The sequence below is a fragment of the Amblyomma maculatum genome, chromosome 6 (genome assembly GCF_055883805.1).
Source record: "Amblyomma maculatum isolate TAMU_Amacu chromosome 6, ASM5588380v1, whole genome shotgun sequence".
Lineage (NCBI taxonomy): Eukaryota > Metazoa > Arthropoda > Arachnida > Ixodida > Ixodidae > Amblyomma > Amblyomma maculatum.
Window position 1 is genome coordinate 100,302,410 of NC_139349.1, and position 144,179 is coordinate 100,446,588.

Sequence of the window (144,179 nt, forward strand, 5' to 3'; positions counted from 1 at the left end):
TAACAAACAGACGCGGCGCGCCCTATTTAAAGAGACCGCGCCGCTTAGTCAGGCAGTCAGTCAGTCAGTCAGTCAGTCAGTGTTTTGCGACGTATTCGCCTGTGCTTCGGCTGGACTCCCGGGGATCACCCGCTGCTGGCAAGCCCACGGACTTTCAAGGGAGCGGCGCTCGTCTCGTATGGCGGCCACATCGTGACTCTTGAGGCGTCGGACTGCAACAGTGCCCGGTGAACAATTTGGTGTTTGTTTATGTACTCTCTCGTGTTTCATCTGTTGTAAAGCCTCTACGTTATTGGATACCTGTGTAATTGCATGCTTAGCGTTTGTATTCTGTGAACCTCTCGTCTATGTATTTCAAGTGATCTTGTGTATTCCTGTGTATCGTCTCTTGCTGTGCATAAATTGTGTTTTGTTTGTTACTTCTGACTCCGATCCTTTCTCTGGTTTGAACCGGCGACCGCTGGGCACCAAACGACCACCCCCTTCTGTCACCACAAGGTAGTTGAATTCCGGCTGAGCTTGCCACGCAGGTCGAGGGCATCTCCTTGGCGACCGGAACAGCTACCCCCACTCACTCAAAGTGTGTCTGGGAGTGTGCGCCCCGTTAAGGGCGCATCGTTAATAATATCCCCCTAATTATTAACGGGTGACAGAAGGTGGCGACGCGCGTGTCGCGCGGCTCAGCACTGAGGCGGAGCGGCCGCACAGCTGCAGCTGAAGTCTCTCTTTCCGTGAATTGAAGAGGATGAAGGGAAAGTGGCGACGCCCTCATCATGCGACTTAACACTGAGGGGCCGGAGCAGCCGCATAGATGAACCCAGTGAGAGAGGGGAGTGCTGTTTCGGGCGTGGCGGCCGTCACTGGACAGCGTTGCACAAGATCGAGTGTGTCACTCGTGAGTCGTGAGCAGTCGTGTCTCTCTCGCGCGTCCTCAGCTTCGGAATCTCTCCCATCGCATCAGTCACTACTCAGCTTTCACGGACAGCAGATGTTCACGCGCGGCACTGCCTGGATCTCGGCTCCGAGCTGGTCGCCGCGTCGTGAAGCAGCTTGTGCTCACCTCCGCGCCTTAACTGGCTCTCGCCTTCAAGCGCGTTTTTCTTTCTCTTTCTCTCCCCTTATGATCCCTCCCCAGACCCTTCGGCCGCAAGGCAGTACATTGTAAAGGGGTACATTGTGCCTGCTATGGGAGAGGAGCTGGTCTTGGCCCTTATGGGGCTGGGATAGGTAAGTCACCGCCGCTTACGGCGGGGGCTAGCCTGCCACTGAATTTTTATCCGTTGTAGGCCGTCATTGGACCCGCCACCGCTTCGGTGGTGGTGGACGACGGCTGTTGTTGCGGCGCGCGTCTTTCTTGTCTATTTTCTCTTCTGTCCGCACGAGGCAGCGGAGGTGGCTCAGCTACAGAGCCAGTTGCAGGCCCGTGCATTTTCTTTTCTTTCTTCCTACAGCCACAACAACTTTCGCCCTAATAACAAAATAACGGCTTACAACAGATACAACCACCGGTGGCAAGCTAGCCACCGCCGCAAACGGCGGGGACCTACCAGTCCCAGCCCCGTAGGGCCAGGAGCAGCCACCCTCCCTTCCCCTGCATAACTAATGGGCTTCATGCATGCCTATTGTGCACGGCGTGCAGCAAGCATACACTGTGGGGGCAAACAAAAAAAAAAAGGTGCAGTAAGGCTTGATGGGAAGGCCCAAACCCCTTCTTTCTTGTGACTCGCTGCTCTACGTGCTCAAATCGCATATTCTTTGTAATGTTCCAAATACAATGCCGAGAGCGGGACTGTACGTCAGGTTGGCTTTCCAGCGCACTTTTCACCTACCTACTTCTTTGCCCTCTTCACTCCCTTTTCTCGTTCCCCTTAATGTCCCTTCTCTCCCAGTGCAGGGCAGCAAACCGGTATTTGCCGGTTCACCAGCCCGTCTTTCTTTTTCTGCTCTTTGTGACCAAACTTGCCGCTACGGCAGACGACGGCTACCTGTAACGACGCGCGTCTCCCCTTAGATCTTTTCAACTCTTCTCGGTCCACACGGGGCAGCGGTGGTTTCTTGGCCAGAGTCAGTTGGCAGGCCCGTGCATTTTATTTTCCTTGGGTATTTCTTTAGTCGCAAGCAATCTCCGCTGCAGCCGACCAATGTCCCCAATTTCTCAACTTGCAGAGCCCTCCCTCCCCTTCCACCCTGCCCTTCTTTTAGCTGCGGTAACCGTTTGTACGATGGTCCTGTGACGTGCCCATTCTTTCACTATTCCACGGCCTTTTACGGCAAGAGCCATTATATGTGCTGCACCCTCAACCGCCATGTGACTGAAGGTCGTCCAAGCTCACCGATAGGCTACGAGAGAGAAAATAAGCGCATATACTTTGAATTACGGCGGATTAAGGGTGTATTCCAGTTCAGTGCGGTGGATTAAGAAGTACATTGCTGGATCACGTGCGGTGGATTGCGGTGAATTGTAAGGGGGGTTTCTGGTGGATCACATTGGATTAAGTTACAGTAAGGTAAATCACGGTGGGCTGAGTTGAATCAGGATGGATCAGTTGGATTAAAAAGTAGACACTACTTTCGCCCTCACAGCCACAGCTGGTCTAGAAAGGAGCGCGCGCTCTCTCGAGACCGGCCATGTCCTAGCACGTTAGTCTTACGTACGTGCCCACTCTTTAACTTCAGGCCTTACTATCCCATTCCAGGCTCAGCCTATTCATCGCATAGGTTATCTGATGTAGATTCGAAGCTGAAGTGGCCTGGGGATGAAGGTCAATCATAATTCCAGCGTGAGCGACCGGGGAAACAAGACAAATCGAAAAACCAGTGCACGTGCACGGCCCAGCAGCTGTTGTACTGCAGCACTAATGGGTGACATACAGGACTCCCGTGGTGCTCCGGAAGCTCGACGTCAGATTGGACAAGACCAAGTTGCTTTTGTCGCTGAGCGAGAAGCCAATCGGTGGGTGACGAAGGTGTCGCAGCTGCATGAATAGTGCCAGTGACAGCATATAGAGGGCAGACCAATTTTCGAAACTGGAACGAGAGTGCAGGAATGCAGGAGCTGTCACTCACCTGCTGCCTCACACCTACTGCTTAACTACAGCCGTTGCCTAGTTTAGCTATTTTAATACTCTATTCTGCACGCGAGAGCGGCAGTGGCCCAGTTATAATGGTCATTTTCTCCTGGCGTGGACAAACAGTGACGTGCCCAAAAATGGTGCTTTGTGCCTGTAAGCACTGAAAAATGTCCCGGTGCTTGGCTTCAACATGCATGCACACTGATATTTGTGTGCAGCTCTTGAAACAAATGTGTTACACATTCATTCACCCTTCTCTCAGCTCGGCAATACTTTACTCTGTTTAGACTAAAATTGACACCGCGTACAGTAGTGACACGTACTGCTGTTGCATGCATTATTGGCGTTTATGGCTAGAAAAAGTGGGTGGAGCACTGCGCAGCCAATAAGAAGCATGCAGTGTACAAAATGCACAGTAAAAATGCTGGATTTGACCTAAACGAGTCTCAAAGGAGAGGTGAAAATCATTACTGGTCTGACTGGTTCAGTTCCAACCAACTGGAACTCAGTGGGAACCAAGCTGCAGTCTAGTGCATACGGCACGAAGTTGATTAAAGCAAAACCGAAACTAAGCATTCGGTCTACTATCGTAGATGGGGCTGTCTGTTTCATCATGTTTGCTGTTGTCTGCATGTCAAAGGTGCGAGGTCAACTCAGCAACATGCAGCTCAGGCACTTTGAGGAGTGCTACATTGACTATCATTTGCATGCGCTGTCAATCTGGATGCTGCCTAACCGGTGTGAGGTTAGTAGCGCCCGTTAGCCTTGCAAGGGCGTTGGCTGGGACTGCGCTGACAGTAAGGCTTGTCCATATTTCCTAATTAATGGAGCCTATTTCAAGCATTTGCTGCAAGTCTTAGAGGTCACACAGAACACAGGGCGGGTAATTCTTGTGAAAAGGACTTAGGAAGAGAGCTTTCAGTCCTTACTTTTATATTATGCATTTCTTGAAATCATTTTGTCTGGTGCAGTTACTTATAAGCACAAGTGCTGCTATCGATATAACAGCTAAGGAAGTGTATCAGGTTTTTTTTATGCAAAAAATTTCCAACACAGCAGGGATGGTGAATTTTTCAAGCTATGCATTCCTTTAGCAGAGGAGAAGAATGTAAGAAGAAAGAAGGCTTGGTTTAGGTTTGGATTATAGATTTTAATGTCCCAATGCGACTCAGCCATTGAGGGACGAACTAGTGGGGGGCTATAGTAATCTCGACCACCTAGGGTAATTTAACGTGCGCAGACATCACACAGTAGATGGGAACCTTGCTTTTTGCCTTCAAAAAGCCGCACTGTCTAGGATCAACCTGCATCCCCGTGATCAGTAGCCCAATGCCATAACCACTGAGCCACTGTGACAGATCAATAGAATAACATGAACTGCTCATTCTGAAACAGACTGAAAAGCATCTAATGTTTGCTAAAAAAGAAAAGAAAAAGTCTCGTGTCAGAGGTTTTATTAGCTTTGCACGCGTAGTCTTTTACTGCACTTGGCTCTAACCCTGGTCTCCAAGAGATCTTGTTTTGTAAGGGGGGACGCGGGTGTTAAACTGGTCAAAAATGGGCGAAAAATTGATTTTGAGAAAAACGCATTTTCGGAATGTTTGTACTTTTGAGCACTAGCCTTCAAAATATCAACACTGAATTCGGTCGGGAAATACGGTAAAATCGACTTTTAAAACGCCACAGGAGCCTCGAAATGGCCAAAAAGGGGTGAAAATTGTTCGAACTTCCCGCGCGCGCCGCGGGTGAAGCAGTTGGCTGGCCGCCGCCATCTTGGACTTGTTTTGAAGCTTGTTTCTTTGTTGCTCATTTTGCGGCATCTCCAAATGACGTCGCTCAAACAGAACGACCACCGTCGCAGGTTTTCCGAAAGCCGTTTCCGGTACGCTGATTGGCTGGAGCGCGCCCCTCGTCTCACGCTTCCCATTGGTCAGCGCGACTGACTTGCCATTTTTTTTTTTTTAACGTTCTTCGTCGCGGCTGCTGCTTCGCTCCATTATGATACGCTTTCGCGATCGTTATCAGTCGTTCCCGCAGCCGGTGCTGGTCTTTAGAAGTAGCTCGGTAGACGTAGATATCAGGAGTGTATTTCAAACGGAAGCGCCTAGTGAGTGCGCATCGAAGAACGAGTGCGGCGGCGCGCTGCCAGGGTCGCGCGACGTGTTCTCGACCTAGCTGCAGCACGTCCGGCGGCATATAATCGTTTGCGAGCGGTTCAGAGGCATCAAAGATAGCATCGATAGATTTAACTGTTCAGCAGATACGTATAGTCCCCACCGACGCTACAACTTCGTTGCTTTTTTATTGCGTTGCTTCAGGCGACAGGCAAGCCTGACATGGCGCCGTTGCCCGCGTTCCTCATCCGCGGACGGTTTCTTCCCCCCCCCCCCCCCCCCCCTTCCCCTGCAGATTGTCTAAGTAATCGCGTCGCTGCGCTCAAGGGGTGTGAAAGTTCGAGCTTTAGCTCCAGCAAGGGACCCCGCGTGCGGCCCTGCATGAGCTTTACAGCAAAGTAGCAAAGTTTTATTCTGGAACATTAGCCAATTTATTAGGTCATTCCAGTATGCCGCTGTGCTTTAGCCTTAAACTTTGTGCTGGTTTATTAATATTGCAAGACCGTTTTATCGTATTTTTGAGTATTTGTTTGCCTTGAAGAGCACTGCCACAGGCATATGAAGTGGTAAATGAAGCTTCTCACGCTGGTTCTAGTGGTGGTATATTTAGACTTTGTGGCAAGCTTTTACCAGTATTTGGGGAGGGTACTGTTATATGTTCAGTACATAGCCTTTCTCATAAAGAACAAAGCCTCACAACGATTCCATTTATATTACCATAGCTGCAGTGTAGCAAAAGTTAAAGGTCTCAAAATGCAAATACGTTTTTCTCAGTGCTGTTTCTGGACACTGCACTCAGCCTTACTGTGCTTTTTCTCTACATTGTCGCCGAGTGACGATGACAAATTTAGCGTCAGTGCAGTCATATTGAAAAGATCAGGGGGTGATCCAACACTTACATCACTCTATCGAGATTTTTTCTAAATTGCCACTAAAATAATATTGCATGTCAAAAAATTTTCCTGATTTCCTAATGGCATACACTACCTTGGCCATGGGTAATGGTGATAGCTTCAGTTTTAGTTGACATATTCAAAATCCAAAGACAGTTTTGGAAATGGGAAGAGCATGACATTTTTGGTGAGAAATACCACAGTGAGGCTACTGATTGTTCAAGTTATGATATGTGGTCAAACTTCAAATGCCGTTTTCTCATTTTCATATTTTTGGTTGATCTCTACAGTCTTACGCAGGGTTTTGATAACTTCTTTTTAGTTCACACAAATAACTTTGGTACCATTTTCTTCAGAGAGAAATGAAGTACCCGATGACATTCTTAATATTTTAGTTGAGGCAATGGATAAATGTCAATTTGAGATTAGCTTAATGAGTTCGTGTCAAATAATGCAGCCTTTTACTCTCACCATAATATGTGAGGATGACGTGCCTTTTTGAGAAAAACGAAGGATGTCATCAGGTATGGGAAGACTTTGGCTATCAATCTATGTAATTAAAAGCAACGAAATGCAATGAGAAAGTTCATTAAAGCTGCGTAAGAAATTCACTAATTATGCTCTGGACTTTGTTAGATAACTTTTGATCTAAGACCACCAGCTGAATTATAATTACATTTTTGAAACCAGGAGAGAAAACCCCATCTGTGCGCAAAGTTTCGTGAGATTCTAGCCATAACTAAAAAAGTTAGTTTTAAGACCCTCGTCCCCCCTTAAGACATGCACATGATGCTTTTTTTTAATTTTTTATTTATAGCAATGCTTTGTGCACAGGCGTACAGCAACATCAACATAGTTTCCTAGGCAACAAGATGCTGAAGCAAACATTGACGCGCTGAAAGTCACAGGCATTGTATCTTAAGAAGCTCTGTCTGGTTGTAAGTGCACTCGTGAGAATACAGACCCCTTGGCGCTGTTATGTGAGAGTGCAGGGATCAATAGGTGTGAGACCAAGAGTGGAGAGCGAATAAAGAGCATGGCATATGTGATCTGTCAAGCTTGGCTTGTTTCAAACCCCACTCCCCGTCATATACCCAGTCCTAAGTAGTCTACCGCTTCTCCGTGGCGGCCTTGAAGCCATGCAATGCACTTTCAGTTTGCACTTTGAACATTCCTCTCGTTCACCTCGCGTCACGTTTGGCTCCTTACCACAACTCTTCGTTCATCGCGCTCCTGTAGTGGGGAGCAACAGCTTTTTTCAGTGCATTTGAATAACATACCGTATTTACTCGCATAATGAACCCACCCCCACTTTTGCCACTGAGAATTTAAAAAAAAAAAAAGCGTAAGCCATTAGTGCATCCCTCCATTACAGCGCTGTCACAGTTCATAGTGCAGTTCTTGACAGCACACCAAGATGCTATGCAGCAATAACATCACAGTGTGGTTACCTTCAACCTTGGCTTTAGTGACAGAAGAAGGGGGGGTGGGGGCCAACACTTGACAGGAATGCCGGCGGTGGCTTACTCAGCTTGGACCGGTTGGGCAAGCCTAGTTTTCAGTATGTTCATTTTATAATGCCACAATCGGAGTGGGCGCCATCACTACCACAAAATCATTGGAACGCGTGATACTAATAGCAAACTAAATGCTAAAAAGATGCTAAATACTAAAAGCTGGCGTCATGATAGCGACTAACTGTGTGCTTCATTGGTAGTGGGTGAATGAAAGGATGCACGACTGTTGGAAAAAAAAATAATCTGCAGTAATGTCTTTCCTGTGTAATAAACCCTCCCCCAAAGCTGATGTCAGTTTAAAAAAAAGTGGGTTCATTATGCGGGTAAATAGCTATACTAAGTGGTCATTAATTAGCTGTGTTTTTGAATCTGCCTTATCATGTGATGGCAAATAACTAAGGAAAGGTACTAAGCTATATGTTGTCAAGAAAAGACACTGAACCGTGCACATATGCCCTTAGTACTAAAGCTCACTGAGCACTTTCACGAAGTCTTCAAATGTTAAGCAAAACTTAGCTGATGCTTACTTCCCTTGCTGTTTTCTTTTCCCTGCTATAAGCAACTACACACAGCAGACCTGTTTTATGGTCCCTTTCTTCAGCCATCTGAGAACGCTTACCTGCCTAGTGTAACAAGTGTTGACTTTGGGTTGCGGCTAATAAACTTTGTCAGCTTCTATACAATAACAATTTAAATAAATTTGTTCATTTAACTATCAATGCATGAAGCAATGTAGTATACTGGTGGGAAACTTCATCCTGAGCTCTACGAGGACACCGGCTTCTATCCCATCCCAAGTTTTGAGAGATGAACAAGGCAGCATGGCTACACACACTGTTCCATCTTCGAAAGAATCGTGACAAGACCAAAACAAAGCAGCATGGCTACACACACTGTTCCATCTTCAAAAGAATCGTGACAAGACCAAAGCAAGGCAGAAAGAGCGTCTAAGCAGCTACGACAAAGTCTGGGTAAGTGCCGCATTCGCTGGTGCAGTAGATACCAGAGCTTTCCCGGACAATGACTGATCCATGACCACTGCAAGGTCACTAGTCTGAAAATAAAAGAGACGTGAAAAAAAAAAAGAGAGGAAAGAAACTGAATGCATTTTCGTTATTTATTTTGTAATATGACAACAGTCTGGTGCACAGTGCTATACAGCAAACTCACCTTAAGACACACTCCAAGGGACAATGACAATTGTTGGTCTTATCAGAAGCGGTTCTAAAAATTATCTGCGAGCAGGCAGAGTGTGTCCGAATACCTCTTATATGAGAACAAATGAACGAAAAGACCTTGCAGAAAAAAAAAACTGCAATTCAAATATTTATTGCACTGTTGACGGCTTACTACCCTTTGCGCCAGCAAGGCATCATGCACTCTCGACTGCCACCAAGACTGCTATATTTACTTTTGTGTTGTGAAAATTGGGTGGCTGCCTCAAGAGGAGGCATCAAGCTCAACTTTTCGAGAAATCTTTCAGTGGCCTCACACTGCTAAAAAACTGCGCTAAAGTAGGGCAGGCGAGCAGGCAAGATTCGGGGATAACTTGTACATCCTCTTTAACTTTGGCGAAAACTTGTTATCTTCCAATACGCCAGCAACCTGCACTTCATCTTTCAAATAGTAACTGTCACAGCACATTTCGAGATGTTAAACTTGCAAGCTGTTTCTGTCTTCCAAAGCCAGCCGTCGTGACCTTTAGTCGATGTGTCAACCTTTTCACAAAGCTTGACCCACTTTTTAGGTATGGCACGGTCAGCCATGCAAGTACATCTTAACCAATTACCACGTGGGAAGTGCTCACCTTATGCGCACTTTTTTTTCCACCTGACACTATGGAAAGCTAAACAAACATCCTCACACAGTTTATCTTATGCTAACCTTAACCAAATCCATCTTAATGGGAGCCTACCGCACATAACCTTTTTGCACCCAAAAGCTCATAGCAGTAGTGTAAAGTTTACAACACCTGCAGCTGCGTGTCCTTACGCAGCTTTGCAAGTACAGTGAAATGCTGACTTTCCCTTCACACTCAGTCAGGCTAATAACGGAGGAAATAACCGTTACACACTGGCATCATCTTTCTATGCTTTTTCAAATTGAGCCACCTGTTTAGCGTAAAGAAAAATGAAAGGCACGATAGCACATTAAGGAATGATATGATCGATGATGTGAAAAACTCCTTGCTTACCATGTTGTGGCGTTACTCCACCTTCGCCCGGGCCCTTTGTCTTCCTGGGATTACGGGCTGCAGGATGGTCACCAAAAAAGAAAGTTCCGTCCTGCCAGAAAATAAAAAAAGTGGGTTCACGTGAGGTGTTGCTGTTTCAATTTCAATCTGGAAGCAATTGATGTAACAAATCACATTTTGTTTCTGCCATTATGAACATTTAATAATTTAACCCTAGGATAAGTGCTGCACATGCTCAAGTTAAATTGCTAATGAGTCCGCATATGTGATGCAAGTGGTGAAGCAGTAACACTGGCTATGCTGCTGGAAAACACCGGCAGAATTTTTCCCCTCTATGTACGCAGATATACGGAGCGGAGAAACAAATACACAAATATGTATGGAATTTGCGGACATTCTGTCACTTTTTCAACCACACATACTGATGTCTGATGTGACACATAAATTTGCACTTTATAGGCAAATGCTGCTTCAAGTCAAAATAAAAATAAAAGTAAAAGAAATTAATACAACAAAGAAGCTGTCAATTAGGAGGTGCAACGTATGGCTGATTAGCTCATGCAAAAAAGAAGACCTCTTTTCACCCCGTGAGCTATGGCCTGCAAATAAACACATGCACAGAATCAGCATTACCATGAAAGCTGGAATATATGTAAAAAAAAAAAAAAAAGGGGGGGGGGGGGGTTTAAAAATGGGGAGAGAACTCGAGCTCCACCTTTAAGAGGATGGGGCCTTAAACACTATTGCATAAAATAAAATAATTGAATGGCAGAAGAACCGAAAGACACCCTCGCTTCAAAGCAAACGCGACTGAGCCAGCTGCACAACAACAATAGTAATTTATTTTAATTTGCATCTAACTGCTGCCTGTATGTACAGTACAGTAAAGTCACATTAATTCGGCCTTCAAAGTATTAGAAAAAATGTCTGAGTTAAACAAAAGTCTGAATGATCAAATGAGCCTGAAGAAATTGCCGAAAACCGTTTGCATCGCAGTAATTTCATCTGATCGGCACCCGCATGCTGGCTGTCCGCATCTGAGAAGAAACCCAAGAAGGGACGACGATTTTTCCCTGCTTCATCAAGTTCTTTGCTTTGAGCACACTGTCAGGAACGCATAAGCAATGCTCCGAAACCATAAGTTCTTCGCTAACCTTTTCGCAGTGCGACGCAGTTACAGTGGTGCCCGTTAACAAAACGACCCCGTCGCGTTTTCAGGATATTTCACCACACAGTCCTCAACATTGTGCTGAAGTGCGCAACGCCATGACCAGAGCGCACATTGACCGTACTAGAAGTAGCATGTCAGGGGTATATGCATATGCGTTAGAACAGCGTGACTGACGGCATAAAAAAAAAAAAAAAATATGACGACGTGCCAAGCAGCACCTGTAACAGTGCGCCTGGCCGAGCACGCGCCTGATAGCAGCCATGGGATGGCGTGAAGTTAAGGAAAGTGAAACTACATGACTCAGTATTTGGAATTGAATAAATTCCAATCGTTGTGTCTGCCATAGCGCGCACAAAGTGCACGGTAAACACTGTTTCGTACAAATCCCGTTCTGGGAGGTCTGTTTCAGTGTTTGTTGGTTCCGTGGTGGACAATGTGAATTTGTTAGCACAAGAACGCAACGATCAAAAGAAAAAAAGTGGAAGCAAATAACTAAATCAGTTGTCTTGCTTCTCGGTGGACTGATACAGTACCCCATATAAGACCAATGGACACTGTACAGCTCTTGTGTTAGACACAAGTTACCTGCGATGGCCAAGATTTTAAGGAAAATAGTTCCGATCTTGGCATGTATGTCTGCCAATTCTCAAGGTGCACATCAGCCAGGAACATTAGCCCACTTTTTGAAGTCAAAGCTTCATTACACTATCTCCTGCAGCTGTCATGGACTTTATGACCTTGACAGATGCTGCGCCTTTCCTTTTTTATAAACCAATTTAGTGTGCTTCACTACTCTAGATATAGCAGGTATTTGTGTGATATTAAATTTGCCCCTCAAGTGACCTTGACCTATTTAAGTGTGGGTGTCCACGATTTTCTGTTCACCCAAATGTATACTGCATCTACCTTTCTTCAGAACCTAACCTTAAGGGCACCCCTGGGTTGTGCGATGTCACCTTGATCAACCTTGAAGGTCAAAGACAGATACTGCGCCTTTCCTTTCTTATAAACCAATGAGCAATACACAAGAAAAAAAATATGAAAACATGACCTTGACCTGGTTAGGCATAGGTGTCCACAATTCCATGGCATCCACTCAAAAGTATAAAGCTCCCTCCTTTCCCCAAAACCTATTTTAAATAAAAATTATGAAAAAAAAAAAAAACACTGATTGAAAAGCAAGCGGTGCTAAAAAGGCTATTGCTGCAACACACACAGCTTTCACTCTATCACTAGGTTCAAGCCATGCTTAAACCCCCCCAAGTTTTCTATATTAGGGGTGAAGAATTCCAAGAAAGGTTTCCTTTCTTGTTGCGACAGGTACAAAGGTTGAAGTAAAGGGAGGTTCCCATTATCGGAACAGGAAAGAAATGGGGTGCATTGTGTATACAGTGCAGTCCACTTACAATGATATTGACAAAACCTGAAAATCCGATCGTTACAACCGATTATCGTTATATCTTAACTGGTGAAAAAAAAAAATAAGAAAAAAAAAAAAAAACGTATTTTTTCATGCATGTAGGCTTGCCTACTACTAGCGATGAGTAAATCGGGTTGAACAACGCTAATCATCGTACAGAGCACTGAACACTTTATTACAGTATACATCAATAGCCATAAAATAACTTAAGCATACTTAAAGAAGTCGCAAATTCGCGTTCGCTTGAGCAGCAGCTGAAGCTTGACAATCGTTGTGAGCATCGCTTCCAGTAGCGTGTACGCTGGCGGCAGTCCTTTTTGCGTGCATGAAACCGCTTAGCGGCTGGATGAACAGAAGGACATCCCCAGCCTTGATGATCGTTAAAATCGTAGAGAGCAAATGTCCGTATTTTTTCACGAGGCTTCCAATCTCGAAATCCTGCCAAAAATCTCGATGAATCTGCCGTTTCATTTCGTGAGCTATCGTGCCGTCCGCCAATGTGGTCGCCTCCATGTTCTACGGATGCAGAATCGGTGATGGCGATGACGATACGGCCACAGCAGCACCCTTTGCGCGGCTGCAATAGCGATGATGATAGTGCTCATTTTCTTCCGTTTCCGCCGCATATGTTGAGTTATAGTGCCTAGAATATACTGGCTAGTGTGACGAGCGCCCGCGCTTCCCTATGGGCGAGGATGGCGCTATTTGCAATGAAAGCCAATCGTTAGCGGCAGAGGGCGCTGCTTGTCAAGAGGGTGCCACCTGAGCAGACGACGCAGTTTTCTCTCTTCAGAATACGGCAATCTGTTGGTGTTGTGCGTGCGTGTTAAACTGCTTCTGCGCCTCTTTTGCTTTCACGAAGGTGCAGTAGTTTATTTACGGAGTAGGTGTTTGCTCATGCGAGTCGTTCCGCACTTCTACCTGCTCGGCGACGATTGCATCGGTTTTTTTTTTCCTCGTTTTGTGCGCGCGTTCTGTGCTCGCCTGTATCCCTTCTTTTTTTACTGTGTCGCCAGTGGTGAAGCGCGGTTCCCGATTGTTGTTTCCCCAGTGCCTCTAACTAAACTGCAGAGAAAAATGCCAAAGAGAAAGCGGTGGTGCACAGAGAAGACTTTCTTTTTTGGCAAACGGGGCTACCGCTAGAACAAGGAGCGTACGTATTACTGCGCTATCTGATGCTACGTAAGTACGCATTCTGTACAATGGGAACGAAGCATCGATAGAAATGACTGAAGGTAAACGGCAACTGCTTTTGTTGGCGAGAAACATTTTTAGAGCATGCACTTATATTCACAAGGATGCAAACCTGGGCGAGTCGGTACCGGTGCTCCATGGCAGTGTGTAGCGCAAAGAGTGTACACAGGCGCTACAGACAGCACCTGTGTTGTGTACCTTTTCTGTGTCCCTCGATTGTCATTTTGCGCTACACATATGCAATATGGATGCAGTTATATATTAGGCGCATGTTTCACCGTAAGCGCGGCATTACCAACGAGCTTCATCGCGATTAACCGGCCGCGTCTCGTGCATATTGCGTATCTGAGAAAAAAAAAAAAAACTTCGTCAGCTTCTTCATTCAAAAGATGGTGACTTCGGCAAAACCTTGTGCAATCGCAGGCCGCGATGTACCTTAATTAGCCGCTGTAAGTAAAGGTTCCTCGTTTGTGTTCTGCTGTTTTTTTTTCTTTTTATTCAAATACCTCACGGGCTCCGATTGGAGTAATATGTGAGGGAGGTTACATAACTGGGGTGCGAAACAGAAGCATGTAGATGATGGTTATTTTAACATCGTTATTTTCAAACCGTTAACATTATACCCTCCACACCTGTGCCCAAGACGGCACCAAAAAGGAAGGAAAGAAACATATGTGAGCAGCAACCACCTCGTAAACGCCATAAGCGGGACGCAGGGACTGGACCCGGCGATTCGGGCTCGGAAATCAACGAGGGCTCCTGTTTTCTCGAAGCTGGCTTTCAAGACTGCAACGACTCCTCCGGCTCCAGTGAAGCGGGCATTGTGGGTGAACAGAGTGGCAGCCAGGCTACACTGCAGACACCTAACCACCACGGAGGCCGTCATTCGTTTGAGGACATTCTCATTCCGGTTACATGGATGCGGATACCTTCCGTGGATAACAGCCTAGCTTATGCTTAAGACCCAATAACTTTGAAAAGATGAAGGTTGACCTTGCATTCCAACTTTTTGGAGATGAGGTTATTAAAGGACTTTTTTTGCAATGGCGGCATGTGGAGACTATATACACTCGGGTGCAACCAACAGAAGACTTCGTCACGCTAATCAATCGCCTGATACGAGTAATGACCAGGATAACCAAGCGTGCACTTAAGCCGGGTAGCCCAGACATGCGTTTCTTGGAAGACTTTTTAGGATATCTGGACAAGTGGGAAGAACATGCCAGCATTGCCTTCCACTCGCATTGTCACCTTTGATTAAACATGCTGCCTTCGTTCTATTAAACCGAATCTGTGTTTCGTGACTTGTATTCTTTGAGTTTGAATTCCTCCAAACGCGAAAGCTCTCATCTGCGTTTACCGGGTTAGCGTGTGGCTCACGTATCGATTGAGCTTTCAAGTTCGAGCAATCTGCACAAAGCAATTCGATATTAACATTAGCATGTTAAAACGTTATATCAATCCTAAGCTCCTGAAAGAGCTCTAAAACAAAGTATTAAACGTGAGCCAAAGCAACGCGCAGCTCCCTTTCCAACTCTCAGCAGCGCGGCGCAATGTGCGCGAGAAACCGGCTCGCACCCTCTCGCACCACAGCGCCGCTATGCGGCCGCCGGTGGCTTTCATTGCTCTCCGAGCCATCCCAGCCGGCGCGCTCGACACACTAGCCAGTATATTCTAGGCACTATAGTCGAGTTTCCACGTCATTGTATTCTTAATATTTTATCTTTTATTGAATATTCAGTCAAATTTTCGTGGTAAACACCTATCGGGTGGCGATAAAGCTATCGTTGTATCCGATGTACCGCCGATAATTGATTGTTATATCTGGTTTATTTTAACATGGGGGCAATGGGAAAAATGATAAATCTCGAGAATTTGATCGTTATAAGCGATATATCATGATCGGTATAAGCGATCTGGTATCATTATAAGTGGACTGCACTGTAATGCGTACCATTGACTCAGGGTCCTCAACAATGGTTCGCTGGTGTGCGCCTCGCCTGAAGTCATGGTCGGGTGAAGGATTGCCTGTTCCTTTTCCCCAGGGGTCGTAGGGCTGCAAGCGCAGAGAGGGGCATCAGTGTTTAAAGTAAAACAGCACCGTAAAGATAACATGTTTTGTTCCTAGCATTATGAACATTTAATAATTTAAACATCCATCTTACAGGTGCTGCACACCTCGAGTAAAATCGCTAACGAGTCAGTACATTTGGTTCAAGCAGTGAAGCTAATTTGGTGCAGCAGTGAAGCTTATTTGGTGCAGCAGTGACATCGGCTATGTAGCGGGAGAACACTGGTAGAAGTCTTTCTTCTGCATACGCAGATATACGGGCTGGACAAACACGGAAATTTGTGCGGAACGCGTGTACATTTGGTCACTTTTTTTTACCACACATGCCAGCGTGTGGCATGCAACATTATCATTTTACCCATGCAGGAATATATGCTTCAAGTCAAAACAAGAAAGCAAAGTTCATTGATTAGGGCGGTGTAATGTACGGTTGATAAGCTGAGGCAAGGAAGCGGAAGTGTTTCTACCTTTCGCTACAATCTCCACAAATATGAGGGGGGATCTAAAACTAACTGAATTTTTCTGATAAGAAGCATGGTCTTTATTTTTTTTATTGAATACAACTTTAAGCACCCTCAAAGACCTCTTTCAGCAGTGCCGCATTGTTCACACAGCTACCTCGGCTTATAACCCCAAAACAAATGGCATGACTGAACGTTTTAACCGAACCTTGAGTGATATGTTGACCATGTATGCCGTGTCCGATCACTCAAACTGGGACCGACTTCTCCCGTTCGTGACGTGCGCTGACAATACTGCCACACAAAGTACCGTATTTACTCAATTCCAACGTGCACCTTTTTTCCGGGAAAATAAGTCTTAAAATCGGATGTGCGTTAGATTCGTGTACAAACCGAAACTGCCCCATAGCCGCCCATCGTCATCGCCATTATACGATGTGGGAGCTCACGTATTGCTGGCAACCACGGGAGAATGTTTGCTGGTCGTTTTCTGCGTCGCAAGAGCCATTTGCAACCGGTGTGGTGCCTCTCACTTGTCATTCCTCTCAGCGAGCGTGGCACAAAAGAAATTACGGTACGAACCACCTCGCCTCGCTTTTGCTACGTTTACGGCGCGAGTTTGGAAACGCTGACCAAACTCCTGTCTATTTTAATATGCCCGCCAATACCACAGTGGAGCCGACTTGGGCGAAACAAGTTCGAGTGCTTACGTCCGGCAACGAGAAGACCCGGGTAACCGCAATGGTGGCCTGCGCTGCAGATTGTAGAAAGTTGGCTCTTTTTATTTCCAAGCGCAAGACACTCCCCAAGTCTGCGAACTTTCCACGAGGCATTATAGTGCGTGCCAACGATAAAGGTTAGATGTACACAGATCTCGTCATCAACTGGATTGACCGTGTGTGGCGCATGAGGCCAGGTGCTAGCTTGGGGCTCCGCTACATGCTTGTTTTGGACACCTTCAAGTGCCACTTAGACCAGCGTGTCAAAGGCAAGCTTGCAGCTTGCCAGACGGACCTTGTGGTGATACAGGATGGGATGACTTCCCAGAGGCAGCCACTAGATGTATGCATCAACAAGCCCGTGAAAGACTGCATTCGGGCACTGTACAGTCATTGACTAACGAATGGCTGCCACACTTTCCCAGCCAGCAATAGGCTGAAGCGTGCCTCAATCGAGGAAATGGTAGGAGGGATTTCATCAGTTATAGTTGTGAAAGCATTCAAGAAATGCGGAATTTTTAATGCCATGAACGGCACTGAAGACGAGATGTTGTGGTCGGAGAGTGAGAAGGAGATGTCCGAGAGTGAGAGTGAATAAGTTTGGGTGAATGAATTGCCAGTTCCCACCTGAAAATATAGAAATGATTACATAATTTTTTTTAGTTCACGGAAATGATATTCACGTTAGAAGCGGGGCTTGCAGTTCGGTCCCCGAAGTTGGGCACGCGTTAGAATCGGAGTTCGCAATTTGTTAATTTTTTTTTTTTTTGCCGTAAATCGGGTGCGCGTTGGAATTGGGTAAATACCGTATGACCGGCTTCTCCTCCTTTTTCTTTCTCTACGGCCGTGAGCCCACCTCTACTATGGACATAATCCTCCCTTATTGCCCCAATACCTCCGAATCGACCACACTAGCCCAAGCAGCCGCATATGCAGAAGAATGTCGCCAGCTTGCCCGGTTATTCACAACTCGAAACTAAAGTCACCACAAGTCCCTTCGCACATTGGCATGTCCAGCTGCATCCTATAGCATAGACTCCCTCGTGTGGCTTTGGGTTCCTAGTATCGCCTCTGACCTCTCTCCCAAACTCGCTTCCAGATACCATGGTCCGTATCGTGTTTATTTGCCAGACCTCTCCAGTGAACTACATTATCGAACCGCTTGCGCCTGCACAAGATATGCACCACCACGGGCATAAAACAGTGCACGCTGACCACTTCAAGCCGTGTTACGACCCGCCTGTTGTGTCACGCCGTGAGTCGGCAGGATGCCTTCTTTTAATCCCAGGTGTAATTGTAGTGTAGCGCCAACGCATGGTGACTTTGTATAAGTTGTAGAAAAAGAAGAACTTAGGTAAAAAAGTGTGTGGTGTGACAAAAACGACATACAAAAGAAAAGGATGCAAGAGACTGGCTTGCTAACTGAGGGCTTGTCCTGAACGCCGACCTGGAATAGAACTTAGTCTTACAGTACTATTATTGCTTCTACACAATTCACTGTCCTCGAGAGTAAGCACTAGTTTGTGACAGGAATTTACATCCATAGCAGCGATCTGTGGTCTAGATCTGAGACTGGAATACAGTTACTAAAAAAAAAACAAAAAAGTAATAACGTTTTGCTTCTGAAGTACTCCCAAGATCTGAAATCACCGCAACGTGCACTGTACAGCTTTCATGTTAAGCACACGGTTATCTGCAACAACTATAAAAAAAGAACGTTTTAATGTTGCTGCATGTGTCCACTGTGAAAGCGAATGCCAACCTAATATGTTATCCTGCTTTTCTACATTTTGTGGTAAGGAATCTCAGGTAAGAATTATTCTATTTACAGTAGCATTGCAAAGCTTCAAGAGAAGACAGTATCTTATTATCAGCACAGCAGGGGTGGAGATGGGGAGTGTCGGCTATACCATTGATTCGGGGTCGTCCACGGTGGTATGCTGGTGTGAGCCCCTTCTGAAGTCCTCGTCTGGCAAATGGTTGCCCGTTCCTTTTCCCCAGGGGCTGTAGGGCTGTGAGAGCAGAAAGTCATATCAGTCTCTTGAGGTGAACAGCAGCTTAGAAATCACCAGACCAGTTTATGCATGAAAGCGATTGTATGCAAGGCGTCCGAAGCCAACAGCCATTATAAACTCGTTTTTGAAGTGGATGATTACAGGGGACGGTTTAGTATGTGAAGCGAATATACAGTTCGTTTGGTCGGAAAGCCATTGCCATACTCCAGTTTTGGTTAGGGTGTTAGAAGTGTTCAGAACGTGGCATGAAAAATGAGCGCCTGTAGTTCGCAGAGCTAGCAGAGGGGCTAGGTGATGGATAGGAAATGTGATCAGTGATTGGCGGTTATTGCTAAAACCACAACTGATTGATTATCGATAATTAAAAATAATAAATAATTAGAAAAGAACAAAAAAAATTAAAACACTTATAGCAAAACTAAAAGGTTTTGTCATTGTGCCGTAGTCTATCATAGCTAAAAAATTGAAAGCGGCAAGTGGTTTTCACATTGTAGTCTCTCATAACCAAGCAATTAAAAGTGATTAGTCATTTTGCATTAGTCTGCCGAACTGTAAGTTCCGAGTCTTGCATCGTTTGTTGTAGCTAAAAAGTAAACAAAGCAAACAAAAACATGCTATTTTAAGGTGAAGCTGGACAGTCCTCCAAATTTTTTTTCACATAAAGGCGGAATATAAAGTGAATGAAAGAAGAATTAGGATCCCTTTGCAAAACGCTTTACCACTAAGGATACGTGAAAACCTTGAGACAAAATGTTGCTGAACACGGCATATAAACAGAATGAAAAATTTCCTAGCAGAAAGTTTTCTTAATCAAGCCGCAAAGCCCAGTCTCATACAACCACCGAGCCAGATAAATTCACCCCAGGGTCATTTCTCGCATTCTTTGGAGCGCCATATCAGGCATTCCTATGATGATCCCCTTCTGGCAGGCTGAAGTGCAGTGTTGTCCAGCATGCAGTTCTCAATATTTGCTGCCCCTCAGGAAACTTCATGACTCGTCACTCTGACATCTTAAATTACAGTAACACTTGCATATAAAGCAAACTTCCAAATAGAGAATTTCTCGATATTAGCGAGTTTCTCGATTTCCCAACACACCTTCCATCAAAGCTTGTGTATCTGCGAACTCCATGTACCTAATAGCCAACCTTGATAATACAGAAATCACCAATTCGCCATGCCAACTGTACATTAAGTAGAGCTGTGCTACTTAAAATTTGGCTGACTCATATGAGAGTTGCATGGTGATGAAACACCACTGCCATGTGAAAAAAATTGACACAATGCCTGATGCTTGAGTGTGACCAGCGCTTTCCATGGGAAACCTAGCTATTCAGCAACGCATCCATTTGTAATGCCACTTGGCGCGACGCCATACAACAGTTCACATTCTAATCTCACTTAGCAGCAACAAAAAAACTGGGGGCTGCAAAGAAGGCAACGGACAAGGAGCCCATCACCGCAGCAGAGGTAAGGACAGAAAGAGTGGTGAATACAGGCAATATGAGAAGACAGTTTGCAAGGACTGCAGCTAGATCTAAGCAGACCAAGATACCTTTTTTAACCAGATTTGCACCTCTGCCAGTGCTGTCCACACTCACCTCGGTTTGGTTTGTTTTACGGGGTTTAACGTCCCAAAGCAACTCAGCCTATGAGAGACACCGTAGTGGAGGACTGCAGAAATTTCGACCACTTTGGGTTCTTTAACGGGCACCGACATCGCACAGCACATGGGCGCCTTGCTTTTCGCCTGCATCGAAAAGTGGCTGCCGCGGCCGGAATTCGAGCCCGCATCCTTGGGCACAGTTGTCGAGCGCCCTAACGGCTGCACGACCATGGCACGGCACAGCTACCTTGGAAAAGGAGCAAACATTGTTGCGCCAGTACAGGAGCGGAGTGTCTGCTTTGACCAGTTTAGTTGCGGCTGCAATGAGTCGCACGGCTAACTTGGCAGCACCTGAAGATACGTCAAGGAGCTACAATGGTTCGCTTGGCAAACTTGACAATGGGCCAGGCCAGTAGCGGAGTATGATGCGTTTCGGAAAAATTCCTCGCTTTCACACGCCAGCTAAAGCTCAAGCATTCATATTACTCAGTTGCTCACTTATAACCACACTGCGTTTATGAGCTTCTCTTTCTTTTTTACTGTCAAACATGTGGAAACCAAGACCGACTGAAATACAGACCTGCACAGAAAACAGGGTCCCATGGGACTGCGTGCGCCAACTTTCGTTACCTTTCTTGTCGTTGAGGACGCCCGGTTGACCTGTTCCCCTGCCATTATATTATCATCATCATTAAATCACAAAATTTTTTAATCAAACTGTAAATACATTCTAAGAAACAATGATCTTTGTCCGAGTTATACTTTAAAAAATTTTGCCTTTTTGTATTTTAACGGAAAGTTTGTTTATTGCGAGAATGCTTTTCTCTCGCCAGAGGACATACCGCGATTCTGTTTTGTGCGACGGCACTGCAGTTACCCGCTGCGCATGTACAGAAGAGGTGCTTGTGCATTACAGCGTGGACAGATAATTATACTATAACGATGAAGAAAAATGACAGAACTAATAGGCCCTTCTTATCAACAGGTTTACAGTAGCGCCAAGCTGCCGGTAGTGCTCTTTCCCTAGCGGCAAAGGCTATGACGCTGGAGGAGTGCTATCTGTGCAGGTCTTTATTTCAGTCGGTCTTGGTGGAAACAAGCAGGTCCTTCTGACTCCTCCCCTCCACTTTCTCCCCATCCCACACATAGGGGGCATTGTGATTTCGTCGTGATGGTATAGAATGTGATAGTATCCGTCCGGAAGTCAATGCAGGTGCAGTCACTCTTCCTGAGGCCCTGGAGTTTAGAGATACCAGTGGCCAGGTGAATGAACCTGTGGTGGAAGCTAGCACAAAACGATTGGAAGATTGGTGGCTTAAAAGCAGAAAAGTAACATAATGTCAGTAATGTAGAAACAAAAATTCAATAAATAAAATGATGGTATAGTTGACTGATCTAAAACAATAATTAAGGTATAGGGGAAAAAAAAAACGAGCATGATAGCATCTGCTACCACCCCGTTTCTAAGGGGACGCTTCTAGATTCCATCCATTCCATCTATCCATCCAGCAATCCGCGGTGGAGGTTGAGGCGGCTGCTTCCGCACTTGCATTATCAATGCAATCGTGGATTCATGTAATGGGGATTTACTGTGCACGCTTGCCTGGCTATTTCAACACTCATTTTTCATTTTGTCTTCTGCTCTACTAAGCCCTTTTGAGTTTTCACGCAAAACCGCAACGCTATATCCAGGTTTAAGTCTGAGTGAATAACTAAACTATCCTCTTGGCACTGAAGAAAACATCGTTTTTTGCAGGTGCACAAAAGCAACGTACACAGGGCATCTTCGCTGCCACTAAGCGTGTGCTTTCGATGAAGCATAAGATCTTGCATCAATTATAAGCTTCATAAAGAGAAAGGTTGACACCCCATTTATTGAAGCCCGGCCTACGTAAAGGTGCCCAATGTCAAATTGGACATGCATTGTGCCCCACTCGCATTGCAAAAAATGCTATAATTGCTCCAAACATTACCCCACAACGTGTTGTTTATGTTCTTGCATACCTTGCAAAGAATGATTGCCCTTATATGTAAGGTACTGCAATACAGAAAAATAAATTAGGAGTACTGAAAGAGGACTTCATTCACTTGAGAGACAGTTATAATCCCAATGGCCGATGGTACGCAAGTGCAGACCAGAATCAATCCTGCAAAGTTTTAACAACCGAGACAACCTGCGCGATTAAACACTGCGCATACTTTAAATTCAAAATAAAAGCCACAGCGTGCGAAGCCTTCCAGAAGAAGACTTCCACGGACCATTGATAGCAAGCACTGCCAACAGTTTTCTCGAGGAACTTTTGCGACATTTAGGTGCTTTTACTTTATTAATACAGTTATCGCAGGATACTACCATTGCATTCAATAGGGTGTATTCTTTGGAAACAAGTGATATTCTAGTGCCATTGTCTCAAGATGAGAGTCACAAGCTCGCAAAAGCACTGGAGTGTAAAAAGAGAATATGCCAAACCTCAAATTCTACATTGGCAGCAGGTGGAGGGTCCTGCTGACTGCCAGGCGCAGTAGCCATCGTAGAGTCTGCGTAAAAACAGTAACCAGTGAGCACCAAAAGCATAAAGAAAATTTCCTCATGCTATGCTTTATATTTTTGGTCATTAATACTGCTATTAGATATACTGTCACACCAATAAAATTGATAATAATAATTGGTTCATAGCAAGGGAAAGGCGCAGTATCTGTCACACTTGCTCTGTGGACACCTGAGCCGCGCCGTAAGGGAATGGAAGAATGTGGGAGAGAAGAGAGAAAAGGGAGCCGTAGTGGAGGGCTACGGAGTAATATCGACCACACGGGGATCTTTAACTGCGCTGACATCGCACAGCACACGGACTTTCGCAAATATCAGATTTTGATGTTATTTGCCACAAAACGCAAATCCGACATAAACTCCCTTCGTGCAAAGTTTGTAACTGTAAACACGTTCTACATCCTTATATACTAGTTTGTAAAGCAATCAGGACGGCGATGGTGCCGTTTCACTATCACAGTACGAAGGAAAGTGTGAATATCCCGTGTGTGAAACAAGATTTTATTAACAGACTTGTCAGTGCAGGCCAGCGTAAAAGGTTAGGTGTGTAGCTGAGTAACTAAAGATTAGCCTTCTCGCAATCCTGGTACTACAAGCATGAAGTCAAACAATGAATAAAATGATAAGCAATTTAGCAAACTTAAGAAAAATCAAATTACAGCCTGTGTTCCGGGTTTGCATCATTTTCAAAATGCCATGTTTTCCCCTCGTATGGTTGGTGGAAACACTGGAATGAGATGTGGCAGCTTGGATGCAGCGAAAAGTGCTGAAGAAACCAGACGGTGACGCCATTCACATGGCATAACAGTGCAAGCTTTCATCACAGATGTTCAAAGACCTCAATGATGGAAAATAGCCAACCTGGCAACAAGCTCTTAAGCGGAGACTTTCACTCCAAAGTGATCTCGTTGGCGTTGCTACATTTTTTAGCTATATATTGGGCAAAGGCTATCGCTTTTCCTTATCTTTATTATAACCAACTTGATAATGACAATTTTGTACTGTTTTACTGCGAAAGCAATACTACTCTAGGTTTCCAGCCTTCAGCGTAGTGTGGCTGGTCGCCACGTCTTACCTACGAGACAGTGTGATGTCACACCCCACGTGACACTAGGGCAAAAGCTGAGCTACCAACTCAAGCGGTCGGCAGGAGCTGCCAACTTGGGTCTCGTTTCACATGGGACGGTTATGTCAGAATCAGCCTTCTAGGATCCTGGCATTCACGTTACCCCTATAGGTCACTATGGCACGTTCATACGGCTTGGTTAAAGCGGGGCTTTATATGTGGGCTGAGGAAGAATAAAGAAGAATGCTCGGTCACCCGCATGCAGCTAATGCTTTCGCTCAATATTTGGTTCAGCAGCGTCGAACGCTGGTAATTTTTTTTTTTTACTTCGTTGAATGATTCCATGACTGCTAAGCCTAATAAGAACCACTTGTTTGTAGCAAAAAATAGCCCCTATACCGAAAACCAGACGACGTCACTATGAACGAAGAATCATTGTTTCTGTGGTGGAGAATGTTGAATTATGCAACATACAGCTTAATGTCCTGCAACACGTTGGCGTTTCCTCTATGCAAGCTTGCATTCCCTACTCTAGAACACACTAACAATTAGCTGTCAAAGCATCCCACAACATGATCACGTGCTGTGTCTGGCAGCATGACGTGCTTGCTCATCATGTGGATGGCCAGTCACCAGCGAAGCATCATCAAAGATTATACTGGGCATGTCAGAGGTAATTTTTTGGCCTCACTTAAGGTCCTTGATAGCCATGGTGTTAGTTTTCAAGTGAACGTGTGCATGAGTTGCGCTTCATGCCAGGCAAAGCACTGAAACTTTAGTCAGTCAAATCTTGCAGCGCATGAATAAAGAAAAATACAGCTCAAGCCTTTATTTCTTTATTGCCGGTAAAATAAACGCATCAACAGCAGTAACTCTCGCTTCTTGCAGCGCCTGCATAAACAGAATGCAGAACGTAAATTAACGTCTGCACCAGCAGCAGCTTAGGCTTAACGGCGTTGTAGGTAGCAAGTCGTCATGCCGACTTGCTGGTTCAGCAAAGCAGCAATTGTTCTCAGCGTAGCAGTGTTGAGCGAATAAGCTAGCTTTTTGTTGTTTAACATTGGTGGCCGTAGCGGTCACCTTCTATCACTGCACAGCCATGTGTTATCAGCAAAGAACAGTAGGAGTAAGAGTGCACCGTGGTGCTGCTGGGCATTTCGTTGCTGGAAATCAAATGTAGTCACAACCTGCCCATACTCATAGCCACAACCAAACTGACATCTGCTTGCAGCATTTGCGTCAACCATGTGAGTGTGAAAACATTTCTCAAAGCTACGCAAACTCGGATCGGAATACGGGCCTAAGAGGACTAGCATATTAAGCCACAGTTTTGCTTGGTTTAGCAATTATTCAGCTTGTTTTCCTGGTTAAGACAAGGGTTTGCACAGACTCTGCTTAACTCTTCATTTCCTCATTCTGAATGTCTCTGCAGTTAGTTCATCCTTTTCCAGAGCCTCCTTTTTTTAGCCACATATTCAAGGTCACTTGTCTCATGGTGCAGTTTGCCTTTCTCACTGATGATATTCATTTTGTCCAGCCAAGCGTTCTGCCCTCGACAACCGTGGCGCCGCAACGTCGATAGCTACACGTCACGATGAGCAAGACAACACCTTGGCTAGCTTCCCTTAGTTTGGCAGAAGAATGCCAACATCATTCAGAAATGGCCAAGGCGGAACCTATGCTTCTTCAACACAGACGCAAGTGGTTTGTGTAAGAATATCTGCTTCTTCAACAAAGACATGAGTGTAAAAGCTGCGGACAAGAATTGGCGAAATCAATCAGTGTGACCCTTACATGCAATAATGTGAAAATTTTATCCGCTGTTGGCATGGGGCTTTGCTTTCAGATGCTTTGCCAGTGCTCCTGCGATCAATACAAAGAATAAACCACTATCGCATGCCCTCGCAAGCCCGAGCGGTATTGCCAGCTATGAAGCTTGTGACAGGAACCGATTCCCAGATTGAGGAGACTTATTTTCTGTGCTCGGTGCTAGTACCGCCCAGAGCAGGCTGCAAGAAATGGTGAACTGGAGTGCAATGGGAAAGGCCTTTGTGTTGCAGAAGCTGTAGTTATTAGGCTGGTAATAATGATGACAATAGGCGATATCCAAAGTACAAGGCTGAATGACAAAAGTGTAAAAGCTTTCTGAGCACAATCAGCTTGCACTTCTTTTGTCATATACAGGGAATGGGCAGTGATGCCGAAAATATTGCACTAATTGCACTAGCAGGGCTCGAAAGAGCAGCTCTCTGTGATCGACATGAGATAAGCGTAAAGATTTTGCACATTAGATCTGCTGCTCTGAAAGGTTTAACGCACTCTGCAGTAAGTTACCAACTGCTTTAGAATTAATTCAATATGGACGAGCCTTCCGTCTCGAGCATCTCAGTTCATGGGTAGAGGACGTAATTTTGTACAAAATATGCAAAAGTATAAAGTTTGTAACATATATTGTTTTCTTCTCGCAACAACACTGATGGCTCGAGCAGCAAAATGACTGGAACCCACTAATCTGCAGAATAGCCTTTCCTGGCGTCCAACAGAGGCAGCTACAATGCATAAATTAATGTGGGGAATTAGGAAACAAACAAAAATATTATTGGCCAGCCTGCATCGCCTAAGGCACAATAGATTTCCAGCTCCGGCACAGCAGAAACGCATGCATATATTGAGAAAAAAACCCATACACTATGCACCCAAGAGCCAGGAGAGGCTGCGTAAAGTTTGTGCATCCTGTAACCACATATGCTCACGCAGCTTTGTCTATGCACTGTGATAGAGACTTTCCCTTCACACTGTGTCAGGCAACTAACAAAGGAAATACATGCTGCACACTGCTTCCTAAACATGCGAGGTTGTTTAGCACAAAAAAAAAAAAAAAAAGGCACGATAGCACATTAATGAATGACATGATCGACGCAGTAAAAAATTTGCTTCTTACCCATTTGTGGCATCCCTTCACCTTGGTCCTTCCTCTTACTGGAATCTTGTGCTGGTGAATGATTCTGCCAGAAAACCAAAACAGAGCGGGTGAGGGGTGTTGCTGTTGGAATTTGAATCTGAAAACGACTAACATAACAAACTGCACGTGCTTTTTTCTAATATATTTAATATTTTAAAACATCTATCATACAGTCATGCATCTATCTATCATATTAGTATCATACATCTATATCATACATATCATATAAATATACATATATATCATATCAGTATCATACATCTATACCAGGGGTTCTCAAAATTTTTTGCTTGGAGGAACCCCAAAATCCTTCAATAAGTTCTAGGGAACCCCCGCCTCCCCCTCCCCACTTTCATTTACCAGCATTGCAAAGGTTAAATGTTTATTGCACAGATTAATACAAATACTAATGTGATGGGTGGTACTGCTTCCCTTTTAAAAGCAAGTCATAGCGTGGCTCAGTAGCACTCAGAGCCAGTCTCATATCAGCTGCCGGGTCAAGACGGCTTCTGTGCTTGTTCTTCAGATAGGCGAGGGCTGAAAATGCCTGTTCACATGCATATGTAGTTGCAAAGGGAAGCAAAATGTCCACTACCCTTCCAAAGAGGCATGGAAACAGTGGAGCGGTCCCCATCCAAAATGTCACCAAGCTTTCACCATTAAATTTCTTTTTGAGAGCAGTGCTTGCCCTGAGCTCTGAGGATTCTCGCGGAACACAAGAAGACAGCCCGCGGAACCCAGTTTGAGAACCCCTGATCTATACTATATCATACAGTCAGAGTAAAATTGCTTACTAGTCGGTGCATGTGGCTCAAGCAGTGAAGCTTATTTGGTGCAGCAGTGACACCGGATAAGTTGTGGGGAAAACATTGGCGGCATTTTTTTTCTCCTACATACATGCATATGTCGGCTGGACAAACATGCAAATATGCATGAAACATGCGTATGCTTAGTCACATTTAAGCTGCACATGCTAGTGTGTAGTACGTGACATAAATCTGCATTTCATTCATGCAGAAGCATCCTACTTCAAGTTAAAATAAAAGGCGAGGGGCTATTCGTTCAGGCGGTGTAACATTTCGCTAATAAGCCAACGCAACAAAGTAGAAGTATTTCCACCACAAGTTACCGTCCAGAAATATACACGTGCACATAATCGGCATTAAATTTTTCACATCCTAATGAAATGTTTTTCTTGCAATACACGTAATGAGTCTTGACATAAAATTATAGGCGCACACCGCACGGTTGATTGAAGGAGATGGAAACAGGGATCACAAACGATGCGTAAAGATTCGCTGCGCATAATTACCAAGTAACGTTACTGCTTCACTGCCACCATCCACAGCCTAACGCAGATTTGAGAGCCTACAAAGAAATGCCTCACGAGTCAGAATTGAAAGACAGAAAACATTTTGATTACAGATAGTAAATACACGTGGAGGCTGTGTAGAAGTGTGTTGCTCAAGAAAGAAAAGCAAAAACTTTTGCAGACATTTAGGACCTCCTACGTGTATGAAGGAGAAAGCGGGACTGTGTAATGCACCCGCGATGGCCGCTCCCCACGCTTCCTCCTGTGGCGCCCACCACCATGTGACTGGTAGTGCTATGCCCTCTATACCTTCCTGTTTCTCTGATGGCCCCTCTACACTTCTGGTGATGGTGCCCATTGCAGTAAGTGGTGTGGTGAGGTGATTAAGGCACACAATGTTAAGTACAGGGGTGTCCACTTCTAACTATAACACGGTCACTGCTTTCAAAGTGCCACCTCCGGGTCCCTCGGTGGTTGTATCGCTTTGCTTCGATATAAACCTGCGTTGAATGAAATGCTGCTTTGAAAGCAGTGACCGTGTTATAGCTAGAAGTGGATGACCCTGTACAATGAAATCTTGTTACTATGGACATCATATTAACAAAATTTTCAAATTAACGAATTTTTTAACAATCCCCAGCAGATTTCCTATGTTTTCAATGTAAAATTATTTCAGAATTACAAATTTCAATAAAGCGTATATTTCAGAATAACGTACATATTTTATTTTTAATGCGAAACCATTGAAAGCATTACTTCGCTATGTTCACAGATTTCTGTCCGCGGAACATGTCTGCAGCAGTTGTGAGTAATTGAGAAGTGGTAGAGGTTAATGAGTGGTGTCAATCCATAGAGGGTGAAGTAATGTTCTGTCTGAAAAAGTAATTGGGCAATAAGTTAATTAGGTAATTAATTAGAATAACTAGTTCACAGGAAAGGAAAGGCGCATTATCTGCCACACTTGTTCTGTGGACACCTGAACCCCACGGTAAGGGAAGGGAAGAATGTGGGAGTGAAAGCGGAAGGAGAGAAAGCGGTGCCCTAGTGGATATGATGTCAAGGATGTGATGTCACGCAACCGAAAGTAAAGACGAAAAAGGGCATAGTAAGGAATTGGCCTGCAATTTGAAAGTACCAAAGACTAAAATGGGCAAATAAGAAGTGAATTAAGCAACTAGAAGCAACCAGAAGCAACCAACAGCAGCATCCGTGCTTTCACATTACTCCAATGCAGATTCTGCAGTGATCTTTAATTCTTTTTCTTCTATAATCTAGGAACATCAGTAACAGCGCTGCAGCCCTCAACTCTCGCATAAAACAGAAACCGCTGTTTCTGTGTGTATGGTCTGTGGGCTGTAGCTATCATCATCAGCATATCTAATGCCAGCTCCTAGCGCCACCACACAGCTGTGGTTTAATATGCAGTAGCCAGAAGGCCTAGCCACATAGCTTTTTTTTTTCATCCTGTGTTTTGCGTTGTTTGCTGGTCGATCGTTCGTGCCATTCGCACACCCGGACAGTATTTTTGTTTTGTTTTGTTGCCATGAAGTTTGAGTGATATCTGATGATGATTGTAGGCAGCGAAGTGCCAAGGAGGTAGGAACGCAACTTTGACTACAAGCAATCGATGCAGGAAAAAAGCGAATTGGCCTCTGCAGACAGACAGCTAGCACTGCTCCATCGACTGCCACAATTATATTGAAAGACCAAGGAAAGACTTTCAAACTTCAGGGAGCTGTGAAGATGAGGTCAATATTGAACAATGCACATGGACAAAGTCCGTACTTAGATCGCTCAGTGTAATCATGCACCCGAAGAGGCGTTGCACAAAGTGGAAGTGTATGTGCTGTAGCGATGTAATGTAGTGCAGTGCGGGAGAAGAAACTAATTGATTTCTTCAAATAAATCAGGTTTGAAGTTAGTGCAACATATTTGTTTGAGGTTTTGCCTGTCTACACACGTGTCTATTGCCATGGTACGTCTTTTTCATACCTAGGTTTGACCACAGGCTTATAATCACAGATTTTTTGCTGCAACGATATTTCAATATAACGAACAATTTTTTACAGTCTCGCGGGATTTGTTATATCGAGATTTGACTGTACACATGTCCTCGGTTTGTATCCCCATTACGAACTAGTCCCCAGCTTGACTAGCAGACGCATGCTAAATGAAAAACAAATTGGTACGACACCAGGTGGAATACTGCATGAAGAATGCTTGCATCATATTTTTTGTTAATAGGTAAAACCTGGCACCACATAAAAGCCCGTTAGTGATGCTGTACGCCAATGGCATCTTTTCGGATTCCTTCATTTGTGAACAACAATACAGTTGAATCCCGCTATAACGAAATTCACGGTGCACGAAAAAAAATTCGTTCTCGCGGAACTTCGTTATCGCAAAAATTTGACGTGAAACGCAGAAAGAATTGCCCAAGCAGCAGCAAAGGCGTTTAATGCCAAAAATCTGTAAGCTTGGTTTGCTTACGCTTCACGGCGAGCAACGCCGTCACGCGATTTTCGCACTCGGTCAGCAAACCCATTGCAACATCGTCGTCTCGGACAGCAACGAAATTCCTGATGACATCAAAAGCGTCCATCACCTGTACGGCGGTTGCCGCAGCCGGCGCTTCCTGTACGTCGTCGTCTTCTTCATCGGAAGAGTCCTTATCATTCCGGGCAGCTTTTATGATCTACTCATCACTCACATCTTCGTGAACAACAACACAAGCGTCAGCGCCGATGTATTTATTCGTCGAGCTCGAGATTAGGCGGCACGGTTCCTATTTCTTCCAGCGTTTTCCAGGCGGCCGCGATCCCCGGAGCCGGTGACGCCTCTTCGTCGTCGTCTGTAACGCCTGGTGTTAGGCCAGCAGAGTGTACGGGTCGACCTTCGGCAAATCCGGCGTGCCTGAAACAGTTCACAATTACTGAGCGCCCCAGTGTGCTCCAGGCAGCAGACATAATCTGCAGTGCCACGTACAAGTCCACCTTCGTGTCTCGGCCGGTTTCAGTGTTAAAAAGCAGCCGCTGAATTAACCTCCCGCGGTAAGCGCGCTTCAGGCTAAGAATCACGCCCTGATCGAGAGGCTGTAAGACAGACGTGCAATTGGGAGGGAAAAACCTCAGCTTCGTGTTAGTGAGCTTGACTTCGTCGGAGTGATGCGCTGAACAATTGTCCAAAAGCAAGCAAACTTTACGGCCCTGCCGCTTCATGTCGCGGTCGAATGCCATCATCCACTCGGTGAAAATAGCGCGGGTCATCCATGACTTGTTGTTCGCCTTGTACTGCACAGGTAGGCTACGAGTTCCCTTAAAACAGCGCGGCTTGGCACTTTTGCCTATGACTAACGGCGGACGCTTGTCCGAGCCATCCATGTTTGTGCAAAGCAGCACTGTGATGCGTTTTTTGCTGTGTTTGCCGCCGTGACAGCGCTGCCCCTTGAAGTCAAGCGTCCTAGCCGGCAACATCTCGTAGAATAGCCCGGTCTCGTCGGCGTTGTAAATGTCTGCAGGCGCGAAGTTGCTTAAAATTCCGGCCATGTTACTCGCCTTCCAAGCAGCTGCTCCGTCCACGTCTGCTGACATTGACTCGCCGCACAACACTTTTCCAACGATGTTATGGCGGGCCTTGAAACGGTTTAGCCAGCCAATGCTGGCTTTAAAATCATCAATGCCAAGTAGGCATGCATAGTTCAAGGCTTTCTGCTGGACGATGCTTCCGGACAGGGGGACGTTGCTGGCTCGTGCTTCCACAAACCACGCATGCACTGCTTTGTCCAACTCTTCACGGAGGGGCCGCGTCACCTTTTTGTGCTTCGAGGATGTGCCTGAAGCAAGTGCCATTCTCACGCTGTCCTTATTGCCTAGAATCGTTGACAGCGAACTTGCAGGAATTCCGAAGTCTTCAGCAATTGCCGCTTTCTTCCTTCCGCTTTCTGCTTGGGCGATTATTTGAGCTTTTTGCTCAAGGGAAAGAGTTTTGCGTTTTTTCACTTGCGTTGCCATCGTGTCCTGCGGATGAAAACTCGTCGTTGTCGAAGAGAAAGGCAGCGAGTGAACAATGCGACCACGACACAAAGCCAAAATGGCGGAACTGCAATCACGTGATTTCATGCTTAATGTGGCTTTGGATTTGACTTGGACTTCTCGCCAATAAAACTAGTTTCGGTTTCGATTTTGAACGCGAAAATTTCGTTGAAGCGGAAACGCTCTGCAAAAATGGTTCGTTGTGCAGAGAAATTTAGGCCATTAATTCTTATAGGATACTCGCGGGGAATAAAAAATTATTCGTTGTCGCGGAAATTTCGTTGTGGCGGTATTCGTTGTGGCGGGATTCAACTGTAACAACAAAAGACAGATTTTCGTGTAATAAGGACATTCACCCTAAAAAGTGAATTTAAGCGAATGAACTGGGACCTTATTTTTTTTGTTTGTAAGTGTGAACAATGGGGCAAGCTAAAAAAAAATAGTTGTTACTGTGTCAATTTATTTATTTATTTATTTTATTCAGATACCCTAAAGGCCCGCTGGGGGCATTACACAGGGGGGGGACATAAGCCAGTATACAATTCATTGTTAAAGAAACAATCAATAAAACAGATAAACAACAAAAAAGAACAAACAGAGCAATGGAGATGGTGAAATAGCACTCATAAACAACACACCCAGAGATAACATAGCATTATATCCTAGAAACTGAGTTTAATGCAATCGCGGGGAAAATTCATGCAAAAGAAAGAAGACAGCGGTAGGAAAACAGACGGCAGAGTGGTCCAAAACATTTACCGTGAGTGTAATGATTCAAGGTAGGTTTTCAATGCTGACTGATATAAAGATGATTCTGTTATCGTGGCGATTCTGGGTGGCAGTTCATTCCATTCTTTAATTGATAAGATTAATGGTGAATGTTTGTACTTTTTCGTCCGGGCAAAAATGGTTTTAACTTTATGGGCATGATCAACGCGATGTGACGTATGAGGGGCTGGAGAAATATGAGACCGGGTGAACGGAGTGCTATTATGATAAAGTGTATGAAAATACAATAAACGGGTGATTTTTCTGCGCACTGATAGGGATGGCATGTTGAGTGTTTCCTTCAGAGATGAAACGCTTTGATATCGTGAATAGGATGACAAGATGAATCGAGCAACTTTATTCTGGACGGATTCAAGAATGTTAGTTAGGGTGATTTGATAAGGGTGCCAAATTATTGATGCATATTTCAGAGAAGGACGTACAAGGAAATTATAAGCTTCAAGTCTGGTGTCCTTGTCGGCGAGATATAAGCGACGCTTGAGATAGCCAAGTTTCTTTTGTGCTTTAGACGTAATTTGCTCTATGTGGTCAGTCCATGTTAATGTAGAATTTAGGTAGACGCCAAGGTATTTAATCGAGGAGACCGAGTCTATTAAACCATTATTTATAGTGTAGATATTGGGAGAAGACTTTGAACCTATGGAAAACTTTATATGTTTAGTCTTTTCTGCATTAACTTGCATCTGCCAGTTGCAGCACCATGCCGTTAGCTTGTCTAAGTCAGATTGCAAAGTAGTTGTGTCGTTAGGGCTGCTTATATCTCTGTAGATTATACAATCATCAGCAAAAAGCCGAACTGTAGAAGTAATATTATCAGTTATATCATAAATGTATATTAAGAATAACAGCGGGCCTATTACCGAACCTTGAGGGACATCAGACCTGACTGGTGCTGGACTGGAAATAGTACTGTTCAGTTTAACCGCCTGAAGACGATTGGTGAGGAATGCTTCAAGCCATCTTATTGTCTTATTATCTAACTCCAGATTGCGTATTTTCATTAGTAATCGTTTATGAGGTACACGGTCAATTAGTCTCGGTTATACAAAAAAGGGAAAGGGGGGTTCTTAAATGAGGAATTGGACCATTTTCAGAAGAGAAAAATATGCAGGGTGATCAGTTTGATTGATGCAAAGGAAATGCGAAAGCATACGCCTTTCCGATTTTCAGCAAGAATTATCCTTTTTACACTGAGGCAGTTGTGTCCCTGCAAAGCTTCAAAAGAAGAGGAAGAGAGTGTCTCATTATCTGCACAGCAGGAGTGGAGATAGGGAGTGTCAGGTATACCACTGATTCTGGGTCACCCGTGACGGTTCGCTGCTGCGAGCCCCTCCTGAAGTCCTGGTCAGGAAAATGGTTGCCAGTTCCTTTCCCCCAGGGGCTATAGGGCTGTAAGAGCAGAAAGTCACATCAGTCTTCAGAGCTAAACAGCGGCCAAGAGATCACCAGAACCAATTATGCATGAAAGCGACCATATACGAAGTGTCCTGCTAAACCAGAGTAAGAATATTAAAAAAAAAATGGTGCCTTTTACACATCATTGCTCGTTACGTACAGCCAACAGCCATTATACAACTCGGTTAAGAAGTGGGTGAAGGAGAGAAGGGTTTAGGTTTAGAGAAAGGTAGAGTATAAAGTGAATGTAAAAAGAATTGCCGTTCCTTCACAAAATACTTAACCGCCAAGGTTATGTGAAAACCTTGGGATAAAATGAGAAATTTCCCAGTAAAAAGGTTTCTTTTTAATCAACAAATGACAAGCACATACAATCATTGTGCCATACAAATTCCACCTATAGCCATCTCTCGCATTTTCTAGAGAACACTCTACGATGCTTCCATACTGACAGGCGCTGTGTTGGCCAGCATGCAGTTCTCATATATGCTTAGTATATACATGACTCCTCAGGAAATATCAGGCCTCGTCAATCAGTTGTCATAAGTTGCATGGATAATGAGATGTTCCTCCCAGCATTGAAGAACTATCCCATAAGAATAAATGTAAAAAAGAAAAAAAAAATCAAATCGTATATTCTTTGAACAGCAAACCCTAATTAATTTGAAGTCAATAGAAAAATTTCTTTACCTGAGTTCTCAAATTAACTGAATGCAGCTAAAGAAATTGGGCCCGCGCAAAAAAAGAATGTCACAGTAGCAACGTGCTGTGCATACACCTGCTTCATAGTACTGTTTTACTTTGTTTTGCAGTTTTCTGCAGGATGGCAGTATGTACGCAATTTAAAGCAATTAATTATCAGTATGTTACGATTCTGGCGGAGATCAAAAGCAAAACAGTGCTCTATGTTACTTTCCACACTCAAGTGCGGAGAGAATGGCTTGCAGCAAATCTGCAAGGCTGTGTAGTTTTGGAATCCACAGCCAGAATCAGAACACACAAAACATTTTGATTACAGATAATAAATATGCACAGAGGCTGGTCGCAGAGAAGCGTTGCCCCAGAACGAAAAAGTAAAGCATAACAAACGAACAGAGACCATTTTCTTCCTTTTTTTGTTACGGTGAACAGGAGGGTGCACCCTACATGGAATCATTTATGGAATCAGTTGGTGGTTCTACAATAAAAGGGAGACTTAGAATCAAATCACATTTTCTGAAGAAAATAATAAGAAGAGCAATCAATTTGACTGATGCAAAGAAAATGTGAAAGCATATGCCTTTTCGGCTCTGCTTATGATGTAATGAGCCGCATTTTAGGAGTTTCATTATATCCAAATGTTTCGTTATATTAGTCTTTCATGTCTACCCTAAGACAGAAAAGGCAGTATTTCCCTCTCCATCATGCCACCTATTAACTGTGGCAGGCTGTTGCGGTAGTCTTCAAACACACTGCACGCAGTTTTTGCCTTCATGCCACTCCGAACACTTTCGCAATAAAATGTTCAAAAAATACAAAAATACCCCCCCCCCCCCCTCCCCATAAAAGCAATCCATAAATGTGCGACTAGTATCGGTGCCCCGACTACGACTTTCATTCAATGACAATTTGCTACTTCGCTTCTTGCACGTGTTAACAAATGCTTCAGAGCGAGTGTAAAGTTTTCCTTGTTCTTTTGGGGACCCTTCAGCATTCTTAGAATTGAAGTTAAGCAATTTCCCTGATGGTGCCTCATCACTGTTGCTTACGCACGTGCAAAGGAATCATGCGGCCACTTGAGGAACAGGTGCGAGTTTGTTAGTGGAAGAATGCAATAATGAAACGGAAAAAAAAAAAAGGAATAAATAAATAAGAGTATTCTTCCTGGCTTCTCAGAGTGCCGATACAGCACCCGAGATAAAGCTAATAGTGAATTCCAATTGCGGCGCTGGAGCAGTGGGTCGCGACAGAGCGCGAATCGGCATAGATCCCACGTCCTGACACCATTTGGAGCACTCTTGCTCTGGTCGGAGCAAGCAGATGACACCGCGAACTGATGGAGGAAGTACCCATCATTCCTCGTGTTTGCCAGCGTTTGTGCTCATGTCATCTGTTTTCAAACCTTAAAGGAGTAAAGAGAACGCATTTTTAAATTCGTGTTTTATCTTCTGTAATGATGCTTAAGACATTACTGTACATGAATCGCCTTATAATATTCGTCTATAGCCGTTGAATAATTTATAATCAAATTTCTTTTCTCTCCAGTTTCGGTTTTGGTTTCAGCAGTCGAGCGATGGCTTTGATGACGAAGTCAAGTCTAGGTGGACAGATAATTAAACTATAACGATGAAGAAAAATGACAGAACTAATAGACCCTTCTTATCAACAGGTTAACAGTAGCGCCAAGCTGCCGGTAGTGTTCTTTCCCTGGCGGCGAAGGCTATGAACTAGAAGATGCGCGCTGAAGGAGTGCTATCTCTGCAGGTCTTTATTTCAGTCGGTCTTGGTGGAAACAAGCGGGTCCTTCTGACTCCTCCCCTCCACTTTCTCCCCATCCCACACATAGGGGGCATCGTGATTTCGTCGTGATGGTATCGAATGTGATAGTATCCATCCGGAAGTCGATGCAGGTGCAGCTCCTCTTCCCGCGGCCCTGGGGTTTAGAGATACCAGTGGCCAGGCGAATGAACGTGTGGTGGAAGCTAGCACAAAACGATTGGAAGATTGGTGGCTTAAAAGCAGAAAAGTAACATAATGTCAGTAATGTAGAAACAAAAATTCAATAAATAAAATGATGGTATAGTTGACTGATCTAAAACAATAATTAAGGTATAGGGAAAAAAAAACGAGCATGATAGCATCTGCTACCACCCCGTTTCTAAGGGGACGCTTCTAGATTCAATCCAATCCATCTATCCATCCAGCAATCCGCGGTGGAGGTTGAGGCGGCTGCTTCCGCACTTGCATTATCAATGCAATTGTGGATTCATGTAATGGGGATTTACTGCGCACGCTTGCCGGGCTATTTCAACACTCATTTTTCATTTTGTCTTCTGCTCTACTAAGCCCTTTTGAGTTTTCACGCAAAACCGCAACGTTATATCCAGGTTCAAGTGTGAGTGAATAACTAAACTGTCCTCTTGGCACTGAAGAACCATCAAGTTTTTTGCAGGTGCACAAAAGCAACGTACACAGGGCATCTCCGCTGCCACTAAGCGTGTGCTTTTGATGAAGCATAAGATCTTGCATCAATTATAAGCTTCATAAAGAGAACAGTTGGCGCCCCATTTATTGAAGCCCAGCTTACGTAAAGGTGCCCGATGTCAAATTTGACATGCATTGTGCCACACTCGCATTGCAAAAATGCTATAATTGCTCCAAACATTACCCCACAACGTGTTGTTTATGTTTTTGCATACCTTGGAAAGAGTGATTGCCCTTATATGTAAGGCACTGCAATACAGAAAAATAAATTAGGAGCACTGGAAGAGGACTTCATTTACTTGAGAGACAGTTATAATCACAATGACCGATAGTACGCAAGTGCAGACCGGAATCAATCCTGCAAAGTTTTACCAACCGAGCCAACCTGCGCGATTAAACAGTGCACATACGTTAAATTCAAAATAAAAAGCCACAGCGTGCGAAGTTGGACTTCCCCGGACCATTGATAGCAAGCACTGCCAACTGTTTTCTCGAGAAACTTTTGCGACTTTTATGTGCTTTTACCTTATTAATACAGTTATCGCAGGATACTACTATTGCATTCAATGGGGTGCATCCTTTGGAAACAAGTGATATTCTGGTGCCATCGTCTCAAGATGAGAGTCACAAGCTCGAAAAAGCACTGGAGTGTAAAAAAAGAATATGTCAAACCTCAAATTCTACATTGGCAGCAGGTGGAGGGTCCTGCTGACTGTCAGGCGCAGTAGCCATCGTAGAGTCTGCGTAAAAACAATAACCAGTGAGCACCGAAAGCATAAAAAAAATTTCCCCATGCTATGCTTAATATTTTTGGTCATTAATACTGCTATTAGATATACTGTCACACCAATAAAATTGATAATAATAATTGGTTCATAGGAAGGGAAAGGTGCAGTATCTGTCACACTTGCTCTGTGGACACCTGAGCCGTGCCGTAAGGGAATGGAAGAAGGTGGGAGTGAAGAGAGAAAAAGGCGCAGTAGTGGAGGGCTATGGAGTAATTTCGACCACCCAGGGATCTTTAACTGCGCTGACATCGCACAGTACACGGACTTTTGCAAATATCAGATTTTGATGTTATTTGCCACAAAACGTAAATCCGACATAAACTCCCTTCGTGCAAAGTTTCGAACTGCGAACACGTTCTGCATCCTTATATATTAGTTTGTAAAGCAATCAGGACGGCGATGGTGCCGTTTCACTATCACAGTACAAAGGAAAATGTGAATATCCTGTGTGAAACAAGATTTTATTAACAGACTTGTCAGTGCAGGCCAGCGTAAAAGGTTAGGTGTGTAGCTGAGTAACTAAAGATTAGCCTTCTGGCAATCCTGGTACTACAAGCATGAAGTCAAACAATGAATAAAATGATGAGCAATTTAGCAAAATTAAGAAAAATCAAATTACAGCCTGTGTTCCGGGTTTGCATCATTTTCAAAATGCCATGTTTTCCCCTCGTATGGTTGGTGGAAACACTGGAATGAGATGTGGCAGCTCTGATGCAGCGAAAAGTGCTGAAGAAACCAGACGGTGACGCCATTCACATGGAATAACAGTGCAAGCTTTCATCACAGATGCTCAAAGACCCCAATGATGCAAAATAGCCAACCTGGCAGCAAGCTCTTAAGCGGAGACTTTCACTCCAAAGTGATCTCATTGGCGTTGCTACGTTTTTTAGGTTTATATTGGGCAAAGGCTATCGCTTTTCCTTATCTTTATTATAACCAACTTGATAATGACAATTTTGTACTGTTTTACTGCGAAAGCAATACTACTCTAGGTTTCCAGCCTTCAGCGTAGTGTGGCCGGTAGCCTCGTCTTACCTACGAGACACTGTGATGTCACACCCCACGTGACACTAGGGCGAGAGCTGGGCTACCAACTCAAGCGGTCGGCAGGAGCTGCCAACTTGGGTCTCGTTTCACATGGAACGGTTATGCCAGAATCAGCCTGCTAGGATTCTGGCATTCACGTTACCCCTATAGGCCACTAAGGCACGTTCATACGGCTTGGTTAAAGTGGGGCTTTATATGTGGGCTGAGGAAGAATAAAGAAGAACGCTCGGTCACCCGCATGCAGCTAATGCTTTCGCTCAATATTTGGTTCAGCAGCGTCGAACACTTGTAATTTTTTTTTTTTTTACTTCGTTGAATGATTCCATGACTGCTAAGCCTACTAAGAACCACTTGTTTGTCGCAAAAAATAGCCTCTTTACCGAAGACCAGACGACGTCACTATGAATGAAACAACACTGTTTCTGTGGTTGAGAATGTTGAATTATGAAACATACAGCTTAATGTCCTGCAACACGTTTGCGTTTCCTCTATGCAAGCTTGCATTCCCTACTCTAGAACACACTAACAATTAGCTGTCAAAGAATCCCACAACATGATCACGTGCTGTGTCTAGAAGTACAAGGTGCTTGCTCATCATGTAGATGGCCAGTCACCAGCGAGGCATCATCAAAGATTATACTGGGCATGTCAAAGGTAATTTTTTGGCCTCACTTAAGGTCCTTGATAGCTATGGTGTTAGTTTTCAAGTGAACGTGTGCATGAGTTGCGCTTCATGCCAGGCAAAGCTCTGAAACTTTAGTCAGTCAAATCTTGCAGCTCATGAATAAAGAAAAATACAGCTCAAGCCTTTATTTCTTTATTGCCGGTAAAATAAACGCATCAACAGCAGTAACTCTCGCTTCTTGCAGCGCCTGCATAAACAGAATGCAGAACGTAAATTAACGTCTGCACCAGCAGCCGCTTAGGCTTAACGGCGTTGTAGGCAGCAAGTCGTCATGCCGACTTGCTGGTTCAGCAAAGCAGCAATTGTTTTCAGCGTAGCAGTGTTGAGCGAATAAGCTAGCTTTTTGTTGTTTAACATTGGTGGCCGTAGCGGTCACCTTCTATCACTGCACAGCCATGTGTTATCAGCAAAGAACAGTAGGAGCAACAGTGCACCGTGGTGCTGCTGTGCATTTCGTTGCTGGAAATCAAATGTAGTCACAACCTGCCCATACTCATAGCCACAACCAAACTGACATCTGCTTGCAGCATTTGCACCAACCACGTAAGTGTGAAAACATTTCTCAAAGCTACGCAAACTCGGATCGGAATACAGGCCTAAGAGGACTAGCATATTAAGCCACAGTTTTGCTCGGTTTAGCAATTATTCAGCTTGTTTTCCTGGTTAAGACAAGGGTTTGCACAGACTCTGCTTAACTCTTCCTTTCCTCATTCGGAATGTCTCTGCGGTTAGTTCATCTTTTTCCAGAGCCTCCTTTTTTTAGCCACATATTCAAGGTCACTTGTCTCATGGTGCAGTTTGTTTTTCTCACTGATGATGTTCATTTTGTCGAGCCAAGCGTTCTGCCCCCGACAACCATGGTGCCGCAACGTCGATAGCTACACGTCACGATGAGCAAGACAACACCTTGGCTAGCTTCCCTTAGTTTTGCAGAAGAATGCCAACATCATCCAGAAATGGGCAAGGCTGAACCTATGCTTCTTCAACACAGACACAAGTGGTTTGTGCGAGAATATCTGCTTCTTCAACAAAGACATGAGCGTAAAAGCTTTGGACAAGAATTGGCGAAATCACTCAGTGTGACCCTTACATGCAATAATGTGAAAATTTTGTCCGCTGTTGGCATGGGGCTTTCCTTTCAGATGCTTTGCCAGTGCTCCTGCGATCACTACAAAGGATAATCCAATATCGCATGCCCCCGCAAGCCCTAGCGGTGTAGCCAGCTATGAAGCTTGTGACAGGAACCGATTCCCAGACTGAGGAGACTGATTTGCTGTGCTCGGAGCTAGTACCGCCCAGAGCAGGCTGCAAGAAATGGTGAACTGGAGTGCAATGGGAAAGGCCTTTGTGTTGCAGAAGCTGTAGTTATTAGGCTGGTAATAATGATGACCATGGGCGATATCCAAAGTACAAGGCTGACTGACAAAAGTGTAAAAGCTTTCTGAGCACAATCAGCTTGCACTTCTTTCGTCATATACAGGGAATGGGCAGTGATGCCGAAAAAATTGCACGAATTGCACTAGCAGGGCTCGAAAGAGCAGCTCTCTGTGATCGACATGAGATCAGCGTGAAGATTTTGCACATTAGATCTGCTGCTCTGAAAGGTTTAACGCACTCTGCAGTAAGTTACCAACTGCTTTAGAATTAATTCAATACGGACGAGCCTTCCGTCTCGAGCATCTCAGTTCATGGGTAGAGGACGTAATTTTGTATAAGATGTGCAAAAGTATAAAGTTTGTAAAATATACAGTCGAACCAGGTTATATTGAACCCGGATATATCGAATTTTGGTTATATTGAACTGACGGAATATCCCCTTGAAAATCCCATGTAAAAGTATAGGAAAGCCGCGTCATATATCGAACTCAATTTCACTGGTCGTTCGATATATTGAACTCCGCACCACGCACTGGAAAGTGTGCCTTCCCACAAAGACGATCGCATCACCCTTGGCCGTTTGCCGCGTGACGTTTTCAAGCCACACGCAGAAGGAATGAGAGGGGACAGTTCTGGACAGCGCCGTGCCCATTCCCCGAAGGCGCGCGCATCTGCAGTTATCGTTTCCCGCGCGCCAACACATGACGTTTGCAAGCCAAGTGCGTGGGTGTGCCCATTCTTTTGCCGACCTATCTCTCTTTTTCAGCAAGTGCTAGGCATGCGCCAAGCCAGCTCAGCCCGTTTTAAGACAAACGTCGGACGCTTTCTTTCTCCAGCGTGTGTTGCGAACCCTCTGCGCGCGGCGGCTGACGCGACTATGGCGCCTGCGGACGTTAAGAAGCGGCAGCTCTGTTTTTTTTTTTTTTTTTTTTTTTTTTCGAGAGTCATTCTTTCTTACCGTTGTGCTGTACGCGCGACATAGCGTAAGATATGGCGGCTGCGGACGTTAGGAAGCGGCAGGCTTTTTTTTTTTTTTTGCGGGAGCCGTTTATCTTTGCATGTATAAATCAACGGAAGCACGCAGTCTGCTGCTGCGATCATGACGCCCGCCCCCAGCGCGGCGTGATAAATTGAACCAGGCTTGTGCAATCAAGCCATCACGGGCACTCTGCCAAGTTCGCTCCCCGCCACCGGAGGAGCTATAAAAAGATAAACTGCGCAGCATCTTGGCACGCTGCCAAGAAATGAGCTGTGGATGCGACGACCGAAACGGAGTGACGCACGCCATCGACATGCAAGCGAAAACGCTCGCGATTTCTGCCGCAGCGACACAGAAACCTTGTATTGAGCTGTCGCGGTGGTTCGAGCGGCAAGAGGGACACAGTTCCAACAAGTTTGAAATTTTTCGCTCTGTCGCTCCCGCTCGTCGGTGAGATCGCTCAATCGCTTACATGTGAGCGAGCTGGTCTTAACCCATTTTTTATTTTTTAAATTCTTGGGTGCAAAAGTGGAGGGTGGGTTCATTATGCGAGTGGGTTGATTAGGCGACAAATACGGTATCGTTTTTTCGCATCGTAAGTGCCGTTACAAGCCGATTTTTGTATATCGAATTATCGATATATCGAACTATTTCGCGATCCCCTTCGAGTTCGATATATCCGGGTTCGACTGTATTCTTTTCTTTTCGCAACAACACTGATGGCTCGAGCAGCGAAATGACTGGAACCCACTAATCTGCAGAATAGCCATTCCCTGGCTTCCAACACAGCCAGCTACAATGCATAAATTAATGTGGGCAATTAGGAAACAAACAAAAATAATATTGGCCAGCCTGCATCGCCTAAGGCACAATAGACTTCCAGCTCCGGCACAGCAGAAATGCATGCATACATTGAGAAAAAACTCATACACTATGCACCCAAGGGCCAGGAGAAGCTGCGTAAAGTTTGTGCCACCTGTAACCACATATGCTCACGCAGCTTTGTCTATGCACCGTGATAGCGACTTTCCCTTCACACTGTGTCAGGCAACTAACAAAGGAAATACCTGCTGTACACTGCTTCCTAAACATGCGAGGTTGTTTAGCACAAAAAAAAAAAAAAAAAAAAAGAGAGGCACGATAGCACATTAATAAATGACATGATCGACGCAGTAAAAAATTTGCTTCTTACCCATTTGTGGCATCCCTTCACCTTGGTCCTTCCTCTTACTGGAATCTTGTGCTGGTGAATGATTCTGCCAGAAAACCAAAACAGAGCGGGTGAGGGGTGTTGCTGTTGGAATTTGAATCTGAAAACGACAAACATAACAAATTGCACGTGCTTTTTTCTAATATACAGTAACAGCTCGTTAATTCAAACTCGAAGGGGCCGAAAAAATTGTTCGAATTAAGCGGAGTTCGAATTAACAGTCGGGCACTGGAATGAGCGCCATCATGGCCCACCGTGCTGGCCGAGCCCACATGTCGACTCATTACCATGAGTAAAGAGGGCTAGGCGCTACTGCACGTTTACGGAGGGCGATTCCGATAATTTTTGCATTCGAGCCGCAACGGCGAATGAACGGGACTACAGTGAAAGCTCATTAATTCGAAATAGTCATCGTGGTCCGGTCCGCAGTGCATAGAAGTCTATGCGCGTAACAGCTCGTTAATTCACTCAAAAATTGGCGCCGCCACCCATAATTCGAACTGTTAAAAACCATCGTTGGAAGCTTTCACGGCAGAACGATAGATGGCACAACCATCGGGGCGCCGCTAGGGTGCTGGAACAAGTACTAAACAGTCTTTCCTGCCGCGACTCCTTCGAGGAACGACGTTTTAGTGTTATCGACCACGGTTTCGTGTTGCATTTCGTGAGCCCTCGTTTTGCACGCCGCTTGTTGTGAGCTTGTGTCCGCGAGATGTATTTGCGTGGGAAATACTGTGCCAAGACGGTGAAGGAGAAAGTGGCTATTTTACGCGAGGTGGATGAACGGAAGGCCAGCAAAGTGGAAATCGCGAAAAAGCACGGGATTCCACCAAGCACGTTGTCGACGTACGTCCGAAATAGGAAGGCCATCGAGGATGCCTATGAAGCCGAAGATTTCGCCAGCAACAGAAAAAGGCTTCGGTTAGCCAAGTATCCGGAAATTGAGACCGCTGTGATCATGTGGGTGAAAGAAATGAGAAGCGCTGACATTCCACTGAGCGGCCCAATTATCATGGCGAAGGCGGCCGATTTCGCCCTGCGCTTGAATGTGGAAGATTTTGTCGCCTCCGAAGAATGGTTTCACCGCTTTAGAGACAGACATAATCTTGTCTTCCGGGTGTTGTCTGGAGAAGCCAAAGAAGTGGATGCAGAAACTTGTGCCACGTGGCGAAGCGGTGCTCTGCAGCAGTACTTAGAAAGCTACTCGGCACATGATATATTCAATGCTGATGAGACGGCTTTGTTTTATAAGCTCCAGCCCGACAGAACAGTAACATTTAAAGGGGACAGCTGCGCTGGCGGCAAGCGAAGCAAAGAGCGGATTACTGTTCTGGTCGCCGCTAATATGACCGGGACGGAGAAGGTCCCTCTTTTTGTTGTCGGCAAGGCACATAAGTCTAGATGTTTCAAGAACATTAGGACGCTGCCGACGGAATACTCCGCCAACAGCAAGGCGTGGATGACGGGTGAATTGTTTAAAAAATGGCTCTTGAAATTCGATCGGAGGATGGAGCTAGGGAAGCGTCAAGTTCTCCTCATTGTGGATAACTGCTCGGCACACAAAGTCGACGCCGAGCTGAAAGCCACAAGGCTCGTCTTTTTGCCCGCCAACACGACTGCGGCCTTGCAGCCGATGGATCAGGGGGTGATCAGAAACATCAAATGTTTCTATAGGCGCCACATGATCGAGCGCATGACTTTGTGCACTGGAAACCAGAAGACCAGCACTATCACATTGCTCACAGCAATGCACATGTTGGTGCGTGCATGGGAGCAGGTCACGCCGTCCACAATTGCAAACTGCTTCCACCACTGTGGCTTTGCTGCCGGAAGTATGAAAGAAAGTGGCGACGATGGGAGTCCGGAGCCTCTGCCTGCGGCTGTGCATGCTGTGCTGCAGGACGTCAGTTTTGATGATTACGTTGGAGTAGACAGCGATGCAGCAGTGTGCGGTGCCCTAAGTGATGAGGACATTGTCGCTGAAATTGTTGGGGAGCAGTCTGTCCCAGAAGAGGCAGAAGACGAGGAGCAAGAGCCCGTGCGTCCATCCGCGGCAGAAGTTATGGGAGCGCTGAATGTCGCGCGCCTTTTCTTCAGCTTTGAAGAGGGGGAAGAAGACTCCCTGCGTCGCATTCGCATGCTAGAAGACCGAGTGAGTACGGTAGCCCTCAGAGAGAAGAAGCAGAAGATGATAACAGACTTTTTTGCTAAATAAATGTTTTTCGTGCCCCCCCGGGCATCAAACGCCTTCATTTTTGCTCACTTTCATTAGTTCGAATTTTGGTTAATTCGAACTGGCCTGGCGGCCCCGTGGAATTTGAATTAACGAGCTTTCACTGTAATTGGTCAGTCATGCACCGCAAACAAGAACCGGAATGCATTCGTGTGAGGAGCGAGCTTCAAAACATGTTTATTTACACGGAAAAATAATCGGTAATGTGCGTTTGCTTGCGTTTCTTGTGCCGCGACTCCACAAGCATCGACTGCAGCTTGCCCAAGAGTTCCAGCGCAGGATCCGAATTCTCATCGGCGGAGAAGTATCATGCAGCGAGATCGAGCGCCGACGCTACTTCACATGCACTAGGGGGTGGCACCGGATCGTCGCCTTCGTCGGACTCTTCATCGCTTTCAGCCGTGTTCGCCACCCGTGAGCCCTGTGGAGCACATGCAGCCGCGGTTATATCCTCATCACTCAAGGGCCCAGACGTCTCTACACCGTTGTCAACGTCAACGTAGACTTCAAAGGCGACACCCTCCGACAAAGCCACGTAGCCACGGTAGAGCACGACGGAGTCACCATCAGACGAAGCCTCCGCTACCTCCGCGCTGCATGCTTCTGGGGCGTCACCGAAGCCATATTTGCGGAAATAATTTTTGATAGTTTCTGGCTTGACGGTATTCCACGATGATGCCAGCATGTGGACAGCTCCAAGGAAATCTATGTCGTACGACTTGCCACTGTTCAAACAAAGAAGAAGTCTCTCTAGGAGGTGGCGCCTGTATAGCGTTTTTAAGTTCTGAATAACTCCAAGATCCATAGGCTGAAGCACAGAAGTCGTGTTTTTAGGCAAAAATGCCAAGCGGATTACTGTCAGTCCACTCGCGTCACAATGAGCTGTACAGTTGTCCACGAACATGAGAACATTCCTGTCCTGTGCAGCGAATTTCCTGTCTAGCTTGCGCAGCTAGTCGGTGAAAATTTCCCGTGTCATCCACGACTTTTTGTTTGCGATGTAATCAACAGGAAGCGTCTTGATGCCTTTAATACAGCGAGGCTTCTCTGCCTTGCCGATCACCAGTAAGCGGCACCAGTCCGTGCCCATCGCATTTGCGCACATCACGACGGTGATTCTTTCTTTGCTTCTCTTTCCGCCAGCACAAGTGTCGCCTTTGTAAGTGACGGTCTTGTTGGGGAGCAATTTGAAATACAGCGCCGTCTCGTCAGCATTAAATACATCGCTGAGCGCATAATCAGCGAGGAGTTCCTTCAGTTCACTGGAGACCCACTGTTCCCACATTTCCTTGTCGACTTCAGCTGACTCCCCACAAACGTTTCTAAATGACAGCCCGTGACGCGCTTTGAAACGCGACAGCCAGCCTTCCGACGCGCCGAACTCGCTGATGCCCATTTGGCTGGCAAAGACTGCAGCCTTTGCAGCAATTATGGGCCCGCTTAACGGAATGTTCGGGCTGCGAACTTCTTTTATCCATGCCATTACGGCACTCTCCATTTCGGGATGGGCAGACGTCCGTAGCCTGTTGCGAGAGGGCTCCATAACGTCTTTACGAAAGGCAGCACTGATCGATTCCTTGTTCCTGAGATACGTTGACAGCGTGCTCTTCTTGATGTCATACTTTTTGGCTATATCCGTCTTGGATAGGACACCACCTTCCACCTCACTCAAAATCTCCATTTTCGTCTTGAGGTCCTTTGCCGTGTATTTACCGCGGTTTGCCATGGCTGTCACAATCGATGAGTCGTTGCTGGCAAAGCGGTGAGGCAATGAAAACGGTAAAACTTGATGGACCACTGCGGCACGAACAAATGCACGACACCGACAACTGCGTTGTGCACACACCGTGACCGAAGGAAAAAGAAAAGGCTTGTCAAAGGCGCACCCAGCAACCGCGGTGCAGCCAAAACCTGCAACGGCTTGCGCCGGACCGTTGGTGTGATGGAGCCTGGCGGCACCCGGCAGCGAAAACCTGCTACGGCATGCACCGGAATGCTCACTGTGCCTGTCGAGTGCGCACCTCGTCTCGCGCGTGCGGGCAGATTTGAAAGATTTTGTTTGTTGTGCCTTAGTAATCTTTCTGCGCATTGTACACGGTATGGGCAGACTTCTGTCTGCGAGGAGCTGTGTGAGCCACAGGCTCCTAGTTCGAATTAACCGTTGTGGATACTGGCATGTTCGAATTATCGGGCATTTTCTCCTATTGAAATACACAGGGCCATGCCAGGACCCGAGCGTCAGTTCGAATTAACCGTAAGTTCGAATTACCCGAGTTCGAATTAACGAGGTTTTACTGTAATATTTTAAAACATCTATCATACAGTCATGCATCTATTAATCATATTAGTATCATACATCTATATCATACATATGATATAAATATACATATACAGTCATACCTTGTTATAACGAAGTCTCATTCTGAGCGGAAATTCGTTCGTTATATCCGATATTCGTTGTAAAAGTACACACAAATTCCTACAAAAAAAATTCTGTTCATAAACCCAAGTAAAGGGTACCCTAAAATGGAAAGCACAGAGCTGAAAAAAAAAAAAAGCATTTTTTTTCTTTAAAGCGTGGTATAAGCACGCGAATCCTTACCTTTCATTTTGCACTGCCAAGAGAAAATGAGCACACAAATCGGGATTTAGGCCATGCAGAACTGATTTATTTAAAAAATGACATAATCTTCATTTGGCGGCACTTCACACTATTCGATAGAATAAATTTCTCAACGACATCGACACTGTGCAGCGCTTTCCCAATGTCAGCTGATTTGGCCACAGGTAGGTTCTCAAAGTACCTCCTCAATTTCCTCGCCATATCGGCGGCCTCGGTGCTGCTGAGAGCTCGCTCTTCACCTTCTTCTTCACTCTCATCGCTGCTCGTAGCATCATCTGTAGAAAGCAGCTGATCGACAATTTCTTGGTCGGTCAATTTGGGCGCCACAGCCAAGTTGTCATCGGCAGCAATAAAGTCCTCGAACGTAACATTCGGAACCGCCAGTTGACGCCATGTCGTCTCGTCGAAATTGTCCACTTCACCTTCAGAATCGTGGGCGTCGTTGGACTCAGTCTCGCTGGTGGATGGGGCTAGGCCAGCATCAACAAATCAATTTCTTATTGTCGACTGTGCCACTTCGTTCCATGCACCGTACAGCATGTCCAGCGTAGTTTTGAAATTTATGGCCGTTGATATGCCCCTGTCTATGTCAAATACGAGCTGCGTAACCAATCGCTTTCGGTAGCAGCATTTTAGTGAGCGAATGATGCCCCTGTCTAATAGCTGCAGCACTGAGGTCGAGTTTGGCGGCAAAAAAAATAGGCGGACTGCTTCAAGTGGTACAGACACTTTATGGGCAGAGCAGCTGTCCAATATAAGGAGCACTTTCCTGCGCTGCTCTGCCATGTCTTTGTAGAAGGCCTTCAGCCATGCTTCAAAGAGTGACGACGTCATCCACGCCTTTTTGTTCGAGCGATAGTCCGCTTGGACATTCCGGGCGTTGCGCAGGGACCTGGGCCGAGCAGATTTACCAATAACAGTTAGCCGCCTTTTATCTGACCCATCCATGTTGACACAAACAACAACGGTGATGCGGTCTTTGCTTTTCTTGCCTCCTCGGCACAGTTCATTCTTCGCAACGAGTGACCTTTCCGGGAGCAGTTTAAAAAAAAGTGCAGTCTCGTCTACGTTGTAGACATCGCGCATCTCGTAGCCATCCAGCAGTTGCATGCAGAAGCTTTCTGCTCACTTCTCGCAGTTCTCTACATCGACGGCTGCTTCTTCGCCCGACAAGGTGGGGCAAACAATCTGGTGGCGGTCTTTAAATCGCTGCAGCCAGCCACTGCTTGCATAGAAGTCATCGTGGCCTAAGACGCAAGCGAGACTTCTTGCTTTCATTTGAAGCACGGCACCAGACACAGGCAGGTTGCGCGCTCTAACGTCCTTGAACCATGCGAACAAGGCACCTTCAACATCCTGGTGGTGACAATACCTGACGCGCTTCCTGTCGTTCTTCACAGCGCCTGCAGAGTGCACGTGTTTTATCTTCTTCCTTGCACTCAGTGTGGTTGACAGAGTGCTAGGCACAACGCCGAAGTCTGCGGCAATCTCTTTCTTCTTGCGCCCGCTGTCGACCGCCCTGAATATTTTTATCTTTGTTTCAAGAGAAACTGCTTTGCGTTTAGGCGCCGCCATGCTGCAAGGCGACGGCACGACCTTGAGGAAAGTGAGCACACGCGCGGGTCGGCAAAAAGTAGGGGCAGGGGCACGCGGGCGGTGGTTCGATCACGTGCAGGTCACATGCCAGGCAGCCGTTGATGCTATATTCACTCGCGATCCCTAGATGGCGTGGCGTGCGAAAGCGCGGGTGATTCAAACACATTTTAGGTGAAGGCGATTGATAAAACCAAAATTTAGCGTTTAAAAAATTTTTTTTTTTTGCTTCTTTGCAGATTTTGAGTCGTGTAAATACGAAATATGCTTCGTTATAACTGATTTAGTGTCAAATTTTCAGTTTTTCATTTCGTTATAAAGATAGAACTCCCATAGTAATAAAGCACAGCCAACCAAACTTTGCTTTTACTTCGTTATATCCGATAATTCGCTGTATCCGTGTTCGTTATAACGAGGTTCGACTGTATATCATATCAGTATCATACATCTATACTATATCATACAGTCAGAGTAAAATTACTAACTAGTCGGAGCATGTGGTTCAAGCAGTGAAGCTTATTTGGTGCAGCAGTGACACCGGCTAAGTTGCGGGAAAACATTGGCGGCATTTTTTTTTCTCCTACATACATGCATATGTCGGCTGGACAAACATGCAAATATGCATGAAACATGTGTATGCTTAGTCACATTTAAGCTGCACATGCTAGTGTGTGGTACGTGACATAAATCTGCATTTCATTCATGCAGAAGCATGCTACTTCAAGTTAAAATAAAAGGCGAGGGGCTATTCGTTCAGGCGGTGTAACATTTCGCTAATAAGCCAACGCAACAAAGTAGAAGTATTTCCACCACAAGTTACCGTCCAGAAATATACACGTGCACATAATCGGCATTAAATTTTTCACATCCTAATGAAATGTTTTTCTTGCAATACACGTAATGAGTCTTGACATAAAATTATAGGCGCACACCGCACGGTTGATTGAAGGAGATGGAAACAGGGATCACAAACGATGCGTAAAGATTCGCTGCGCATAATTACCAAGTAACGTTACTGCTTCACTGCCACCATCCACAGCCTAACGCAGATTTGAGAGCCTACAAAGAAATGCCTCACGAGTCAGAATTGAAAGACAGAAAACATTTTGATTACAGATAGTAAATACACGTGGAGGCTGTGTAGAAGTGTGTTGCTCAAGAAAGAAAAGCAAAAACTTTTGCAGACATTTAGGATTTCCTACGTGTATGAAGGAGAAAGCGGGACTGTGTAATGCACCCGCGATGGCCGCTCCCCACGCTTCCTCCTGTGGCGCCCACCACCACGTGACTGGTAGTGCTATGCCCTCTATACCTTCCTGTTTCTCTGATGGCCCCTCTACACTTCTGGTGATGATGCCCATTGCAGTAAGTGGTGTGGTGAGGTGATTAAGGCACACAATGTTAAGTACAGGGGTGTCCACTTCTAACTATAACACGGTCACTGCTTTCAAAGTGCCACCTCCGGGTCCCTCGGTGGTTGTATCGCTTTGCTTCGATATAAACCTGCGTTGAATGAAATGCTGCTTTGAAAGCAGTGACCGTGTTATAGCTAGAAGTGGATGACCCTGTACAATGACATCTTGTTACTATGGACATCATATTAACAAAATTTTCAAATTAACGAATTTTTTAACAATCCCCAGCAGATTTCCTATGTTTTCAATGTAAAATTATTTCAGAATTACAAATTTCAATAAAGCGTATATTTCAGAATAACGTACATATTTTATTTTTAATGCTTTTACAAATTTCTGTCCGCAGAACGTGTCCGCAGCAGTTGTGAGTAATTGAGAAGTGGTAGAGGTTAATGAGCGGTGTCAATCCATAGAGGGTGAAGTAATGCTCTGTCTGAAAAAGTAATTAGGCAATAAGTTAATTAGGTAAGTAATTAGAATAACTAGTTCACAGGAAAGGAAAGGCGAAGTATTTGCCACACTTGTTCTGTGGACACCTGAACCCCACGGTAAGGGAAGGGAAGAACGTGGGAGTGAAAGCGGAAGGAGAGAAAGCGGTGCCCTACTGGATATGATGTCAAGGATGTGATGTCACGCAACCGAAAGTAAAGCCGAAAAAGGGCATAGTAAGGGATTGGCGCACAATTTGAATGTACCAAAGACTAAAATGGGCAAATAAGAAGCGAATTAAGCAACTAGAAGCGACCAGAAGCAACCAACAGCAGCATCCGTGCTTTCACATTACTCCAATGCAGATTCTGCAGTGCTCTTTAATTTTTTTTCTTTTATAATCTAGGATCATCAGTATTACGAATTCGGCTAAAATTAACAGCGCCGCAGCTAGCAACTCTCGAATAAAACAGAAACCGCCGTTTCTATGTGTACGGTCTGTCGGCTGTAGCTATCATCATCAGCATATCTATTGCCAGCTCTTAGCGCCACCACACCGCTGTGGTTTAATATGCAGTAGCCAGAAGGCATAGCCGCATGCCTTTTTTTTCTTCCTGTGCTTTGTGTCATTTGCTGGTCGATCGTTCGTGCCATTCGCACATCCGGACAGTATTTTTTTTGTTTTGTCGCCACAAAGTTTGTGCGATATCTGATGATGATTGTAGGCATCGAAGTGCCAAGGAGGTAGGAACGCAACTTTGACTATAAGCAATCGATGCAGGAAAAAAGCGAATCGGTCTTTGCAGACAGACAGCTAGCACCGCTTCATCGACTGCCACGATTATTTTGAAAGACCGAGGAAAGACTCTCAAACTTCAGGGAGCACTGAAGATGAGGTCATATTGAACAATGCACATGGATAAAGTCCGTACTTAGATCGCTTGGTGTGATCATGCATCCGAAGAGGTGTTGCACAAAGTGGAAGTGTATGTGCTGTAGCGATGTAATGTAGTGCGGTGCGGGAGAAGAAAATAATTGATTTCTTCAAATAAATCAGGTTTGAAGTTAGTGCAACATTTTTGTTTGAGGTTTTGCCTGTCTACACACGTGTCTATTGCCAAGGTACGTCATTTTCACACCTAGGTTTGACCACTGGCTTACAATCGTAGATTTTTTGTTACAATGATATTTCAAAATAACGAACAATTTTTTGCTGTCTCGCGGGATTTGTTTTATCGAGATTTGACTACACATGTCCTCGGTTTGTATCCCCATTACAAACTAGCCCCCAGCATGACTAGCAGTCGCATGCTAAATGAAAAACAAATTGGTATGACACTCGGTGGAACGCTGCATGAAGAATGCTTGCATCATAGTTTTTGATAATAGGTAAAACCTGGCACCACATAAAAGCCCATTAGTGATGCTGTACGCCAATGGCATCTTTTCGGATTCCTTCATTTGTGAACAACAATAACAACAAAAGACAGATTTTCGTGCAATAAGGATTTTCGCCCTAAAAAGTGAATTTCAGCAATTGAACTGGGACCATTTTTTTTTTGTAAGTGTGAACAATGGGGCAAACTAAAAAAAAAAATAGTTGTTTACTGTGTCAATTAGTCACAATTATACAAAAAGGAATTGGACCCCAATTTCAGAAGAGAAAAATATGCAGGGTGATCAGTTTGATTGATGCAAAGGAAATACGAAAGCATATGCTTTTCCGATTTTCAGCAAGAATTTCAGGCAGGAATTATCCTTTTTATGTTGGGGCAGTTGTGTCGCTGCAAAGCTTCAAAAGAAGAGAAAGAGAGTGTCTCATTATCTGCACAGCAGGAGTGGAGATAGGGAGTGTCAGGTATACCGCTGATTCTGGGTCACCCGTGACGGTTCGCTGCAGCGAGCCCCTCCTGAAGTCCTGGTCCGGAAAATGGTTGCCAGTTCCTTTCCCCCAGGGGCTGTAGGGCTGTAAGAGCAGAAAGTCACATCAGTCTTCAGAGCTAAACAGCAGCCAAGAGATCACCAGAACCAATTATGCATGAAAGCGACCATATATGAAGTGTCCTGCTAAGCCAGAGTAAGAATATTAAGAACAAAATGGTTCCTTTTACACGGTATACATCTTTACACGGTATACATCATTGCTCGTTACGTACAGCCAACAGCCATTATACAAGTCGGTTAAGAAGTGAGTGAAGGAGAGAAGGGTTTAGGTTTAGAGAAAGGTAGAGTATAAAGTGAGTGTAAAAAGAATTGCCGTTCCTTGGCGGTTAAGCCAAGGTTATGTGAAAACCTTGGGATAAAATGAGAAATTTCCCAGTAAAAAGTTTCCCAGTAAAGAAACTAGTGACATTTTTGTGCTAATGTGTCAAGTGGAGAGTTACGTGCTTGAAAAAGTATTCAACGAGTGTGAAAAGGGAATACACCAAACCTTGATCTCTTCATTGTTTTTACGTATTTGTGAAGAGTGGCTGGTTTTATACAGAAGGCACGGCTACCCAATAGCAAATAAACAGCACCGGAAAAGGACTTTGTTCACTCACGAGACAGTTATAGCGACAACGGCCGATAATATTCGAGTGCACACCAGAAACAATCCTGCACAATGTTGACAACCCAGACAGACTGTGTGATTAAACAGTGCACATAAGATAAATTCAATATGAAAGACGCAGCGCGTGCAATTACTTCAGCACACCACTGGCAGCATTGCACACTTTTCTCGAGAACGTTTTGCAACCTTAACGTGCTTCTATCTTATTAATGTGGTTAATGCAGAACACTGTCGTATTCAACAGGACGCATCCTTTAGAAACTAGTGACATTTTTGTGCTACTGTGTCAAGTGGATAGTTGCGTGCTTGCAAAAGTATTCAACGAGCGTGAAAATGGAAATCATCAAACCTCGATCTTTTCATTGGCAGCAGGTGAGGGTTCCGGCTGACTGTCAGGCGCAGTATCCATCCTAGGTTCTGCGTAAAGAACCAGCACCAGCAGTGTTAGGTTCCCAACTGATTAATTGCACTGCATTTGTTGCAAGGCCACTTCCTTGGTGGCGAGCATTTCACGCGACTGAGTTGTGGTCAGCTGCTAGACAGGCTGTAGAACAGAAGTGCAATTCAGAGGAAAAAACCTGAGCTCCATGTTGCTAGAGTGATCAACTGAACAATTGTTCAGAAGTAAACAAACTTTCCGGCCCTGTCGCTTCATGTCAAGGTCGAATGCCACCACCCATTCGGTGAAAATAGTGCGGGTCATCAGTGACTGCTTGTTTGCGACATACTACACAGGTAGGCTACAGCTTAACTTAAAACAGCGCGGCTTGGCATTTTTTTCGATAACTAATGACGGATGCTTATCCGAGCCATCTATGTACATGCGAAGCAGTACTGTGACACGGCTTTTACTGCATTTGCTGCCGTGACAGCACTGCCCCTTGAAGTCGAGCGTCCTGACCGGCAACATCTCATAGAATGGCCCAGTCTCATTGGCGTTGTAGACATCTGCCGGCGCATAGTCGCTTAAAGTGCCGGTCACGTTGCTCGCCCTCCAAGCAGTCGCTCCGTCATCGATTCTCCGCACAGCACTTTTCCCACGATGTAAAGGCGGACCTTGAAACGATTCAGCCAGCCAATGCTGCATTTGCAATAGTCAATGCCAAGTAGGCCCGCATAGTTTATGGCAAAGAACCACCTGGGGTACTGCACTGACATCGCATAGCACACGGGCGCCTTGCTTTTCGCCTCCATCAAAAAGTGGCCACCGCAACCGGGATTCGATCACGCGTCCTCAGGCATATCAGTAGAGTGCCCTAATCACTGCGCCATTGCAGCGGGGCTTAAACCATAAAAGTGTGACAAAAAAAATTACACACTTAACATAAAGTTTATTCTTCAACATAAAGTTGAAAAATAAAGAAATGACTGATGATGCACTGTGGTTAGGTTAAATGCGAAATAGGCACACTAGCACCTTGAGCCGCAGTTTTGCTTGATTTGGTAATTCTTTAGCTAGTTGTTTCCCTGGTTATGCAAGGATTTGCACCTGCTTTGCTGAACCATTTCCTCCTCCCATTCTGCACGTTTCTGCAGTCTATCTTTTTCCAAATTTATCTTTGATTTAGTAACATATTTAAGGCCATTTGAATTGCGTTGAAGTTGCCTTCTTCACTGCTGTTTGCTGAGCCCAGCTTTTCGCATCGAACCCTAATGGCCACGGCTTGTCCACGGCTACACCTAAGAACAAACAAGACGGGGTCTTTGTTTGGCAGAAGAACGTCTACAGCACCAAGAAGCGGCTGGAGAGGAACTTGTGCTTCTTCAACGAAGACATGAGAGTGACAAACAGGAACTTCTACTTCTGCAATACAGACAGAAACGCTGCATTTGTCTTCTTTCTTTTGCTGTTGTTGTTTATTTCATCAAGATAAGCCCGAAGACAAAGAATATTCAGATATGTATAGCCTCCCCTCCCCTCCTTTTGATATTTTTTTAAAAAGCTACCCATAAGTCTGGCCCTGGTGTCAGTGCCATGGCCATGACTTGCCACTCAATGATTATACGCTACTTGGCTCCTTGGACAAGTTAAGTGTTTTAGAGTAAGTGTGAGGTGCTCCTTGTTCCTTTGAGGATCCTACATTGTTAGCACTTAAGCGATTTCCTTGACGGTGCTTCATACTATTGCTTGCACATGCACAGACATCAGGTGGGGTACTTGAGGAACAGCTGGCAGCGTAAATTTCTGAGGTGCCAGTACAGAGTTTAGAATAAGACTAACGATGATTTCGAACTGCAGAAGTGGAGTAGTCTACACGCTCCGTCACAGAGTGGCACCTCAATCTGGTGCAGATTTCACGCCCCAACTCTGCATGTGGGACACTTGCGCGTCGGCCAAAGCAAGTAGGTGGCTCTCGTGAACTGGAGGCAGTAACCGCGATTCTTTACACTTGACCGTGCTTTATGTGTGCGTCATATGTTGTCAAATCTGTAAGAGGTCTACGCTGCTACCAATGCTTCTCGAGATGAATTGACACCATCAGTTGACGCGATTCTTTCATTCATTTTAACACAGCTGAACAGTGGCATACAAAGCGAGATCCTTGGCACTTTACATCAATAAAACAAAGTCGCAGTTCAGCATTTTCTGCCTTCCTTAGCAGAGCAGTAACCGAATGACTAAGTTTACGAGACAGAAGCACATAAGCAGTCAAATCCGAAGATTTTGTGGCGGAGTCTCGACTGCTCACTCCATGGAGTGACCTCGGCTCGGCATCAACCCCCATCTGCAACTGGAAGACACGATTCGTGGTCCATATCTGCAAGCTGGGATACAGTGACTCTAAAGTAAGCAAGAACATTGCTCTGGAAGTGCTCCAAATTTGCGACTGGATAATCACCACAGCCTCCACTGCACAGATTGTGCGTTAGGCACACATTTACCTGCAGCAGAAAAATGTTTTGATCTTGCTGTGTTCATTCACAGAGAGAACGCCGGCAAAAAATGTTATCCCACTTATCTACATTTTGTGGTAAACATTTATTGCACATAAATTTTTTTACGACATTGCGGCAGCTGTATCTATATCTTCAAGAGAAAAGAGTGTCTCATTGTCAATGCAGCATGCGATAGGAACTGTCGCATATACCATCGACTCCATGGTCCTCCCCGATGGTTCGCTGGTGTGAGCCCCTCCTGAAGTCCTGGTCCGGCAAATGATTGCCAGTTCCTTTTCCCCAGGGACTGTAGGGCTGTAGGCACAGAAAGTGGTATTACCCTTTACAGGTTAGCACAGCCGAGAGATCACCAGTACTATTTATGCATGAAAGCGACCATATGCAAAGCGTCCTGACCCAACAAGCATTATATACTACTCATTTAAGAAGCAGATGAGAGAAAAGTGTTTATTTTCAGGGAAAGGCGGAGAATAAAATGTATGAAAGAAGAAGTAAGCTGCCTTTGCAAAAATTTTAACCACTAAGGACATGTGCGAGCCTTAACATATAAAATGCTGCCAAACAGAGAAAATAAAGGGATTAAGGAATTTCTCAGTAGAAGGTTTATTTTCACCAATCAGGAAAAAGCCCTATCACATACGAGCACTGTGCTACAAAAATTTCACCTACTGCTATTTCTTGCATTCTCTAAAGTTACATGCAGCATCTTTATCACATTCCCTTAGTGATAGGCATTGTTGGCAAACATGCAGTTCTCACATACGGCCATGCAAGGCCGCGATAAACGGCAGTCTTTTTTTTTTTTTCTTATTGTGCTTACATGCATAGCCAGCGTCGTGTTAACAGGGCGGCAGGACCCTGCTCGTCAGAGCCAGGATTGCAGCGTTTTTTTCCCCTTGCTCCTTTCCTGCGGGTGCCCGCCGTGCCCCGAGCCCGTTGGGATGCAGGAGTCTATTCGTTTTCATCACCTCCCAGGCGTTTTGAAAACATTATAATAGCTGCACTACCCTCCACCCGAGAGCACCCATTTCGGAAACACTCTGTAGTACAGGTTTCTCAGCAGTCCCCTAAGTGGCGCCACTAATGAAGGAATGCAACTGTTAATGGAGCTGTTCGACACACAGCATCACGAAGACACCCCAGCTCTATTCAGCCCGAAAATTGGGAGCGCACCCCAGAACACTTCGCAGTAGAACTTTATCGATGGCCTCCCACTGCGCGGCTAACGCAGGGACGATGCCGTTACTAAAGCAGTTTTGAGCTTTCTCCCAAACGCAAGCGTGACCCGCCAACCCGGCACCTCACTATGAGCATGACACGCGGTAACCAGCGCTTCTTAGAAGCCTGGACCCAGGTGGTAAGAAAGAGGCAGACAGAAACCTGCGCCTCAAAGAAAAACATGCGCATCCCGGCCAGAGTAAACTCGTAATGTTTATACAATTTCGTTGTTGATCACATGGTGAAACATCCAAAATATGCTCCAAACATTGCCCGAAGAGGTGTTTATATTTTTGCATATTTGTGAAGAGTGGCTGGTTTTATACAGAAGGCACAGCTACCCAATAACAAATAAACAGCACAGGAAAAAGACTTCGTTCACACACGAGACAGTTATGGTGACAATAGCCGATAATGTTCGAGTGCACACCAGAAACAATCCTGCACAGTATTGACAACCCAGACCAACTGTGTGATTAAACAGTGTACATACGATAAATTAAAAATGAAAGACGCAGCGCGTGCAATTACTTCCGCACACCACTGGCAGCATTGCCGACTCTTTTCTCGAGAACGTTTTGCAGCCTTAACGTGCTTCTATCTTATTAATATGGTTAATGCAGGACACCATCGTATTCAACAGGACGCATTGTTTAAAGACTAGTGACATTTTTGTGCTACTGTGTCAAGTGAAAAGTTGCGTGCTTGCAAAAGTATTCAACGAGCGTGAAAATGGAATACATCAAACCTCGATCTTTTCATTGGCAGCAGGTAAGGGTTCCGGCTGACTGTCAGGCGCAGTAGCCATCCTAGGCTCTGCGTAAAGAACCAGCGCCAGCAGTGTTAGGTTCCCAACTGATTTAGTATTGCGCTGCATTTGTTGCAAGGCCACTTCTTTGGCGCTGAGCACTTCATGCGACCGAGTTGTGGTCAGCTGCTAGACAGCGACATTAGGGGCACTACCAGCTCAAGGACATTAAGCTTTTTAAAATACAGTTCAGCAGATTTTTAACCTGGTGTAATGAAGCCACAGACCGTACAAACAATGAAAGTTCGGCAAAAATTACAGCCAATTTAGCTTATTTGGCCAAATGCTAAGTATGTGTGCTAGAATGACGTGTTCCATTTCGTTTTCAGTTCAAGGCTAGGGTTTAAAAGACAGGCTTCGGGCAAAGATCAGCGAAATGGTGGTTGAAGACCTTAGTCATAGAAATTATAAAATTTTTGAACCCCTCAAGTTACCACTTTTCTGCCAGCATAGCACGCCTCTGCTCTGCTGAGAGCACTCCTGCTTGTCAGATTTTGTCACAGACAGTGAAAGTGCTTTAAAGGGCAACTCCGGTGGTTTTTTCATCATTTTGTGTTTTTAATTGAATTACATTCCTCGTCACGTCCTGACTCCAACACAAAAGCCGTTTTCCAAAATTACAATTAGAAGTATTTTTAAAAATGAAAAACAGTAAATCGAAACCGAAACTGATTTCCCGGCCAGAAACGACGTCACATTTGAGGAAATGGTGACGTCACACTCAGTATTAGAAAAACACTCGTACATGCATTGGATGGTGAAAATAAAGTATGGAAATCATGACGCACTGCATAAAATGTCTGAGGTAGTTCAATATAAGCCTCACACTTTCATAATCACGCGGGAAGTATACATTAACGCCTGTATACTGTTTGTGACGTCAGAAACTCAGTGTTGCCGGCAGAAATAGTCTCAACTTAAGCCATGAAAACGGCATATTTTAAAGCCGTATTGCGCGTGAACGGATTATCATACAGCACCCGAATTTTGTAGAATGCGTCAGGACGGAGAGAAGAACCTGTGGTAAAAGTTTCACTACAATATTCGAATGTCAAAAAACCCCCGGAGTTGCCCTTTAAACCAACCTGGATAACCAAGAGGCATCTGCTGATAAGTTTACATTTCTCTTCCAGATCGTTTTGCGGCTTCTGCAAGCTGACCTAAACATGTGTTTTTTAAGGGTCTCAGTTCTGACTTGCACCGGTGTCAACGTCCTTCGGGAAGGATCATTTGCTAGCGGCCACACAGGTACCTTATTTTCCAGTGTATAAGACGCGGGTTTTGACAAAATTTTCAGTAGTGCATCCTATACAACGGTGTCTCTTATGTGCGTTTCTTTTTTTTTCATTTTGTGCAATGTTCATAAGCGAACTTTATCGTGAAACGCGGTGGCGACGCCTCGATTATAATATTTACAGTTGTTTCTATGATTCCTCGATCTGTATTGTTAGATGGGAAATAAACTTTGATTTGATTTGATTTATAGCGTTCTAGAATTGCACAGCCGTCTCACTGGCAGAATGCCAAAAGGTGGCGATGTCCATGTTCCTCGCCCTTTCCACGCTGCCGAGACAAAGCCAGATCAAGCCGATTCTCTTTTCCAGTTACGATTTATAACACTGTTTGGTGGCTATTGCATGTGCTTTGCCAAGCGCGTGATAGCGCCCGCATGACGCGATGATCAGCGCGGTAATTATAAGCGCAAAGAGAATGCCTGAGCGGTGTCACGAGAAATCAGTGACCGCGTACCAAGATGAAGCCTTTCAAGGCTTTGAGTAATAATAAAGTGTTCTTGCTCTCACTTTTTCTGGCATAAGTGTTGCCTCTTTTTTTTTTTTTTTTTTTTTTATTGTTCGCACGTGCACGTAACAAATTTTCTTTCAGGCACATAGCCCGCGATGGGCGTTCAAGCATATATAGTCAAGTCTTATAGCCCTAACCAGAATAAATTGAGGCCCGTCTTATATAAGAGTGCGTCTTATATACCAATTTTTATTGAAAGCCTCTAAATATGAGGGGTGCATCTTATACAAAGGTGCGTCTTATAAACCAGAAAATATGGTAGCCATTGCAATAAAAAGCTGCGCTAATAAGACACGGACGAAGGAAAGGTAGGACGCACACACACGCACACAAACCTTTCCTTCGTCCGTGTCTTATTAGCGCAGCTTTTTATTGCATTGAACTATGAACCAACTAGCCCGACAAATTTTACTCAAGCATCTTATGGTAGTCATGTTTCCCGCTATGAGAATACCGAGTGTCATTGCCTTGCTCGCTGGCACAATATTCAATGGGGATAACATTTTATTTTCTTCCATAACTTGAAATGCTTTCTACATTAACTGTTTGCAATCACTGATATAATGCACAAGGCTTTCCTGCAGAAAAGATATTATTTTAACTTTTCTTTGTTATTCGCGCCAAAGGCAGTTATGTTTTTATAGTAAATTTTTTTGCAGTTGAGACTGATTCCATTAAAAAGACAATTTCCTCTTTTAAAATTTAATACTGTACTCTTTAGTGTAAAGCATGCTCTGTAGAACTGAAAAAAAAAAAAAAAAATCACAGCGGTTTAACGCAGTTACACTGGTAACTCGTGCAAGAGTGCGGTCCACTCTGTACATTTATGTTGGCCACCTTTTGGAAGACCTAGGTTAAATTTCGAGGCGCCCATTGTACTGGGCGGTGTCTATTATATGCCTGAATATCAATTTTGGTCCAATTTGGCTGAAGTCAATTTTAGGCCGCCCCGGACGAAATTTTGGGGAGAGGCCCGGGCCAAGTGGCCAAAAGTCAAGGGTCATGTCCAGCCTACTTATTACACTTTGGTTTAATACTACGACATGCTGTTGCTATGCAACGTCACTCACAAGGTCAATTGAAGATCACATCCCACTCAGCTTCTGCAGCTTTAGTTGTGAAATAGAGGTTTTGTTTTAAAAATAAAGCTTTCCCTAAATTCTAGCTCTAAAAATAGAGCTAGAATAGAGAAATAGGGCTTTCGCTCTACACACTCCAGAGATCACCACTTTTCCTGTGGGCAGGAAATTGTTAATGAAGACAACGACATGCAATGCAGAGCCCGAGAGAGTGGAAATTGCAACACACGAGGCTACGGCAATAGCATAATAACTGCATGCCGCGGCCAACAAAGTTGATTTGTTTGAGCTGCTGTGGGATCGAAACAAAGTCGCACAAACTGACAGACAATGCCTTTCAGCAGAGCAAAAACCTCAGTGCTTCGTGCTTCTGCCCTAAAATCGTTACCAGTGATCAATTGAAGGCATGAACCAAAATTACCACATATTGCAAGTTGATTATGTTTCTGGCTATTAATTACTGCAATTAAATAAATTCTAGCAGCAGATTGCACATTGTTCTGTTAGTTGCTGCAAAACACAAGCCTGACATCAGCTGCCTTCGTGCAAAAGTTCGCAGCTGTAAACATGGTCTGCATTCTTATATACATATCAGTTTGTCAAGCAATCAGTGCAGGGATGGTGCCATTTCATCACACAGGGGAAAGAACTATTTGTGAGAAAAGACCAATTTTAATAACAGGCTTGCGAGTGCAGACCAGCATATAACAGCGAACATGTGGCAGAGTGATTAACGATTAGCCTTCGCTATCTTTTAGTATACAGTACATGTACAAAGTTGAAAAAGAAAAAAAAGAATGACAGATGATTTGGTGCAGTTAAGCCAAATGCAAATTACGCATGCTAGCACTTTAAGCCATAGCTTTTCTTGGTTTAGCAACCGTTTAGCCTTTTGTTTTTCTGGCTATGACAACCACCTCAAACAACCTGCATGGGCCCAGTAGGTCCCTCACGACAAACAAAGAGGGGCCCTGTTTAGTTTCTCCGTTTGTCAGAAGAACACCAACAGCACCGAAAAGTTGACAGAGCGAAACTGCTTCTTCGACAAAGATACAAGAGCTGCCGCTGTCTTCTTCTCAGCTGTTGTTCAGAGTCAAAAAATATAAAAATAAAAAATGCCTCACTTACCATGCTGCAGCGTTACTCCGCCGTCGCCGGGGACCTTAGTCTTCCTGGGATCACGGGCTGGTGGATGGTCACCGAAAAAGAATGTTCCGTCCTGGAAAGAAACAAAAAAAAAAAAAAAAAAAGTGGGTGTGAGGTGCTGCTGTTTCAATTTGAATCGAGAAATGAACAACATAACAAATCACACGTGTTTTGTGTATAACATTATGAACATTTAATAACTTGAGGCATCTATCATATAAAGAGAGAGCTTGCATGAAGCGATGCATGCTGTGTAATTCGCCGTGTTGTCGTCGTCATCAGCAGGCGACACAGCACCGCACTGCAGCACAGCGACGTTTACATGACCGTGTAAAATGCGCGCGGACAAACAGGCCGATTGTGAGTTTTTCACGATTCCAAAAAATACGCCTGCACGAGAGCAAAAAGGCAAAGGAGCTCTCTGAGCAACGCCGACGCAAATGGCTCGCACGGGCCAACAGACGCCAGATCAACGCTAATCCGGGGACTGTAGCAAGATAGTTGCCAGAACTAGAAAGCATGAATGTCGACGATGTCGACGGGTGGCCACAAGTCCAGACCCATAGTGCAGTAATCCTCACGTAGCATGAACATGTCCACGCTGCATAGCTTTCTTTGCCTTTACTTCATAACGCACTCGATCTCGCAGTCACAACGTCGACGCATAAGTTCCTCAGGAACCTGCCGACATTCTGCGCACTGGTAGGGCAGCGCAGGAGTATCCGCGTGTTTGCTTGGTGGACCGTCGAAAACGACAAGACACTTAGTCAACTCACTGAATCTTGGCTGCGTTGCACGTCGTCTGCTGCCAACAACAAAATGATGGATTACCCAGCATGCATTTCATGCAAGCTCCCCTTTAGATAGGCACGGCACACCTCGAGTAAAATTACTAACAAGGCATATGTGGTTTAAGCAGTGAAGCTTATCTGCTGCAGCAGTGACACTGGCTATGTTGCAAGAAAACATTGGTGAAGTTTTTTTTCTCCTGTTTACACAGATATACGGGCTGGAGAAACAAACAAATATGCATGAAACGCAAGTATGTTTAGTCACCTTTTGGCCACACATGCTAGTGTGTGGTGTGTGACATAAGTTAGCATTTCATCTGAGTAGAAGCATGCTGCTTCAACTCAAAATAAAAAGGTGAAGGCTACTGATTCAGGTGGGGCAACATAGCGTAATATGCAGCTGATTTTTTTTTTTTTTGGCTCACAGGAAAAGAAAGGCACTGTATCCATCACACTTGTTTCTGTGGACACCTGAACTACACGGTAAGGGAAGGGAGGAAGGTGGGAGTGAAAGCAGAGAGAGAGAGAAAGGGGTGCTGTAGTGGAGGGCTCCGGAGTAATTTCGACCACCTGGGGATCTTTAACCTGCACTGACATCACACAGCACATGAACACCTCTTTGTTACGCCTCCACCAAAATGCAGCCGCCAGTCGGGATTGAACCCGGGTACTCTGGCACAGTAGTCGGGCATCTCAACCACTACACCACCGCGGCGTGGCTATGGCTGATGAGCTGATACAAGAAAGCGGTAGTGTAGCTATCCACCAGAAATATACAAGGGCCCATGACGGGCATTATTTGTTCATCCTAATGCAGTGATTTCCTGGAGATACCCATAGTGAGTCCTGATAAAGGAATTGCAGGCACACACTAATTGAAGGAGGTGAAAACAATCTACTGTAGCTCGGAATCATCCCAAATGACGCGTAAAGATTTGCAGCGCATAATGACTAATGTTGAATTCCAATTCCAAGATCGCAAGCACTTGGTTGGATCACAAAAGGACCGCATCGCTACGGCGTAGATCTCTTCCTCCATATTTGCCATCGAAATGCATTCATTCCCGCAGGAGCACGTTCCTTGGTGGACATAGGCAAGCCTATCAGCGAGCAGAACTGGTTCTCATAGCTCCACCCTCTGTAATGGCCGCCGTCACCTTCGCTCTGTTGAGAGCACATTTTTGCAGCTGTTGTCAAAACAAGTGTATCTAATGGCATGAATCTTTGCGTTAATCTAAGGGTACGACAAGACAGCATTAATGGCTCCCGTATGTACTACCCTTTCTGGATCCACATTTCCCTACACGTATTTTGCTATTCAGTTAATCCCGACTTCCTCAATTCCTGCCACTATTATCTCACGCATTATCTCACACACACATAGCATACAGCCGTAAGCTGCCACATTACGTGAAAGACCACCCGACGTGTAGATATAACGCCTCTCTTTAACCAAGCTGTCCGAATGTCCCTGCATGGCCAAGGGGTTGCATGGATCCGATTCCCATTTGGTTGCTTGCTTCGGTGTACCGATACAGCGTCCGAGATAAGATCAACAAGCACTGTATAGCTTTTGCGTTAGGTGCACAGCTATCTGCAACAGCCAGTTTTATGAAAGAAAAAAATGCATAGACCTTGATGTGCGTGTCCCCTCTCGAAGAAAACTCCAGCCAGAAATGTTATACCATTTTGCTACATTTAGCAAAGGATTATTCTTTTTACACAGTGCCGATTGTATCGATGCAAAGCTTCAAGAGAAAGGAGTGCCTTATTATCCACATAAAAAGAGGGGAGATAGGGAGCATTGTGAATACCATTGAGGCTCGGCCCTCCAAGGTAGTACGCTGCTGCGAGCCCTTCCTGAAGTCCTGATCTGGCAAATGGTTGCCCGTTCCTTTTCCCCAGGGGGTGTAGGGCTGCAAAGCAGAAAGTCACATCAGCCTTTAGAGGTGAACAGTAGCCTAGAGATCACCAGAACTAATTATGCATGGAAGCGATCATACATGTAGTGTACTGCTAGACAAAAGTAAGATTATTAAGAATAGAATTGTGCCGTTTATGCAGCATGCATTAATTTTTGTTATGCACAGACAGCAGCCACTACACAACTCCTAAAGAAATGAACGAGAGAGAAGGGTTCACTTTTGTATGAAGGTAGAGAGGATAAAGTGAAAGACAAATTAAGATTCCTCAGCAAAACCTTTACCGCTAAGGGCGTATGAGAGCCCTGAGATAAAATGTTACCGAAAATAGCCAATAATAAAATAAGAAAATTTGCAGTCAAGGTTTTTTTTTTTTTTTTTTTTAATCAAGCCACAAAGCCCAATCACATACAACCACTGCGGTGCACAAATTCCACCTACTAACATTTTGCACATCCTCTAGGGTGCCATCAGACATTCCTACGATGATCCCCTACCGATAAACTGTATAGCAGTGCTGGCCAGTATGTAGTTCTCATATACGCTTGTATGCTGCTCCTCATAAAATTTCAGGCCTCGTCAGTCAATTAACATAAATTACACGAATATTAAAATTTTCCACTTGCCACTGAAGAACTACCTCATTAACAATAGGTGCAAATCTTTGTATATTGTTTGCATATCCTCTTGCTCTTGAAATTTATGACCTTCTAGTAGTGCAATGAGCATCTGTAAAAGACACGCCAAGCTTTTGTGTTGTTTTTTGCTACCATGCATTCTTGCGTGTGCCACAACTTGTGATTTCGTCTTACCCCTCCTGATGACTGAGGAATGGTAAGCTGTGCGGCAGCAAGGATACAGGCCATGAACCGTTCCTTCGGGTCATCCACTCTAAGACTAACTGACAATATTTGAATTTTCTAATGACAGGATGGTGATCGCTTCTAGAACGCCTCATTTAAAACCACTAAAAAACAGATCATGATCAGAAGGATTAGCAAACATACGTTGTTGCACAGAATAAAATATTCAAAGATACACCTGTATAGTGTCGGCTAGATCACTTCCCCAGAACTAAAATCACGAACTGCCAGATCGGATTACAATAGCTGTTCTAAATGTTCTTCCAAGTCATGAAGGGTTACTTTAAATGTGGTAGAAGGTATACAGAACACCCTGTGATTGTTTTAAAATGATAAACAGTGACTGCAATAGCTTTATATAGTTATGCCTACTGCTCTGCACCAGCCTAAACTTACTGAGAAGTATGGTAACCAGTAGAGAGTTAAGCCCATTTATAATGAACCTCATGAAGACGCAGATTGCATATGTTGTATCCAAAGTTAGTAGAAAGTGAACTTGTCTTATAGATCTTATGCGAAAGTGCTGCCATCTACCGAAGGAAAACCGAAATGAGCAAGCGGTGCCATGTTTTTGTGGGCACAGGATTGCCTGCTGCAGAACAGAGTGGCTTTCCCAGTTTGGTGATGACTTTACTTGAAGGTTTAAGAGAGAAGTAATGACCAACAAGTGATTTGTCGACCTTTCCGTGATGCCCACATTTTCGAGTGACTTTTTAGGTACCATTATGCATTGAAAATGCAATCGGAGAAGCACCACACCAGCAAAGAAATTCACCTTGGTGTCGTACGATGAAGACAAATTAAGTGCTTCGGGCAAGAATATCTTTTCATTTTGAAACGACAGACTCACACTGTTCTGCAGTCACCGGACTCTGTTCGTTTGTTTTATTCCTGTGTCAACGATGATATCGTTGAGGTTATGATAGACTGTCTGCGCAAGCAAATGCACGGATGACGCCACATCACAATTACACACTTAATTACGAGTACACCTTGGTGAAACTCTGAATCCTAAGAGTTTAAAACTGTCCAGAGACGTTGTGCTACTGAGCCAAGGGATGCCAGCTCAAGCCCAGCCACAGTGGCCATATTTTTTTTTATGGGAGCAAAAATTAAAAAGCCTGTGTGTCGAGATTCTGGTGAGTGTTAGAGATCCCCAGGTACTTGAAATTAATCCGTAGCCCTCCAAAACTATGCACTTCATAGCCCTGGCATAATTTTGGAGGGTGTTAAAAAAATAGCCTGACAGTTTGCACTGCTCCTTGCATTTTGGTGCTGCACGATAGCATTTGCTCGGCAGAGTAAAGGCTTAACAACGACTGCTGATGCTGCACTACGAGTGCGCACCAGCTTTTGGACAATTCTGTCTGGAAATGATGATGGACTGATTTTTTTTTGGCGCAAGGGCATCTTTGGCCAAAGAGCGCCAAAACACAAGGTGAAGTCACAACTGAATTTGATAAAATGTCTGAGGTGAGGTGTTTAATGAAGTACTTAAATACGATGGTGTATAGGGCCTAAAAGTTTTTCCGGAGTGTGTAGTCTAAAAGCAGTGGTGTATAGGGCCTAAAAACATTGAGTTAAGGTGTTTAGTGGTCTGAGTAAAACTGAAAGGGTGAGATGTAAGTGTTAAAAGAATAAGTTGCCTCAGCAACAATTTCTTTAAAAGAAAGCCATTTAATTAAAAGAAATGGGCTGACGCCTATGTTGATAAATGACTCCGTATAAAAAGCCTACTTTTAATAAATATTTAAAAAGTCTTTCTAAAGGAAACATTGGATGGTCGCCAAGAAAGATGGATGGATGTAGCGGTATCTGTTTCGTGTATAATTCAGGGAAGTGACGTCTCCTATGCTGTTCCAGTCTTTGACATTCAATTAAAATATGGAGTACTGTGAGCCGGCAACCACATCTCGAACAACGTGGTGCAGGAGAGTTCGTTAAGAGGTATGAATGTGTTGTGTATGTGTGACCTATTCTCATCCTGCACAAAGCTACTTCTTTGAATCTGTTTTGTTTTTCTGTAGTGTATCTGCCTATCCTTGGTTTTATTGTGTGTAGTTTATTCTCCGTTGCCATGTCCCACTCCTCTTGCCATTGTTGTCTGATCGTGTTTTTGATGTGAGGCTTGAGATCCTGATATGATATGTTGTCAGTGTCTGTAGTGTTTCGAAGGGCAGCTGATGCAGCAAGCCTATCTGCTGCCTCGTTTCTTGGAATACAGCGGTGGCCTGGTACCCAACACAGTGTAATATTAAGTTCTAGTTTATGGGCAGACATAAGGGAGTTATAAAGGGAATTCAGGACTGGGTTCTTATTGTGCCACTTTCGAAAGGATAGGGACATTAAAACACTGAGGGAGTCTGTGTAGATGATCGATGTCTGTATTTTCTTTTCTATAATGTGTCTCACAGCTAGCAGGATTCCATGGCATTCAGCGGTAAATATACTTGTATGTCTGTTCAGTGTTTTTGAAAGTGAAAAGTGTGGTCCATGTGCTGCACAGGACACTTGAGCAGACTTCGAAGCATCGGTGTAATATTCATCACAAGTGTACTTCGCCTGAAGTAACATGAAGTGTCGCTGTATGGCAATAGAGGATGCGTGCTTCCCCACTGCAAGAAACGACAGGTCACAATTAACAGCATGCATTTCCCAAGGGGCAATTAAGTCTTTTGGTGAAGTTGTATGAAGGCTGTTAATCGGAATGTCCAGTTGTTCAATATGCGTGGCAACTCTGACTGGATATGGCGGTGTTAGAGATGGTTTTCTTGAGAAGAGTGCTGTGCTAGTTTTGTCAAGCAGGAGGCGGCGACATGGATGGTTCAGTTGGCATAGTACCTTCATAGCATAAGTTACACAAGTAAATTCTCTCCTTCGTTGCAGTGACCATCGGTTCGCCTCGACATAAAGGCTAGCAATTGGGCTAGTTCGAAAAGCGCCCGTAGCGAGGCGAAGGCCGAGGTGGTGCACGGGATCGAGTAATTTTAGTGCAGAGGATGATGCTGACCCATAGACCATCGAGCCATAGTCTATGCGTGATAGAACTACACTATTCAGAAGGCTCAGAAGGCAGTCGCGATCTGTACCCCATGACCAGTGAGAGAGAATTTTTAGCAGATTCATTGCTTTGAGACACTTCAGTCGCAACTGTTTTATGTGGGGAATGAAGGAGAGTTTTTCGTCAACAACTACGCCAAGAAATTTATGTTCCTTTTTAAAGGCAAGGCTCTGACCATTCAGTGTAATGTTGGGGTCAGGTCTGACGCCACGCTGCTTAGAGAAAAGTACACAAACACTTTTTTCAGAGTTAAATTTAAACCCACTGTCATCAGCCCACCTGGACAGTTTGTTAACACCTAGCTGAATCTGTCTTTCACAGATGGCCAAGTTGCAAGATTTGAAGCTTATCTGGATGTCATCAACATATACAGAGCAAGAAATGGTTCTTGGCAACACACTTTTTAAAGAGTTCATTTTGACTATGAAAAGTGTGCAACTGAGAACACCACCTTGAGGGACCCCATTTTCCTGTATGTACTGCTTTGAGTATGCATTGCCAACACGAACTTTGAAGGCCCGCTCAGACAAGTAACTTCGAATTGTATTCAACATGTTCCCTGTGATGCCAAGAGAGAAGAGGTCGCGGATGATACCATAGCGCCAAGTGGTATCATATGCTTTTTCGAGATCGAAAAAGACAGATAAACAATGCTGTTTATGTACAAAAGCATCCCTTGCATAAGACTCGAATGCAATGAGCTGATCAGCAGTTGACCGCCCAGCTCTAAAACCAGCTTGGTTTGGATGAAGAAGACCATTGTATTCAAGGAAATGTAGGAGGCGGCGATTTACCATTTTTTCAAAAAGCTTGCATAAGCAGCTGGTTAGAGCAATAGGCCGATAACTGGCAGCAAGAGTGGGTTCTTTTCCGGGTTTTAATATCGGGATAATGACCGCTTCCTTCCATGCTTTAGGAAAGCGTCCTGTGGACCATATTTTATTATACAGGCAAAGTAGGGTTTCAAGCGTGCCCGTATGCAGGTGTTTGAGCATTCCATATGTGACCCTGTCAGGACCTGGTGCTGTGTTCCCACATGTGCCAAGTGCAATCTTCAGCTCCTGCATGGTGAAAGGGCTATTGTACCCTCCTGTGCATGGTCTTTTATCACATATAGGCTTCCTCTCCTCAGTTACCTTGTGCCGCAAAAAAGAATCTGTATAGTGCGCTGAGCTGAATACATATTCGAAGTGTTGCCCTAGTGTGTCTGCTTGGTGTTCAAGAGAGTCACCACTAGTGCTGACAAGGGGTGTTGGGAGAGTGTTATTTCCTTTGAGTGCTCTTATTCTGTTGTATACTTTGTGAGAATCAGAATAAGAGTTCACAGAAGAAAGGAATGATGACCAGCTTTCTCGCTTGGAGTTACGTCGAACATGTTTGCCATTTGCCTTTGCGCGCTTAAATTCTATTAGGTTTTCAGCCGTGGGGTATCGGCGTAACTTCGACCATGCCTTGTTTTGTGTTTCACGGGCAGTTTTACATTCTGCATTCCACTACGGCCTTCGTTTGTTTCGTGGCTTACTTGATGTTTGTGGAATGTGTTTTTCTGCAGCATCTATAATGTGCAGCGTGATCAAGAGTTGAGATTCGTCAACGCCTAAGCCAGTAACTGATGAACAGGGCAGAGCTGAGTGTTCCCTGAACATCTCCCAGTTGGCCGCATATTCTTTAAATTTCCTGGGACTAGATGCATTTACATTTTTATTGCCTGTGTACTTCACAGAGATGGGAAAATGGTCGCTTCCATATAGATTGTCAATAACAACCCACTCTGTAGCTGCCAAGAGCATCGGAGAGCCAATGGCTAAGTCAATGGCTGTGTACGTATTATGAGCTGAGCTGTAGTATGTTGGCTGTTTTGCGTTGAGTAAACATGATCCTGAGGACAACAAGAACTTTTCAATTAGTGCACCTCGGAAGTCCGTTTTTGTACATCCCCATAATGGGTGGTGGGCATTAAAGTCTCCGACCAGCAGCCATGGTTCTGGGAGTTGGTCAATCAGCTTTTCAAAATTTTTGTTGCATAGCCTATGTTCTGGCGGAATATACAGCGAACATACCGTTGTTATTTTATCGAATATTAAGGCTTGTATTGCCACTGCCTCTAAGTCTGTGTTAATCGAGATGTTTCGACAAGCGATTGACTTTTGTGTTATAATGGCAACGCCACCGGAGGGGTGAGTACTGCCTTGCCTATCTTTCCTGAATATACGATACTGTTTGAGAAAACTTGTGTCTGCTGGTTTCAGATGCGTTTCTTGCAGACAAACTATGTTTGGTTGGTGTTCGGCGAGGATTTCATATACGTCATCCAGATTTTTTAGGAGTCCTCAACAGTTCCAATAAATGATACTCTCGGTAGCCATTTTGGTAGGTCTGGAAGGAATATAGAGTAGGGTTAGGACTCGCCGCCCTTATCAGGGGGCTTAACTGGTGTATGTTTTTTTGATTTGAGACGGTCCAGCAGGCCCCGCCTCTCATTGGCGGACTCCCTAGGCGCCGCTGACGCTGCGGAGTCCGTGCTCACCTCCATCGCCTCTGGTGAAGGCATGGAGGCAGGAGGTTTTTCAAGAGGAACAAAGTCCCTCTCAGATGTCTTTGGTGTCCCGGACGTCTGGGGGAAAGTGACCTCCGGGATTGCAAAGATTGGTGCAGCCGGTGGCTGCTTAGTGAGGAGCCGTGGTGGGAGCACGTCAGCAGCATTGCACTGCGTGCCCACCGTTACTAGACGCGGCCTGGCCCCTCTGCGGGCTGCGTTAGCATAGGGAGCTGAGGAAAGCATTCTGTGCTTTTTTCGGGCCTCTCCGTATGTTATCTTCTCAGTTATCTGTATATTGATTACTTCTTTTTCGGCCTGAAAGGCTGCACAGGACCGTGAGTATGCAGGGTGGGTACCCTCACAGTTCACACATTTGTAGTCAGTTGCACTGCATTTATCGGTTGCATGCTCATGCGCGCTGCATTTTGCACAGGTAAGGCGTCCTCGACATATCTGGCTACCATGTCCGTACCGCTGACACTTGAAGCACCTGCGGGGGCTTGGTATGTACGGGCTAACTTTGCATCGGATAAATTCCACATTGACAAATTCAGGAAGTGTGCTCTGGTTGAAGGTGAGAACAATATGTTTCGTTTTTATTTCTTCGTTCTTTCGCCTGATTGTTATTCTTCGTACTGCTGTTACACCTTGGTTCTGTAGGCCCTCAAGGAGACCTGATTCTGTTTCGTTTAGGAGGTCTCGCTCAGAGACAACTCCCTGGCAGCTGTTAAGACTGCGGTGGGGTGATACCTGAACGTCAAGGTGAGCAAACGTTTTTGTTATGAGAAGGTTGTCAGATTGACTTTTGTCTGATACCTCTATTAGCAGGTCACCAGATCCTAGTTTTTTCGCTTTGTAGTTTGCCCCAATGATGGCCTTCAGAGTGTTGGCAATCAGAAAGACTGACAGTTCATTTACTGGTTGAGATTCGGTTACAGAGTGCAAGACAAGAAATTTTGGAAAGTTCTCAGTTGGTGTACTGATTTTTTGCGTCACTTCGGTGCGACTCCTTTTCGGGGGTCGATCAGGTTTTTTTAAAGGTAGTTTTTCCATGCAGCATGGATTGTTATAAGGGGTCCTAATATATGTCGCCTCTGGTTCACCCTTATACGCAGAGGAAGGTCCCGGAGCCCCTCACCTGGTGGACAGGCGAGGAGCCCATCGGCCGAGGCTTGACCATGGCCTCGACCGCCACCGTTCAAGGTTTCTTCCCTTCACCTCTCAACCTATCGCCACGGTACGGATTACAGCTTCGGTATGGGGGCTCAGGGTCCGTGGTGGCACCAAGCACCAACACCTAGTTTACACAAGGTGCCCTTGCGGGGAATTCTGTCTGGAAGATTCTATCTTCGAAGATACGCAAAGACCGAATAGCCGACCACAAGCGGCAAATGACCCTACTGTGTACGCTACTTACTGACACTTGGGCTAGCTAGAGGCATGCTGCAGATTCGTTTGCCTGTGGCACACTTAGCAAACAGAAGAATGCATAAAGGCAAAACTAATCCCGCATGAGAAACAACTGATTGACCGACACAGTGTGGCGTAGCTACTAGGTAACAGGAGTGCTCCTTGGCAAATTACAAAATAAACAAAAAGCTCACTTTTGGGCCTTTTCCAAGGCCGAACTTGAGCAATTTAATTATTACCTCTCAAAAAGAACTCATCTGCAAACGGCTTCCTGATGGCTTGTACCGTGATCATAGCAAGAAAAAAACTACCAGGGCACTTACGTCTCCTTACGTGCTGCCTGCATACCATTAAGTTCTACTGTTTTGCTTCCGTTGCACGTTTTCTTTTTAACCAAGTTAGGTAAGCGTAAGCTCGGTTAACGCTTGGTTTTATCATTTTTACATGATTTTTGTATTATTTAGTGTTTGATTTTGGATTCTACTCCTCAAAACCCTTTCAACGATATATAACTCCTAGTTGCAGCCTAAAGTTGATCACATTTGACTAATAATAGATATTAACTAAGACCTACAATTTGTAAAGTGCAATCTTACTCAATATCAGCTATCCAACGATATATGACTTGATAGCATAGGATAAAGTTAAATTTTTAATCAGAAATAACTATTTGTGGTACTTAATTAAACCTACAATTAGTCCAGTGCAATTATTCTAGGCATAAGCTATCCTACCTTATATGACAATACTGTAGCGTGAGGTTCAATTAAGTCAAAATTAACCATAATTAATGTATACAATTAGTTCAGGGCAATAGTAGTCGACATAAGCTGTTTGATCATATGACTTATGATCTAGCATAAAGTTCAGTTTAATTACAATAAACTAATTAACAGCAGTGAAGTGAGACCAAAATTAATAAAGCGCAATTATGCCTGGCATAAGCTATCTAACGATAACACTTGTGGCTATTATACTCGATATAACTTACACAGCGACTGTGGACACATTCTGGGCACGCATTCCGTATGCACATTCTGTTGATGGTGCACATGAGGCAAGTAATGCTGCGCAATAATAAAAAACTGTACTAAGCTGGCACCTTCACTTTGTTTTCCTAGTTATCCTAAGCTCCTTTTCATGTATATCAAGGTACAGAGCAATATTTGGGTACCTTAGGCGACGTTAAATGCCAATCTGCGTGTCGCTAATCCCGTGCTTATTGGCACCATACCTGTACTACGAAGTACTGCGGTATCCAGAATCCCCCAACATGACGAAAACATGCACAGTCAAAACAAGAGGGCACCACCCAGTCTTTGCATAAGATCTATTACAAAAGTTCAACAAAACTGTGCACCACTTCAGCGGTCAGTGCCGAAATGGTGCAGCTGCAGCAGCCGCATGAAAGCAGATGACAGCTTGCACGACGATGGCCAAGGCCCATTCCGATGGCTTGTGTGTTGTGACAGACAGTGAAGCAACCCTAGCTATTCCACTCGTCAACGAGAATGGTGCTCGTGTTCGCCAAAGAAACAATGATGCATACTTCAAACCATGTCTAACAAGTAAGCACATGCATAAATTACGACTCTTGCCGACCTGAATCATGATCAGAGTTGTTTGCGTGTCATGCCAGCTGCTGTATGGTGCACATGCATTGGGGCTGCTTCGTGCCAACGTTTCATCCTGGTGTGCTATTTGAAAATTCATTTTATTCGGCATGTTGGAGCCGGCTGACGTGAGTGGCAATATAATTCACAGCTAGCCGATTACATTAATGCGGTCGGCTTTTATACTATGCACCGCATTCATGAATGAATTAATCTTATGGGCTGTGTATTTGCCGCTCAAATCAACGGCGCTAATCATCTCGAACTTGAAGATTTTGAAAAAGCACATCGCAATAAGTATCAGTTGTGCAAATGCATATACATATGCACCTTTTGCGGCAGCCGGGAATCAAAACGCACATAGTCATGACGGAAGTACACAATCAGCATGCCTCACACTGCATTCGTGTGTCTACTTCTTGTGAGTACGCGTAGCCGTTTCCTTGGTGAACTCGATCGTGTTCTCGTTGACAAGTGGAATAATAAACTCAGGTCATTTCACCGTTTGTTACAATGCACAGGCCAAAAGCATCGCGTCTGGTTAACAGCAAAACTTTGCTGTTTCGTTGTCATGTGCTATTTGACAATTCATCAAGTTAATCAGGACGTTGGCGTCAGCTGACGCGAGTTGCACACAGCCGACCACAGTGCAACTTGTTGGCGACGCCGAGGCTAGCAGATGACACGGCCTGCACTCTACCATTCATTTTAAAGCAGCCAATGCCGATGCTGCACCTGAACTGCTGGAACTGGCACTGCATGCTTGTGCACCGCCGCAGAACTTTAAGGAACTGGTGCAGAGAGTGCAGCTGAATTGAACGAACCTTGTATGTTTACTGTCTGCTCGTTAATTACACACGGCAGCAGGTAAAATGTGGATATACAACTGGGCAGGCGACGCAAGTCACATGACCTAGTGAGCCAACAAGGCATATCTCATGACTGGAAGAAATCCCGCACATGATTGACCTTACAGTATGGTGAAGTGCGCTTGGCCAGCGGTTAACTGCTGCATCAATCAGTTCAGTTCAGTCATGTCCAACACTTCGTGACCCTATGGACCATATCACACCACGCTTTACGGTCTGTCACTATCTTCCTAACATCACATAACTTCATCTGCAGCACCTCGAGGATGCCATCTAACCATCGCGTTCACTGCCTACCCCTTCTCCGGCGACCCTCAACCTTTCCCAACATCAAATCTTTCTCCAGCGACACCTCTCTTCTCATCAGATGACCAAAGTAGCTGAGCTTTAACTTTAGAATTTGACCCTCCAATGAGCAGTCAGGGTTTATAGTCGACAATATCGACTGATTTGATCTTCTGACAGTCCAAGGAACTCTCAAGAGTCTCCGCCACCACCACAGTTCAAACGCGTCAATTCTTCGGCGGTCGGCCTTTTTTACAGTCCAACTCTCGCATCCATACATTACAACTGGAAGGACTATAGCACGAGTTATACAAATTTTGGTTGGCAGTCTGATGTCTCTGCTCTTAACTAGGCGGTCAATGCTAGCCATGGCTCTCTTTCCCAAAAGCAGGCATCTCCTAATTTCATGGCTGCAGTCACCTTCCGGGGTAATCTTGGAGCCCAAGAAGAGAAAATCTGTCACGGCTTCCCCTGCTGCATTAATGCATGCTGTCTTTTTCTTGTCTACGGGTTGATACTTTATTGGTGGAGGAGGGGAGGAGGTGTCACGAAATCGGCACACATTCTTATTAGGTCAGCATGGTGCGAAAGAAACCTGCGTGGTGTCTGCATAGAACATTCTAGCACTTTGTGAAAACGTCTCCTTTTCCTCACGAGGAGAGTGCACAGCCTTGCGCGCATTGGTGTCACCCTTCCCCTGATCACTTAGTGGCAACAGTGAGTCACCCGGCAGGAGGCACTTGTCATCTCGAGAACTGTCTACAGTGCATAACCAATGCCATGCGGCTCGGCGGGAGGAGGAGCGGATGCTTAGAAGAGCGAAGTTACGTCTATGTGCACATCGGCCTTGGCGCGTTGTAACAGAAACGCAGCGCGCACTATTTATTGAGATCGTGTCGCTTGTGCTAGCCAGCCAGTGTTAGAGTCAGTGTTGCTGCAAGTTAGCAAGTGCTACTGCTTGGCTCCCGGGGTCAACCCACTGCTCGGCAAGCCACCTGATCTGCGAGGGAGTGGAAATCGTCTACATGGCGGCCACATCGTGACTCTCCAGACGTCAATTTGCGACAGTGCCTGGTGAACAATTTGATGTTTGCTTGTTTGACTCTCTCATGTATTGCTCAGTGTTGCAAAGCCTCTTTAGTTGCATGCTTTGTATTCATCATTAGCATCATCATCATCAGCCTGACTATACCCACTGCAGGGCGAAGGCCTCTCCCATATTTCACCACTTAACCCGGTTCTGTGCTAGCTGCATCCACTTGACCCCTGCGAACTTCTTAACCTCATCCGCCCACCTAACTTGCTGCCGCCCCCTGCTACGCTTTCCTTCCCTTGGAATCCAGTTTGTTACCCTAAGCGACCATCGGTTATCCTCTCTTTGCACTACATGTCCTACCCAAGCCCATTTCTTCTTCTTAATTTCCACTAGAATGTCAGTAACTTGAGTTATTTCTCAGACCCACTCTGCACGCTTCCTATCTCTTAATGTTACCCCTACTATTTTTCGTTCCATAGCCCTCCGAGTTGTCCTCAACTTAAGTACAGGGTCTTGAATATTTGGGGGCTGGGATTTAAAAAATTCCTATGCAAAATCTACTACCCCATTCGAGCTGAAATAACGTTCACAAAGTAGTAAAATATCGTCTACGTTATCTGATAAGTGATTCAACATCGGTACTTGCCTAGATTTTCCAAAATCGAGAAAAAACTGCTCTCGGTGGCGTGCACAATTTTCGAAGAAGAGAGTCTGAAAGCTATTTTGACGTGGTGGGTCATCTGTCGGGCAGCGAGGCAAGCGCGCCAACGGCCGGGATGGAGCTTGCCTTACTGCTCGACAGATGACGTACCATGTCAAAGCAGCGTTTCAACTCTCTTCTGCGAAAATTGTCCACGCCGCCAAGAGCAGTTTTTCCTCGATTTCGAAAAATCTAGGCAAGTACCGATGTTGAATCACTTATCAGATAACGTAGACAATATTTTGCTACATTGTGAACGTTATTGCAGCTCGAATGGGGTAGTAGATTTTGCTTAGGAATTTTTTAAATCCCAGACCCCAAATATTCAAGACCCTGTAGAACCCTCTTGGTTAGCCTCCACGTTTCATCTCCATAGGTGAGTACAGGTAAGATGCAACTGTTGTATACTTTCCTCTTGAGCGATACCGGTAAGCTGCTAGCCATAATCTGCGAGTGCTTACCAAATGCGCTCCATCCCAATCTTATTCTTCTTGTTATTTCCTTTTCATGGTCCGGATCTGCGGTTACTACCTGTCCTAAGTATACATATTCGCCTACTACTTCCAGTGCTTCGCTACCTAATGTAAACTGCTGTTCTTTCCCGAGGCTGTTGAACATTACCTTAGTCTTCTGCATATTGATTTTTAAGCCTACATTTCTACTTTTCCTGTCTAGGTCGTCAATCATTATTTGCAGTTCATCCCCCGAGTTGCTTAGCAAGGCAATGTGATCAGCAAATCGCAAATTACTGAGGTATTCTCCATCTACCCTTATCCCTAACTGCTCCCATTCCAAGTCTCTGAATACTTCCTGTAAGCAAGCTGTGAATAGTACCGGGGAGATTGTGTCTCCTTGCCTAACACTTTTCTTTATGGGAATTTTGTTACTTTCTTTATGCAGAACTATGGTTGCTGTGCAGCCACTATATATATCTTCCAGCACTTTTACGTACGGCTCGTCTACATCCTGATTTCGCAATGCCTGCATCACAGCCGAGGTTTCAACTGAGTCAAATGCTTTTTCGTAATCAATGAATGCTATGTATAAGGGCTGGTTATATTCCAAGCATTTTTCTATCACCTGGTTGATGGTATGGATATGATCGATTGTAGAGTACAGTCGTGCCCCGTTAATATGACCCCCATTAATATGGACAACCCAAATTATGGACAGTTTTTCTGGGGACGAAACCTTTTCAATGTATTTATGCCTCGTTAATATGGAAACTCGCTGTCTGGACAATGGTCAGGGGAAGAATGCACGCGCCCCACTTGGGCCCATGTATTTTTGTCTCGTTAATATGGACAGTGCTTGAAAAAAAAGCAGAGGAGTCTGAACGCAAGTTAAACTTGGAAGGGCGCGCCGCCCGCGAACCTACGCGACAGCCGATACAGCGGTATGCATGAACGAGTCCTGTGGGGTTGGAAAGAACCAAAGCGGGCGTGTCGCCGTTTTAGGAGGAGGGGGGCGGGGGCAAGAGCGGAGAGGAATGCACGCAGCAAACCGAGGGTCAGCGTAAGAAAGACCCCGAAAGGGGGGATCCAGGAAATTTCTGGGTGCAGCGGAAGTGCCGCCGCAGTCGGGAAAACAGTAACACGTGGTTACAATAAATTCTGCTGAGCGTGAACAGAGAGGTTGGTAAAAGCGTAAGAAAGAAATGACAGGAAGAAAGACAAGTGCCTACAGTGGCGGTGGGAACTGAAGTTTTCTTTCCCAAAGCGCAATGTGTGCTCCATGAAGCCGTTAACGCTTCTCGGTGAGATTAAGACACACTCACAAAGTAGAGCGACAAAAGAAAGGCGACGTACGAACACGCAACCGGGACCGGGCGTCCCGTCCTGGACGCGCTTCCCTCTCATGCTCCTGGTTTTCGTCCCTGTTGTGCTGCTGAACTGCCAAACTTTGCACACTAGGCGGTCCGCATGTTTTCTTCACTTTGAGTCAACGATGCGGCCTTGACAAGGTCTGAGCTCTTCGTAGTCGGCTAACCGTCGTTCTAAATTGTACTTCAGCTTGCAGTGTTTGTTTTATCATAAAAACGGCGCCAAGAATATGGGATGTTCGATAGCCCTCTGCATAGCCGCTTGCCAACTTGACTCCCTTGCTTTCTTACAGAAACAGTACAAGGCAAAAAAAGAAAGAATCAGAAGAACGGAAAGGCAGAAAGGTTAACTAGGCAAAAAAAGTGCAAAGCATCAGGAGCCTGTAACCCTCAACTTGAGTCTGGCTTTTGGCATGGCGGAAGTTAAACGCAAAAGAACAGAGCTGGACGTAGGCGCGAAGAAATCTGTGAATACATGCGGGAAAAGCCATCTCAGTCAATCCAAGCCGCGAGGGACAAGTATCGACAGCTCAGCTGTTTCCTCGCCTCGGGAGAATCTCAAGCAGCTACTTAGCGGCTACTTTGCTCAGTGAAGAGGCCATTTTGGAAGTGGCGGTGAGTAGAGAATCAGACGCTGATTCACCAGCCAGTGAGGAGTTCGTGCTCGAAAGTTCGACCAACACAAAGCCCAACATCACGGGTGTCATGGTAAGCGAGTCGCTTCAGACTGCACTACAATTTTTCGAAGACAACAATGACAAGGATAATGCACTCAAAATTGCCGGTGTTCTGTGAAATTTTGAGTGCAGTGCACACCGTTATGTACAAAAGCAGTCATTAATTACAATTCTTTTTTCTCAATAAAATCCTTTTTGTTTTTATTCATGACTCGTTATTATGGATGCCTCGCTTTATGGACAGTTTTGGTCGCAAACCAAAGTGTCCATATTAACGAGGCACGACTGTACTGTTTCCGAAAACCTGCTTGATCCTTTGCTTGATTGCAGTCTAAGGTTGTCCTGATTCTATTAGCGATTACCTCAGTAAATACCTTATACGTTACAGACAGTAAGCTGATTGGTCTAATTTTTAAGGTCCTTACAGTCCCCTTTCTTATGAATGAGGATAATGTTTGCATTCTTCCATAGTTCCAGTACCGTCGATGACACCAGGCACTACATATACAGGGTGGCCAGTTTTTCTAGCACGATATCCCCTCCGTCCTTTAACAAATCTGTAGTTATCTGATCACCTCCAGCTGATTTCCCCATTTTCATAGTTTCTAATGCTTTCTTGACCTCATCCTTCGTCACTGGTGGAATGTCTGACTGTTTTTCTTTACCGCCAATCTCATTACGCTCCTGACTACTTTGGCTACTGTAGGGATCTGTATAGAACCCCTCGGCTACTTTGACTATCTCGTTCCTATTCGTGATGATGTTGCCCGCCTTGTCCCTTATCGCATACATCTGGTTTTTGCCTATGCCCAATTTCTTTTTTACCGCTTTAAGGCTTCCCCCGTTCTTTACAGCATGCTCAATTTTCTCTGTGTTATACTTCCTTATATCGGCCACCTTGCGCTTATAGATTAGCTTTCTGGTCTGTTGGGTTAGAAGCTTTCATATTCTGGCGTTCCATAATCAAATCTTTCGTCTCCTTAGACAACTTACCGGTATCCTCTCTAACTATCCTACCGCCTACTTCTACAGCGCACTCAGTAATGATATCTCTGAAATTATTGTTCCTTGCTTCTAGAGTAATGTCGCCATCCTCGGTTAGAGCTGAGTATCTATTCTGTAGCGAGATCCTGAACTCTTCTGCCCTTCCCCTCACCGCTAATTCATTGATGGGTTTCTTTCTTACTAATCTGTTGCGTTCCTTCTTCAGATTTAGGCTAATTCGGGACCTCACCATCTTGTCGTCACTGCATCGCACTTTCCCTATTACCTCTACATCTTGAATAATGGCGGGGGTTGAACACAGTATGAAGTCAATTTCATTTTTAGTTTCCCTGTTAGGACTTTTCCATGTCCATTTCCGGTTCTTCCGTTTGCTGAAGAAGGTATTCATGATTCTTAAGTTATTGCGCTCTGCAAACTCAACTAGTAGCTCCCCCCTGCTATTCCTAGAGCCAATGCCATAGTCACCTACTGCCTGGTCTCCTGCCTGCTTTTTCCCAACTTTGGCATTGAAGTCGCCCATTAGTACAGTATATTACATCTTTACTTTTCGCATTGCCGATTCTACATCTTCGTAGAAGCTTTAAACTGCCTGGTCATCATAACTACATGTGGGTGCATAGGCTTGTACAACCTTGAGTTTATACCGCTTATTAAGCCTAATTACGATGCCTGCCACCCTCTCAATAATACTATAGAATTTATCTATATTGCCCGCTATGTACTTATTGACAAGGAAACCTACTCCTAGTCCTCGCCTCTCCAGTAAACCTCGATAACACAGTACATGCCCATCCTTCAGTACAGTATATGCCTCATTCGGCCTCCTAACCTCACTAAGCCCTATGACATCCCATTTCATACCCTCTAGTTCCTCTAACAGTACTGCTAAACTAGCTTCACTAGCTAGGGTTCTAACGTTAAACGTTGCCAGGGTCAGTTTCCAATGGCGGCCTGTCCAGCGGAGCCAGAAATTCTTAGCACCCCTGCTGCGTCACAGGTCTGACCGCCGCCGTGGTCAGTTGTTCCGCAGTTGCTGGTGACTGAGGGCCAGGGTTTTATAGAGCTAATCATGAGAGGTTGCGGCCAATTAGTGCACCAGGGTGGCCAACTCCTGTTCTGGTGAGGGAGTGCGTAGCCGGAGGTGCTCACCGGCATCAGGTCGCACCCCAAGCCTGTTTATGCAATTCCATCGACACGCATTTTTTTTTCTTTTTTTTTCCCGGTGGAGAATTCCGCGGCACCGGGATTTGAGCCCCAGCCCCCTTGCATGCGAGACGGATGTTCTACCGCTACGCCACTGCTGCACTCGTGTCTGTGTGTTTTCAGTGTTAGTGTGTATTCCTCTGTGTCGTCTCTTGCCTAGTATAAATTTTGTTTTGCTTGTTACTTCTGACTCTGACCCTTACTCTGGCTTGAACCGGCAAAAGCTGGGCACGAAACAGCCACCGCCTTCTGTCACTACAAGGTAGCAGACTTCCGGCTGAGCTTGTCACGCAAGTCGAGGGCATCTCCTTTGAGACCGAGACAGCTACCCCCCCAACCCCCCCCCTTACTCTTAGGGTGTCTGGGAGTGTGCGCACCATTAGTGGCACACCGTTAATAGCTTATAATTATTAACGAGCGACAGGAGGAGAACACAGGAGCTGGAAGACACTCTTGAGTCTCTGCACTAGCGGGAAGTATATGTATTTTTTGAGTGCATGAGGTGGAGAAGGAGTGGGGGGGTGCCTTTTTGTTCCTTATAACAGACTATGGTTGTTCGTTTTATGTGAGATACAGAGCCAGAACCCCAATACATATTCTGACAGTAGCTCAACCCTGGTTCATTATAAGTTTGCTTGACAGAGAGTACTGACTTCATGGATGGCATTTAAAAGAGACAGAATGCCATGCCTTGTTAAATAAGAAAAGATGTCTTACCAGTACGGACTATGCGATGGGCTCTTATAGTAACTCAAAACTTATGGCAAACCATTATAGCGATTTCAGTTGGTCCTTTTCCCTGACTTGACTAATTTTTTCAATGTATCCATGACAATTCTTCGATTTTTCCAGGTATACGAAATTTTGCAGACAATTCCAGGTTGCCAGGCACCCTGCTATATTAATGTACACGCCGCAAGATATCACTGTGCATTATAAAGAAGAAAGTGATAATTCCGTGCCATCCTCTCAAGCTGAGAGTTACATCCTCACAAAGGCACTCTCAATGAGTGTAAAAATGGAATAGATTAAACCTCGATCTCTTCTATTGACGATGATGGAGACTCCCGGCCGCTGGCATCCGCCATAGCAATCCTCGGCTCTGCATAAAAAGAGTTACAAGTGAGCACAGAAAGCGTGAATTCAACTTCCCCATACAGTACTTTTATTAGGTTTTTGCCCATATTATAATACTGTGATGAAATAAATAATTACAGCAGACTTTGCTGCCGCCACAAAACACAAACCAGGTGTTAGCTGCCTTAGTGCGAAGTTTGTAACCGTCAACATGTTCTGCATCCTTATAATGTCAAGTAACCAGGGCGGGAATGATGCCATTTCACCATCACAGTATGAGGAAAAATCTGAATGCTCTGTGCGAAATAAGAGATTTTAACAACAGGCTTGTCAATGCAGACCAGCATACAAGAATGGATGTGTGGCAAAGTGATGAACTACTATCCGGTTCTGTCTTCAAAAATTGCATCACAACGCTCGGTCATGCATGTATGCTTATAGCCATTAATCTCAGTTACGTCACTTGGTGGCACACTGCACCATGAAGTGCTGCAGCCGTTGCCAGAAATTGCAAGTCAGAGCCAGCAAATTCTGGCCGACTTTTCTTCTGTTTTCAATAGCTGCCCTCTTAAACTGATTTCTTTTGTAAACTTTGTTTGTCACGTGTTATTTGCAGACATTCACAAGTTTTCAAAACTTGCATAAATTTTCCCATAGCCATCCGTATGATGAACAAATTATGCGATCAACACATCTGAACAGGAAACAATACATACACGTCGCACCTTTTTGATGTCTTGAAACTGTATTACGTTAAATATTACCAGCCCTAGTGTGACTGTGAGCGGCCCTTAGATGAGCCTTGTGGCTTATGGCTGTTTCCCATTATTCCATAATACAACATTTTGGGCGAGTTGGTTACATACATTCAATATTACAGCGCAAGGACGGCACAGAACAAGAGGAGGACACACCAGCGCTGTGTGTCCTCCACTATTGGTTGACTATTTTCTTCTTAAGACATCCTTATAAGCCACTCATCTGGCTACACAGTAAGAGAAAAGTCATCAATATAAGGTTCGCATTCTTTATTGTCTGGGTGTTCAACTCATACAGTGAAAATCAGCAGCAAAAAATTGTGTTCTACATGACTACTATTACAAGCTTATGTAATAGGGCGTTTATTGAAGCTCAGATGGAGAGCTGTGAGGACAGGACCTTGCAACGGCGAGCCCAGCGTACTTCGTCTTCGTCGCACAACGCACAGGTGCATGTCGATGGCGATGACTATCACAGTACATTTTCCCCCCGGGTAAAAAAAGGAGCCATCCTGGCGACTTATGGCGCGGAAAGCACAGCGGGGTCATAGAATGGCTTCAATCGGTTCACGTGAACTGTTTCACGACCACGGCGACGCAAGTCCGCAGAGGGCGTGACGGGCTCAACTACGTAGTTGACTGCAGATGTTTGCTGGAGGACCCTATATGGCCCGTGGTAGCGAGCAAGAAACTTCTTTGAAAGGCCAGGGGTTGTGGAGGGCACCCAGAGCCACACCAGTGTGTCCGGGAGATATGGCGAAGATTCGCCGGTATCACGGAGGTATTTTTGTTGCCACTGATTTTCTGTTGTGAGAGAGCGGGCGAGCTGACGGCATTCTTCTGCGTACGTGACGGCATCGGATAGCGGGGAAGATTCGGAAACGTCAGGGCGGTAGGGAAAAAGTGTGTCCATAGTACAGGGTGGCTCGCGCCCGTAAAGGAGAAAGAATGGAGAGAATCCAGTAGTGGCCTGTGTCGCGGTGTTATATGCGTAAGTAACAAACGGTAGAACTTGGTCCCAATTGGAATGGTCGGTGTTCACGTACATAGCCAGCATGTCACCGAGAGTGCGGTTAAAACGTTCTGTCAGTCCATTCGTCTGAGGGTGGTACGAGGTAGCGGTGCGGTGTATGATGCGGCATTCTTTCAGGAGAGCCTCAAGAGCGTCTGATAAGAAAACGCGTCCGCGGTCACTGAGCAGTTCGCGAGGGGCACCATGGCGAAGAACCAGGTTTTTCAGAATAAAGGCAGCCACGTCGCGTGCGGAAGCAGAGGGCAATGATGATGTCTCAGTGTAGCGGGTTAGATGATCCACTGCCACGATAATCCAGCGGTTGCCAGCTGAAGTTGTAGGAAGGGGACCGTATAGATCTATGCCGACACGATCAAACGGACGGGCAGGACAGGGCAACGGCTGCAACGAAGCAGAGGACTTGAGAGGAGTTTTTCGGCGTTGGCAAGACTGGCAGGAGCGGACAAAATGGCGGACAAAGCGGTACATTCCACGCCAGAAGAAGCGTAGACGCAAGCGCGTGTAGGTTTTCAACACTCCGCCGTGGGCGCACTGGGGATCAGTATGGAAAGCAGCACAAATTTCGGCGCGGAGATGACGGGGGATGACTAAAAGCCACTTCCTTCCGTCGTGAAGATAATTGCGGCGATAGAGCAGCCCGTCACGAATTGAAAAATGGTGAGCTTGGCGGGCAAGCGCCCGAGACAGACGACCTGGAGAGTGACTTGAAAGAAAGTCCAGAAGTGTAGATATCCACGGGTCGCGCCGCTGTTCCGTGGCCATGTCAATAGTGGCAAGCGAAGACAAATCGTAGGCGCAGATCTCATCAGGCAACGAAGAGGGAGGCAGCGGTGAGCGCGAAAGAGCGTCCGCGTCAGTATGCTTGAGGCCTGAGCGATATATGACACGAATGTCATATCACAAAAGGGGGCATCACAGAGGGGGGCGAAGGCAATTTGTGCACGAGCACAGTCAATAACGGCTTGATGAGTCGATAGAAAATCGTATCCGAGGATGATATCATGCGAGCAGTTCGGCAGAACAATAAACTCGATGGGGTACAAGACGTCTTGAATGAGCACACGGGCTGTGCAAGATGCGGAGGGGTGAATGTGCTGTGATGAGGCGGTGCGGAGCGAAAAGTCGGAAATCGGAGTGGTCACTTTGCGAATTCGACGGCAGAGCGCTTCACTGATGACGGAGACGGCTGCACCGGTATCGACGAGAGCGAGAACTGTGGCGCCTTCTACAGAAACTTTGATAACATTAGCGGGACGGCATGGAGGACTTGAGGAATTCGAAACAAGCGCAGTTCTTGCCCCCGGAACTGCGACTGTTAGTTTCCCTCAACGGTGCTGGTAGAACGTCGCAGCATTGGAGAAAGCGATCGGCGCCGAGGAGAATGTGATCGACGAGTGGTATAGGTTTGGCGATCTTGTGGGACAAATTGAGAACCGGGCGGAATCATTTGCGAGCGTGAGTCGGTATCGTACGGGTAAAATCGAATGTCAGGCTGTGAAGGTTGGAGGCGCTGGCGACAAAGGCGCGCAACATGGCCCGGCCGACCGCAGGCATAGCAAATCGGAAGGTTGTCCGTAGTACGCCAAGGTTTCATAGGATGTGGGCGGAATCTTGAGGGTGGGGCTTGAAACGAAGGCTCAGCATGCGGCGGTGAACGGTAGGCAGGGACCTGCACATAGGAGCCAGACGTGGGCGAAGGTGGTGGCCTAGCCGTTACTTGGGCATACGTGAGAGGTGCCGTCACAGGCGGCACCACGGGGTTGGACGGCAAGGCATCAGCGACGTGTTCTTGCACGACACGGCGTATAGCAGGGGCCAAAGATGGAGCCAGTTCAGGAACGAGGCGGCCCGAGTCTTGAAAATGGGGAAGGAGTGAGATTTGACGTGCGACCTCTTCACGAATAAAATCTTTGAGCTTTTGATTCAGCGGGCTCCCTTCAGAAATTGGCGAACCACCCAGGGCTAATGCGGATACGCCTTCGTCGCACACACTGGAGCGGCGCCTAGAAGCGCGCCGCTTGCGGAGCTCGTCGTAGCTCTGGCAAAGCTTCACGAGTTCACTAACGCTGGTGGGATCTTTCGCTACCAGCATCTGGAAGGCGTCCTCAGAAATGCCCTCGAGGATGTAGCGGATTTTGTTTGCTTCCGGCATGGCCGGGTCGACTCGTTTGCAGAGATCAACGACGTCTTCTATGTAGCTGGTAAAGGTCTCATCAGCGCGCTGAACACGATCGTGTAAACGTTGTTCGGCACGAAGCTTACGCACTGCCGGGCGGCCGAACACTTCCGCGAAATTCTTTTTAAATGTCGACCAAGATGACAGGTCAGCCTCATGGTTGCGAAACCAGAGGTTCGCCACGTCCGTCAGATAGAATATGACGTTACTGAGCTTGTATGAGTCATCCCACTTGTTGTAGGTGCTTACTCTTTCATAGGATGACAGCCAGTCGTCGACATCTTGATCGGCCGTGCCGCTGAACAGGCAAGGGTCACGCTGGCGCACGACGCCAGCACACATGATCGTGGGTGGAACGGCCGGCAGCGTCGAAGTGTCTTGCATGGCGGTCGTAGAGGGTAGTGTACGGCTTCGCAGTTCCAGTTTGGGTGGGATTGTTTCCGGCACCTCCGCCAATTGTAATAGGGCGTTTATTGAAGCTCAGATGGAGAGCTGTGAGGACAGGACCTTGCAACGGCGAGCCCAGCGTACTTCGTCTTCGTCGCACAACGCACAGGTGCATGTCGATGGCGATGACTATCACAGTACACTTATAAAGCCTGATGTTCTTCACAAGTTCGAAGTCCATCAGCTGCAACACACCGCATTAAAACACGTTAAGACACTACTATCAAGTTGTTATGCAACTACAAACTGATGGGCAAGGTGTTCATACCTTATCATGCTGCTCATCCCTCGCACGTATACACTGAGATAATCCAAAGCTGCTGATCCCTTCATTAGGAACGCAGAAAAGTTAGCTACGACAAACAAAATATCAAGCAAACTGCACTAGTTCATTGCAGTCCAATAGAATCTGTGTTATACTGAAGGAAAATAACGCAATGGTAATTGGTTACTTTTCTGCAATTGATCAATTACTTTTCAGCTTTTCAGAAGCCACCATAATCAGTTATATTTCCACGATAATCAGTTACATTTCAAGTGAAGCAAGTGTAATTGTTTACTTATTTTCTGTAACAAGTACAAGACACACAGGGTTAGGAGTGAGCAATTTTACAGCCGATTCACGCTACACATAAATGTGATAAGGGAAACAACTGAAGGTAAAGCTCCTCACAGAAAAAGTCAACAACAAGAACCGAGAAATTCTAAAATTCTTTGTACTTATATTTGTATGTATCATGACCAGCCTCTATAAAACCACATATGTGCTTTCAAACCAGCTGTCATTCACAAAAAGTGCGGAACAAGAAATAAGGATTTCTGCCACCTGCCTTGGTACAAACATGTCAAAGGCCGACTTCATTGGCCTCTGCGAGCTGTCACAACAAGGGGCGGAACTCATCAAAATTGTTTGACGGGTACCCAGAACAAGCTTGTTAGGCCTTGAGCTGCTATCTGCTGTTGCCAAATTGTGGAGCAACCAGCCTATGCTCGAGCAGTGCCAAGATGATGACTTAATACAGTTAACAATGTTTTTTACTCCTCAAAGAGCACTCTACGTAGACTGATCTGTAGACGTCATTCAAGAGCAGCGAGTTTAGTTTTGAGAAGATGCGTCGACCCTCCAAACTGCAAGCAGACATGGCTTATGCACTACTGACCACTATAGACTTGACTTTTCACTGTGAACGCTGTCATCACTCACCTTGATAACACACATATGATCATTTCGGACATGGTTAGGGAGCATTAATTTGCAATGGTTTTCAGTTAGAGAGTATACATACTACGATGTCACTTAGAGATATTTCAACCACTATCAAATTGACTGTGCATTGTGAACATTATCACTCACCTCAATTACATACATACTATCACTTCGGACATTGTTAGGGTGCACTAATTTGAAACGGTTCTCGGTATAGAGCGTATACATACTAGTCGCTTACATAAAGAAATTCTCTAATTCAGCAATCGCTTAAAAATTCAATAATGCATTTGCCTTACGCACTAATTAATGATGATGCTGAGCAGACCAAGTGACAAAAATATGCTCAGTTTTCTTCTGTAGGTTTTCTTTTATATAGTGTACAACTCGTTTCCAAGAAAAAAAAAACAAGCCTCTACTCTTAAGGATCTGCTCCATTACAAGGTAGACTATCATTGGGGCACACCGTCAGTCAAACATTCCCGCTGTCAGGCACAATTCTTTTTACATGCATTTTTCAGTGCCTTTCGTGTAATAAATCAACTTTCATCTCATCTCATTGAGCTCTGCAGCAAGTGAACAAAAGCATTTTGGAACTTAGAGTATTGTGTTAACAGACATGGACAACAAAATAGATGGATGACAGGATGTATTCAGATTCACATACAAATGAAACAAATTTATTTAAATAAAAGATGACGTAATATACTGTGAAACAAAAACAGACATCATGCACAGAGGCTATCCAAGACCAAAGTAGAGCTCCTGTCACAAGCTTCGCATCCAGAAATCGCACCTCATAATCAGCAAGTGTAATCAAGAGATGGCTGACAAATACTTTGGCTACTGCCTTCATGGCATATGCCTCGACCAACTCTTGTGCCCGACGGTTTCTATGCAGGTATAAAAATGCTCTTTTGTATGTGTTGTGTCCGTTAATACGGTACTCCAAGTTCTAAAATGCAATTCTATCAACCAACCCAGCTTGTCGCTCTGTTATGTCACATATAATGTGACATAACAAGCTGGGTTGGTTGATAGAATTGCATTTTAGAACTTGGAGTACCGCATTAACGGACACAACACATACAAAAGAGCATTTTTATACCTGCATAGAAACCGTCGCATATATATATATATATATATATAGTCATGACTCAAGAATATATATATACATTGCGACATAACAGCTTACTGATAAAACAAAAAATTAAAGAGCCCTGCAGAATCTGCATTGGAGTAATGCGAAAGCATAGATGCTGCTGTTGGTTGCTTCTAGTTGCTTAATTCACTTCTTGTTTGCTCATTTTAGTCTTTGGTACTTTTAAATTGCATGTCAATCCCTTCATATGCTCTTTTATCGGCTCTACGTCCCGTTGCGTGACGTCCCATCCTTGACATCATATCCACTACGGCACCCCTTTCTCTCTTTCCGCTTTCACTCCCACCTTCCTCCCTTCCCTTAGGCGCGGTTCAGGTCTCCACAGAACAAATGTGACAGATACTGCACCTTTCCTTTCCTGTGAACCGGTTATTCTAATTAATTACCTAATTAACTTATTGCCCTAATTATTTTTCGGCAACAACATTACATCACCCTCAATCGACTGACATCACTCATTGACCTCTACTACTTCTCAATTACTCACAACTGCTGCGGACACGATTTTGCCAACATGTTCTGCGGACATGGTCTGCGGACACGGTCTGCAGACCCAGACAGAAATCTGTGAACATAGCGAAGTAATGCTTTGGCATTAAAAAAAAGCAGGGGTAGTGCTGGTTTGCAAAGCATGTACATACAACTTAAATCACCAATTGGTAACAACTGGCTATGCCTGTATTACTGCACTGACCAGTCACAATAGGAAACAACATAGTGTTTTAATGTTCAACTACATTAAACAAGCAAGACGCATCAAAATTTTATAATTTTGTTTCATGGCTAGTTTTCTGTTTAGGTAACCAGAAGAAAAGCTTCAATGCAAAACTACTTTTTGTAACAAAGGAATTCTATGTGACGGTCACTGATGGTCACTATGCGTGGATCATAATCTTTCAGACATCTAGGAAGCCATATACATGTTCACATATGTCTACTCATCTATAGCTCAAGCCACCTTGCAGCCTACAGGAACAAGTTTTAATAATACAAAGAATAAGATTAATATGCAGCAAGCTGGAATCATCAGGTGTGTTTGTTCTTTTAAGATTGTAAAGGCTGAAAATGAATATGCAAGGAAGAATTCGATACAGTTACTACAGCAAGAGAGAAACACGTCTGCATATCGTACACCAGCCGTCTTGACACCCGGCGAGCAACACAAAGAGCGAACAGTTCCAGTCTATAAAATCAAGGTTCAAACAACTGTCATCGTCTGATTATAAACCTATCATGTAAACAGATCGACAGCATCCACCTGCTTAGCAAGCTCTTATTTGCACGATTACGTCCAGCGCAATCTAAGAATATGCAGTGCTAGGGCTGCTACGTCTATGAAAGCTGCTTAACTACCTGCTAGTTTGCGTACACACTGATGGAATGACTCGCGTTTCAAGGATGGTGCCTCTGCATACTTCGGTGCTCACAAACAGCACGATTTGCTAAGCAGACTGCATACTGGTCCACTATGAATAGACAGGAAGTTAGTCGGCACTGACGTGGACATTGGCGAGGTAATCTTTTTGACGGCTTCGTAAGGGAATGAACGCATCTTAAGATGGCGCCTGTCCAGCTAGACACCTGAGCAGACATCTACCAGGGTATTGGAATGCACTCGACAAATGGCAAAAAGGTCGTTCTGTACTGGAAAGCTTACCAGCTTATCTTTAACAGGTAAAGGCACGAATGACAAAATGCCTTTCAAAAACTGACAAGTAATGATTTAAATAAACAACGCATGAATAAAATAACCTAACTGCATGAAATATGAAGCAAGAAAGCAAATTAATGGGCTCGCTTCAACAGCACGCTTTTAATTTTAAGCTTTGTCTCAGCTAGCAGCATCACATTTCTTGTTTGCACGAAATAAACGCGATGCGAGACGCGCTTAACGGAAAAGCCTCAACAGAGCAGGCGCGTCGCATATAGAAAAGCTAAGAAATTTCTCAAGTCACGTAGTACTACGGATCGGTGTTGTACGCGCCGAAGGCAGGCGCTTCGCCAGTCAGCTCAGCTTTCGAGCTGTCGACAGCAGCAGTTTATTTTGTTCGTCGCGCCCACATGCTACAACCTTCAGCCCGCGCAACAGCCTGTTAAGTGAAGTTGGCACTGAAACAACATGCCAGAATAGCTTGACGCGGTTCAGTAATTTTTCTGACACGTTGCTTTCACGTCATTGCAATTAACATGTTCTTGCGTGGGCTGGGTTGTTGCATGTGAAAGCGAGGAATAAAGACCAAAAGAAACTCCACTGCCTACAACTCGAAAGCGGAGCTGAGTGGCTACTTTTCTCCTAAAAAGGATTCGAATGCGCCGGCCGCCCACACGCACACGCACGCACAGAAAGCAAATTAATGGGCTCGCTTCAACAGCACGCTTTTAATTTTAAGCTTTGTCTCAGCTAGCAGCATCACATTTCTTGTTTGCACGAAATAAACGCGATGCGAGACGCGCTTAACGGAAAAGCCTCAACAGAGCAGGCGCGTCGCATATAGAAAAGCTAAGAAATTTCTCAAGTCACGTAGTACTACGTCAAGTGTGATCGAATGCAAAACGCAAGAGTAAAACGCTTATGACACAGGACAATTCGGTGAGTAAAGTAGTCACGCTGACTTTGGTGAGTATATAAATTCTGTAGTCGGACAGAACTTAAGGAAAAAGCGGCCTCTGATCCTCAAAGGACCCCCCTGACCGATGGTCCACTTAAACCTCCTAGCGTGACACCGCAGGGCGCGGCATGCCCAAAAGGGGGATCGCCGATAACACCATACTACTACTACTACTACTACTACTACTACTACTTCTACGACGACTACTACTACTACTACTACTACTACTACTACTACTACTACTACTACTACTACTACTACCGCGGCGTCATGAAAGTCGATCGACTTCGTTGGCTGAAAGGCCTTCTCTAACGGTGATCTACCACTTTTTTTCTTGAGTACTATCCGACTATAAACGTACTCACGACACAGTACCGTAAGCGATGCTTCACGCCACAATCTAGTTCCCACAAAGTGAAAGGATCTAGAGTCGAGGAAACAAGACATCATACAGCGCTCAGAAATCGATCTCGGTCAGGTAGTGCAACATCGGGCTCTACTCATCCGGCTAGTACTACGACACGAATTATAGCGGTGAACGCTGTGAAATCTTCAGAAAATAATGTCGCTCACCTTTCGCCTCTCTGTAGCTGCTTTGACTGTACAAGCAACTTCACACGGCGTGAGCGATCACAACCGTGAACACGACGTCAACGTTTGTCACCAACTGTATACCAACTGTCAACCAGCACCATCAAAAACAACCGACTGACAAATGAGTGGAAGGCTGGAAGCTGAGCCGGCACCAAGGTTAACCAAGGTAGATAGATCATCCACTAGACGAGTAGGAAGGTGAACGAGGCACGACGCGCATTGAGGCAGCCTAGAAGCAGATGCTTTGTGCCGCCGCCCTGGCGGATGTTATCTCAAAGTGACGTCACAAAGTCTTGGAAAAAAAAAAAAAAAACTTTATTTGGCGCGAAATGTCAACGTTGTATTTATTGAAACGAAATTGATCATCTGCATTTTGCCTTTTATGACGAAATAAATGCTTTGCAACCCAGTACAAGACCAGCGATGATGGAGACTTAACGATTCACGGGTAAGTCGGCAACTTCTCAGCAGATGACAAAAATATCGCTGTACATAGTTAGGTACCTATATATAGCAAATACAGAAGGACAATCGTTCACGATGTTACGATAGAGTTTCAGAACAAAACTTAATCAAAGAATGCATTGATTTTGATTAGCAACACTCAGTGTACGCCCACAGATGCGTCAAAAGAAGCACACAACTTCGCGCGCAATTAACGAAAGCTCCAATACTATGCCTGTTATTCTACGCATTGTGCACAATCCAAATAAACAAACGAATTTGGCCCTATCTTGGTCCCACGTCAATGACACACTGGCTGATTTTGGCCCAAGCTATACAGATCCACGAGGTTGGGCATAGGTTGAGACCGGCTACTTGCCTCACACCGGCCCGACCTTCAGCTGCACACATAAGGTTCAGACAGACCTTGCAGACACTGTCCCCCCTCATGACGTTGCATGAACAGTTTATCCATCCGTAAAGTTGCATTGATGTTGCTAATGTCATTTTTTGATCACCAGGCAATATACACAATTTAGTACCGCATTAGGGTAACGTATACGACATTATCCTGACGTTGAATGAGGAGAATTGAACAAAATAACGATGTGGCTTAATTTGTGTCAGAACTGGGCAAAAAACATGCACATTCTACGTGAAAAAATTTGGTAATCCTCAAAAATAGCTGTCGGCTAGTGAAAGTAATTAACACAAACATTTCCGCAGCAACCAGGTGCAACATTTCAATCGTAGAAATTACTGCAACAAAGAAACACTACGAAACAGAAGACACTACCGCGTGCTCGCACACAAGAAATAGCAACTTTCATGGAGCTTATATATTTCTCAGATGAGGCGAGCCAGTGATATCCTCGCAAGCAGTGTTGGCACTGGAAGTGTCCGCAAAATATGTCGCCGCAAAATATGTATGACGTTGTTGGTGACGTCGCTAGTCATGATCCATAGAGTAGTGGGTGAAGTTTATAAATACATTGATTAATAAATAGAGTCATGGTCATTCGTCATAAGTCATGATAAGCTGGTAATTATTAATGACAATAATTAAGATGACTGAGTATGACGCGTGACTATGAGAGTATCACGTGATAAAATCACGTGACAAGCTGTAGAAAATGTCACTTGGCTACGAGAACGCCATGCGACAGGAGCGATGGTGCTCCGTCCAATCCCACACTTGCAGGAGCACTGCAACGAAAGCGCGCCAATGAAAGGAAGTTTCAACTGTGCGGCACGAGCCCTGGCCTTCGCAGCCATCACGGCTTGGGCCAAGGAGGTCGTCGAGCGCCATCGAGCGATGACCACCCCTGGGGCGGCTTGAGGAGAAGCGAACTCCCACGAAGAAAGAACTTTCAGTTAACTAGAGAAGACGGGGGCTCGGTAGTTTGCTGCAGCACCCGAAATTCGACCACAAAGGAGGCGGAAGAGGTGGCCATCGCGCTAGCTCTAACACAACAACAGGTCAAAATTATAGTTACAGACTCGAAATCAGCGATTAGAAACTTTGACGCGGGCCGCATTTCGGCCATAGCAGCAAGAGTGTTGGCCAGTGGTCCACCACCGGCAGAGCAGGTCGCGCTCATTTGGACACAGGCGCACCAGGGGTTGAGGGGGAACGAGAAAGCGCACGTACTTGCCCGAGGATTAGCTACATTCCGGGATCCCAGTACCCCTTGCGCGATGAGAAGCCCCTACAGTTCGACGATGACCTTAACACCTACCAAGATATCCTAAATCATTACAAATTAGGCAGACCAGTACTACCAAAAGCGTGTAAGCAACTCACCAAAAGCGAGGAGGTTATGTGGCGTAAGCTACAGACTGGAGTATTCCCAACCCCCCAGCTTTACAGCAAGTGGCACCCGGAAATTTTTAGCCCCAGGTGCAAACGTTGCGATGGCATAGCGGACATGATCCATATGATATGGACGTGTCCTAGATTTGGAGAACCTGACAGAACAGATGAGTCCTGGGAGGCACTACTTCTCAAGCAGGACGAAAAAGGGCAACGAGAAGCCATCCGTCTTGCTCTGGCCGCTGCTCAGATCCAAGGGATCCAGGTCGACGGCTGAGGGAGGGGGAGGACATGGTTGGGACAGAGCTTCGCCTCGGATCCTCACCAACCTTTTGACGGGTGCAGTAAATGTTATTTCTCTCTCTCTCCCATTTCTCCTCAATAGAGTTTCCTCCTCCTCCTTCAGTTCATTACCTTAAGGACCCCCGTGGGGGTATTATATAAGGGGTGGATTATACAAAAAAAAATAAGTACAATGGTTGCCACCCAGACGGCCATAGACGTCCGACGGTCGACCAACGGACGTCCTTTTTCGGACCTTCGGACATCCGACGGAAGTCCGGTTATGTTCGATATACGTACAGCGGACGTCCGTCGGACTATCGTTCGTGGATCCGGATCGCGTCCCACGGACGTCCGACGGGCAGCCGGAGGCGGACATTCGGACGTTTCCCGGAACATGCTTGCAGGGCCCGCTATTGGTGTAAAAACTTGCCAATAACATTCGTGTAAAGCTCAGCAAGCATGTGCCATGGAAATTTCAGTCACATACTAGTGCTCAATGCCTTTGTCGTGAGAGTAAAGCAGACAATAGAATATGCAACAGGTTCAAGTTTCCTGTTGTCTGCTTTACTTTCACACACAAAGCACTGAACAGTAGTGTGCAATTAAAACTTCCATCAAAGAGGCACATATGCTAGCTGAGCTTTACACAAATGCGCCATTCCTGAAAACATGCTAAGTGCATAGGCATACCAGCATGCGAGGTTGTAAAAAAAGCATTTTTTTTTGCTTTATTGCAAAAACTGCATGCATAAATAGTCTACACTAAAAAAATATCGATGTTAAGGAATGGCGTGGTAAAATGCAGGCCAACTGGAGTATTAAGAATCAGCTTGAATAATTTTTTTTAATTATCCTTGCCCGTGACAGCTCTTCCTTGGGGAGGTGGTGGAGGAAAAGGTATTTATTGAAACCTAATATTTCGGAATTAGCGAGGAGATGATCGAGTTCTCTGTGGGCGGCCTCCACAGGCCGGGATTCCAGGAGCAGTTACTATCCTGTGCATTTGCTCGATCAGCTGTTGCTGGTCTTTCAGGCCTAAGATGGAAAGAGCAGGCTGGGCTCCTCCTGCAATAGAAGGGAAAATGAAATTCAAGTTATCTGTGCTGAACTTTGATTACACATCTCCAAGGGCAACTGCCAGTTTCTCTCAATTGCTTTTTCCAGGTGGCACTGTACGCATGCATCTCCATTCAGAACTGCCACATACTATATAGAAAGGTCATATAACTGCAGCAAAACCCATGCAGAATAACAAAAGATACAAACGTAGTTTGACCAGAACCTGGCATTCAGTATTTTAATGTTTTTATGTCGTCTTTTTGAACATGCCACTCTGACCAAACATGGCATGTTATGCTTGCTGCTATGCGCCCTCAGCAATGCCCAAGACATGGAGTGCACATGCAGAGAAACTAAGCATAAAGGATGCTGTATATGAACATAAAGCACAGCCAGAGCATTGCAGTATTACACAGGTATGCATTGGCGGCAGAAACCTGCATTTTGAGCGGTTTAACAGGCAGATTTCTAGTCATTGTTCCTGCTCTGAAAAGAAGTGATCAATAATAACATCATTTAAAATTGTTACCTTTTTGTTCTGTAAACTGCACATTTCGCTGGTTTCCATGTGCCCTCTACCGAAGACATTCCCTGGGCGTGTCGGGGGTATATCGACATCAACATCTAGGCTACGTCTAGAAAGCGTCTCCTTAGAGCAGCTGCGACGAAGTAACTTATCTGATAACATGCAAGCTGCTGCAGCAGAATAAAGATAGACATTTGACATGTGGCTAAAGCCCAATGTGGAAGCATAGCCCGCCGCAGTGATTGCGCAGTGTTCATGCTTCTACAAGAGTTAAAAGTAAAGTTAAAAGTAAAGTTATTTGTTTACCCACAGCGCTATATGTGACATTACAATAGCAAGGCTTATAGTCACACAAAACACAAAAAGCTGACAACCACAAGCTCCTGATGTATTACCGGCAGCATGCAGCATGGATGTTAGTTACTGAAATATGGCTGCACAATTCTGGCAACCAGCTGCGCATGTATGTCATGGATTTCTCAAAGACGCACAACAAATTACAAAAAAAATAATGGTATTTATAAATGCAGCCAGCTGTTCACAAGAAACACTGTAGCTTATTTATGGGGAAGGTAGTGGGCGCCAAAGAAACTGCCCCTGTAAAGGCGCCTAATTTGCCCCTATGTAATATCGGGGACAAGTGTGTGGACTACACAAACTGCAATCAAAGCACGTAACTTTCACATCAACCAGGAAACTCGGACCATACTTGTCGATGTGAAAGTTGAACGTTAGTTCTTTCATGTGTGGAAGAGAAATAAGGTCACAATTCGTTTACATCGCAATTCTAGTCCAAAATCTACACATACTGTCCAGAGACTTTCACCCCCGCAGTATAAGCCACCACTTGGGTAAGAGATTAGTAAAAGAAGTGTATAAAAGACATTAGTGCTGTTGGACAGCCATAGCTATAAAAATGGTATTGACATTGGAGTACTGCCTTAAGGCGGGGCCTAGGGCATTACAAAAGCAAGAGTTAGTGTCCGCTGGTCCTCATTTGAACGAACAAAAAGAGGGGGGGGGGGGGGGGAGAAATCTACCTCAACTACATGTTTTGAGTGACACCAAGCCGCAGTTAGTATTAAAGATATCACACAGTTTTGTGGAAGATTTGGGAGCGCTTTGCTGCTTTTTTACAGGACTAGACAAAAGAGCTCACCATCTTCAGAAAGGCGCGTTATTAACAAATGAAAATAGTGAATTTACTGCATCTGGCCACAACAACTTGCACACGGAGAGGAAGATGAACTGAAAATTTTATACATGAATGTACGTATTTACAACAGGTGAAACAATGACCATGATCTATGCCGAAGAGGAAAGAGATCAAAATTTAGCTCAGAACGAGTTCTCCAGGCCGCGGGGCCGTTTCATTAACTTCGGGACTCCGCCCACATTTCTCATCCCCAATGACAACGAACTCACACATGACTGGCTAACAAACATTTTGGCATGTCTTTTCACTTTCATAAGTTCTTCACCCTCTCCCTAATACAAGCAATGCAAAAGAGACAACAAATTCGTTTCACAACAAACAGAATTTAGAGAATGGACCTCGAAATGATTGGCTCACTAGGTCACATGCCAAACTCTCTCCCCTAAGAAAAAAAAAAAAAATTAGAACCCATCAAAACGGTGTCCCACGTGCGCAACCAATGCCCAAAGCTTGCATCCTTGGCGGCTCCTTTTACAGGGCAATTATTGCAATTATTGGCGTCCGAGTCAGCACCATTGCGGACCACATCAGAAGAGCCAACCCACATCCTCCCGCTCCGCATCATACTGTCACTGTTACACACTTGCCCTTTTTCAACGCCGCCGTCTCCCACCATTGTTGACATCCAGGGTTGGAATCCTCAACGAGACCCCACTCAGCGCGCCTGCACTGAATAATTGTCACTTTTATGGGCTCCCCAACAAGGAAGCGGGCCTTACACCCTTCAACCTGACAGTGTTTTTTCTTTGAACGATAAGCAGTTCTTCCAAAAGAGGTGCTCGTTTCAAAGCTGTGCTGCCTCCGGGTCATGGGTCCAGTCAGCGTACTAAGGACCCCTTAGTACGCTTAGTACTAAGGACCCCTTAGTTGTATACTCTTCGTAAAGCTCCTTAAATAAAAATGAGCCCCCTACATGACACAGCAACGAGAACAAACTGCCTGTCCCCGCGTCTTCGAGTGCCACAGCAAAGTCCTCGGAAGAGGGGACTTCTTTCCCTCTCTGCCTACGTTTCCGTTAAGCACTGTAGCTGCTGTAGCTGCCTCTCTGTGCGCGTCTCTCCGCCTCCTGTCCGAGGGCAAGTGGGAGACGGCTGCAGCTGGGCATTGAACAGGTGACCCAAAAAGAGCAGACTAATAATGGTGCCTAGCATACCCACCGATCCCTTACAGAAATCATTAAAGAAATGAAAGCAACACATCAGATAACGCTACAATGTTTCTAAGTGCAAAGTCGACAACTCCAAGTCATATAAATATATGTACATCTCCGCACATTAACTAGACAGAAACAGTGCAGAGTAAACTAATAATTCAGTGTCTAGCAACACTATTAAAAGGGGATAAAGGCCACGGGGGGCTGCGATTATTAGTACCGTTTTGCCTTTAAACTACAATAACATACTTGTTGCAAGCTTAAAATCAAAGATTCACACCTGTCCCACCCACAGCAATGGAACACACATCTGACTCAAGTCTGCAGAGAAAGAGCAAGCTAGACTATTGCAGACGCACCCTTGGTTATTTTTCTGGCATTTCTGAGGGTGAAGAATCCGACTTGTCAGTAGCATGTATATGAATAAGAATCCTATGACAGTAAATGCATCAGATTTTCTGGAGTGGCTTTTCTTTGCTGACCACACATGAGGTGAGCTATAATTTATCCAACTTGGCCTAGGTTTATTCTACGAATAACAAAGCTATAGCAGGTACACAGTCGTCCACTCAGGCTGAACATGCGAGTGCGTGGCATGCACTTTTTGAGATGCCACTGCATCCATCACAGCTGCACACTGTAGCGAAGAGGCAGACAGCGTGAAGTACCAGCCTCTAGTCCCTCTACCACCACTGGGGTCCCAAACTAGGGACCCCTTGTTTTTGTCAGGACAGGCCCCCTCAGGGTCAGCTAGTGAGTAACCTCCTGTATTTGTATCTGATGGCAATGTTTTCCACCACCACCCACAATACGCAGCTGCGCATCATAGCAGATGTGAAGCAACAGTTCCTGGTCTTTCTATGCATAAGCCACTTTGCCTTGATGCATGCCTGCGCACCATAGTAAAGAGGCAGACGACATGACGCAGCAGCTCATGGTACCTTTACACATGAGCCCCCCCACTGTACTTCAATACGCACCATAGCAAATATACAGACTACGCCACACAGCAGCTCCTGGTCCCTCTATGCATAAGCCATTTTGCCTCAATACGCACCTGCGTACCTGAGCGAAGAGGCAGACGTGAAGCTGCAGCTCCTGGGCCCTCCATGCACAAGCCAATTAGCATCAATGCACGGCTGTGCACTGTAGTAAAGAGGCGAAGAACGTTAAGCAGCAGCTCCTGGTCCCTCTACACATCAGCCATTTTGCCTCGATGTGCATCTGCACACCGTAACAAACAGCCAGATGTGACAAAGAAGCTCCTGGTTTCTCTACACATGAACCACTTTGCCTCAATGCACGTCTGCACACCGGAGCAAAGAGGCAGATGACGTGAAGCTGGAGCGGCTAGTCCCTCTACGCACAAGCCACTTAGCCTTGATGCATGGCTGTGACGGATGCATTGCTATTTTGCAAACTGCATGCCACACATTCCCATTCAAGCTAAGAGTGGACGACTGTGTAAACGTAAAATACTGGTTATTTACTTCAACGGACAATGACAAAAAGTAACATGGTGGACAATGTAAAAAGAATTTGCTGCATAAAGTTTGTTGAAACCAGTTCTACATCCTACATGTAAACAAGCTAAAACCTTAATGTCGAAGGGATGTCCTGTGTGTTTAAAATCATCACGCTCAAACAACTTCAACACTGACAATCATGATTCAATATTAATAATATAGATAATGATACAATACTCACTTTTAGCCATACCAAAGAAATGAGAATGCAAAGGGATGTTGCTGTTTTTCCCCCGTGGATGACAGTTTTCCATGTTCAAAGTGCTGCTTCCTGTTGGCTTACGAAATCGGCTACAGCAAATGGCATCTGAAAAATTTTTGGAAGCCTCATGCTAGTCTTCAACGAGAAAAGCATTGCCATACAGAAGCAGAACACAAATACTTTTACAACACACTAAAAGCACCAACTGCGGTGCTGTTTTTAGGATGACTAGGTAGAGGTTTTGCTGTAGCAAGCCAAATGTTAGCCTTCAATAAGGAAAGCATTCCCATACAGAAACAGAACACAAAAACTTTTACAACACATTAAAAGCATCAATTGCACAAATGCTTGTAAGATGACCAGGTACAGGTTTCTGCTATAGCCCACATCATGTGACCAGCAGTTATCAGAAGCCTTGTATGTGAGCATGATGCCCTAGATTCAATTTATGGCTATCACTGTATTAACAAGCATGGGTTTAAAGCTACTTTAATATGATAATCTAAGAACATGGTAAGAGCTTTCAGTGCGAGACATAAGCTCAGTATCATGCACTATAAGGTGCTGCATGGCTCTAGTGTAGCTTTGGCATTATCTCGCTGTCAATAATGCAATGAAGTTCTGAGGAGCCTTTGAATATCTGTAAGGACAAAGCAACAACAATTTTGTTTTCATCTCACTTTTGCTCAACTCGTTTGTTTTTTTGTTTTTTGTTTTTTTGAGCCCGACGCTTGCATGGCCTCCCAGTATGCCTGTTTTGCATAAAAGAAGGCGTTGCAGGCACCAGAGCTCACAGCCCAACTGTATCGCGGCGGCGGTATGTCAAATTCCTGCCAGAACCGCGCAGAACAACGGGTCAAGAAAAAAACAAGTGCTGACTTTTTTTTTTCTCTCATCTCCTTGTCCGGTTGTTCTGCGCGGTTCGGTCCCACATGCATAACCAACATGCGCAAGGTGCTGTCCTGGTTTGTCAAAGCTGAAGGAGAGTACTAAACCTTTAGTTATTTAGTAGCTACAGCCGTTCCTTCTAGAAACTGTAGTTGCCGTAAAGCTCGAGAGAGAAAGATCAGCGGCTGTCCATTAAAAAAAAAAAAAAAAAGAAAAGAAAAAGAGAAAAAAAAAAAACAAAAAACTCGCGACGTTTTCACAAGTGTAGGCATGTCGCACGATGGGCTCGAGGAGTGCAAAAGTTTTCTCGTATAGTTTTTACAACTCAGCACGTTGCGCATGGTTAACAAATTAACTCCTTTAAAGCTCAGGGAGGCACTCCTTTATCAGAGAAGTTGCGCGGCTTACTAGCGCAGCGTCCAGTAATGCCGAGGAAGATGGCCCTCAGACTTGAGGCTGCACTTTAGTTAGTCGGCGCGGAGCCATCCTGTCAGTCTCGCCTAAAACACTCGACCGTTCGGCTGCCCAAAAGCTCACCACTATCGGTGCATCGAAAAGTTCCACTAAAGAAACAAAAGTTCGGTGAAATACTTACTTTGGAATCGGCGGGTGAACAAAGTGTGCCAGCCGCACCAAGCCACAGCAAAAACAATGCTAGCAGTGCATTACAGCCGTAGGTATTTGTAACTGCGCAGAAAATGCAGAACACGGAAACGTGAAGCCATCTTCCATGACTAAACGTTGTTAGGTTTGGGGGTCGCGCGCCCCTCGGTAGCGTTGGCCTGGCGGCTCCGTGGACGGCGGACGGCATCAAAGGTGCCAGCAAAGACGAGGCGTCTTTTAACGAAACAACCTTTACTGTAACATCAGGAAGAAACGGGCAGTGAAGCTGACCCGGAGAGATTACAGACACTCTCACACAGCTGGTGTCTAGCGTCGTGCCAACGGCGCGTCAAAGTAGTCTCTGTCCCAGCGGAGTCGGCCGCTGCTTTTTATAGTTTTTCCAGTTCACAGGGAAAGGGTAAACCCTCACAGGAAAGGGAGAGCCAAACATGTTGGTTCACGACGAATGACTCAATCGCAGGTGTTCCGACCTCATCTCCTCCACCTCCTGCAGACAGGAGAGGGCGGCCCCCTCTCTCACGAGCTCCAGGCTTGGCCGGCGTTTGCCCACACACACGCACGCACACACATTTGGCGCGTGGCAGGAACACGCTGAGACTTGTCGGCGGGAGGAAGCGTTGCGCGGCCGAAGAACGGCGTCGAAATGGCCGATCCGCTCGCGATTCTGCCTGTTGCTATGCGGTGGCTGCGTCAGCTGTCCCACTTCTTGGTGGAGAAACGTAACAACGTCAACTTGTCAGGTGGATTGGATTGGCTCATTTCAGATTTTTTTTAGGATAGGTTCGGTTTCGTTCTTTTTGAGCTTGCTGCTTGCTGCGTCTGTTCAGCCACTGATTAAAATTTCACCGAAGCATCATGATAGAAAAATGTTTAATGGTCATTTAACTTTTAATCAAAAATTTTTGATGGAAGAATTCAACGATGAAACATGCGGAAAATAAAAAAAAAACTGTTTAATGGAAACGCTTTCTATCGCATCGATTCGCTCTGGCATCATATAATGCAGACTTGACGGCATTACTGATTTATACGCAGTTCAGACGAGCACGACGACTACAAACTATATCATAGCTGTGTAAAAGCAAATCCAGTGGCGGACGTACGGCGGCTGTCCGCTGGGCGAACGGATTCGACCATCCGCTTTCGTACGTACGCCGGAATTCCGGCGGACGTCCGAAATCGGCCGCCGAGTTGCGGCCGAGTTCGGCTGTCCGTCGGACGTCAGTGGCCGTCTGGGCATGTGGGTTCAACATACAATATGATCTGTTAGTGCTTTGGAAAAGTTGGATGGGCAGGTGATAGCGGCGATGCTGTGGGAAAGGCCGTTCCAATCTAATGCTGCTCGGGGGAAGAAGGAGGCAGCGAACGTGGTCGTATGGGTCCGAGGCCGGGCAACTTGAAGAATGTGACCAGTGCGATGCGATATGCGAGCTGGTGATGTGATATAGCCTGCGTAACCGTGGGTGCTGTAAAAGGACTTATGAAACAGGTTTAGGCTGGCAATGCGGCGACGAATAACAAGGGTTGATAAGGCGGATTCTGCTTTTAAAGACGACACGCTGACTTGGTATGAATAGGTATTGTGGATGAATCTAGTGGCACGGTTCTGGACGGATTCGAGGGCATTTATGAGGTATATTTGATGTGGATTCCATATGGGGGATGCATATTCTAGTTTCGGTCTGATTAGCGATTGGTAAGCCAGGAGTTTAACTTGTTGGGGAGCGTGATGTAAGTGGCGTTTCAAAAAGCCTAGTGTTTTATTCGCGGATGATATTACATTAGAAATATGTGTGCGTCAAGATAAATCATGAGATAGCGTGACTCCTAAGTACTTAAATGAGTTAACTGCTTCTATTGGGAATTGAGCTATATTGTACGAAAAAATAAATGGTTTAGTGCGACGGGTGAAGGATACAATCTTGCATTTCTGAGGGTTAAGTGTCATCATCCACAGGTCGCTCCATTTCTGAACGTTAGTTAGGTCAGTCTGGAGGGCTTCTTGGTGGGAAGAGTTATTAATAGTACGATAAATGACGCAATCATCTGCGAACATACGAATATGTGACATGATACGTGAAGGGGCAAGTCATTAATGTATATTAAGAATAATAACGGTCCGAGCACTGATCCTTGGGGGACGCCTGAGGTTACTGGAATGTAATCAGAAAATTCGTTATTAACTATAACTAATTGGGTTCGATTTGTTAAAAATTCCTTAATCCAGTTTAGAATGCTAGGGTGAATATTTAGGTAAGAGAGCTTAAGTAGTAATCTCTGGTGTGGTACTTTGTCAAAGGCTTTTGCGTAATCTAAAAAAATAGCATCAATCTGTTGGTTGCAGTCAAGGTTGGCATGTAAGTCATGAACAAATGTAGCCAGTTGTGTCTCACAGGAAATGTTTTTACGGAAGCCATGTTGTCATGAATGAAAGAAATTGTTGGAATCGAGAAGGTTCATGACTTGAAAATAAATTACATGCTCCATGATTTTACAAGGAATGCTTGTTAGGGAAATGGGTCGATAATTTAAGGGCGAGTTTTTGTTACCGGACTTGAAGATTGGGACGACCTTTCCCACTTTCCAGTTATGCGGTATGTTACCTGAAGAGAGAGACTGAGAGTACAATAGTGATAAGTAGGCCGCGGAAATGTGCTTAGTATTTTTCAGAAATTTCGAGTTAATTTCATCGATCCCGGCTGATGACGTTAGCTTGATGTTTTCGATACGAGATGATATACCATCTGCGAAGAAAGAAACTGGATCCATGGTTGACGCTGTGAAGGAACTTATGAAGGCGTTAGCAGGTAAATCACACTCTTTCGCAAAAACAGTTGAAAAGGCTCTATTGAAAATGTCAGCACATTCACAATCGCTGATGGTTTGACCCTTATCGTTAGTAAGAACAATTGTACGTGTATCCTTCGGGTTTACTACGTGCCAGAATTTTTAGGGTTGTGTATTAGCATTTTTGGCAAGTCAGAGTGGAAAAAGGTGTGTTTTGCGTTGCGGATAGCAGCAAGGTAATCAGCTTCGGCAGTGTAGTACTTTTCCCATGATGCTTGGCTTGGGTTCCGCTTTGCTGCCCGATAGTGACGCTTTTTCTTGTTTTCCAGGCGTTTCAGGGCCGTAGTAAACCACGGTTTTTGCTGGTTAGCACGGAAACTAGCTACCGGAATGTACTTGTTTGTTAGTTCGTGAACTTTATCCCTGAAAATCGTCCAATTTTCATTAAGAGACTTTGTGTGGAAATCGGTTTCATAAGTTGTAAAAAAAGCAGTTAGTTCTTCATTTATTGCTTGAAAATCACCTCTTTCATAAAGGCGAATTGTTTTCCTGGAAACTTGACGAAGCATGGGTGTAAAACTGAAGGTAGCATGAATGACTTTATGATCACTTATTTCCCTTAGGTATGTAATACTTGTTGCGCTATCAGGGCTGTTGGTTAATATCAGATCTAGAGTGTTGGCGGAATTCTGCGCAATGCGCGTTGGCTCTAATATTAGCTGGGTAAGGTTGAAGTTAAGACAGACCTCGACAAAATTTTTTGCTTCTGAAGAATTTGTCATAGAGGTGTAGTTACGCCAGTCAGTAGTGGGAAAATTGAAATCACCAAAAAGAACAATATCTGCGTTAGGATACGATGATGTCAGTTCACTCAGCACATTGTTTAGTTTGTAGGAAAAGTCCGGATCATTTTGCGGTGGCCTGTAACAGACTCCTACCAGCACAGTTCGGGGGGCAGCGTGGCAGAGCAGCCATAGCAGTTCTAAGTTAGAATCTACATTGATTAAGAATGCTGAAAACTGCTGATGTACGGCTATGAGCACGCCACCGCCACGGGCTATTTCCCGGTCTTTACGGTAAACTTTAAAGTTGGGCAGCGCAGCTAAAATTTCGGTATCACTGATATTGTCTGTTAACCACGTTTCTGTAAGAATGAGAAGGGTGCTGTTGGTTGATAAGACACGACTAGATACGATTTCCCGTTTCGGTAAAAAGCTTCGTATGTTAGTAAATACTGCAGATAAGGTAAGATTAGTTCGGGGGGTGTGCTGTCGGGGAGTTGCTTTAGAGCGAGCAGAGTGTTGATTGCTATGGCACTTCTTTTACCGTTTCCGTCAAGTCGTCGAATATATACTGCTTGGGGCCTATGTACAGTGTTTTAAAGCGCAGTGCGTACTTATCAGATGTTTCTTTCGCGAAACGTAGTAAATGTTTGCGTGCCTTACGGACAGAATGTGAAAAGTCTTCTCCTATGCTGTAGTCGGTGTCTTTTAGTTTCCTGGCGTTTTTTAGGATGGATTCTTTTGTCTTATGGAAAGTGAATTTAACGATAATGGGTCGACATCGTTCACTTGAGTGACGGCCAAGACGATGTGCTCTTTCTATTTCTTTTGGGTCTATGGTGATGTCCAAATTTTCACTGCAAAGGCGGGTGACCAGTTCTTCAGACTCAGAGGACGTTTCCTTTGAGCTAGTATCAGGTAAGCCATAAAATAGCAGGTTGTGTAGGGCTCGTGGCGCGCCGCGCATTCGAAGGCCGCGCCACTTCCCAATGCTCCCTGCGCGCGTGCCTGTTTCCCTCTCCCCACTCGCGCGGGGATAACCGGTCCCGTGCGAGGGGGCTATAAAAGAAGGCACGCGCCGCCGTCGCGCTCTCTTCTTGGTCCCTGGCGCTTCCTGGTCCCTGGCTCGTCGCTCCCGCTTCCCTCCCGGCTCTCCACGGAAACGACCCGCAGCCACCCGGACGACAAGATCCCTGTGAGATTAAATATGTTTGTTATACGGCCCACTGTGTGTTTGTCGTGCGCATCCCTCGGGCAGAGGAATCGCCCACAACTGGCACCCAACTGGGGCTGAATTAGCACCCATGTGGACGATTTTTCTGCCAACGTGGCAGCGCACGGCAACACGACGGGCCGGTCCTTTGTATGTTAGGCGCGACGCCATTTTTAGTTTAGGGCTATCGTGTGTACAGATGACACGGAGTGTAGTATAGTAGTGTTTGTACAGTGTTTCATTTTGTTTTGGGTTATGTGCGTGTTTGTTAGTGTCGGGCGGTTTGTGTTTTAATTTTTTTTGTGCATATGTTAGTTTTATGAAGTGTTTAGCCTTTGTGACTAGCCTCTTGATGCGGGCTAGGTGGTAGTCGTGCGCGTTTAGGCTCCCGACCGGCCTTAGTTGTTGAGTGAAATGCCTCCGAGAAAAGACGTGCCAGATAGGGCCGCCGCTTCGGACGCTAGTGCGTCCGAAAGTGAGGTAAAGGACGCGGTAGAGTCTGCGCAGGTTACCGATGCGGTCGCCCTGATGAGGCAGATGAACGAAGTGTTGTCGGTGTTCACCCGTCAGCTCGGTTCGGTGGCTAGCGCCAACCAAGCCACAGCTGCGGCGACAGTCTCGCGTCCGCGGATAAATGTAGAGGTTCCCTCCTTTTCCGGCTACACTGACGTGAAGTCAGTCCACGAGTTCTTGCAAGAACTCGAGGATTATCAGACGGCACTGGGTTCCCCAGACGACGTGGTGCTAGCGCAGGTAATCCCCGTGGCACTTGTTGAGAGCGCGGCGCGGTGGAGACGCTGCCAGCCGGCCTTCCAGTCGATGGCAGACTTCACAGATCGCTTCCGCGCCGAGTTCTTGCCGCCCGATTACGAACGCCGGATGCTTGAGGAGCTAGCGTTGCGCACACAGCACCCAGAGGAGAGCCTCCTCGAGTATGTACGCGCAATGCAGGAGCTCTACAAGAGGGCAGATCCCACGGCAACCGATCTTGAACAGGTCGCGCGCGTGATGAGGCAATGCCATCCGCGCTTCAAGCCGTTGTTACGACCAAGCATCCGCAATTGCGCGCTCTATTGTTCGCCTGTGGGCATGGATAAGTTTTGTGAATATGTGGTGATGGTCCAATGGCTCTAAGTGAGCCTGTTTCCAGGAATCCTGTTTTGTAAGCATGTTTTGCTTTGTGGACAACCTGCAAATGCCAAATTGACCTTGTCAAGAGAACGTCTGGAAAAACACAAAGAAACGTCCCCCTGCGGGAAATAGCAGGAAGTGCTTTCTTTCTTTTGTTCACCCTTCCAGTCGAGAAGTGCTATCCTCCAGTGATGAATGCCTCCTATCCAAAGGAGACGACAGAGTGACATGTCCGCTGACGGGCAGGACAAGAAAGGAGCATGACTCATACGGCCATTAAGTGATTTCCCGGGAATGCAGGAAAGATTTGCAATTGTCGAAAAGGGACCATGTTGGGAGCCCTATGCGGCGCCACGTGCACTCGGGTTTCTGAGAAGTAAAACCCCTTGTCAGAACCAGCCTGTGGTTTCTTTGCTGAAGAATAGAAATGTACCTCCTCTCCTCGCCGTTCCCAAGCTTTTCCCGCCAACAAGTGATCACGCCCAACGAATGAATGCCGGACCAGTCAGTGCTTCAGACCATCAGTGCAGTGATGTGTTCGATTGGATGCCGATACCTGAGGGGCGTGCCCTGGATTTGGTTGGTCAACATCTTCAGAGAGGGGCTGGACATAGGGGGGTTTTAAGGACGCTGCAGAGCACGAAATGTCGCTCTGGGCCCTGGGTAAACGGCTCATCCAGTCGCTTCTCGCTATGAACTCTTAACGCTTGCCATTTTGCTGATGTACCCTTCTTTTTCGTGTAAATATTGTAAATAAGTTTTCTCAAAGTGCCATTAAACCTGCTTGTACATATTTCACCAACTTCGAAGATTCAATCCTACTTCAACCCCGAGTCTCTGCACGCTACCAAGTGAAGGCCGGGTCGACATAGCCCCAGCGTCACGACAACTGGTGGCAGCGGTGGGATCTGAATCTACAAGCCACAACATCTGGTGATTGGAGGTGGATCTGAATCTACAAGCCACAACATCTGATGACTGGAGGTGGGATCTGAATCTACAAGCCACAACATCTGGTGATTGGAGGTGGATCAGAATCTGCCAGCCACAACATCTAGTGATCGGAGGTGGCATCTCAAGCAACAAGCAGGAGCAACAATCGGCCAACAAGAAAGCAGCTCGGAACATCGATCGCATGTGTGGGTGAGTGCTTGGCTTTTCTTCTGATGTGGACCAGGTTCTAGAACAGGGTTAGATTTTAGAACTGGTAAAAAGTGTTGAAACGCCTTTAGGTTTGGTAGTTTGCACTGTTGTTTTGGAAGTAGCCGACACTCGGAGCGATCATGGACCTACAAAAGCTGCAGAAACCGGAACTGTTGCAATTGTGTGAGGAATTGGGAATTGATACAAGTGGTTTGGCACGAAAACCCTTGATTATAAAGGCAATCACTGATCTGGGAACCGATGATGAGGAGCTCAGTGAAGCATGGAACCTCATCGGTCAAAAAAGGAGCAGCTCAGACAGCAGAAAGAGCGGGAAAAAGAGGAAAAGAGGCGTGAGCGTGAACTTGAGAGGGAAAAAGAGGAAAGGGAGCGCGAACGTGAGTGGGAAAAAGAGGAAAAGAAGCGTGAAAGAGAAGCAAAAAAGCTGGACCAAGAAATTGAGCTCCGGAAATTAGAACTAGAGTTGAGCAAGAGGTCGGGCAATTGTCCCCAGCTAGCGGTACCTCTTCTCAACAAGGAGGCAGATTTCAAGATGTCAAAGTACATGCAGCCATATGTGATATCAGGGGATATCGGTCTGTATCTGGCTAACTTTGAGCGAACCTGCGAAAAACTGTCCTTCCAGCGAGACACTTGGTCTCAGAGATTATTGACGGTTCTGCCCTGCGAGGCAGCGGAGGTTGTCGCGCGGCTGAGCAAGGAGGACGCGGACAACTACGAGAAGGTCAAAACTTGCCTTCTGAGAAAGTATAGGCTTAGCGCCGAGGCGTTCAGACAACGTTTTCGGAACGCTACTAAGTCCAGGGACGAGAGTTACCCTGAATTCCTGTACAATTTAAGAGTTAATTTGGGCGAGTGGCTAAAGAGCACTGATTCCTACAGTGATAGGGACGCTGTAGTCGAGCGAATTCTTTTGGAGCAGTTTTATAACTGCCTCCCAGAAAAAGAAAGAAATTGGTTACAGGACCGAGGCGAAATTAAGTCGGCAACTGAAGCTGCCGAACTTATTGAGGAGTATGCTTCGCGCCGACAATTCAGCAACCCAGCAGTGGATAGGCCCCGCAATCCCAAGTTCAGTGTGAAAAACCGTCAGGAAAGGCACTTTGCTAGAGTTGGAAACGAAGAAATGAAGGTTTCTTCAGGCAAATTCCCTAGAAAGGACGGCAGTGAGAAAAGTGGGGAAGTGACCAACGTGCAGAACACAAATAACAAGCTTGGGGCTAGGAAGCCGCTCACATGCTTTAGGTGTAATGAGCAGGGTCACATTGCCGTCAACTGCCGGAAAGAAAAGTTTGCTTTCTCGTATGTCAGTGACTGCGATGAAAATATGCAGCTTTTGGAACCCTACCTGCATGACCTAGTAGTCAACGGGAAGCCTTGCAAGGTACTGCGCGATTCGGCCGCAACGATGGATGTTGTCCACCCGGCGTATGTGTCGCCTTCCGACTATACAGGACAGTGTGCATGGATCCGCCAGGTAGTGGAGGAACAGAGTGTGTGCTTGCCGATCGCGAACGTGGTCATCGAGGGCCCTTTCGGCGAATTAACAACCGAGGCTGCCGTTTCAGGAAAGCTTCCTAAGTGCTATCCGTATTTGTTCTCCAACAAATCGGACATGCTGCTGCGAAAGAGGGGCATCCTTTTCGGAGACAGAGTTGTGCAAGCCTTAACACGTTCAAAGGCGCGAGAACTAGCTACACTGCTCATTCCAGAAAAATCCACAGCGGAGGAAACGGCAGTTAAAACAGTGGTAAATGCGGAAGATAGCAGGTCAGAAAACTTTGAGAGCGAGGCATCTCAGATATGTCAGCTTGAAAGTGAGCTTGATGAGACGCGGAATGAGGACGTTCTTGAGAGTAACCTCTTGCCGCCGGTGTCTAGCAATCTCACGAGACTTCTAAGTGGAACCCGAGAGGACTTAGCTATGGAGCAAGCCAATGATCTCAGGAATAAGCTCGAAGTACAGTGGGAAGGACCTGATGAAGTCGTTGCAAAGCTTTCTGACACTAACTACGCAGTGAAAATCCCCGATAGGCGTAAAGCAGTGCGCATTTATCATTGCAATCTTATGAAGCCTTATGTGCAGAAGGAAGCCGTGGTAAATCTAACGTTAAACCTTCCCGAGGAGATGGGGGATAACTTGATTTGCCTCAGCGGAAAAGGAAGCAACGCTCAGGAGCTTCTCAAAAAGACGGAGCAGAGAGGAGAACTAAAGAAATCCCAGCTGTCCGATCTGGGCGAGATAATAACAGAGTTTGAGGCCTGCTTCGTGGACAGGCCAGGCAGAACTGATTTGACTGAGCACGATATTGAGCTGACTTCAGTCGTGCCAGTGCGATCAAGGTGCTACCGATTTTCTCCAAGGCAAAGAGAAATTCTGGATAGGGAAGTAACTCGCATGCTGGAATTAGGAGTAATAAAACCCTCGGAAAGCGATTATGCTTCGCCTATGATCTTAGTAGAAGCTCCAGGTAAAGACCCTAGGCCTGTGGTAGACTACCGAAAGCTAAATTCTCTCACCAGGGATCAAGTGTATCCTATTCCGAATATTGAGGAGAGAATAGAACAGGTCAGTAGAGCGGCATATGTGACTACGCTGGACCTTACTCGAGGATACTGGCAAGTACCGCTCACTGAACGCGCCAGCAGATACGCGGCTTTCGTCACTCCGACGGGCAGCTACCAGCCAACAATGATGAGTTTCGGGCTCAAAAATGCTCCATTTTGTTTTTCCCGACTCATGGATAGGGTTTTAGGGGGGTGTGAAACATTCGCAGTGCCTTACTTAGATGACATTGCGGTTTTTTCCGACTCATGGGCGGACCATATGGTACATCTAAGAGCTGTACTGAGCCTTTTGCGTCAAGCTGGACTAACCGTAAAGGCCGAGAAATGTTGCCTGGCAAGGGCGACCGTGGACTACTTGGGTCACAATGTAGGTCAAGGTTTCAGGAAACCCAGCGAGATTAAGATTTCTGCGGTAGCAGACTACCCGCGGCCGAGCACGAAGACGGAAATTCGAGCATTCCTGGGTCTGACTGGGTACTACAATCACTACATCCCTAACTATTCAGCTTTGGCTAGCCCTCTGACCGACGCTCTCCGCAAGACAGAACCGACAAATGTAGTCTGGGACGAACAAAAGGAAGCCTCCTTCGTAAACCTGAAGGCTGTGCTGATTAGCTGTCCGGTATTGCGAGCTCCAGACTATGGCCGAGAATTCACGGTCCAGTGTGATGCCAGTGATCGAGGGTTAGGTGCTGTTCTCTGCCAGAGAGATGACGACGGTAATGAGCACCCCGTGCTCTACTTGAGCAGAAAACTGAGTTCTAGAGAGAGGGCTTATTGCGCGTCAGAGAAAGAGTGCGCTTGCATTGTATGGGCCATTCAAAAATTGCAGTGCTATCTTGGAGGGGCCAAATTCACTGTAGAGACGGACCATTGTCCCCTGGCTTGGCTGCAAACTGCGACATCGAAGAACAGTCGCCTTCTTAGGTGGAGCTTGATTTTACAGCAGTACAATTTTGAAATAAGATACAAAAAGGGGAAGTTAAATGGGAATGCGGACGCGCTTAGCCGCTCTTTCTAAGCGGTCCGAGATGTTCCTCACCATGTATCCAAATTGATAATCAGGTTTTTTTTTTTCGTGCGCTTGTATATGTGTGACTATGTAAAGCAGCACGTTTGGTTTTCTAGGAATACGTGGGTCCTGAACGTCTTGAGTGTGGGCTTTTCTCGAACAACAATGGCAGTTTTCTTTTGACCTGGTCTCTTCAGACGGGAGCCGAGTGCTTGCTTCGACATGTGGTTGAGTTTCAGACAGCTCGAGCAATTTGGCCTACAACAATCAAGACAACGCGACAAGCAACAGCGAGCTTCAAGCGTTCACGTGCAGGCCATTAAGTCGTCTCTTCATGCAGCAGCTGGGACTGCTGCCCTCCGAGACTCTTCTGGCGGGGGAGGAGGCTGTTACGACCAAGCATCCGCAATTGCGCGCTCTATTGTTCGCCTGTGGGCATGGATAAGTTTTGTGAATATGTGGTGATGGTCCAATGGCTCTAAGTGAGCCTGTTTCCAGGAATCCTGTTTTGTAAGCATGTTTTGCTTTGTGGACAACCTGCAAATGCCAAATTGACCTTGTCAAGAGAACGTCTGGAAAAACACAAAGAAACGTCCCCCTGCGGGAAATAGCAGGAAGTGCTTTCTTTCTTTTGTTCACCCTTCCAGTCGAGAAGTGCTATCCTCCAGTGATGAATGCCTCCTATCCAAAGGAGACGACAGAGTGACATGTCCGCTGACGGGCAGGACAAGAAAGGAGCATGACTCATACGGCCATTAAGTGATTTCCCGGGAATGCAGGAAAGATTTGCAATTGTCGAAAAGGGACCATGTTGGGAGCCCTATGCGGCGCCACGTGCACTCGGGTTTCTGAGAAGTAAAACCCCTTGTCAGAACCAGCCTGTGGTTTCTTTGCTGAAGAATAGAAATGTACCTCCTCTCCTCGCCGTTCCCAAGCTTTTCCCGCCAACAAGTGATCACGCCCAACGAATGAATGCCGGACCAGTCAGTGCTTCAGACCATCAGTGCAGTGATGTGTTCGATTGGATGCCGATACCTGAGGGGCGTGCCCTGGATTTGGTTGGTCAACATCTTCAGAGAGGGGCTGGACATAGGGGGGTTTTAAGGACGCTGCAGAGCACGAAATGTCGCTCTGGGCCCTGGGTAAACGGCTCATCCAGTCGCTTCTCGCTATGAACTCTTAACGCTTGCCATTTTGCTGATGTACCCTTCTTTTTCGTGTAAATATTGTAAATAAGTTTTCTCAAAGTGCCATTAAACCTGCTTGTACATATTTCACCAACTTCGAAGATTCAATCCTACTTCAACCCCGAGTCTCTGCACGCTACCAAGTGAAGGCCGGGTCGACATAGCCCCAGCGTCACGACACCGTATTTGCGGGGACGTGGTTTTGCAAACCTCGAGGCCCTAGCACAGGAAGCGAAGGTAGTACAGGCGGATTTACTCGCTGAATTGCGCTACCAGCCACCCCCCAGGCCAGCCGAATCGCTAGAGCCGCGATGCGCCTGGGCCGGAGGCCAAGACTCCGCGCCGCGCGCCAGAGGCGCAGACGTAATGACGGTAGGGCAGGAAAGGCCAGCGGAAGGCTCCGATATTCCTCGCGCTCTTGACCCGTACGCGTTCGAGCAGCGGCGTCGAGCTGGGCTCGCCAGCGACGTACGCACAGGCGCGGAGAGAGGGGAAAGACGTCCCCAACCGCTTCGTGGAACGCGGCATCCCCCGTCCGCGCGGCAGGTGAACGACCGGCTTTGCTGGAATTGCAACCAGCCGGGCCACGTGGCACGAGAGTGTCAAGCAAGGCGTATGCAGGGAAACGCGGACCGCCGGCGGCCATAATTGGTAACACCAGCCTGTCGCCGTCGGCGGGAGAATTTCGTGGTAGCCACGGCGGAAAATGGGAAATGTACTCCCACGCCGCGTCACCGGGCGCTGAGGCTTTTGTCCCCCTCGCCTGTAGAGCGCAAGGAATGTTGTCGCGCTCGAGCCCTTTTATGCTAGTGCGGTTAGCTGGTCAAAGCTACTCGGCACTCATTGACACGGGCTCAACTCTGTCACTGGTCGGTGATGATGTGTTCGAGGCCTGCCGTAGATGTAACATCTGTGTCAGGCCAGCAGAAACCCCTTTGAGCTTAGCAGCAGGGACGACAAAAGCGGAAGGAGCGGTGCGTCTGGTCCTGCGTTTTGACGGCAGGAAGCGGAGGCATCGCTTCGTCTATCTGCCTGGCTTAACCATACCAGTTATTCTGGGAAGAGATTTTCTTTCGAGCGAAGGCATTGTGCTTGACATGGGGGAGAATGGCTATCGCTACAGCCCCTTCACCCCCCTCATTCCCTTTGTTAGCGCACCCAAGCAGGAATGCGTCGCTGAGCGAGCGAGCGTTCACGCTTTTGTCGCAGAGGGCTCCCCCGCGACACTGAATGGTAGCCCATTAGAAGCAATTATCGCGTCCTTCTCGGGAACCGGTAGTCAGCGCCGAAGGCTCGTAGAAACTTTACTCCCGTTTTCGGATTGTTTCACAGAGAAACCAGGCAGGACCGACTTGCTTCAGCACGAGATCGAAACGGGTGATGCGCGCCCTTTCAGATGTAACCCGCGGCCGTTAAGCGCGCATAAGAGACAACTTCTCGACAGCGCCCTTGACGAGATGATAGATACCGGCGCGGTGAGACCCTCACAAAGTCCCTGGGCGTCCCCAGTGGTTCTAGCGCCAAAGAAAGATGGTTCGGTCAGGCTGTGTGTTGATTATCGAAAGCTCAACTCACTGACGCCTACGGTTGCGTACCCTTTCCAGTCGATCGAGGCTGTGATGTACGCGTTAGGGAACGCAAGGTTCTTCACAGTCCTGGATGCAAGCAGAGGGTACCTGCAGATTGAGGTGGCGGAAGGTGACATTCAGAAAACCGCATTCACCTGTCACCGCGGGCTCTTCGAATTTACTCGACTCCCGTTTGGCTTGTCTAATGCACCGAGCACGTTCATGCGATTGATGGACATCGTGCTGGGCGATGCAAGGTTCAACTACGCGATGGCGTACCTCGACGACGTCGTGATATTCTCACAGTCGTTCGAAGAGCATCTCATTCACTTGAATTCCGTTCTTGAAAGAATGAGACGTGCGGGTATAACGATCAACCCAAAGAAAGTGCAGTTGGCATCGAAGAGAGTGAACCTCTTGGGATTTGTGGTTGATGATGGCACTTTGAGACCGAACGATGACAAACTGCAGGCAATTCTGAACTACCCCTGCCCGACGGACGTGAAAAGCTTGCAGAGGTTTTTGGGAATGGTTGCCTTCTACAGACAATTCATCCCTAGTTGTTCAGAGCTCGCTAGGCCGTTGAACCAGCTGTTGCGAAAAGGCTCGAAGTGGGTCTGGGGCAAGGAACAGAACGACGCTTTTGTTGCCTTGGCTCGCGCGATAGCGAACACCGCTAGTTTGCGCCTCCCCGACCTGAACAAGCCGTTTGTCTTGCAGACAGATGCTAGTGATGCCGGTGTAGGAGCGGTTTTGTTGCAGGAACACGAGGGCAAGCTGCGCCCTGTCGCGTTCGCTAGCCGCACGCTCACATCAGCGGAGCGGAATTACTCCGTGACCGAAAAGGAATGCCTGGCGATAATGTTCGCATTGTCAAAGTTCGACATGTACCTAGACGGAGCGGTTTTCACCGTGCAGACAGATCACCAGGCACTTTCGTGGTTAAAGAGGCTGAAAAACCCCGCAGGCAGACTCGCGAGATGGGCGCTGACGTTGCAACGTTACGCGTACGCCATTGAGTACCGCCGGGGCAGCATGAATAAGGTGGCCGATGCGTTATCGCGCGCACCGTTGAAGGCTGGCAGAAGCGCAGAAGAGGCGCAGACCAGCATTGCTGAAAGCGGCGTCGCCGCCAGTGGAGAGGAGGAGAGGGCGGACACGAGTGTCGCGCCCTGCGTAGGTAAAAAGAGAAAGGAGGCGGACAGAGTTGCCGCGCGGTGCTGCGAGAGAGAGAAGGCGCAGCAGCTGGTGGCGGCGACTACTCGCCTGCCAAGAAGCGAGGCAGAGAGAAATCTGTCATGGGGAGTAGCGGTCAGTAGGGAAGAGCTAATTGAGGCCCAGAAAGCAGATGGTCTATGCCAGCGGGTGCTGACAGAGCTTGCGAGTAGTGCAGCTTGCACCGGGAACGCTGAGGGCAAGTACGACGCGTATCTGCTGGGCGAGGATGGCTTACTGCTCCGCTACATCCCCCAACTTGACGAGGAAGAGGCGATTGCATCCCCCTTCCGAGTCGTGGTCCCGAGGAAGTTGCGGAAACGATTCCTCCAGTACTTCCATGACTCAGCGCTGGCAGGCCATGGCAGCGGCAGTAAGACTTACGACAAGTTATGCCGTGTCGCGACCTGGCCAGGTATGAGAAAGGATGTGCTGGGTTACGCCCGTACATGTCCTGTTTGCCAGGTAGCCAAGCCTCGGGCGGGGAAACCCGCTGGCATGATGAAGCCGGTAGTTAGCAACTATCCGTGGCAAGTGGTCGCGTGCGATATCATGGGACCCCTCCCTCGCTCCGCGCGCGGACACCAATATATCCTGGTAATAACGGACCACTATTCCAAGTGGGTTGAGGTTTTCCCCCTTAGGAAGCTTGTGTCAGAACGGATTTGGGAGAAACTGTTGGAGACATTCACTCGTTTCGGTTTCCCCTCCGACCTCATTACAGACAATGCTTCGTATTTCACAAGCAAAGTCTTTGTTGATTCCTGTCGGGCGCTTCAAATCCGCCACAGGAAAACGAGTCCCTACCACGCTCAGAGCAACATAACCGAGAGAGTGAATCGGAATGTTAAGAGTATGCTGATTGCGACGACCGAGCAGCACAGAGATTGGGACGCACGGTTGTCCGAACTGGCTTTCGCCACTAGAACAACCGTGAACAGGTCGGTGGGTATGACACCTGCTTACTTGAATTTTGGGAAAGAGATCGCTTTTCCGCTAGAGAACGCCCTACTTGACGCGGCGGGGCCCGCGCCCCCTCCGCTTACACAGTACGCGGCAAAGCTCCGCGAGCGCCTTGAGGCAGCGCAGCGCGCGGCTCGTGAAAACCTCGATGTCGCGCGCATGGAGCAAGCGGATCAGTACAACAAAGGTCGTCGTCACGTCGTTTTCAACACGGGCGACTTGGTACTGAAAAGAACGCACCCGCTTAGTAACGCAGCGCGTGGTTTCGCCGCGTCGCTAGCGCACAAGTGGGTTGGACCGTTCGAAGTTACGGCACGGACAACGCCACTCACCTACCAGCTGCGGTTGTTGGCGAGCGGTGAAACCGCTGGTCCGGTGCACGTCGCAGACTTGAAAGCTTACCACCTTCGCAAGGACGATAACTGCGAAGCGGGGGAAGCTCAAAACGATGCAGGTAGCAACCCGGTTCGCAACCGACGCTATAACCTAAGGCCAAGGTAGTGCACTACTTTGTCTAACGTCTTTGCTTCTTTCAGAATGCATTCTGATAAGATTTTGCAGCAGCCAGATGAACCACCGTCGCTGGGGCGGGAAACCGCACCGAGCGCTTGGTTCAAGGAGGGGCCACTTAAACAGGGGGTACCCCCTAGTTTGTGGCCCATTATTGTGACCAGCGCGGCCATGCTGGCCGTCTTCAACGCGTCTGGAGTGGAGCCCGCTGCCCAGGCCTGGAGTACGGGCCTCAGGAAGCCAGGTGTGCCCGGGGCGAAAACGCCTGCTGCAATGTACATCCAGCACGGCGCCACGTGGCAAGGGGTCCACGATGCAGAGCAGCAGCTCAGGGCCGCTGCCAGGCGTATCCAGGGCCAAGCCCAGCTGCGCTGTGACCCCGAGGATGTGGCCGCTGCTGGAGAGGGACCAGCCGGAACAGCCCCGCCATGCCTGCTGCTTCTCCCGTCCCACGGACCAGCTAAGATGGCATCCCGCCAGAGCCAGGCGACAAGCTTTCATATTTTACGCTGACCCGGGCTCGGACATGGACATGGCCCGGCTGTTGGCGGAGCCCGGGTCGGACGCTGAGGGGGGGGAAGATGTAGGGCTCGTGGCGCGCCGCGCATTCGAAGGCCGCGCCACTTCCCAATGCTCCCTGCGCGCGTGCCTGTTTCCCTCTCCCCACTCGCGCGGGGATAACCGGTCCCGTGCGAGGGGGCTATAAAAGAAGGCACGCGCCGCCGTCGCGCTCTCTTCTTGGTCCCTGGCGCTTCCTGGTCCCTGGCTCGTCGCTCCCGCTTCCCTCCCGGCTCTCCACGGAAACGACCCGCAGCCACCCGGACGACAAGATCCCTGTGAGATTAAATATGTTTGTTCTACGGCCCACTGTGTGTTTGTCGTGCGCATCCCTCGGGCAGAGGAATCGCCCACAGTTGTTACGGCGCGACCGGTTTTCGGCATCGTCTACTCTGGATTCGAGGTTACTGATTTGGCTCGCCGACGTGGCGGCATCAGTCTTAATGGATTCAACTTCTGTTTTAAGTGATGCGAGGTCCTGATAGTGGGTTTCTAATTCGGTAATGCGCTTACTTAATTCGGTGATCGATTTCCCGGTCGTGGTGGGGTTTAACGTCCCAAAGCGACTCAGGCTATGAGAGACGCCGTAGTGGAGGACTCCGGAAATTTCGACCACCTGGGGTTCTTTAACGTGCACCGACATCGCACAGCACACGGGCACCTTGCTTTTCGCCTCCATCGAAAAGCGGCCGCCGCTTTTCGATGGAGGCGAAAAGCAAGGTGCCCGTGTGCTGTGTGGTCGAAATTTCCGGAGTCCTCCACTACGGCGTCTCTCATAGCCTGAGTCGCTTTGGGACGTTAAACCCCATCACGACCGGGAAATCGATCACCGAATTAAGTAAGCGCATTACCGAATTAGAAACATACTATCAGGACCTCGCATCACTTAAAACAAAAGTTGAATCCATTAAGACTGATGCCGCCACGTCGGCGAGCCAAATCAGTAACCTGTCTGTCGCTACTAACCTGCTGCTGAGGTCTTTTACTTCGCTGATTAACGTGCTTTGGCCCGATGTTAGTTTCTGTAGTTCTGCAAGTATGGCGGCAGTGTCAGGACCAGGGTTAGTTTCTATGTCACCGGATTGCATAAGCAACGAATGGACAACAGCAAAGCATTCAACGACAATACAAGTACAACACTGCGGGCTCGGCAGCTGAATTAAGAAGTAGTTGCTCGATTTCTTTGCAAAAAGAGAGTATGATTTTCTAACCTGCATGGCGAAGACAAGAGGGTTACTCGTCCGCGCAGTGGCACAGCTGCCGAGCCCACAAGGCGCCGCGGTCCACGGGCGATCTTTTATAGGTGGCGAAAAACATGATGTCTGCGGCGATTGTATTTCCCACGACGAACGGATGGTCCCAGAGCCAGGTGGTGGCGAAATCCAGGTAAACGTGACTTCAGCCGCTGTTACGGAATTGGTATCAGCTTCATGACTGCCGTAGTGATGACGATAACGTAGCCGCACGTCAACGCAGGCAGCAGCCAGAACAGGCAACAGCAGATGTGTGAACACAGGAAGGAGCACCTGCATGGCGAAGACAAGAGGGTTACTCGTCCGCGCAGTGGCACAGCTGCCGAGCAGCAAAAGCGGCGCGCGATGTACCGTGTGCAGCAGCAACACTCAGGCTTTCCATTTCCTCAGGGCAGGTTCAAAGCTGTCGGCGTCGTTTTAGTAATTGGCATCGTGTCTCGGAAATAATAGAGGGCTGCGTAAAAATAGTATCATAATTTTTTGGTCTAGTGACTGATCATTAATTGGTGTGTGATAGGCGATAAGTAGTTAATAAAATCATTGTAATTAATTAATTGATACAGTACAGTAATTAAAAATTAAAATTGGAGAAAAGGGGTTGAAAGGCATCAAAGTTCTCAGATGGAAAGGTAAGTGATTTAAGCTACTAATTAAGACAATTTGGAGTGCGCAGTTGATCAAAATATTATTAAAAAATGAAATATTGGAAACAGAGGGCATCAAAGGTGTCACAATGCAGGGAATGAAAAGCGAATATCTGATGATACTAATTAAGAAAATGTAATGTGTTAATTAAACAATTATTAATTAAAAAATAGAAAAGGTTCAAAGGCGTCAAAATGCTGGAATGAAAAGCCGATGCTTGATGATGCTACTGAAGAAATTTTAGAGCATGCAATTGATCAACTAGTTAATGGAAATAATTAAATAATATACATTTGGAAAAGAAGGTTCAGAGGGGTCAAAAAGCTAGAATAAGAAGCCAAAGCTTGACTATGCTAATTACGAAAATTTAGTGTTATTGGTAAATCAAATGATCGAAATAAATACAAAATCAAAATGTGTTAAAGGTTTCAAACTGGTCAGAATGGAAAGCCAATGTTTGCTGATGCTAAATTGCGGTGTATGAAAAAAAAAAAAATTTAAGTAAAAATATAAAATACAAAATCAAAAAAAGAAAACATCCTTCATGTATGTGTGACACATACCCCTTAAAGGGCAACTCGAGAGGTTTTTGGACATTCGCGTAGTCTGCTCCAAATTTTACTGCAGGTTTTTCTCCGTCCCAATGCATTCTACCAAATTTGGGCGCCGTGCAATAATTACTTCGCGCGCAACTCGATTTTAAGATCTCAATTTTTGTAGACTACAGTGTACTATACGTAGCCTCAATTCAGACGATTTCTGCTGGCAACACAGTAACGTTAGGCAACACTGCGTTTGTGACGTCACAAACATTAAACCCGCATTACTGCCCACTCCCCGCGTGATAATGAAATTTTGAGGCCTGTATTAGGCTGTCTCAGGAATTTTATGTACTGCGTCGTGATTTCAAGACTATTTCCACCTTCCAACGCTCGTCGAGTGTTTTTCCAATACGACATCACCGTTTTGTCAACTGGAATGAATGAAAACTTTATTGGTTCTTTAAGTAGTAATAGCGGTGGAGGACGGAGTCTTCGTCTTGAAGTCTGTGTCCTCCTTGGCCGTGGGTGGGCCCCTAGTCCAGGGCTCCACTGAGTCGGGCCACCTCGCTTGCGTGTGCTATGAGTGCCCTTTGGGCCTCTAGCTCGCAGCTGGTGAGCCGGCTCTCCCATTGCTCCGCACTTGGTGTTTTGTGTTTGTGAAATGCTTGATTTCTTCCGCACTCCCATGTGACATGATATAGTGTTGGTTTTGCTCCGCACCACAGACAGTTGGCGCTATACTGTGTTGGGAACATCTTATTTAATATGTATAAATTTGGGAAGGAGCCTGTTTGCAGTCTTCGCCATCCTGTGGCTTCTTCCTTAGATAAATGTTTATGTGGTGGGGGGTACTGGAATCTTAGCCCCTTATATAGGTTTAGTAATTCCGAATAGCTGTCCCCGCAGTTAATCTGGGGTTCCTCCAGGGTTAGTGACGTTCCTGCTCGGCTAGTCATTCCTCGAGCTAGATTGTCTGCCCCTTCGTTGCCCCCGATCACTGCGTGACTCGGTATCCAGATTATGTTGTGTATTGGTCGTTCCTCAGGGCGCGGACCTCCATTGAGGATCTTGAGTGCTTAATTCTGTCTCTAATATAGTTACGGTACGCCTCTTGTGAATCCGTTAGGATGTTAAGGGATCTCCCTGTCCTGTATCCTTCTTTCGCAGCAAGAGCGCAGCAATCTCCTCTGCCTCCGTTATGTTAGATACTTCGGCTGTGAGGCTTGCGATGTGTTCTCCGTGGTGTTTTACAACTACTGCTACTGCGCTATTTATGTGTGTTTGGGGGTGTAGGGAGGCATCAGTGTAGACTGTATTGTCCCGATGTCCCATGGTCCTCTCATAATGTTCTGCCCTAGCCTGTCTCCTGTGAGCATAGAGGTTTGGATCCATGTTTCGGGGGATGGGTTGTATGCATATTGTCTTTCTTAGCGGGTCTGGTATTGCGACCCTGCTGTTTTGTGGCTTTTCTATTTCCCGAGCTAGCCTTGTCAGGAGCGCCCTTCCAGTCGTGTTGCTAAGTCTTCGTATTTGCGCCTTGAGCTGGCATTCTCCTAATTCTTCGAAAGTGTTGCTGATTCCGAGTTGCATGAGCTTGTCGTTGGATGTATTTCTTGGGAGATGAAGTGCTGTTTTGTATGTCTTCCGGAGTATTGCCTCCGCTTGCTCCCTTTCTACTTTGGTAGTCACATGGTACGGCAATGAATATGTTACCCGGCCGACCACTAGGCTGTTGACTAGCCTGAGTGTGTCCTCCACCTTCATGCCATACCTATGCGCTACTCTGCTGATCATCCGGCCTACTTGCCCTGCCGCTTTGCTTAGCAAATGAGTGTGTGACTGCTTTTCCGGCTTCCTTGTAGCCACATGCCGAGGATTCTGACCATCGTTAGTTCCGAGATGTTCTGGCCCTCTAGTTTTACTTCGAGTGGTGCGTCCTTAGGGTGCCTACCCACTCTGAGGAGCTCAGATTTTTCGGTGGAGTTGTGTGTATCTTTCAGTGCAGGTGGCAGCCTCTTGTAGCGCCTCCTGCTTCTCCCCTAGTGAGCCTTCAGTGGTCCAAATGGTGATGTCGTCCGCGTACATTGCATGACGAATCCCCTAAATTTGGCTGAGTTTCTTGGCGAGGTTGATCATCGCTATGTTAAAGAGTATTGGCGAGATTACTGAGACCGGCGGAGTGCCCTTGCATGGCGTCTGAAAGGTGTCACTCCGCAGGTCTCCTAGGCCTACTGTCGCTGTTCGGTTCGTGAGGAAGCTTCTAACGTAGTCGTGGGTCTTCTTTCCGCAGTTGGTGGTGTTGAGTCCCTCCATGATGGCGGCGTGGGACACGTTGTCAAAAGGCCCTTTAATGTCGATGGCCATGACCACGTTCTCCCCGTTCCTTGGCATTGTTTCGAGTACCTCATCTTTTAGTTGTAGCAATATGTCTTGAGTTGATAAGCTTGCCCTGAATCCGAACATGGTGTTGGGGTACCACTCTCCGTCTTCTAGATGTGTTTGAATTCGTCGAGTAGCTATCCTCTCGTACAGTTTGCCTAGGCATGATGTTAGCGAGATCGGTCTGAGGTTTTGAATTTGGAGTTTCTTGCCGGGCTTGGGGATCATAACGACTACGGCGTGTTTCCACTTCGCTGGGACCGTCCCTTCTTCCCATTGTTTGTTTAGGTATAGGGAGGTGGTTGATTGCTTCGTCGCTTAGGTTTCGGATTAACGAATTTTGGATCTTGTCCACCCCTGCTGCCGTATTTTTCGTTGTTGCCCTTATGGCCTCGACGACCTCTTCTTTTGTGATGGGCCTGTCCGTGGTTGGGTTTTCTTCGCCATGGTAGTGGCCTTGGTAGCCTTCTGCCTGGTCTTTCCCGTAGCATTTCTCTCGTACTGCCTGAAGTAGCTATTCTTCTGTACCGTCGTACTGATGAATTAGCCTTTGGATGAATTTGTTGCTTTCCGCCTTGCTTTTGCTCAGATTCATAAGTTTTCCGAGTATCTGCCACGTTCTAGCCGTGCCGAGGGTGCCATTCAGCGAGGTACTAAACTGCTGCCATCCCTGTCTTGCCAGCTGCGTTGCATATTCCTCTGCTTGCCTGGTGATTTCGGCAGTCTTCTTTAGCTTTCTGTTTAGCTTTTGGCGCTTCCATCGCTTGGTCAGGCCTCGTCTTGCCTCCCAGAGCCTGAGGAGTCGCTTGTCCACTTCTGGTGCTTGCTCTGTTCGAGTCACTTCCTTAGTCCTTGATTTGTCTAAGCTGTTGGCTCCAGTCTTCTACTGAAGTTATGTCGTCCTTTAGTTGTTTGCAGTGGGTGCGGAAGGCATCTCAGTCAGTTAGGTTTGCCTTGCCGATCTTCCTTTTGATGCTTTCTGCCTCTATGGTGACCCTGATGATATAGTGGTCGCTGCCGAGATTTTCTTGCAGGTTCTCCCACTCGACTTGCCTAACGCCCCTGACAAAGGCCAGGTCGGGACATGTGTCCGCGTTTACAGTATTACCCTGTCTTGTGGGCTGGCTTTCATCTGTGAGTAGATCGCAGCCTATGTTCTCCGCTGCTGTGCAGATACCGCGCCCCTTTTTACCTCCTGTCTTGCTGCCCCATTGTTGGCTTTTTGCATTGAAATCCCCTGCTATTATTAGGGTCTTCTGCCCTGCAAGCTTCTTTGCTTCCGCAAAAAGCTTAATGAAATCTCCTTTGTATTTGGGCGGGCTGTAGATTTACTATGAAAGTACTTTTAGCTTTTCTTTTCCTCTTGGGAATCACTCCGGTTACTATGTGTTCTAGCTGTGTGTCTTCAAACTCCTTGTGAGCTATGGTTGTGATTTTGATGCTAATGAGGGTTGCTGTTCTCCCGTTCTTGTAGAAGTATTAGGTCTGGTGGATTTCCTTTGGTGTTAATGAATTGCTGAAGGAGCCTGTAGCTTACGCCTGTAGCCCCTACAGTTCCACTGCCATATCTCTAGTTGTTGTTGTCCTGCCATGTTGTATTGGTACTGTTGTTTGTTCCCTGGGATTCTGATCCAAACCTGCGCTCATTGTAGAGGCGGTCCCTAGCGTCATTTACTGTCCTCTGTGTGTTTTGACTCTTTACGTAGTAGCGGAAGCTCTGTTCTTGCAGGGCTATCTTTTGATTTAGTTGCTGCATCTGCTGCATTTGCTGCTGCATGAAAGTCTTTAACTCGTCTATTGCTGAGCTTCCTCCTTCATTATTCTGTAAGCTTTCTACATTCTGTTGTGGGGGTGAGGGTGCCCTTACAGGCGAGCAGCCTACCTTTCGCATCTCTTGTAGTTCCGCTATTAGTTCGCTTATTTGTTTCTTAAGCTGTCTGTTTTCCTCGCGGGTCTGCTCTTGTTCCTTCCTGATGTTATTGATTTCGGCAATAAGCCTTTTTTCATTTTCTGTTTGTGTGTTTGTGTTGTTGCTGTTGTGCGGAGCAAAAAGCGTCTTGGGAGGGCCGGCTCCCCAGCTCACCTTGACTCCGCTGCTCTTCTTCTGTTGCTGCGTCGGCTTCGCCCGGGGCTGTTGGTCGTCCAGGGATCGGTAGGGCTCGTCCCGCTCCCGGCTCAGGCCCTGGCCCTGGCTGCTGCTGCGCCCCCGGCTGCGACTCCTGGATTCGCTCCGGTAGTCTCCTTGCCGCTCCTGGTCCTCGTTCCGGAACCAGCGCAGTCTCCGTGCCCCGCCTCTGCCTCGGCTACGGCCGCGTTGCTGCTGGCTCTGAGGTCCCCCTCGCAGTTCGTTGATTGGCTTCAGTCGTTGTGCACAGTCCTTCGTGCCCTTCACGTGGGGGCCCCCGCATAGCTGGCACTTGGGTGTAATTGATGTCGTTCTTCCGGGTCCTTTTGGCCACATTGTCTGCATGCCTTGATTTCCGGATTCGGGCAGACGTCCGATCGGTGTCCTTGTTGATAGCAGACGTAGCAGATATGCCGCGTCGGCTTGTAGGGATAACACCACATCTCTCCTCCGTAGTACAGGACCTGCTTGGGGAGGATGGGGCCATCAAAGGTGATGACGTCTGTGCTCGATCAGCCTAGCATCCTTGCCGCCAGGATCTTCACCCCTTGTGTGCGGGTTCGTAAATTCGTCTTGAATTCTACGGCCGGGGTCCCCGGGTCTGGATGACCCCGCGCAGCGTTCCCTCCGGCGCCGCCACGTGTGCGGTGATTCCTTAGCTATGCTCTCCAAACTTCAGTTGCGTGATAAGCCTGATTTGTTGAGCAGCGCTTTCGTTATCAGTACTGGTTATTATGATATTCGAGCCGGTGCGCAGTCGGATGATGAGATCTTCTGCCTTGCATCCGTGTCCGGTGGCCGCGATCATCGCCCGCGCCACTTGGTGCGTCTGCAGGTTCTTCACTGCCAGTCCTTTCGGCCGAAGGATTACTTTTAGATCGTCCTTGGGAAGCGGAGGCAACCTTCTCCTCGGCGCTCTTTCCCCTCTCCTTGTTTAGGTGCATCTGGCGTGCCACCTGTGCTCTTCGCCACACCTGGGGAGTTTTCGTTCCCTATAGCGTGCTGCCCGCCAAAGCGCCTGCTTGGCTTCCACGTTGGCGTTTCTACTGCCGCTTGGACATGGCTATCTCTTAGTCCGCGTCCGAGGCCTTGTTCTGACTTGCCTGTAGCGTTGTTGTCACTGGGGTGCTACTTTTCAGTGCTTGAAAGGTTACCGCTGATACGTGGGCAAGGGACTCCCCGGTAGCGTCTTGATGGTATTCTTCCATATTTTCTTGGGTTTCCGCCATAAAATTCGTCAGGTCTTTTAGCGGTGCGCGTCCTGCGCTGGGGTGTAGGGCATGGGTCATCGACCCGTCACCTCTACCGCTGGCCGAGGCCGGAAGGGCCGCGGAGCCCCGCTACTGCGTTAGGCCTAATGCGCCTGGCTTCGGTAGGCCACGTGGGAGATCTTCAAAACCGTATAAATCCAGAAATATTAGACCTACGGGCTTGATGAAGTTTGGCAGTTCAGTCGATTTACCCGGGTCAAAAATCCCAAAAATTGCAGAGCGCATGTGAAGTGCGTCCGCTCTCCTCGACTGCTCGCAGCGCCCCTGTAAACTGGAACATCATTTCTGACCATAAAACCAGTTCCGGCTTCGATTTAATGTTACGTCATTTTAAAAATAGTTCTACTTGGAATTTCGAGAAACGGTTTTTTTATGTGTCGGAGTCAAGACACATCGAGGAACGTAAGGTAATCAATAACTCAAAATGATGAAGAACCACCGGAACCTTTAATTTTTCTTAATCATGTTTTAACTAGCGATGACAAAAAGAAAAAAAAAGATGGCCGTGGCTTAGCTCAGCGCTGGGCTGCCTACTCCTCTCCAATCCAATCTAATCCCATTTAATCCACTATTATCCGATCCAGTCCAATTAAGTACAGTTCATTTCAGTCAAATCCAATCCAATCCTGTCCAATTCAATCCAAACTAGTCCAATCAAGTCTAATCCAGTCCAATCCTGTCCATTGCTGAGTACACGCTCGCCCGAAATAAATGCGCCGCTAACTATCATCCGCCTATCATCACGCTAGAGAAGGAGAATTAAGATGCGCTACTCGCGATTTCTGATTGATTATAAGATTTTCACTAAAATCCTCCCAAATCGGATACAGATTGCAATGTCTACTTTGATTGGACCTCATCAAACATGTGGCCCGTACGGTTTTGCAATATGGCAGTGACGCCCACGAGCAGTTGGCACCGTTGCAAATTGACCTGACAAAGGCGTTTGATCGTGTGTCTCATTCATTCGTTTCTTTCTCCTTAGATCGTGCCAATCTTGGTTCGATTGTTTTTACTGGGATACGCCTTTGTCACAAAGAACGTTCTGCACGATTTATTGTAAATGGCTGTCTATCACAACCTGTCCCCGTTAAGTCCTTTGTCAAAAAAGGATGCCCACTGTCCTAGCTCTTGTTCGCCATACTTGGAGCAGCTTTGCAAAAGTGTCATAAAACGCGGAGCATGCAGTTAGTGATTTTCGTATTATGGGTCACGAACTGAAGGCTTTAGCTTACGAAGATGACCCCGCATTTTTCTGCGATGACAAGCCAAACATTGATGAGGTTATTCGTTGACGGATGACTTCCGGTACAGTGTCAGGTGCTCGAATCAACCGATCTAAGAGTTTCAGTCTCTGGTTTGGAATGTGGGGATCAATGTCTGCTGAATATGCTGATGTACATGACATGGACATCTAGGCCACCCAAGTACCTTGGAGTCCCTTTGAGTGCCTATAAGAATAGTGCGCCATACTGGAAAGACCGTGTACCGATTCTTCAGCGATATGCTGACTTTTATCCCTCATGATCTCTTGGCAGGGCAACCGCCAAGAGTCTGGGCCAGTATTGTTAGTGAGCTGGCAAATAGCAGCCCAATGTAGGTCCAGTGCTGCCACTCCACCGCTGACGTTGGCTGTGCCATGATAACACGTCCGGGCAATAGGCCTGAGTATCCCATCATATACCAATATTGCTCGTACTAATTTATACTGCCACCAACATTAGTTCATACTATCGGATGTTTTCACAATATCGGCGGTGCTATTAATGGAATGGGTATGCCTGGCCAGGATGTCCAACTTATCATCGATATTGACGTTGTCATTTTATAAGGATGGCTATAACAGACAGCGTTAGCCGTCACTCCACTGACGTTTGCCAATATATGGGACATGTTGGACAATACTGTCAGCTCTGTTACTGTGGCCCGCCAAAGTCAGCAATACATGGCATAAACGTTAGTCAACATTGTCTCGTCTGTTCCGGCTACTGGTCAATATTAGATGCAAATTAGCGTGTGGCTGCAACTTTATTCTGTGGGCAACCAGATGGAAGTGTCTTTGTGGTTGGCCGGCTCATTTACTTATTTGGATTCATTAACTGTGCTCTTATAATCGATGTTTGCAAGTTATCTTTGGAATTTTAAATGCTTTGGAAATCTTGTGTCTCATTAATTTTAGTTCCATGGTGCTGGCTTTCGACGTGTTTGCATTAATCCCATCTAGATATGGTTGATGTTGCTTGGGATGACATCGTGTTCTTTTACACTAGATCTTCATTGACAATTAAGCTAGCACTGTAATCTATCCACATATGTATATTGATGAGACCGACGATCGGTTGACGGCGTCAAATATCAAGTTCGCCATCGGTAGCCGGTCTGCCAGGGCGGCGGCTGCGCTAGATTAGAAATAATTAAAACGACCTGTTGCATATTGCCGCGAAACCTTCAAACAGTATTTGTTGTTTTTTAACAGCCGCCGGCATACAGGCTTATCACTCTGATTCCGGATTGCGTATCAGTTCTGTATTCTTTGTTTCTTATTGCTCGATGTCGCGAGTCACACCTTTATCAGTTTCGTTGTAGCGCAAGATGCACCGAGATCTGTCTCGAAGGTTCCGGCCACTCGGGTGTCTTTCCACAATGTTCCAGCCCGTGCTGGTAGCTGTTTGCGACGTTATCTAGATTGTTCTGTGCAGCCTTTAAATTGAGCGTTGACGAGTGTGACGGGCATTCTTTGCCCGACGACCGACGAGCACGTTTGTTGCTATCGCCGCCGCCGAGTTGCTTAGTTCTTTTGCGGGCGCAAGTCAGCCCCAATGAAGAGTTATTTCAGTGTGTCTTTTTTTTTTTGGCGTGTACGGTCTTGTCACCACTACGTGACATCTGGTGGAGGTGCTGCCATTGATCCTTCAAGCGAAGACCCAAGCCGTGTTGCTGTCGCCCTGGAAGACCAGCCTACAGGTCACCGAGCCAGTCGCCGACTTCAAGGCCTACAACCCGAACATGGTTTGCTGCCTGACCCTATTCGATCTCGGAAGGCATCGACGCTGACAATGGCCCAGCCTACAGCACCGGTTGTTTTCGTCCAACCCCGTGAGCCCCCCTGCTTCCATGGACGACCAGATGAAGATGCTGGAGACTGGATGGACCTTTTCAACCGTGTGGCAGAATTCAACGGCTGGAACGACGCTGCAAAACTCAGGCAGGTCTACTTTGTTCTTCAAGGACATGCCCGAGTTTGGTTCGAAAATCATGAGGCAACTATGAAGGATTAGGAGATATTCAAGGAAGCGTTTTTGACTGCCGTTTCAAGCGTCGTCCGAAAGGAAACAGCCTAGACCCTCTTTCAGTCAAGACTTCAACTTCCTAACGAGCTTGTCCTGGCGTACGTTCAGGAGATGAAGCGTCTCTTTCGCCGCGCGTACCCTAACATGACTGAAGTTGAGAGAGTCAAATTTGTAATGCGAGGCGTCAAAGAATCGCTTTTTGGAAATCTTGTCCGAAATCCGCCAAAAACAGTGGCGGAATTTGAAACGGAAGCGTCTGCCATCGAGAAGACGTTGTACACCCGGATGCGCCACTACGAGCGGCCACTTCAGCCAGACTACTCAAGCCACTACCCCAGCGCATCTGCAAGTGAAGAGAACCTTCGTAACCTCATCCGGGAGATCGTGCGAGAGGAGCTCCGCCGATTGATGCCATCATCGCAACAACCCCAGGTGGCGACGCTCGCGGACGTCGTCCGCGAAGAAGTCCAGCAGGCGCTGGGCGTTCCTCAAGCGACGGCTGCGACTGTTCCAGCGCAAGAGGCAACAGCAATGAACTACGCTGGTGCATTACGTCGCCCTGCGCCCCGACGTGATGACTTTCCAAGCCCTCGCCGCTACCGTCCTGTTCCTGAAAACCGCCCCTTGGCCCCCGCCCGCCAAGCCTACCAACGACCCCCAAGCCCCAGAAAGTGCGATGCCTGGAGGACAGCAAACAACCGACCGCTCTGCTTCCATTGTGGTGAGGCAGGACACATGCATCCTCCGCCACTGCCCGTACAGGCGGATCAGCCTCCGTGGTTTCGCTGTCGACGCCCCACGTCCCCGTCCTGGCGAGCGACCACAGGAAATCAACGACTTCCTGCGCAACGGAGAGCACTCGTCGCCAAGGCGTCTATCACGCTCCCCATCGCCGTACAATGCCCGCTTTGCGTCGCCAGGCCGTAACTATGATGAGAGTATGCGCGGAAGGTCCCCAAGCCCGCGCAGGGGAAACTAAAGGCAGCAACCTTTGGAGGTGAGGTTGCTCAACGGCGAAAAGACGAAGATCCTCCGCCACCGACGACCACTAACGACGACGCAACCATTTCATCGCCGCTCCACACGACGACATCGACGACAACACGACCAGAGTGCAAGCAGACACCGCCGCCCAGCGAAGTAACAACGGTATGCCCCGGCCATGACCTGAAGAAACGACGACGCTCGACGCAATGCTACCGCACGTAACCAACGAGGACAACCTCGACGTCGCCTCCTACCTGCAGCGTGCAGAGGAAGCCCGACGACTCGCACGGCTGTGTATTAAAGACCAACAGCGCGCCGACAGCCGACGATATAACTTACGACGGCGCCACGCAGAGTACAATCCAGTAGGCCAAGTGTGGGTTTGGACACCAATTCGCCGTCGCGGATTAAGTGAAAAGTTGTTGCGTCGATACTTTGGGCCATACAAAATCCTTCGCCGCGTCGGACTACTGGACTATGAAGTCATTCCCGACGGAGCGTCAGCATCACAACGGCGACGCGCACGCCTAGAAATTGTACATGTTGTACGGCTGAAGCCATATTACGCGCGTTAAAGAATCTGTGGCGTTTAAACTTTGCAGTGTTTATGTTTAAGTTTCTTTGTTTTGGAACATCGAGGCGATGTTTTTTTAAGAGGGGAGTAATGCCGCGAAACCTTCAAACAGTATTTGTTGTTTTTTAACAGCCGCCGGCATGCAGGCTTATCACTCTGATTCCGGATTGCGTATCAGTTCTGTATTCTTTGTTTCTTATTGCTCGATGTCGCGAGTCACACCTTTATCAGTTTCGTTGTAGCGCAAGATGCACCGAGATCTGTCTCGAAGGTTCCGGCCACTCGGGTGTCTTTTCACAATGTTCCAGCCCGTGCTGGTAGCTGTTTGCGACGTTATCTAGATTGTTCTGTGCACCCTTTAAATTGAGCGTTGACGAGTGTGACGGGCATTCTTTGCCCGACGACCGACGAGCACGTTTGTTGCTATCGCCGCCGCCGAGTTGCTTAGTTCTTTTGCGGGCGCAAGTCAGCCCCAATGAAGAGTTATTTCAGTGTGTCTTTTTTTTTTTTTTTTTTTTGGCGTGTACGGTCTTGTCACCACTACGTGACAATATCATGCATAGGCAATATGCTGTGGCTGCTCCCGTGGTAATTCCATGCTGCTGCTCTAGGTGAATGCGATGCAATTGATGAGTGATAAGCGTCGGCCTATAAATACTCGTAGGTGACCCAGATCGCCAATGGCGAGCGCGCTTCCATCGAAATGCACTTTCAGAAATAAATTAGGCCGTTTAAGCGTCATTGCACGTACTTTCGTTTAAACGATTTATCATTGGCGATATAATATAGAGCGGTAAATGTCGGTCTGCACATTTACGTTCCCACATATAGAAAATCGTATCGACGCTTCCTGTTCGAGTCCAGTGATCACACTCACTCGCGTCAAAACATGGACGCTCTATTCGCTGATCACTAGGTCTGAAAACATCCCAAATTAAGAAGACAAACATGGACGACACGGCGCCAGCAACAGCGGCCCCGATTTGCTCGAGTGGATGCACTCAGCAGGTGAGGGTTGTCAGGTAGCATGCTGCCCAATGCAGTCCAATACGCAAGCCCTGGACGCTCCATGTGTGGTTCAAGGTGTACACGGCCGCCGCCCAGGCGAGAATTTATGACGCAATGCGTCAACCGCTATACTTAAGGCGCTATTTCTTTCATACACCTATTTAAGTAGAGTTCGCCTAACTTATTGCAAACGAGTATAGACCATCGCATACGTGTATAACCAAAAATACGACTGCAATGACCACGGCGCATTAATCACTGATACAATATTGCGCACAAGTGATATCGCCAGCTATTTGCTAAACTAGTGCAAATATTGAAATCACTGCAGTGAAAAGAATGGTCATAAAGCCAGCTATAGAGTCGCCCGCGGCACGGCGGCGGGCCGGCATGCACATTTCACAAGAACTTGAAACGCAAAATTACTCCGCGTAGTGCTTTGCCACATCGAATGCCACTTGAACGCAAAAGAGCTTCGTGTAGCAGCCAGTAAAATGACGGCAGCTCAGCCGAATGACATTTGATTCGACGGCATCCCAAGTGCATGTGTAGCATAATTTTAGAATTTCTGGTCTCTTTATTTTTCACAAGTGCGAATAAAAAAATAAGTATAACTTTGCTCCGCTTTTCTTCATCCGCCCAATTTCGCGATGGCGTCGTCGTTCACTGCTAAATAATGGTTACACTGTACATGGCAGGAAGGAATAACTAAAATACTGTGGAGTTCAGAAATGAAAAAAAAGCAGTTGTTTTATTTTATAATTAGGCTTAATTCGGTATCAAAGCTTATGTATTCTATAACTGTATATGTAATGGAAGAGTTACGGGGAAGGTAAGATTTTTTTTTTTTTACATATATTGTGCATGGAAAGAAGACGCCCACATGTAAAGTGACTTGAGTCCTTTTTCAAACACTTTCGGGCTTTCATAACAGGTTGCATAGGGAAATGGGCTTTTACGGCATTTTCTTGGCCAATAAAATATGTGCACGAAACGAAACTGTGAGAAAGAAACAAGCACCCAATGAATCGGGTCAACAAACGGCTAACCTTGCACATATATAATGATGCTGATGGTGCGGCAATACAATTGGCCGTTATGAGAGAAAATGTAAACATCATATGCAACTATACCTATAAGGAGGTCGCGACACTCAGATGCTTAGCTCAAACTTCTGTTAACGGTCCAAAATATTTTTCAACAAACTTGCTTCAAATCGTCATTTCAGGCCTACTGGAATATTCCGCTCGATTGAGCGCCATTGTATGAAAACATTTTTATTGGTATGTTACCAGTAAGGAAAGTATTCCTCAGTTCAGTTCAGTCGTTCAGTCGTGTCCGACTCTTCGTGACCCTATGGACCATGTCACGCCACGCTTTCCGGTCTCTCACTATCTTCCTAACATCACATAACTTCATCTGCAGTGCCTCGAGGATGCCATCTAACCATCGCGTTCGCTGCCTACCCCTTCTCCGGCGACCCTTAACCTTTCTCAACATCAAATCTTTCTCCAGCGACTCCTCTCTTCTCATCAGATGACCAAAGTAGCTAAGCTTTAACTTTAGAATTTTACCCTCCAATGAGCAGACAGGGTCTATGGTCAACAATATCGACTGATGTGATCTTCTGACAGTCCAAGGAACTCTCAAGAGTCTTCGCCAGCACCACAATTCAAACGCGTCAATTCTTCGGCGGTCAGCCTTTGTGGGGTTTAAAGGGGGAACGGTCTTCCGCCCCGCTCCTACTTCGCAGGTGCTGCGTCCTCGCTAGCGACCCGCGGAGGGGAACAAAGGGGACAAAGGACGGGGATGACACATAGTTAATAACTCCAATGCTATTTATTGCACTTGCAAATAATATAGAGCATGCCGGCTAGCTATACATCAACAAGGTTTTCCTTGGAAGGGCAAGGCTACGTAAGAAGGGCTTTTGACTCACCGGCTGGGGAATGGGGGTGCGATTTCGGCGGCGGACATTTGAACGCGCCGTGAATATGGCGGCCGGGATCTCCCATGCGCGCCGCATTCTTCGGACGAAGCCATACCATATTCTAGAGCACTATAGCCATACTACGGCGTTTGCCGCGGGAGGCGGCGATAGCGTGCGGTATTTACCGGTCGCTTCGCCGTTGGGAACCAGAAGATGGGCGGTCGTGCACGACGGGTCCTCCCGTGTGCGCTGCGTACTCCGTGCCCGCTATCCCCCGGCATTTGCTGGGAGAGGCGGCGGGAGACGACCGCTCTCGTTGCCGGCTGGATCCAGAAGCTCCATCTCGTCTTCTCGCGGGAACCCGCGTAGACGTCTTGCTGGCGCACCCATCGCTGGTCTCCTTCCCCCAAGGGGAGGTATTTACCTCCTCTCCCAGCCGGCGCTGCCATGAGGCTCGTTGGGGTGGTGGTGGTCGGTCGCGGCGAAGGGGGAGGAAACTGGTTTTCCACACCTTTTTCACAGTCCAACTCTCGCATCCATACATATCAACTGGAAAGACCATAGCACGAGTTATACGGATCTTGGTTGGCAGACTAATGTCTCTGCTCTTTACTAGGTGGTCAAGGCTATCCATTGCTCTCTTTCCCAGAAGCAGGCGTCTCCTAATTTCATGGCTGCAGTCTCCTTCCGAGGTAATCTTGGTGCCCAAGAAGAGAACATCTGTCACAGCTTCCATTTCTTGTCCATTGATGCTCCAGGACTTGATAGGGCAAGACGCCATGATCTTTGTCTTTTTAATGTTCAGTTTAAACCCAAACTTCTCACTCTCTTCTTGAACGCGCATCAGAAGTCTCTTGACTTCCACTTCACTTTCTGCGATTAAAGTAGTATCATCCGCATATCTAAGGTTATGATACGTTTTCCAGCAATCTTCACTCCAGCTAAAGACTCGTCCAGACCGGCCTTCCTCATGATGCACTCTGCATATAGGTTAAATAAACAGGGCGACAGTATGCAGCCTTGACTCACTCCTTTCTCAATCGGAAACCAGTCAGTAAGACCATGCCCAGTTCTGACTGTGGCCTCTTGCCCTTCATACAGGTTCCTGAGGAGACAGATGAGGTGAATTGGAACTCCCATCTCTTGGAGAGCTTGCCACAATCTGCTGTGATCTACGCCGTCAAACGCTTTCGTATAATCAATAAAGCAGAAGTAGATGGGTTTTTGGAACTCTTGCTTTTTCCATGATCCAGCGAAGGTTGGTGATTTGGTCTCTAGTTCCTCTGCCCTTGCGAAACCCAGCTTGCACGTCCGGAAGCTCCCGATCCACATACTGCTGCAGCCTACCTTGGAGGATTTTCAACATCACCTTGCTAGCATGCGAAATAAGCGCGATCGTGCGGTAGTTGGAACAATCTTTGGCACTGCCTTTCTTTGGGATGGGGATGTAAACTGACCTCCTCCAATCTAGTGGCCACTGCAGGGTTGTCCAAATCTTCTGACATAATGTATGCAGAATGTTAACAGCGTTATGGTTGAGGTTTTGAAGCCTGGAATGCCATCAATTCCGCTAGCTTTGTTCTTAGCAAGCCTGGCTAAGGCCCATTCAACTTCACTCTTCAGGATGCCCGGCTCGAGATCAGTAATCACAACCGTCTTATGTTGGGTTTGCACATTCGGGTCCTTCTTGTACAGTTCTTCTGTGTATTCCTGCCACCTCTTCTTTATCTCTGAGGCTTCAGTGAGGTCCTTGCCTCGTTTGTCCTTTATCACGCCCAGCTTAGCACAGAAGCTTCCTTTGATATCTTTGTCTTATACAGAGCTCTTGTGTTCCTTAATTGGCTGTTGTCCTCAACTGCTTGGCACTGTATGTTCAGGAAAGCATTCTTATCTCTCCTTGCTATTTTCTGAAAATCCGCATTGAGAACCTTGTATCTTTCTCTTTTCCCCATAACTTTTGCCATCCTCCTTTCCTCAGCTATTTGCAAAGCCTCTTCAGATAACCAGCTTGCTTTCTTGCATTTCTTTTGCTTTGGAACTAGCTTAGTAGCAACTTCTTGTATTATATCATGAAAATCAGTCCACATCTCTTCGGGCTCTCTGTCTTCTAGATCTAATTTTTGAAATCGATTCCTCACTTCCACAGCATATTCAAATGGAATTTGATCCCAGTCCAGGGCACAACTGGCTTTCGCCAGTTTGCGAGCTCTTGTGACCAGGTAGAGCTGAGGCTCCGGGTCAGAGCTGGCCAGCAAAGCCTCCCACTGTCTTTCATTTGGGTTTTCAATTTTTTGTAGTTGATGTGAGCTGCATTTCCATGTTATGTGGTACAGGGTAGTGGTCTTCCCGCACCACGGGCACTCGTCTCTGAATGCCGTGGGATGCATCATGTGTAATATAAATTAATGAAGGTGCCCGTCTGTAGCCGCCTCAGATCTATGGCCTCCTCGTTGCTGAGCTTTTTATGCGGCTCCGGATATACTTTCCGCAAGCCTCTGTAGTGTTGTAGTATTGTGGTGTAGTCAGGGTCAAGCGGAATCAGGTCCTCTGTCGCGAGGCTGTTGGGCACACGGTAGGTTGCATGTCCTCGGGCTACCCTGTCTGCGTACAAATTCCCCGTGATCCCTGCATGCCCCGGAATCCACACTAGTGTTTTAGTGTATTGTTTTGTTGGCTCGCTTGTGGAAGAAAGGATTTGGTGCGCTACCTTAGATAATTTACCCCGTTGAAAATTTTTGCACGCGGATTGAGAGTCTGACAGTATCGTCAGACTCTCTCCTGTTTCTCTTCCTTGCCTAATGGCCAGTGCGATAGCCACTTCCTCTGCCTCCGTGACTGTACAGTTTTGGATCGAGGCGCTAACTACCTCCCGGCCTTCGCAGTCTGTGACCGTGGCTATCGCCCTCTTTGCGTTGGTTTCGTATAAGGGTGCGTCGGTGAACCTTGACGTGTCTTGTTGGCCGAATGTTTTTTCATAATACTCTGCCCTTGCCTGCCTCCTTCCCAGGTGTAGGCGGTGGTCCATGTTTCTTGGTATGGGCCGAACTCGGTACCAATTTCTGACTTCTCGCGATACCTCTCTTGTCTTGTTATAAGTCTGTAGGTGTGTGCTATACCCCAGTCTTTCCAACACCCGTCTTCCCGTCCTCGTCTGTAGAAGACTGTTTAGCTGTGACTTGATTTGGGCTTCTGCTAATTCTTGTATTGTACTGTGCAGACCCAGAGCTGCTAGCTTGTGGTTCGGTGTGTTCTTGGGGAGCTTGAGTGCGGTCTTGATAGCCATTTTGATGATGGCGTCCGCTCTGTCTTCCTCTCCTTTGGTCATATTTAAGTAGGGTAGAGCATACGCTACTCTGCTAATAACGAGGTTCCGGACAAGTTTGAGTGTGTCGGGCTCCTTTATCCCCATCTTTTTGCTGGTCACCCATGCTATCATTCGGGCGAACCGCTGGGTCGAGGTCTTGAGCAGATTAAGCGTGTGTTGACACCTTTAACTCGATTGGAGCCACATCCCCAGGATCCTCACGGTTGTCTTTTCGGGTACTGTTTCCCCTTGCAGCCGGATCTCGAGCTTGTGGCCTTGATCAGTGGGAGCAGAGCGGTAGCCCTTCCCTCGCCAGAATCTGATCAGTTCTGATTTTCTTGATGAGCACTCCAAGCCCCTCTGCTTTAGATATTCTTCGATGACAGATGCTGCTTCTTGCAATTTCGCTTCCTTCTCCCCGAGTGATCCTGTGGTCGTCCAGATGGTGACGTCATCAGCATACATAGCGTGCTGTATGCCCTCCACCTTCTCGAGGCGCCTGGCCAGGCCAATCATTGCCACGTTGAACAGCGTGGGCGAAATGACTGCTTTTTGAGGTATCCCTTTGTTGGGCGGGGAGAAGGTCTCTGTTTCTATATTGCCAATCTTGATTTCGGCCGTCCGGTTACTCAGAAAGCTCCTAACGTACTCGTAGACTCTGGTTCTACAATTCGTGTCTGCCAGACCATCTAAGATCGCCTTGTGACTAACATTATCAAATGCACCTTTAATGTCCACTGCCAAAACTACGCGTTCTGCCGAGCGTGGATACCCGTCAAGACCTCTTCTTTGATCTGCAGGAGAACGTCCTGGGCTGATAGCTTTTCTCTGAAGCCAAACATGGTGTCCGGCATCTGAGCGCTATCCTCTAAGTAATTTTGCAGTCTATTATTGACGGCCCTCTCCAAAATCTTTCCCAGGCACGAAGTTAAAGAAATGGGCCGCAAATTCTCTATTGCCAATTTTTCCCCGGTTTCTGGATCATGATGACCACCGAGTGTTTCCACTGCGCTGGCACCGTTCCTGCTTCCCAATGCTTGTTCATGAAATGCGCCAGTGCCTTGATATTGCTGTTGCTCATGTTCCGAATTATGCCATTAGTGATCTTGTCGTCACCAGCCGCGGTGTTTCGAGTGGCACTTGCTATTGCCGTCCGGACTTCTTCCTCCGTGATCGGCTCGTCCATTTTCGGATTTGGGTCTCATTTGTAATCTTCTGCGTATGGATATGGTTCCTCTAACTCTACTCCGTAGCATTTGTCGTGGACGGCCTTGATCACATCTTCCTTCGTGCCTGGGAATATGTGTAGCAACCGCTCCAGCGACTTCTGCCCCTCTCGCTTGGTCTTGGTGGGGTCCATGATGGCTTTTAGGATTCGCCATGTCTTGGAAGTGCTGAGCATCCCCTGCAGAGAGTCGCAGAATTTGCCCCAGTTGGCTCTCGTCAGTTGTTCAGCGTACTTCGCCGCCTTCTTTGTGATCTCCACGATTTTCATCCTAAGCTTTCGATTGTGCCTCTGTTTCTTCCATCTTCTTAACAGTCCCCTTCTCGCTTCCCACAGGTGGAGTAGATGGGGGTCTATTTCTGGTGTCTCATTTGTGCGTGTCAGTTCTTGCGTAAATCTTTGCTTGTTTTTCCGCAGCGCCCCGCACCAGAAGATCCTCAATCTCGCCTTGGTCCTCCTCCTGCGCTTCTCTGAACTTGTGCCAGTTGGTAATCCTGGCTGCGCCAACCTAACGCCTGATCATGTAGGTGTGGATGGTCGTGCTCACTATATAGTGATCACTGTCCAGATCGTTAAGCGTGTTTATCCACTCAACATAGCCGCAGTTCTTGACCATCGTAAGGTCCGGGGTGGTATCCTTGCTCACAGTGTTGCCCGTTCTCGTGGGCACTCCCGGGTCCGTTACCAGTGTTAATGTCTGTCTATTAGCTCTCTAATAATGCGGCCTCTCTTGTCCTGTCGCGTGTATCCCCAGGCCAGGTCTTTTGCATTAAAGTCGCCTAATATAATTAGCTGATTTCCTCTTACCAAGTTTAATGTTTCTCCGAGAAGCCTGTCGAAGTCAATCTTTCTTTGGGAGGGGGGGCTGTATACATTTAGGATAAAAGTGCCCTCTTTTTGTCACTCTTTTCGACCACCTCCACAAGGATATGGGGTGTTTCAATCCCTTTAAATTGGTCATGCCGAATTGTAATGGTCTTCTCCACCATTGTCGCCACCTTCCAGCTCTCGTCATCGGCAGCAAAGACCTCGTACCCGCTAATTGACGGGGAACTGCCAACCTCCTGTAGGGCTATCACAGCCGGTGGTTCCGCTTGTGAGGCCAGCAGCTGTGACAGCATCCCCTTCTTGCGTCTGATGCTTCTACAATTCCACTGCCAAATCTCTAGGCGGTCTTGCTTCGCCTTCTGGTGTCTAGTCATGATCTGTCTCAAATTGTAAGCTGGTCAGTCCGGACCTGTGATACGGCTTCTCAGACCTGTCTCTTACTGTGGTGGCTGTTGTTTGCTTCCTAATCAGTTTGGTCATCGCGATTTGCATCGCCTGAGACTTTTGCTCTATATAGCCTGTGACTTGTTCCATATGGCTTTCTTTGTGATTTGCTCAATGATGTGTGGGTGCAGCTGTGCTAGCTTTTCCTCTACTATTCTTCCTACGTCTTCGGCAGTCAAAGGGGGTGTCTGATTTACCGATGGTGTGGATTTTTTGAACTTGTTTTGTGTAATGTTAATTTGGTCTGCATCTGATCTAATCGTTGCTTAATCATTGCGTTCTCCTTTCTTATACCTTTTAGCTCAGCTAGAATTTCTGTTCTTTCCTCCTCAAGCTGTTTTTGGGAGGGCAATGCTGGCCAGCTCACCTGATCAAGGTCTTTTTTCTTTTCTTTCTTCTCCTCCCAGGCGCCTGGCTTGCTTTTCTTCGCTGGCTTCTTTGGTTCCCCGTTGGCCTCCGACCTGGACTGGGACCTGGACCGCTCACGCGATGTTTCCTCCTCCCCGTCCGAACTGAACCACCTCTGATGCTTCTTCATGATGCCCCTCGTTTCTGGGCGGCTCTGGCGTGACTTTGGATGTCCCTTTGTCTTCTTTGGGATCTCCTTGAGCTTGCTTCGGCAGCCGGTGGCTCCAGTTTTATGTGCTCCTCCACAGAGAGCGCATTGGGGTTCGCACTCGTGACTTTCCTCCTGATCTTATTGTTGCATCTTCTGCATGCCCTGATAGACGGATTCGGGCATACGTCTGTTTGTGTCCTGGCTTTCGGCAGGTGTAGCAAAATTGATTCGTTGGCTTGTACGGATCGCATGGGATCTCTCCCCCATAGTAGTACACCCACTTCGGTACGATTGGCCCCTCAAAGACAATGAGGGCCGACTTGGACTTGCCCATTCCTCTGGCCGCGATAATTTTCACGCCCTGGGTCCTGACGAACAGGTTCTCCATTAATTTTCTCCGTTGCTCCAAGGTTGATGCCGTGGGCCACCCCTTTGAGGTACTCTTCCGGTGTAGTCATGAAAGCGTTGACCGGATGGTCTTTTCCCTCGAAATTCAAGCTTCGGATGCTCATCATGCGCTCCGCCATCTGCATGTCTGGGGTGCTGGTGACGATGATGTTGGATCCCGGTCGGAGGCGGACCAACAAGTCTTTCAGACGAAAATTCTGTGGATCTCCGCAGGCTTGCGCTATAGCCTTGGCTGCTTGGGGTGTTGTCAAGTTCTTCACCTCCAGACCCTGATGGGGTCTGAAGATCGCCTTAGCTCATTCATCGGCAGTGGTTTCGCGCGCCTGAGTCGCCACTCCGCCCCTCCGCCTTTAAAACGGTTCGAGTTTCGCGCTCCCTCCTCCGCGCCGGGCCGGCGTCCTCTCGGAACAGGCGCGTCAGCTATGTCGTGACGTTGGCTGGAATCTTGCATAGTGGCGCTGCCTCCGCGGCCTCCCCGGCTGTATAGAGGCTAGAACAGTTTAGCCTCTGTACCGGTTGCTCTCCGCGCCGCTTGCC

At 46.5% G+C, this 144,179-nt stretch overlaps 2 protein-coding genes and 1 long non-coding RNA gene across 4 annotated transcripts; all 3 read right to left on the reverse strand.

The window, feature by feature from the left end:
- Positions 1-6,861: 6,861 nt before the first annotated feature.
- LOC146186422 (uncharacterized) lies at positions 6,862-94,602 on the reverse strand. 2 transcript variants are annotated; one of them, XM_084607186.1, is made up of 17 exons: positions 94,456-94,602; positions 84,448-84,515; positions 66,223-66,324; positions 63,600-63,690; positions 59,530-59,597; positions 57,755-57,857; positions 55,015-55,082; positions 53,976-54,077; positions 43,801-43,864; positions 38,405-38,472; positions 34,442-34,543; positions 27,002-27,065; positions 22,917-22,984; positions 18,736-18,837; positions 15,529-15,630; positions 9,790-9,880; positions 6,862-8,649 (listed from the first exon to the last, which is right to left on the reverse strand). In XM_084607186.1, the coding sequence occupies exons 2-17, from the start codon at positions 84,499-84,501 to the stop codon at positions 8,645-8,647; spliced, it is 1,254 nt and encodes a 417-aa protein (XP_084463312.1). In that variant the 5' UTR covers positions 84,502-84,515; positions 94,456-94,602; the 3' UTR covers positions 6,862-8,644. The 2 variants fall into 2 exon arrangements, with proteins under 2 accessions (XP_084463312.1, XP_084463313.1); XM_084607187.1 differs by lacking the exon at positions 15,529-15,630.
- Positions 94,603-97,224: 2,622 nt separating this feature from the next.
- On the reverse strand, positions 97,225-104,329 carry LOC146186423 (uncharacterized). Its single transcript, XR_014708107.1, has 3 exons — positions 104,184-104,329; positions 102,680-102,805; positions 97,225-98,083 (listed from the first exon to the last, which is right to left on the reverse strand). It is a non-coding gene; the product is annotated as an uncharacterized LOC146186423 (long non-coding RNA).
- A 3,910-nt stretch (positions 104,330-108,239) lies between these two features.
- LOC146186424 (uncharacterized) lies at positions 108,240-122,211 on the reverse strand. The gene is made up of 3 exons (XM_084605682.1): positions 121,837-122,211; positions 121,225-121,442; positions 108,240-108,729 (listed from the first exon to the last, which is right to left on the reverse strand). Exons 1-3 carry the CDS (start codon positions 122,085-122,087, stop codon positions 108,308-108,310), a joined length of 891 nt encoding a protein of 296 aa, XP_084461808.1. The 5' UTR covers positions 122,088-122,211; the 3' UTR covers positions 108,240-108,307.
- Between the last annotated feature and the right edge of the window lie 21,968 nt (positions 122,212-144,179).

Coding starts and splice junctions, on each gene's coding strand:
- LOC146186422 (XM_084607186.1), bottom strand. CDS start 84,501: ATGGCGGATGCCAGCGGCCGGGAGTCTCCATCATCGTCAATAGAAGAG. Junction 63,691..66,222: donor TGGAGGGCCGAGCCTCAATG/GTATTCACAATG, acceptor GTTTCTTTCCAG/GACGGAACATTCTTTTTCGG. Junction 22,985..27,001: donor TGAAGGGATGCCACAAATGG/GTAAGAAGCAAA, acceptor GTTTTTACGCAG/ACTCTACGATGGCTACTGCG.
- LOC146186424 (XM_084605682.1), bottom strand. CDS start 122,087: ATGCAGGTTAGAAAATCATACTCTCTTTTTGCAAAGAAATCGAGCAAC. Junction 121,443..121,836: donor GTAAAAGACCTCAGCAGCAG/GTTAGTAGCGAC, acceptor CGTCTCTCATAG/CCTGAGTCGCTTTGGGACGT. Junction 108,730..121,224: donor CCGGTCGCGCCGTAACAACT/GTGGGCGATTCC, acceptor GCGCGCCACGAG/CCCTACACAACCTGCTATTT.